A 114,611-nucleotide genomic window follows, 5' to 3' on the forward strand; every position below is an offset into this window, starting at 1 on the left:
TCCACTGGTTCACTCCCCAGTTGGCCACAATGGCCATAATTGGGCCAATCAGAAGCCAGGAGCCAGGAGCTTCTTCCAGGTCTCCCATGCAGGTGCAGGGGACCAAGGACTTGGGCATCTTCTGCTGCTTTCCCAGGTCTCAGCAGAGCTGGATTGGAAGTAGAACAGCCAGGACTCGAAGCAGCGCCCACGTGCAATGCTGGCACTGCAGGCGGCAGCTTTACTGGCTATGCCACAGCACCGGCCCCAGTAGTTGGGTTCCTAGCAACCACCTGGAGTTCCTGGCCTGAATTCCCAGCCTTGGGCCAGTCCTGGATGTCGCGGGCATTTTAGGAAGAAAATAGCAGATGGGAGACAGGTGTGTCTCGCTGTCTGTGTCTCTCAAATAAGTAAATAATCTTAAAAAATTGGTTGGGAGTATATTTGACACACAACTGGAGAGAACATGGATTTCAAAAACACCATGTTATGCACAGTATGTATTTTTTTTTTTTTTGTCATCTAAAATGAGTCATCTGTTTAGAAACAGAGGCATCAGAACAGGGCAGCCCCGGTACGCCCTCTGTGGCGTCGGCGATGATCCACTGCCATCAATGCTGTCCTGGTTGCCTTGTAGCTACCTCCCACCTCCCCGACCACCTTACAGTCAGTTGCAGATTTTTCTCTTGTTTCATCGGTAAATAGTTCTGTATGTCTCTCTAAAGTAAGGATTCTTTAAAAATCTGGGCCCAGAGTTGTTAAGCTGCAGCAATGCCAGCGTCCCACATGGGCGCCGTTTGAGTCCCGGCTGCTCCATTTCCCATCAGATCCTGCTAATGCACCTGGGAAAGCAGTGGAGGATGGCCCGAGTGCTGTAGCCCCTGCACCCACATGGGAGGTCTGGAGGAGGCTCCTGGCTTCAGATTGACGCAGCTCTGGCCGTTGTGGCCATCGTGGGAGTGAACCAGTGGATGGAAGACCTCTCTCTCTCTCTCTCTCTCTGCCTCTGGCTCTTCCTCTCTGTAACTCTGCCTTTCAAGTGAATGGATAAACCTTTAAAAAAAATACAAAATAGGGCCGGTGCCGCGGCTCACTAGGCTAATCCTCCGCCTAGCGGCGCCGGCACACTGGGTTCTAGTCCCGGTTGGGGCGCCGGATTCTGTCCCGGTTGCCCCTCTTCCAGGCCAGCTCTCTGCTGTGGCCCAGGAGTGCAGTGGAGGATGGCCCAGGTGCTTGGGTCCTGCACCCCATGGGAGACCAGGAAAAGCACCTGGCTCCTGGCTCCTGCCATCGGATCAGCGCGGTGCGCCGGCCGCGGCGGCCATTGGAGGGTGAACCAACGGCAAAGGAAGACCTTTCTCTCTGACTCTCTCTCTCACTGTCCACTCTGCCTGTCAAAAAAAAAAAATACAAAATATATATAACCCCAGTATCCTTCTCACGGTGGGTGTGAGGTTGGGCCTCTCCTAAAGGAACGCCGGCGCCTCTGTGTGGGCCTCCCCCTCGGTGTCCACCTCTGTCTGTCTGTCTGTCTCTCCTCTCACTGGCCCCCAGGAAGTCCTCTGCCCTGTCTTGAGCAGCCCACATTGCGGCACACACTCAGGGACGAGTCTCTCCCAGAAGCAGGGCCCGGCCTTGACCTCCAGCACCCTTGTGCTTCCTGCCTTGGCCTCTGCCCCCAATCGGATCCTTCAACCAGGAAGCTTGCTCCCTCCGGGTGTCCTGCTCTGGCCATTCAGATGTGATGTCCCCACTTCCTGGATCAACTGGCCCTGCTGGCTTCCCAAACCCCAGGCAGCTCCCACGTGGGCCTGGCTTGGGCTCAGGTCAGCTCCCGTCCTCAGCAGGGTCGTCCTGGCTTCTCTGTCCCAGCTGGGCCTCTTGCCTTCTGTGGTCCTGTTCCTGTCCTGCCTCCTGCCGAGCCCTCCCCACTCCCACCCCTCACCCAGGGCTCCTTGGCTTGGAATGCAGGTTGAGGCCCTTCACCCTCCCCCTAGCCCACAGAGAAGCCCCGCCCCTCCTTTGGCTCCACCCCCACCTGTGCAGGGAGGCCCCCAGCACCCCAGGTGCTGAGGGGCAGTGCTTGCTGGCAGGGTCTCACCTGACCTTGGTGCCTCTGCCCCTCGGGGGAGGAACCCAGGGAGAACACACGGAGGGCAGCAGGACTGGGGACGACTCTGAGAGGCTGAGAGCCCCCTCCGAAGGGCGAGGCCACCTGGTTGGGCTCAGTGCCCATGCTGCACACTCAGGGGGCTCGGGGCAGGCCCAGTGTCTGGGGAAAGTGCCCAGCCGGGAGCACTGTGGCTGCTGCAGGGCTGGCCTCGCTCCCGCCCCAGCAAGGAGGAAGACACGGGACGCCGTGGGGTCTGAACTCCAAGTGTTGTCCAGGTCACGCATGGTCAAGGATCCAGCTGGCTTTTCCCATCCTGCTCAGCTTGGGAACTACTGGGTCTCTCACAGAGAAAATCCTTCAGGTGCATTGACAGAAAACCAGGCTCTAGCATTTGGCCTCACACTTTCCCAGGTCTGGGATGAGGTTCCTGGTGGGCACTAGCTCCTCACCCAGCTCCTTGCTAATTACGGTTCTGGGAGGCAGGGGGATGGCTCCCGTGGATGGGTTCCTGCCACCCACACGGAGTCCTGGACAGAGACACCAGGTCCTCCCCTCAGCCCTGGCTGCCTTAAGCCGTTGTGGGCGTTTGGGCGTGAACCGGAGGGTGGGCGCTCCCACGGCCGCTGTCTGCCAGGTTCTCTCTGTGCGCCCCAAATTAAAAACGTCCTCTTCTCTGCTCTCCCCCTCCACAGCTCCACTCCTAGGCCCTGGAGCGTCCTGCAGCCTCCCTTGCCGTGAAGGGCAAAGTCCCAGCCTTGGACCGAGGGTGGAGCGTGGACTCCGAGCAGAGGAAGCGACCCCAGGCCGCCGCCGGCGTGGCCGTGGAGCTCATTGCCCGGGAATGGCCCCGACAAGCCAGAGGCCGCCCGGACGCTGGCCCAGGGACGAGGGGAAGATCTCCCGAGAAGAGATTTTGTTGGACAGTGGACGACCAAGTGGCATTCCCATGATACGGCCACACGTTCTTTCTGTGTAAGTCCCAAGTGCAGACAAGACGCCAGGGACTGAGTAGGACCGGCAGGTGCCGGGGGATGCCCTGACCACACACAGGCTCTGCTGCGGTTTCCACGTGGTCTCTGTCCCTTTCAACATCTGTGTGTCGGGAACTCGGTCCCCAGGGAGGTGTGTGTGCCTTGAAGACCTGCGGCCTGGTGGGAGGTGCTGGAGTCATTTGGGGGCTCCTTAGAAAGGAATTGTGGGGCTCAGTTTCTTCTCCCTCTCTGCTGTAATGGCCACCTACCACGCTCCAGAGGCCCTGACCAGAACTTGAGCTGATACAGCACCATGACCTTGAAGCTCCAGCACCGTGAGCTGAATAAACCTCCTTCTCATCACAAATAGCTGATGCCTGAGGCCACTTCCCACTTGACTGTGCAGAGAACTTTCTGGAAGGAAGCCTCAGCTGTCTTGACCAATGGCTGTGTAGTGGGCTTGGCGTATTCATGTTCTCACTCAGTCTTTGCAGCTGCAGCCTGGTGGCAAGACAGGTAGGTGTCAGCCCTGTGTGCAGGTCAAGGTCAAGTCCAAGGCTTTGCCTCATACACGGTGAGAAAGGAAGCCCTAGGGCCCTGTTCTTTCCAGAGTGACCGGGTCTTGCTCAGAGCGGTGGCACAGAGCCTGGGAGCCTGAAACACTGTGTATCACAGAAGGCACCAGAGCTGACAGCACTGTCCAATTGCTCAGCTCTGGGGACCTGCAGTGCCACCTACAGGAACTGGGAGGTCAGGGGGCTGAGTGGACGCCAGCCCAGCATCAGGACCTGCAAACCCACCCACCCGTGACTGACACCTTTGTGATCCAAGCAGAGCTGCCCTGGTGCCGCAGACGGGGCCCCATGGGCGCCCATATCAGGATAACCACCATCTGCCGTAGCTGGGGCCATGACAGGAGGAAGTCCAGGCTGTGACGGCTCACGGGGCACAGTCCTGAGGCCAGGTAGGTGGGAGCAGTCGCTGCCCCTTCTGGGCATCCCTGTTCCCCCACCTCAACCTTTAGCACAGGGAGGGGGAGCCCCAAACCCTCCAGCTCCCAGCCTGAGCCCACCGCACGGCACAGTCAGGGCTCCGGGCAGGTCCCTCAGTCTGGAGGCGGGGAGAGGGTCCTGCTGTGGTGAGAAACAGCTTCTGCAGGGGCTGCTTCCTCCCATTCAGGGGCGGCTCGCCCCCAGGCATGATGCACTCCCAGAACATGGGGACATAGAAGCCGGCCAGCCAGGCCAGCCACGGCTGAAGTACAGGGCAGTCCTGGGAGGTGCTGCAAAATTACAGAAGGCCCTGGTGCCCATGGCCCCGTGGGGGTGGGATCCCAGCACGTAGTTCTGGCTGGGGGGGCAGCTCTGCTGTCTTCACTAGCTGCAGGAGAGGAGGGAGGCAGAGAGGGGAGGCAGCAGCTGCAGGTGCTACCTCTGCCCCTGCTGACTTTAGAGGTCAAGGCCCTGGGATGGGGTCAGGTGCACCTCTCCACCCCTGCCCCTCTGTGAGCCTGGGCAGCAGGTCTCAGGCAGCAGGACAGGGAAGGGACAGCAGGCGCAGGGGAGTGGGGTGGGGAAGGGGGAGGAGGCATCTCTGGGGAGGTGACCCCTCACCTTGATGGGAAAGTAATCCCTTTGGTGTTTCCACATCACTCAGTTCCTTGTCCACCCCCACCGCCTTCCCCTTGTGGGCAGAGATGCGGCTGGCAGAGTCCCTGAGGCACCCTCCCCACCTCTCCCCACCTGGAGCTCTGTCCAGGCAGAGCCACATCAGGTAGGGAAGAGACAGAGACCAGCGCCGTGTGAAGAGGAGAGGAAGAGAAGAAAGAAGGAACAAGAGCCTGGGGGATGGTGAGAAAGACAAGTGAATTCCCCTGGGAGCCTGGTGATTGCGCACAGCTCCCCCCACAAACCCTGCCTGCAGAGACCACCGGGCAGTGGCGTCTCCTGTGGTCCTACCCCTGTCCTTTTGCCTGGGTGTCCAGGCCACCCGCACGGCCACCTGCCCCAGGCCCTGGTGTCTTCCCCGCCAGCTAAGAACAGCACAGCCAGCACTTAGTGGAGGACGCCCAGTGTTTGCAGCCAGTGCATGGGGCGGGAGGGCACAGGGGCTGAGGAGCTGGCTGGCCCCGTAGCCACCCTCTGCCTGCAGTGCTCCAGGTGGGGTCACAAGTGTCTCTTCACCCAGGGTCCAGTGTGTGGCTCGGGAGAAACCTGTGTCTGGAGCACTGGAAGTGTCCAGGCTGTTCTCAGAATAATCTTAGACCACCAGTCAGTGTGGGCAGTCTCCTGGGAAGCGCTGGGAGAGGGTGCCAGTGTGCAGGGGAGGGGCCGCACCTGGGCACCCTGAGCCAACTGATGCGGGGCACAGAGAAGCAGGTGGCCCCGGCTGGGAGCCCAGCTGATACCCGGACCCTGTGTGTTGACCTCTTTGCCATGGTCTGAGAATTTCAAGGCTCCACGGGGAGCCTGCACGCACCACGCACACAGACTCATCCTGTCTCTTTCCACCTTTTAATTTGCACTCTCACCTCCAGGCCCTCTCCACCCCCCACACCTGCCCCCAGCATGGAAGGTTCCCATTGGGGCCAGACTCCCACCAGGCTAGGTGAGGAGGAGATGCCTGTCCACAGGGAGGTGGTAGTGTGCCCCGGGCTCCTCACACAGCTGCCTACAGCCCCTGCAGGCGCGCATCTCTGCACAGAGGTCACCGCAGCCGCTGCAGGGACCACAGCAGCCCCTTCCTGCAGCCAGGAGAGGCGGGGCCAGAGTTCAGCGCTGGGGCAGTAGCCAAAGGACCACTCGGGAGAGCGAGGCTTGAGGACCACCTCGGGGACCTGCCCGGCCAGCGCACAACGGGGACCCCGCCTGTCTCCTGGGACACTGCTTGAGCTGAAGGGCCAGTCTGGGGCTCACAGGTGTTGTGGATGGGCACGGAAGGGCAGCAGGGGGCGCAGGCGGCCTGGGAACTGTGGTGGCCCAGCACTTTGTGGCGCGCAGCACAGCCAGCAGCTTGGCGGGTTCGGGCACTGCTTCAAGAGCTCCTTCTCCCAAACATGGAGAGGCCCCACGGGTGCAGGGGTGCGGCCGAGTTTCAGGCAGGCGCCCACAAGGCTCCTTGCAGCACGGTGTGGGCGCACCCGCCTGGCCACAGCAGCTCCTTACTCCTGTCCCAGCGCCACAGTCCGTCCTGAGCACAGATCCGCAAAGGCTGGGCTCAGGGTTTTGCATCCAAAGGCCAGACAAGGATTTATCAGACAGGCTGGGTGGAGGGGTAGAGAATAAGGCTGGGTGGCTTGTACCTGCCCTGATCACTGGCAGAATGGATTTTTATAGGAGGGGCGGGGCAAGGCAGGAGCTGGGGGTCTCAGTGCACGGGGCTCAGGGGTTCAGCAGGGAGGCTGAGCCAGGCCTACAAGAAAGTGAGGTGGGTGGAGGCAGGGACCCCGCAGCTCTGCTTGTGCTCCTCAAACAGCCGCTCCAGGGCGTCCATGTAGAGCCTGTGGTAGTGGTCAACTTGCTCCTCGCTGGGGCTGCTGCACTGGGGCACGGGGATGGGGCCGCCCACTGCAGGGGAGGGAGACACGGGTGAGCCCGAGCTGCTGCTGGCCGTGCCACCCATGGCAGCCTCCTCCCCTGTAGATGGGCACTCACCCACGGTGGTGATGGGCATGGGCAGGGGCAGCAGACCCCAGGAGTTGGGCGAGAAGAGACCACGGCCCCAGCAGAAGCACAAAGGCAAACCAGTGACCTTCTTGTAGGTGACCTGGCACAGGTACTGCCAGGAGCCTTTGGCGAAAGTCTTACTTTTGAAGGAATCATTCTCCCCAAAGGAGTACACAGGCACCAGGGGGGCCCTGGGAGGGGCAAAAGAGAGAGAGTTGGGGAGAGGGGTCAGGTTCCTGGACTGCCTACTCAGCAAGCACCTTGGGAGCCAATGGGTCCCTCCCCTGACTCCTGAGGCCAATTCCCCAGTGCCTGTGAAAACACAGGACCATGTCTGCACAGAACATTCTGGAAGGAAGCCTCAGCTGTATTGACCAATGGCTGTGTAATGGGCTTTGCATATTCATGTTCTCACTCAGTGTTTACAGCTGCAGCCTCGTGGCAAGGCAGGCGTCAGCCCTGTATACAAATCAAGATCAAGTCCAAGGGCTGGCCTTGGATACAGGACAGAGCGAGAACCAGAACTTGGTTTCTGGAACCAAGAGCCCTGCTGTTTTCAGTCTGAACCTGCTCTGCTCAGAAGGGCTGGGACCCTGGGAAACTGGCACAGTGCAGGGCAGAGACCCAGGCAGGCAGGACCCACAGCCCCACCTTCAGGCACATGGGTGACTGCACCGGGAAACCAGCCCAGATCGGCACCCACACACCCACTCACCCGTGCCTCAGCGCCAGGCGCACAAAGCCTTTTCGATTCAGGAGTTCCAGGCAGTGCCGCCCTGGGGCCGTGTACAGGGACTCCTGGACGCCCCCGATGACAATGACCACCACCTGGCCCCGCTGGGGCTGAGACAGCACAAAGTCCAGGCTGTGACGGCTCGCGGGACGCAGTCCTGTGTCATGTGCAGTGGGGAGCAGTCACCACTCCCTCGGTGGCTCCAGATTCCCTCACCCCACCCTGTAACACGGGAAGGGGCAGCCCCAATTCTGGAACATTCGAACCCTTGTATCCCCCACGTGAGTCCACTGCTGAGCAGCACCTGGCTCGGGGCAGATCTTGTTGTCTTGGATGGGGAAGCAGGGTGTTGGTGGGGGTGTGGACCAGTCCAGACAGGGGCTGCTTCCTCCCTGTCAGGGTGAGGCTCACCACTCAGCATAATGTAGTCCCGGAACACGGGAACGTAGAAGATGCCGGCCAGTGTGGCTACCCAGGGCTGCAGCCCCGGGAAGCGCTGGGAGAAGTCATTGCACTCAGTAAGGAAATTACAGAAGGGCGCAGTGCTCATGATGCCGTGGGGGTGGGCCCCCAGCACGTAGTTCTGGCTGGGGGACAGCTCTGCTGTCTTCACCAGCTGCAGGAGAGGAGGGAGGCAGAGAGGGGAGACAGCAGCTGCAGGTGCTGCCTCTACCCCTGCTGACTTCAGAGGTCAAGGCCCTGGAATGGCTTCAGGTGCACCTCTCCAACCCTGCCCCTCTGTGAGCCTGGGCAGCAGGTCTCAGGCAGCTGGACAGGGAAGGGGGAGCAGGTGCAGGGGAGTGGGGTGGGGAAGGGGGAGGAGGCATCTCTGGGAAGGGTGACCCCTCACCTTGATAGGAAAGTAATCTCGTTGATATTTCCAAATCCTCCAGTGCCGTGTCCACTCACACCGCCTTCCCCCTGCGGGCAGAGATGTGGGTGGCAGACTCCCCGAGGCACCTTCTCTATCTCCCCCACCTGGAGCCCTGCCCAGAGCTCACCTTGGCTGGGTGTGTCCCTGTCCAGGTAGATCCACAGCATATAGAAAACAGACAGAGACCAGAGCCTTGTGAAGAGGAGGAAGAGGAGAAGAACAATGGAGAAAGGACCTGGGGAACGGTGAGAAAGAAAAACAAATTCTGCTGGGAAGCCCAGATTTTCAGCCCAGCTCCTGCCCCGCTCCACCTGCATGGAACAGTGGGCAGGGGCATCTGCCTTGGTCCTGTCCCTGTCCCTTGACCCATGTGTCCCGGCCAGCAGCCCAGCTGTTTCCAGCCAGTCCCTCTCCACCAAGCAACCCCAGCACCTCCGCCTCCCCCTTATTCTCACCTAGGACCACAAAAGCAAGCACATAGTGCATGGCGCCCAGTACTTCCAGCCACTGCTTCTGCAGGGTCTTCACAGGGCGAGGGGGCACGGAGGATGTGGAGTCGGCCATCCTGGTGCCACCCTCTGCCTGCAGGGCTCCAGGTGGGATCACAGGAGTCCCCTCTCCCACGGTCCAGGCTGTGGCCAGCGAGATGCCTGTGTCTGGAGCCCCAGAAGTGTCCAGGTTCCCTCTGGGGCTGATCTTCAATGTCCTGAGTCTGTTGATCTGGGCTGGCCCCTGGGAGGAGCTGAAAGGGAGAGGAGGGTGTGCAGGGGGAGGGGCAGCACCTGGGTGCAAAGCAACTGATGCAGGGAGTGGACAGAGCCTGGCTCAGCCCCATTTACTCCCAGACAGTGCCAGGTACCAGGAGCCCGACTGAGACCGCACAGAGCGGGACCCCACTCTGGCCTCTTTGGGGGTCTCTGGGAATTTCAGGGCTCCCTGGGGAGCCTCTCCAGATCTTTCCACGCATCTTGGACCACCCACTGTGCAGACAGACACCCAGACCCCACAGGTGCCTTCCCACCTGAGTTCCACTCCCCCACTGAAGGCACTGGTTTGGGGCCAATGTCAGTGCCTTGCCCAGGGGAGGACCAGATGCCCATCTGTGTGGACGCCGTGGTGCACCTGCACCCCTTGTGCAGCTCTGTGAGCTGCTCCAGGTAGAGTGTGTGCAGCACATCCATCTGAGGCCGGCTGGGCCATGGGCATTGCTGCACCGGGACTTGGGACCCCTCTGTGGGTGGACAGTGGTCGCCAGGATCCCCCATCCATAACCACAGCCAGATGCCATGAAATGGAGTTCAGGGCTGCGGAGTTTCCCGAGGCACACTTAGGGTGCAGGGCACAAGCAGCTGGAGTAGCTCCTTTTCCCCATAGAAGTAGGAGATGGGCACCAGGGAGGCCCTGGGGGAGCAGGGGCACCACGGAGCTCTGGCCCCTTCGGGCTCGCTTGTACCCGAGGTGCAGCCCTGGTGCCCCCGCCCGGTCACCTGTGGGCCTTATCAGAAGAGCCCAAACCTGGAGGGACAGCACGGGTTGGGGGACCTTACACCTGTGATGGAGAGAAGAGAGCAGACCACACTCGGAAGGTAGTGGCTGGGGCAGCAGTAGCTCCACCCCCACCCCCCCCCCGTCACATGGGAGGTGGACGAGGCCCTCCCCCAGATGTGGTCCCAGAACACAGGGAGGTGGAGCCAGCAGGGCAGCCTGAGCAGGTGCAGCACAGGCCTGGGGGTGGTGGGGGAGACACGAGAAGCCCGAGGCCTCACAGCAGAGGGTCCCCCACTCCACGGGGGAGGAAGCAAGGGCAGGAGGTGGCCCAGGAGGATCCAGCTCAGCCAGTTCCACCAGCTGGGGAGCAGAGGGCGCAGCCCCACCTGTCCCTGGGGCTGCTCTTGTTGGGGGGGGGTCCCAAGCCTCCCCCCACCCCAACACAGCATGCCCAGTACCCTCAATGAGATGGGGACGTTAGGGAAACGTCCCCCTACGTGCACGTGTCAGGAACTCGGTCTCCAGAGAGGCAGTATTGGGAGCTGTGTGGACCTTAAAGAGATGGGGCCTGCTGGGAGGTGCTGGGGCCCTTGGGGGAGCTTCGGAATGGGATTGTGGGGCCCACTCAGTCTCTGTGTCTCTCTAATCCTGGTTCCTGACATAACCGCCATCCACCACGCTCCAGATCTGGAGCTGATACGGGCACCGTGACCTTGAACCTCAACACCGCGCTGAATAAACCTCCTCTTCACAAACGGCTAGCGCCAGGTGTTTGCTTACAGAGACCAAAGCTGATGCAGACTGGGACCTTGGTCTCAGCCCTCATCTCCCCGAGCCCCAGCAGGGATGACGGGGACACCGATGACGAGAAGACGGGTGGGAGCCTCCCCTGGGCCCTCACCCTGAGCCCTCCTCTGTCCTAAGCCTTCACGTCTTCATCCGTTGCATCTTCACCTCGGCCTGTGGGGCTGAGCCTCCTGCTGGTGGCACTGGCTCTGGATGCTGCTGAAACACAGCCTGGCCTCGGCTGCTCTCCCAGCTCCAAGGACACTAAAGGCCGGAGAGGCCAGGAGCAGCTCTGTGCTCAGCTCTCTCTGCTCTTGCCCTGGGTCCTCCCATCCCTGCACCTGCTGGGCCTGACCCAGCTCAGCTCTGCCCCAGCTGCCCCCTCCCCACCCCTCCGGGGTCTCCTCCCAACCCTGTCCTGATCCTGCCAGCTCTGAGCTAAGCAGCAGCCTTGCTTCACAGGGGGAGCAGGGGCCCGGGAGGGGGAGACGTCTCCCAGGTCCTGGGGCACAGTCAGCTCTCCTGGCAGGAGAATGCAGGGTGCTGAGACCCACCCCAGGCGGCCCCTCTGCAGCAGACAGAACGGGGTGGCAGTGCCTGGCCACGCTCCCCTCCAGAACCAGCCTTTATTGGAGGGGAGGTCAAGGCAGGAGCTGGGGTCCCAGTGCACAGGGCTCAGGGGCTCAGGCCTAGAGGAAGGTGAGGCGGGTGGAGGCAGGGACCCCGCAGCTCTCCTTGTGCTCAGGCTGCAGGACAGGGAAGGGTGAGGAGTGCGGGGGAGTGGGGTGGGGAAGGGGGAGGAGGCATCTCTGGGGAGGCTGACCCATCACCTTGATAAGAAGATAATCCCTTTGGTGATTCCAGATCACCCAGTTCCTTTCCACCCCTTCCGCCTTGGCCCTGTTTGCAGAGAGTTCTGGATGGCAGAGTCCCAGAGGCACCCTCCCCATCTCTCCCCACCTGGAGCCCTGCCCAGAGCTCACCTTGGCTGGGTGTGTCCCGGTCTGGGTAGATGGATATCAAGTAGGGAACAGACGAGACCAGAGCGGTGTGAAGAGGAGAAGAGAAGAAGGAAGGAACAACAAACTGGGGGAAGGTGAGAAAGAAACATGGGTTCCCCTGGGAAGCCCAGTTCTTCAGCCCAGCTCCTGCCCCCTCCACCTGCACGGATCTCCTGGCAGGTGCATGCTTCTGGCGTGTTCCTCTGCCTTGGCCCAGGCTTCGGAACGGCAGCACAGCCTCCACCTCCCAGTCCCTTCTTCCCAGGCACCCGCCTCCCCACTCTTCTCACCTTAGAGGACGAATGTCTGCATCCCATAGGAGGCGCCCTGTGCTTCCAGCCGCTGCTTCTGCAGGGTCTTCACAGGGCAGGGGTGGGGGGCACAGGGCCCTGCAGCTCCCCTCTGCCTACAGGGCTCCACGAGGGTTCACAGGTGTCCCCCTGGCCCAGGGTCCGGGGTGTGGCTGGAGAGATGCCTGGATCTGGAGCCCAGAGTGTCCAGGCTCCCTCTGAGACTGACCTCTAAACGCCCTGGGTCATAGGTCTAGGCTGGCCCCTGAGAGCGCTGGGAGGGGGTGAGGGGTGGGGGCAGGGCGGTGCCTGGGAGGCTGAGCAACTCACAGTGGGCGTGGCCAAGCAGCTGCCCACCAGCACACTGGGTCCCAGGGGCCACAGCCCAGCTGAGGCTGGGTGAGCAGGACCTTGAGTGCTGACCTCTTTGTGGGTGTCGGGAAAGGAAGCCTCCCTGGAGACCCCGCCCCCCAGACCCTGTGGGCCCAGCACCACCCGACTGAACACACAGACACGGAAAAGACACGGGTCTCTCCCACCTTTAATTCCACTCCCCCACCCGCAGTCGCCCAGGGGAGGGGAGGGGCCTGATGGCGGGAGGTCCCGCTAGGTGAGGACGAGGTGCCTGTCCGCGGGGACACCGTAGCGCGCCTTGTGCTCCTCAAACAGCTGCGTGAGCCGCTCCACGTAGAGCGCGTGCAGCGCGTCCACCTGCGCTTGGCTTGGCCGCGGGCATCGCTGCACTGGGATCGCCGCCCCCACTGCGGATGGAACGCGCTTGCTGGCCTCCCGCGGGTCGCAAGAGCGGCGGCCACTGGGTGCGGGGCTGGGGCACTTGCCCACGCACGCGCTGGGGAACCAGGCGGCGCTCCAGCCAGCGGGCCCTGAGCCAGGGGATCGGGCGCGGCGCGCGACCGCAGGGGCGAGGCCGGGGCTCACCGACAGTGTGGACGGGCGCGCGGAAGGGCAGCAGGAGCCCCAGGCGGCCGTGGAACAGCGGCAGGGCCACGCTCAGCAGCGGCTGCAGCGCTTCCTGTGCGCGGCGCAACCAGGAGCCCGGCGGGTTCGGGCACTGCCGGAAGAGCTCGTTCTCCCCGAACGAAAAGACAGGGACTAGGGAGGCCCTGGGGAACAGGGGCGCAGGTGAGCCTGGGCCGAGACGTGGGCGCCTTGCTGGGCGCACCGCCCCGCGCCGCTCCTCACCCCTGCTCCAGCGCCAGCTTAATGAATCCCTTCTGGTTGCGGATCCGCAGGCTCAGGCCTCCGGGTTTTGCTTCCAGCGCCTCCAGAGCGCCGCCCACGACCAGGACAGCCACCTGGCCGCCCTCTGGCCTGGACAGCAGATAGGCAGCACTGGCCTTGGTAGAGGAGACCAGACCTGGGCGGATGGCAGACGCTGGGGCACCTCATGCTGGGATACTGAGGAGGGGGGAGGGCGCGGAAGGGGGCGCTGGGGCCTGGAGTTCCAACCCCGCCCCATACACGTGGGAGGGGGGCAGGCCCTCACCACTGGACATGATGTAGTCCCGGAACAGCGGCAGGTGGAACCAGCAGGGCAGCATGAGCAGGTGCGGCCGGAGCCCAGGGAAGAGGCGGGAGAAGCCCGTGGCCTCTGTGCAGAAGTTGCTGAAGGCCCCGACCGCCAGGACTCCGTGGGGGTGGAAGCCAAAGAGGTAGTTTTGGGAGGGGTCCAACGGGGCCGTCCTCACCAGCTGGGGAGCAGAGGGGGCAGCCCCACCCGTCCCTGAGACTGTGCGTGGAGGAGGGGGCTCCCCAGTCTCCTCTGAGCCCCCTACCCCCAGCACAGCGTCCTCGTAGCCCTCACCGAGATGGGGAAGTAGTCCCGGAAGTGTCTCCAGACGGCCCAGTCCCGGACCCAGGCAGAGCGGCGGCCTCCAGTCCTGGGTGTGTCCCTGTCCCAGTACAGCCAGACCAGGTAGAGGACCCCAAGGGTCCAGGCCCGGCTCAGGAGCACAAAGATCAAGGCCACCAGGCACACCTGGGCTGGAGCAGGGGGCGCACTCAGAACCCAGGAGCTGCATTCCAGTGTCCCTCTGCCCCTGCCCTGGTTCCAGGGCCAAAGTCCCCTCCCCACCCCCACCCACCCACCCACAGGCTCCCCAGGTTGCTTCCATGGCCTGGGTCCCTGGGCTGCCTCCCTAAGGGAAAGGGGAGGCAGAGGCACCTGCATCCCCAGGCTTTGGGGACTCACCGAGCGCTAAGAAGGAGAAGACCCACTGGGAGACAGCGAGCACTTGGAGAGCCCCGCGGAGGGGGCTGCAGGAGGCCGCCATCTTGGGGGGGGCCTTGCACAGGGGCACCCACTGCTCTTGAGCACCTTCCCTTGTGGCCCCACCCACTGGCCCTGACCCCTGGACCTAGCCCCAGGTCATCTCCACCCCCTCTGTGAGCCCCAGCAAGGAAGGCCACCTGAGCTCACGGAGCTGTGACCAATAGGACCCCTCGGATATACCAGGGGTGGGGCCAGGAGCTGGGAGAGGGGGAGGGGGGATTTGAACTTTGTGGGGGGGTGGGGCCTCGGGCTCAGTAGGGAGCTGGGTCCCCCCCCCCCCAGGCAGGGCGGTGCTCTGCACAGGAGCAGCCTGAACCCTGAGCTGTCAGGAAGTGGCTCCCAGAACCTGGGACCTGCAGGGGGCGAGGCCAGGGGACAGGCCCTGGAGGGTCCTTCCCTGCCCCAGGGCCTCCCCAGCCCTGATAGTGGCCTCTGGGCATCCTCACCAGGACAGCTTGTGTCACATCAGCAGGGAAGCCTGCTGCCCCTAGCAGGTGCCTGTCACATGCCCCGCTGGCATCAAGGTGATTCTCCAAGGTCATCTCTGAGCAGTAACTAACAGGTGGGCAGCTGTGGTGTGCCTGGCTGTGACCCCCACACTCAGTGCCCAGCACCCCGTGGTACCTGTTCACGAGTGGGGGTCTGCAGGAGCCGGGCTAAGCCTCCCTCCCATGTTCAGGCTGTGCTGGGCAGCACAGGGCACACAGTTTCTGTCCCTGTCCAGAGGCCTTGCCACGAGCAGTGTTCTCCTGTCCCTGCTCAGTCCATGGCCAAACACAGGGCCTGGTCTGAAGGCAGTGGAGCACAGGGCGAGAGGACGGGCCGTCCACAAAGGAGGATAACCCCAGCGGGCCATCAGCACCGCCCTCCTGCCAGGGGGCTCCAGCTGGGGAGGGGGAAGGGTCCGGAACCAACAAAACGCCCTGGGCCAGGTGGCGTCAAGGCCTCTAGCAGGGAACAGAGAGGAGATCCAGGGGCAGCCCCCAGGGAGCCGCAAGGGCTTGGGGGTCTCCCAGAGGCTGGAAGGAGCCCTGCTCTCAGGTCTCTCCTCCTCTCACAGCCCCCTCTGCCAGGAAGCTCTCCAATGATGACCCTGCAGGGAATCCCGTTCCCTGGTCATGCCCAGGTTCAAGTTTAGGTCCAGAGCACGTGCGTGTCCAGGGGGCAGCTCCTGTGCCAGTGCCGTCCTTGGCTCCTGCACCCATCCTTGGGGAGGTCAGGGGCCTGCGTGGGGCTGGGGCCTCCACCTGAACCGGCAGGTACAGCCTTTCCCGCGCTCTGCCCGCAGTGCTGGGCAGGGGACAGGGTGGCGGGCAGGAACAGGACCAGACAAGGGGGGATGACAGACAACCCACGGACTCAGAGTTACAAATCCTCCTTTAGTGGGAGGGAACAGTCTCAATAATTTATCACCCAGGGCACCCCCAGGAGACCCTTTCCCCAGGAGCCCTTGCGGGCTCTAGGGAGGGGGCTGTGTCTGGGCAGGGTGGGGGCGGGGGAGGTGCACGACACGATCAGTCCCAGGCACGCTCAGCACACATTCAGGACGCGGGGAGACCGGCGGCCGCCCCTTTCCGGCGGCTGGGGCTGCGGCTGGGGCTCCCCTGAGAAGGCACCATGGCAGTGAAGGTTTGGCACAGTGGTTGCGTGTCAGGGGTCGACAAAGGACACCATGATATAGCGGGTGCCCCGAGTGGTGGGCAGCCCCTCGTGGTAGTGGGTGAGGCGGCCGGGGTGCAGGAGCCCCCAGCCCTTCCGCGGGGCCGAGATCACGCAGTCGTAGCGCAGGAAGCGGCAGCCGCCACCCTGGTGGGGGGAGTGAGAAAGGAGCAGGCGAGGGGGCTGAGCACACACCTGAGCTGTGGGGGTGGTGCCACACGGGGGGGGGGGGGCATCTGCGGGAAGGGGGCAGGAAGGCACGGGGTGGGGGTGGCAGGAGCTCCAGGTAAGGGTCCCCCCCACCAGGGCATAGGGCATGCACATGGGGAGGAAGGCACGGGGTGGGGGTGGCAGGAGCCCTGGGTAAGGGTCCCCCTGTCCCGGGCGTGCACGTGGGAGGAAGGCACGGGGTGGGGAGGTGGCAGGAGCCCTGGGTAAGGGTCCCCCCGCCCCAGGGCATGCACGTGGGTGTGTGCTGACGGGGGAGGGGCTCACCTCATAGTCCAGGCCCTTGTGGTTAAGGGCCACGTTGAGGGTGAAGGTGGAGGAGTCGTGATGTGGCCGCAGAGAGGGCTGCTCGTCCGGCCGATAGCGAACCACGAAGTTCATCACCGCCCGGGCCTGCAGGTGCAGAGAGCAGAGGATGGGGGGAGGGGCTGCTGGGGAGAGCACAGCACCCCCCCACACACACACACACCTCGAGACCCCCAAGGTCTCACTGCTAACTGGCGCCGCGGCTAAGCCACGATGCACCCCGGGTCTCGGCCTGCCTACTTCTGGCCCGGTCCCTGTCCCCGCTCCCCGTCTCATTCCTGGGACCTGGATTCCACAGAACCTTAGACACGGGAGCTGATGGGGCTCTGGGTGGCCACTGGCAGGCTGGGGCAGAGGTGGCGGTGGCAGGGGCGGTGAGGGCAGCCGCAGCGGCCTACCTTGGTGTGGTAGCCCGGAAACAGGCTCTCGGTCATGGGGCCCACGTAGGTCCTCAGCAGCTGCAGCCACTGGTCCTCGTAGCCCACCTGCTTCATGTGGATGTCCACGGTGGGCACATTCTCGTAGCCTCCGGCCAGCCTTGAATCCTGGGGGCAGTGGACGCTGAGCCGGGGCCCCTCCGCGCCCCGCCCGGGCCAGGCCCCCTCCCCCATGCTCCCAAGTCTTCACACGCTTGCTCTCCGTGCCTGGAGCACTCCTTCCCTACTTCCTGATTTCACAGCTCCCATGAAGCCCTCCTGTCCCCCCAGGCAGGGACAAGGGCTGCCCGTCCCAGCCTCTGGAAGCTGGGCAGCTGCTGCTCGGGACAGGAGGGCAGAGCCTGCCCTGCCTGGCGCCTCGCTGCACCTGCACGTCCTGGCCAACGGCCCAGTGACGTTTCCTCGATGCAGGCGTACTGCCTGGGGCTCACTTCCCCGTGTGTCCCCCCCATCCATTCCATCGCCCCCGGTCTCAGCGTCCCCTCCTCCCGGGAGGCCTGGACCCTCACCTCATGCCGGCCTCCTGACCACTGGCCGTAGTGCTCCATCTCTTCCACCAGCTCGTCACACATCTGCTCTGACAGCAGCGGGAACCAGTAGACATCCGGGCACGGCTGGGGTGGGGCGGGGAAAGGAGGAGCAGCGCTGGGGTGGGTGCTCACAGAGCAAAGGCAGAGGGGGAGAGGGAGGAGAGGCTGGGGCAGAGCAGGGCGGCCTGCGGGTCCGGGAGCCCCAGGTTCCCACCCCTCCACAACAGGCACCTCTTTTTGACATCCTAGTTTCACCCATAAACCGATCGCTACGCCCCGGACACAGAGGAGGTCGCGCGGGCTGGAGCCCCGTCGGCTCGACTGCTGCCACAGGACTCACCTGCTCCACCATCCCGTCCCCTTCCAGGGCCCTGCTATAGTTCTCGTGGATGTACTGCTCCTTCCAGTCCTGGGGGGGCAGGATGGGGTGACACAGAGGATGGGGGGGACCCTGAGATGCGGCCCAGGCAGCCCCCGCCGCCTCCTCGGCTGCCGGCCCCCACTCACCACAGGGTTGTCGAAGATCTGCCACAGGTCGGGGTGCAGGTGGTCCGTGTCGTAGCGGGACGTGGCCAGGAGGCGGCCAAACTCATGCCGGTTGCTGAGGTGCAGGAAGATGCCCTGGGTGGGGGCGGGGCGGCGAGCACGCGTGAGAAGGGCGCTGGCCACGGCAGCGGGCGGCCGGCCCCCGGCACCCGCCCGCCAGCCCTCACCTGGTCACGCAGGCTCTTACAGAAGGCCATGTCCGGGTCGGTGTCGCTGCTCGAGAACACCTCTCTCTGGGGCAGCTCGGTCCGCAGGGTCTCCCCGCGGATCACGTAGGCCTGGGCTATGTAGGGCACATTCCACACGCCCCTGGAGGCCCGGACGCTGGAGTCAGCGCCCGATTCTTGCCCTCAGGACACTCACGCCCCCTGTCGGGGACTGCGGGGGTCACGAGGCATCTCCCCACCCCCAGTGTGGCAGGAGCGCCTGGGAGCAGGCGACACTCACACTCGCTTCCGCTGCACCAGTTCCACGTAGTCCTCGGAGCGGGCGTAGTACTCGTCAGGGCTCAGGGCCCCCCAAAAGTTGGACCAGAGCTTGCCGTGGCGGGACAGCATGGGCGCGATCACCTTCCTGCACGGCCGGGCGGTGGTGAGGCCGCGGGGGACCCCTCGAGCCAGTGAAGGGGAGGGACTCCGGGGGGCCGCGGGGCGGGGCCGCACCTGTTCTCCTCGATGAGGAGGCGAAGGGTCTGCCGGTTGGTGAGGACCACATCGGCGTCCAGGCTGAAGTAGAAGTCGCACTCAGGGTCCTGCCGACAGCTGTCCCTGCGGGTGACAGGCCCACGGCCAGGTGAGCCTGGGCAGGGCGGGCCCTTAGCGCCCTCTGCTGTGTGATGGGCACAGGTGGGGGTGGCCCCGGGCCAGGGAAGCTGAGGGCCACCGGCTCACTCACATGGCCATGTCCCTGGCCTCGCCAGGACTCAGGGCCTCCTCCGGCCCCACCAGCTTCACGGCCGCAAAGCGGTTCTGCAGCTGTGGCCAGGCGTCTGCCACGTGGGGCTCGTGGTACACCTCCTGTGGGCGGGGTCAGGGGCTGCACTGAGAGGGTGGGCAGGGAGGGGCAGAGCCCGGGAAGAGGGCGGCCCCCGGGGGCATGGCCTCACGTTGTTGTGCAAGAAGAGGGTGACCCTGTCCAGTGGGTAGTCCAGAAGCAGCAGCCGCTGGAGGAAACGGGGCAGGAACGGGGTGGGCTGTTCCACAAACACGGCCAGGAGCACCCGGGGGGGAGGCTGCAAGAGACGCCATAGGGCTGAGGGCCTCCCCTGTACCCTCAGCCCCAGCCAGGCACACCCCGCAGGGGGAGGCTGCAAGAGACGCCGTAGGGCTCAGGGCCTCCCCTGTGCCCCCAGCCTGGGCCAGGCGCTCCCAGCAGCTGGCACCCCTGCCTACCTGCCCCCCCGGGAGTGGCCTCCGGTCCTGGTCGCAGAACCCACAGCCTCCCTCGGGCGTCCAGCCCTTGGGGACGTAGTTTCCCAGGTAGTTCAGTGGGAGCTGTTGGGGGAAGGCAGGGAGGGGCTGAGGCAGGGGCCGGGGGGGGAGCTCTCCCCCTGCACCCCTGCATAGAAGGGGCGAGGTCCCCTCCCCCCGAGGGGCTGCTCAGAAGGGGCGAGGTCCCTGTGGGCACCTTGGTGGGCCCATTGCCATGGACCACGACGGGGAGCGTGTCGTAGGCCACGTTCCGGATGCGCACGCGGTTCCGGTCGAACTTCAGCACCACCTCATCTGGGGAGGAGGAGGAGGAGGAGGAAGGGCCGAGTGTCAGACCTCCTTTCCCCGGAGGGGCTGCCCCAGGCTCGGCTGCGGAGGGGACCCCATGCCCGCCCTGCTGGGGGCCCTGTCCAGGCTGTGCCTGCCAACCCCATGGCCAACCCTGCAGGGACCTGCCCTTGGTTGGAGCCTTGCACGGGGTGAGCTCACAGAGGGAAAGCCCTTGGCTGCCCGCTGCTGCCCCGGCCCCTGGCTGGCACGGAGCCACATCTGCCCCCCTCCCCCCCTCCTCACCCAAAGCCCCATTGAGGTTCTGGAAGATGCGGGACTTGTGGTCCAGATTCAGCTTCAGTTTTTCCTGGAGGGGATAAGGTTTCATTGCAGGGGGTGCACGGTGGTGGGCACCTTCCCCACGCCCCCCGCACTCCCTCCCCTCTCGCCCAGCCCGGGACCCCGGGCCTCCCCTACCCTCAGCCCCGGGTCCAGGTAGAGGCGCGTGTAGAACAGCTGGTCATCATCGTCATCCTTGTACTTCCACTGCCTCACGATCTGGTGGATGGTGGGGGCGAAGCCGATGAAGCCTGGGCGAGGAGAGCGGCGGTGTTGACCCCAAGACCCCCAGGTGCCCCCAGCCCGCAGGCCCCAGGCCCCTCTGCCACTCACCACCGGAGTTGAGGAAGCGCTTCCCCGTGCCCACCTCCGGGTACTGCTCCGCCAGCCCCCACTCGGGCCAGCAAAAGCTCTCGGCCGAGAACAGCAGGCGGCTGCCGCTCTGGACAAACTTCTTCAGCAGCTCTGAGGGGCTGCCTGCCAGGATCACGTCGTAGCTGGGCGCGGAAGGGGTGCGTGAGCAGGGGGCCGCCCCGCACCTCGGCAGGCTCCTCCTGCACCCCAGCCGGCTCTACCTGTCCACGAACATGATGACCATGTCCTCCCGGTCTGCATACTGCTCCATCTCCTTCTTCAGCCACCGCACCTTCTGTCCTCCGCCCACTGTGCGGGCCACATCGCCCCCTCGCCACTCCTGTCCCAGGCCCAGGGTCTGCAGGGAAGGGAGGCGCGGGGCTCAGCCGCAGCAGTGCGCGGGCTCCTGGCAGGTTTCCCCCGGGGGGGGGGGGGGTCCTGGGGGTTCTGCCTCTCCTCACCCGCACTGTGTAGTTGAAGACCTCCGCAGAGCGCAGGAACCGCCGGTAGCCCTCGGTCTCGGCTGTGGCCACGGTGATCACCAGCAGCTTCTCTGTCATCGGCCAGGAATGGGCACTTGGGACCCCCGCCCCAAGCCCCACCCACTCCCTGCAGGCCCCCCTCCCCGCCTCCCCGACCCCGCTCCCTGGGGAGCGCCCCCTCCCCTGCCGCCCAGGCACCGGGGCCCCAGCGGGAATGGGGCAGGACGGACACGCGGGGATTCCGGCTGCGTTCGCGGGCGGGGAGGCCGGACCCCCGCGCGCCCCCGGCCGGGTTCCCACCTGGGTTGAGCGGTTTGCCGCCCCGGGGCCGATCGGAGGCTGAAGCAGCGGGCGAGAGCGGCGGCAGCAGCAGCAGCAAGGAGAGCAGGAGTCGGAGGCCCGGGCCGGAGGAGGCCATGACGGGGAGCGGGGCCCACGCGGGGCTGGGCAGCGCGCCTGGCTTCCAAGTCCTGAGGAAGCCGGGCCGCAGCTACGCCGGGCTGGGGCTCCGCCCTGGAACGAAGACGTAACCCGAGGCTACGGAAACGTCGAGACGCCGGCGCCGCGGACAAGGCAAGGATTGTCCCCGGGCGCGGGCGCGCGTGCCGCGCCGAGCGGGGGCCGGCGGTCGGGTCCGAGCCGGCCTGGCGCGCGGCCCGCTGGACGAGCGAGGACGCTGCTAGCCGGACAGGGGAAGTGACCCCTCGCCGAGGGTCCGGCGAGCCGCGGGGGCGGGTCCTGGGCGGAAGACGGGGAGGGGAGGCGCAGGGGGCTGGCCGAGGAGCCCGCGCCGAGCGACAGCTCCGGGGACTGGGGCTGGAACTCTGGGCAGAAGTCCGCCGGGCCCCCCTCTGACCACCCACTTTATTCCGCAGCTCCGCCCACCCCCGGGGACTGCCTTTGTGTTTGTTGATGGCCTCTTCAGAAGGACCAACGGAAAACAACGGTTCTCGAAAACCCATCAGCATCACCTCTTTAAAGCGACCCATTTCGCGGCCCCTACAAAACTTGCACAAGCACCCCGAAGCCGGAAGTGGTTTTGCCCCTAAAAAACATGGCGGAAAGCTTTCTCGTCTCCAAGGGAACAACACGTAAGGAGCGAAAGTGGCGAGGGAATTGCTCTGCGCACGCGCAGAGGCACACGCCACCGGAAGTGATGTGCCCTAACCGAGGCGGTTGGTTTACTACGCGTGCGCAGTCGGTACTTCCGGCAGCTGTGGGGCATAAATGGTGGAGAAGAAAACTTCGGGTACGTGAGGCTCTGGAGGTCGCCCTTTTTCTACTGCACAGCAAGCCCGGGGTTTTCTCAGTCTCAGGTTCCTCTCCCGGCCCTGGGGTCCTGGCCTTGAGCCTCCCTCCTCCCCCGTTCTCTCACGTTCTGTTGATGTCTGCTCGGAGCCGGGCTTTGGGGATGGGCGACGCGACCTGGCTGTCCCAAAGCTGGCTTTCGGGGAATCCTGCCGCTGCGTTTCGGTAGTGCGGAGGTGTGGGGCGCGGGGACTGAGTGGCCGGGAGGAGGGGGCGTTTGACGGGCGCCCCCGGGGAGAGGCCGCGGAGAGCCGCCGAGGGTTCGAAGGCAGGGGAGTGGCCGGTTTAGAAAGCCAGTTCTGGCTTCCGCGCAGGGAATGGCCTGGTGGGGTAGGAACCGCACGGCCCCATAGATGCTTCTGGAATCATGGCCTGAGCCTCATTTGTGCGCCTTCCCTGGGCTAAGGGCGTAGCCACGGGTGCCCGGTGGCTGCCGCGGTGGCCCTGCGGGTCTAGTTGGAAGGGCCGCTTCGGTGGCTGCCGATGGGAAAGGTGAGGGTCCGAAGACTGGTCAGATCGGCCCGTGGGAGTGCCTGGATTCTGGGCCCTGGCTCCGTCCCCAGTCTCCCAATGCTGGGAGAGACCGGAGTGGAGCTCCCAGGCCTGGCTTTGGCCTGGCGCAGCCCCAGCTGTTGCAGGCGTCTGGGGAGTGAACCGGTGAACGGGCGCTCTCCCCATCTCTCTCCTTGTCTGCCCCTCTAATGATGATAATGATAAAAACAACCGAATTCTTTTTTTTTTTTTAGAAACGATTTATTTATTTGAGAGGTAGAGTTGTAGAGAGAGAAGAGAGGTCTTCCATCCGCTGGTTCACTCCCCAAATGGCCACAATGGCCGGAGCTGCGCCGATCCGGAGCCAGGAGCCAGGTGCTTCCTCCTGGTCTCCCATGGGGTGCAGGGGCCCAAGCCCTTGGGCCATCCTCCACTGCCTTCCCAGGCCACAGCAGAGAGCTGGACTGGAAGAGGGGCAGCCGGGACATGAATCAGTGCCCATATGGGATGCCAGTGCCACAGGCAGAGGTTTAACCTTCTACACCACAGCACCAGCCCCCACCAAATTCTTTTTTAAAAAATTATTTATTGAATCTGGCGTGGTGGTTAAGCCTCTGCTTGCATGCCAGCATCTCATCCCAGAGTGCCGGTTGGAGCACTGGCTGCCCTCTGTCCAGTTCAGCCTCCTGCTAGTGCACCTGGGAAGGCGGCAAAGATGGCCCAAGTCTCTGGGCCCCTGCACCCATGTGGGAGACCTGGATGGAGCTCCTGGCTCCTGGCTTCTGCGAGTGCAGCCATTTGGGGAGTGAACCACAGATGGAAGACCTCTCCCCCTCCTCTCCCTCTCCCCCTCCCTCCCTCTCTCCCCCATGCTCTGCCTTACAAATAAATAACTAAATCTAAGGATAAGTAGTACAGGTTTATTTGTTTGAAAGAGACGCTGGGTCACTCCCCTGCTGCAGCCCCTGACTCGCTGAGGCTGGCCCCCAGGGCTGAAGCACCTGTTGTCTCCCCAGCCAGGGCGCTCGTCGCTTAGGCCTCCTGGGAGATCCCTGTCCCGGCGTGGGCCCTGCTGCCTGGCTGTGCGTTGGACTGTGCTCCTCCATGGGCTGCAGGGGCCAGGGGCGGGTTTTGATGCTGGGCGGTTCTGGGGTTGCGTTCTGAGCAGTTCCTAACCTCTGGCCCTCAGCTCAGGGCGGGAAGAGCCCGGACATGGCTGCTGGGAGGGAATGGTGTCATATACGCAGTTAACTCGGGGAGCGCCTGGCTCGTGGTGGGCACCTTGCAGGTCTTAGCTCTGGTGCTCTCAATATTGTTAAGGGACTGGCACTATGGCTACAAGGCCGCCACAAAGCACACCAAACACCGGAGTAAGAGAAAGGGTTTATTAGGGGAAACCCGACAGACCAGAGGGAGGGGGCGAAGAAGGAGAAGAGGGAGATGGAGATTGTAGGAGAGAGACAGAGGTCAGGAGAGGGAGAGAGAGAGCCATGTGTTCAGGAGCAGGTCCTTTGAAAACTTGGGGGGCAGGGAAGTAGGAACAGTGAATCCCACTAGGATAGGGGGTACTGGCACCGGTGGTTGGGCCATGTGGCCACCTGGCTTCCAGCAATGGTGGCAGGGGGCTAGAGCCTAGGATGGTGTCGGGACTGTGCCATTTCACTAATAATGGCGTACCAGGTAAAGCCACCGCCTGCAGCACCAGCATCTGCTATGGGTGCCAGTTCCAGTCCCAGCTGCTCCACTTCTGATCCAGCTCTCTGCTGTGGCCTGGGAAGGCAGTGGAAGATGCCCATGTGCTTGGGCCCCTGCACCCACGTGGGAGACCTGGAAGAAGCTCCTTTGGATCGGCTCAGCTCCAGCCATTGTGGCCATTTGGGGAGTGAACCAGGGAATGGAAGACCTCTCTGCCTCTCTGAACTCGACCTTTTAAATAAATAAATATTTAAAAAATATATGTTTAGCAGGCTGTTGGTAAATATTTAAGGAATAAAAAGGTTGTGTTTGTTTGTTTGCTTGAGATTTATTTATTTGAAAGAGTTATATAGAGAGGGTCTGGTTCATTCCCCTGATGGCTGAAATAGTCAGGCCTGCACTAGGCCAAAGCCAGGAGCCAGGAGCTTCTTCCAGATCTCCCATGTGGGTGCAGGAGCCCAAGCACGTGGGCCATCTTCCACTGCTTTCCCAGGCACATTAGCAGGGAGCTGGATTGGAAGTGGAGCAGCCGGGACTTGAACTGGCGCCCATATAGGATGCTGGCGTCCTAGACAGTGGCTTTGCCTCATACAGCATGTTTCTGGCCATGAGTTATTTTGTGTTACGTTATTGGAACGTGGTAAGAGCTGATATGGTATTAGGTGTTTGTTTGTTTAAAGGCAGGGCAACATAGAGATGGATTTCCCATCTGCTGGTTTACTCCCCAAATGGCCACACTGGCCAGGGCTGGGCCAGGCTGGAGCCAGGGGCTCCATCTGGGTCTCCCGTGTGCTGCCTCCCAGAACATGTTAGCAGACAGCTGGATCAGAAGCAGAGTCGCTGGGACTTGAACCAGCATGCTGATAGGGGATGCCAGCATTGCACGCAGTGGCGTAGCCTGCTCTGCCACAGTGGGCCGTGCATTAGGTTAAGGGGAGTCGTCGGTCTGGGTGCTGTGTAGGCAGCTCTGTTCCAGGACAGGGAAGAAGCAGACTTGGGCTGGGGGGGGGGGGGTTTGCGGTTGAGCTGCAGCATCGGCGTGTTGGGGCCTAGGAGAGGCTTCTGGGCAGAGAGAATCACGTTTGCTAGGTCCCTGTGTCGGAATGGGAGTCTCAGGAAGAGGGAGCCGCTGGGCGAGGGAAGGGGATTGGCCAGAGGTGGCTCAGAGGCTGGGGACAGCCGTGAGGAGGCGTGTGGCTGCAGCGAGGCCAGAGTCGTGTCACCTTCAGCCCAGGGGCAGGTGGTCGGCACCGGGCGTCCCGGGCTGCAGAGTGCAAGTCAGAGGCGGCCTCTAGGAGTGCCCAGCGGGCTCGGGGTCCTGGGCTGCTGCCACTGAATGGTCAGGTGGGGGTCGGATTGCTGGGGGTAGAAGAGGGGCAGCTGTGGGGCCGGCGGACCTGGGAAAGGGGAAAGTCCCAGAGGAGGAGGCGGAGGCGGGCTTGAGGGTGCCAGAGGGAGGGGCTGGGCTCAAACTGGAGGCAGGGTCTCGGGTTTAGCAGGGGCCTGGGGGAGACAGGCGTGTCCCCCTGGGAATGGAGGGAGGATGGGTGCCCAGCAGGTCAGTTGGAGGGGGCTGAGCGTGTGCGTGACTGCCTGTGGGCGCCTGTTCCCTTGAGGCAGGAAATGAGTGCTGAGCAGGAAGGCCAAGTGCGTCAGAGTCCCAGGGAGCCTGGACGCCTCGGCACGGTCGCGGGGTTTGGTTATTGCTGCTTTTGTTTGGATTTTTATGTATTTGAAAGAGACAGGTATCTTCCATCCACTGACTCACTCCCCAAATGCCCACAACAGCCAGGGCTGGGCCAGGCGGAGGCCAGGAGCCCAGAACTCCATCCATGTTTCCAGTGTGGGTGGCAGGACCCTCATACTTGAGCCATCACCTGCTGCCTCTGGGTGCAATAGCAGGGAGCCGGGTCAGAAGCTGGGACTCGAGGCCAGGAGCTGCAGCGTGGGCTGCAGGTGCCCCAGGTGGCTTCGTGGCTGCTGCACCCGGCCCTGCCCTGGTCGTGTGGTCCGTGCCAGCAGCAAGAGGCCTCCAGGAAAGGTGTGGTTGGCCGGGCCCAGGGGGTGGGAGCAGCCACGAGGCGCTGAGACTGGCTGGGAGGAAGCGGGATGGCTGGGAGGAGGTGCAGGGGTCAGGAGCTTAGTGACTGACACAGAAGGGGGGCTCCCCAGTCCCGGGCATCGTCCGCCCCGTGCAGAGTCAGGGCCACCCCAGCTTCTCCCTTCCGCACCCCCGTGACTTCTCACCCCGCCCTGTCTAGTTCGCTCCCAGGACCCCGGGCAGCGGCGGGTGCTGGACCGGGCGGCCCGGCAGCGCCGCATCAGCAGGCAACTCGAGGCCTTGGAGAATGACAACTTCCAGGACGACCCCCACGCCGGGCTCCCGCAGCTGGGCAAGAGGCTGCCTCAGTTTGATGACGATGCCGACACTGGTGAGGGGAGGGGGGGAGCCCGCTGGCCTGGGCGCTCCTCCTGGCTCTGCCGGTGACTGGCCACAGCCACGGCCCCCCTCCCGTGCCTCAGTTTCCTCTCGTGGCTGTGGAATAGAGGGTGTCGAGGAAGAGCCACCATAAAGCTGTAGACTTCGGGGCAGGGAGGCGACAGCGGCCAGGCTGGAGCGGGGTGGGGGGGGCAGGGGGCAGACACAGGCTCTGCGGGAGGGGGGCAGGTGTCCGGCAGCCAATTGCTCTTGACCTCCAGGAAAGAAAAAGAAGAAAACTCGCGGTGATCATTTTAAACTTCGCTTCCGGAAAAACTTCCAGGCCCTGCTGGAGGAGCAGGTGAGGGCAGAGCCCACGGGAAAGGGGGGACCCTGGGGACCGGTGGGTGCATGCTGCATGGGCGGCAGAGGAGACCCGAGCCTGCCCATCTTGTCTCTGCAGAACTTGAGTGTGGCCGAGGGCCCCAACTACCTGACGGCCTGCGCGGGGCCCCCGTCCCGGCCCCAGCGCCCCTTCTGTGCTGTGTGTGGCTTCCCCTCCCCCTACACTTGCGTCAGCTGCGGGGCCCGGTACTGCACCGTGCGCTGTCTGGGCACCCATCAGGAGACCAGGTGAGCCCAGGACCTCGCCCACCGCAGCCCTGCTCCCTTCTGCCCCCCGGGGCATGGTCCCGCCCCCGGGACCCTGCGGCTCCTCCAGGATCCCCTCTCTGTGTACAGGTGTCTGAAGTGGACCGTGTGAGCCAGGAAGGGGCTCCAAACCGCAGCATCAAAGGAGGGGCTCCCCCTGGATGGAGGGACTCTCCGCCCACCTGAGGGGCAGGTCCCGCCCAGCCCTGGGGGTGGGGGCCTGCAGGGCCACTCTAATAAAAGGCCGAGCGCTGTCAGTGTGGTTGTGGCCATCTGTCCTACCCGCCCCTCCGCGTCCGCTTCTGCCAGCCCCACCTCTGCTTCCTGGCGTGGTGGTTACTGAGCGTGTTTCTGCAGTCGGACTGGCTGACAGGATGGCACGCAGGCCTGGGGGACGGGTACAGGATGATGGTGCCTGGCAGTGTGAGGGAGCCCCAGTGCCGGGGACCGCGGTGGGTGTGGAGTAGCAGCAGTGCGGGGAACTCACGGCCCTGGGTGCTGCCACTCCTGTGACGTCACAGCTTCCCGCACCCAGGCCTGGCAGGTGAGCTGTCACGTAGGCCCCACCCATGCAATTGCTGTATTGAGGCACGTGGCAAAGCAGGCGCTTCCTAAGCCTTTGTTGAACAAGCGACCTTGATCAAGTAAGGCGCGGCACAGTCAGCCCGGGCGGGTGTGGGACCCATAACGTGCGACAGCCCGGGCCAGGTGGGCCTGTGCTTTGGTTTGTGGAATTCGTGTGCTGGAACCCGAATCCCTGGAGTTGGGCGTTCGTGGTGTTTGGAGATGGAACCTTTCATAGGCGGCTGGGCTTAGATGGGGTCGGGAGGTGGGGTCTCCAGACTGGCATTAGTGGCTCGTTAAGAAGGGACCCTGAAGGGTTTGCCTGCAGCACCGGCATCCCATATCCTGGCTCCCTGCTCATGCGCCTGGGAGAGTGGCGGAGGACGGCCCCTGCACCCACCTGGGAGACCTAATGCAGTTCCTGGCTTCAGGCTGGCCCGTCTGTGGAGTGAACCAGCCGATCTGTCACTCTGCCCTTCAGATATTGAAACACACGCCTGAGCCACCAGCTTGCTCTGCCTTGCGAGATGCCTGCACCTCCACGAGTCTTCAGGTCTTCCCCAGCGAGAAGGCCCCCCCCCCCGAGATGCGGCCCCTTGACCCTGGGCTGCACAAAGCTTTGTTGGTAAATTGCCGGCCCTGTAGTGTTCAGTTACAGCAAGGGAACGTGGACCAAAGCTGCGGTGATGGCCGTGCGCCTCCGCCCCGCAGTAGGGACACTTGCTGTAGGTTGGGTCCCTGAGCCGCCACGGAGGAAATCCACTCTCCTGAAGCCGCCATGCTTCCCAGACAGGACACTGCAGGTGCCCTCTTGGCAGGCCTGGGCGAGCCAAGCCTTCCCGCCCCCCCTCCCAGGCCCCCGGCGTGGGGATGGGGATGCCTGCCCGGCACTGGTCACCCTCGGCCTCCCACGTGCCTGCCCGCGCTCCCGCCCCCAGCACCCGTGTGCAAGGCAGAATCTCGGGCTCTGGATGCTGTTAGCAGTGATGGTGGTGGACGCCCAGGGCCGCTGCCGGCTGCCGCAGGACAAGCAGCTGTTGCCATCCTGCGCGCTGGGAGTTCTCTGAGGGCAGGGCCTTGTCGTGGGTGCGCTGGGGGAGTGCTGTGCCCACGGCCCCGGTAGCCCGTGGGTGACCATGCGGGATGCCCCAGGAGCCGACGCTCAGCCCCAGGAGCAGGCTAAGGGCGCACACACAGCTGCCCGATCGTGAGACTGGGCTCCGCTTAATTTTCCTGAGAGGGGAAGGGCTCGGAAGAGGCAGGTGGGGGTTGGTGAGGGAGTCCGGTGGGAAGCCGCTGGGCGCTGTCAGTTGTTTGTGACTTGGTAAGGTGCCTGTCCCGTCTCGGAGACGGCATGTGAAAAGTTGGTGGTGGACTGTGCCTGGGTCTGAGCTGCCCTGCGGCTCCTTCCTCCTCGGCTCAGCTTGCACGGCCCCTGAGGGAGCTCAGGCAGTGGCCATGTGCCGCGTGGAGCCTGGCTGCAGGGGCCTGGACGTGAACGTGTGAGAGACCTTGTGCACCGTGGTCTGCGGGAGGCCGGGTCTGTGCAGAGAACAGGAAGATGCAGGGGCCAGAAGGCAGGCAGGAGGCCGTGTCCGGCTGGGCGTTTTGTCCTCAGCACCCTCCGGGGGAGGGGTATGGACTGGGCGGTGAGAAGCCGCCAGTGGGGAAGGGAGGGGGTAGGCGGGTGTGCAAATGTCCCAAGAGGGAGAATCCAGGGGCTCAGTGACTAGTGGAGGGGTGGGGTCGCAGGGCAGAGGGGGCAGTCAGAGGTGGTTGAGGTCATCTGTGTGCACGCAGGGGTCAGCAGGGCTGGGAGAGGAGTAACAGGTGAATCTGATGTGCCTGGCGCAAACGCTGGACAAGGCGGGGTGTGGTCAGACCAGGGCCCCCTAGTGGCTGCTCCCTGTCAACACTGAGGATGCCCGCTGGGACGGGGCCCAGGACCCCTCTCCTCCCACTGGGTGCCAGGCTGCTGTCTGGGGTCCATGCTTTTCTGTCTCAAGTGGGCCCAGCTGTGCCAAGCCTGCCCACAGCCCAGCACCACGTCTGGGCTCCCTGGGCAGTGCATACGCCAGTGTGGACACTTCCGGGGCCTTTGCTAGAAGCTACTGAGCCAGGGTAATTTTTGTTTTGTTTTGTTTTGTTTTGTTTGTTTTTGTTTTTTTTTTGTTTGTTTGTTTGTTTTTTTGCCAGGCAGAGTTAGAGAGAGAGAGAAAGGTCTTCCTTCCATTGGTTCACCTCCCAAATGGCCACTACAGCTGGCGTGCTGCGCTGATCCGAAGCCAGGAGCCAGGTGCTTCTCCTGGTCTCCCATGGGGTGCAGGGCTCAAGGACCTGGGCCGTCCTCCACTGCACTCCCGGGCCACAGCAGAGGGCTGGACTGGAAGAGGAGCAACCGGGACAGAATCCAGCGCCCCAACTGGGACTAGAACCTGGGGTGCCGGCATCGCAGGCAGAGGATTAGCCTAGTGAGCCACAGCGCCGGCCAGCCCGGGTATTTTAACACCGAATCCCAAAGGGCATGGCGGCTTCTGATAGCCAGATGGGCTGGGGTGGACACTGCTCTGGGCCAGGTGTCTCCTGGAGTCACCATGAGATCGGAGTGAGAGGGACGGGAGTGACTTGGGTCCCTCTGCGCTCCCAGCTTCCTGGAGCGGGGGCCTCCCCTCTCTGCTCCTGCGTGAATGAGGATGGGATGCCACTTGCCCAGATTGGCAGAGGACAGTGTGGAGTCCACTCAGCCCCCAGCAGTCACAGTATACATTTATTTATGCATGAATTTACACAATCCACCAGCTTTTGGGGGTACGTCTCTCCCCTTGGGAGACTGCTGCAGCTTCTGCAGGGGTCCTTGGCCTGGGTGGAGCTCCAGGTTGGGAGGTGTGGCTGGGGCGGGGCTCTGGCTGGGGAGGTGGGGACTGGGGCGTGGCTTCTGGACACTGAGTTGGGTTACAGGGAGGATGGACCCCAGCCAGGAGCCCTGGGGGCCAGGGGCCCCTCTCTGCTAGGGCAGGTGGGGAGGGAAACGGCTGTGCAGGCTGGCGCTCCTACACGTAAGCATTCTTGCCATATTTGCCAAAGCTGCTATCGCCTTCATCCGAGGCAGCGGGGGGCATCACGGCGGTGGACGCCTTGTAGGGAAGCTGGGCCCTGTCGGAGGGGGGGCCCGCGGCTCAGTGGGGGCTGAGGCCCTCGCTCCCCCCCAACCCTGCATCCCTCCCCCTGCCCCCTTACCTGGTGGTGGGGTCCTCTCTAGGCTGGCAGCAGCAGTTGGAGCAGAGGCAGATGCCGCCCAGGATGGACAGCAGGGAGGCGCTCCAGCCCAGGTAGAGGGCAGGGCCCAGCTCGTACCTGGGTAGGGACGCGGGCTTGTGCGCCTTCTGAGGGACAAGGCCGCGTCCTCTCCCCCCAGGGCGGGCCCCCGTACTCACTTGGTCCCGGCATACAAGGGGTTGAAGAAATCCTGGGTGATGTTGGCCGCGTACCAGGAAATGGCCACCATGCCGCAGAGCCCTGGGGGCAGGGGTGGGCCGGAGTGAGGGGTGTGGGGGACGGACATCCCCTGGCACTCGCCCCGTGGCGCTCGCCTGCAATCTGCCACATCCCAGCCCGACCTGTCCCTGGAGGCCCAGCTGTCCCGAGAGCAAGGCTTCCCTCGCGGAGGCCACCTGGCCTTCCCCAGCCTAGGTTCAGTTCTGGAAGCTGCTCAACGCCCAACACCCAGCAGGCTTCCTGGGAGGGGACGTGCAGAGATGCACACGTGGCATGGCCCTGGGCGCCCTGTGCGGACCCGTGCCTGCGCAGTCTCTCCCACGCCTGGCTCACGGAGGGAGCTGGAGCAACACCGCTGACGGGTGGCCCAGAGATCTGGGGAGTAAGGATGAGGACAGGGTGTGCAGGGAGAGAGGGGAGGCGAGCATCAGGAACAGCGCCGGGGTCTGCAGCCGAGGTCCGCCACCCCGGCCCCGTTACCAGCCAGCATGTGCAGGGCGCCCGCCGTGGCCGCCAGCTTGGCTTTCCTGGAGGGCTCGGTGCCTCCGACTTTGGTGCAGCGCAGCCCCACCATGCCCAGGAAGAGGCCCAGGAAGCCCAGGAGGATGGCGGTGATCATGAGGGCGCGGCAGGCCTGGACGTATCCTGCAGAGGGGGACACGGCCGTCAGCTCCTGCCCTGCGCCCCTCACAGCAGGCTCAGGGGTCCTGCCTGCCTCCCCGCCACGCCCGGGCGCACCTGGCGTACCCCATCACAGGGCTTCTCCCACTGACACCAAGCGAGAGCAGGCGGCTCAGCAGCACCCTAGACCCCTGCCCGAAGCGCCGTCGCCTGGCACCTGCCGCTGTTCTGAGTCTCAGAGGCAGCCCCGGCCCACCTAGCGAGTGGCACAGCGCCGGCATCTTGACCTGACTTGCTGCCTATAGTGGCCGGTAGGGGGCAGCAGTGGCCGGAGGCGGTTTCTGATGGGGAAGGTGGGATACTTGGGCCTCACCCAGTCCTGCAGTGCCTCAGTTTCCCCTTTCTCAGCGCTGAGGGGAGGTCCTGGCCTCCGCAGGACCTTGCACCCCCTTCCTGGGTGGGGCAGTCACGGTGCTGAAGGGGAACGGCTGGGTCCCTGCCAGGAAGGTGAAGTGGCCGAGTTGGGGGGCAGGGAGGAGGGCCAAAGTTCTCTGGGAGCGCGATCTGACTTGCAGCCACGCCCGCCCGAGCCAGACCCTGAGTGCTCAGGGAGTGCTGGTGGTCATGGGAGAGGCAGGAAGGGGCTCGGCCGGGTACTGAGGACTGCGTGGCGCGGGAGACCTGGGCCACAGTCTGCGTTCCCGCACCTCCCAGTGGCCCTGGGGCTCTGGGCAGGCTGTGAACTTGCGGAGGCTCCCCAGGTCCTGTAAAGTGAGGTCAATACCCCCAGCCCAGCCCAGGCAACAGGCTCCCTGAGGACACGGTGCCGCAGGCAGTACCGAGCCCAGGCCTGGAGGCCACACATTGCCTGGCCCACCCCCGTCACGCCCACTCTGGTCCTCCCACGGGCCAAGGGCAGCAGGGCTGATGAGGGCCCTCTTCCCTCGGGTGGGCAGGCAAGGCGGGGACGGCCCGGGCCCAGCTGGCCGCCTCCCCTGGCCCTTCTAGCCACTCAGCACTGCGGGCAATGAATGAAAGCTTCCTGCAGGGGATTGTGGGAATGGGGGGGTGTCTGAGAGACCCCACACCCCCCACTGCTCAGAGCAGCTGGACAATCATGGGCCCAGCTGCGTGACCCCTCTGGGCCACACCTGCGAGGAGCTGCCTGGGGGAGCGTGGGGACCATCTCCGCAGTGGGCTCCTGGCCCCCCAGGCAGAGGGGAGACCCTGGCCTGCAGAGTGAGCAGGAAGTGGGAGGATGCTGTGGCCGGGGGTAGGGCAGGTGGAGGGGGCAACCACTGCAGGCTGCAGCCGCTGAGAACCCCACAGACTGCACCTGAGGACCCCAAATGTACGGGCAGAGTGCACACCCCAGCTCCCAGTGAGCTCATGCCGGCACTGGGACCAGGCCTCGACACGGACCCCACGTTCCACGCACACAAGCCTCACGACCACCCTGGGGCCAGGCCTGCGGCTGTCCCACCTCAGAGAGGCTAGGACAAAGGCAGGGCCACGCACCCACTCAGACCGGGGAGCAGGGGCTGTGCGTGGCGAGGCTACGTCCCCAGCACTCCTGCCTGCAGCTGCCTTGTTCCCGCCGCTGGAGCCCAGCCTCCTGTATCCTTGTGGTACCCAAGGCCACATCCAAGGCAGTAGCCTTGCCCTCGCCCCCAGCCCCCCCCCCCCCAGCCCGTACCAGACAGGGCCAGCATGGACGGGAACTCCCAGCAGTTGGAGACTCCCAGGGAGTCGGTGGCGCAGCTGTACCAGAGGTTCTCGTAGATGGTGTTGGTGGTGATGACGTTGCCGTGCACCGTGGACACTCGCCAGTAGCTGTTGGGCAGGGTCACCCCGAGCATCAGCAGCCCCAGGGCCGCCATGAAGAAGCCAAATGTCTCCACCGCCACCGACATGGCACACGCAGGGCCCCGGGGGGCTTAGGGCCCCAGAGAGGCGGGCTGTCGTTCAGAGCTGGGGGGTGAGGCAGGCTGGAAAGGGAGGGGAGGGCCAGAGTCCAGCTGCCGCCTCTGCCGCCGCCGCCGCCTCCTCCTGGGTTGCAGGTCCGACCCAGGTTTCGGTGGCCCTGCCCCGCTCCGGCCTCTGCTTCCTGGCAGCTCCGAGGAATGAGGCGAGCCCGCAGCAGCTGTGGCCACAGAGATGGAGGGAATAAACGAAACAGGCCAAAAGTCCACCCCCTCCCCCAGCCGCCGGCTGCCCTGGGCTCCCCGCCCCGTGGTGGGGGGAGCAGACTTACCCAGGAGTGACGAACAAACGGATACGGGATACGACCAAGGAGGGGCCCCCACGGGAGGCTCTGGGAGCCGAGGGGAAGCGGCCGCGTCTGACTCAGCTCTCCGCGGGGGCCGGAGCAAGGAGAGAAAAGGTGGACGTGGGAGACCAGCAGGCCCACTGTGAGCTCCCGGGGGCAGAGCCACTGCCCAGGCACGGTGCGGACAACCTGGACGCTCAGGGTCCTCAGGGTGGGGACGCTGGAGCGGCCAGGGAGGGCGGAGGTCGACCAGGGGCCAGGCAGCTGGGCAGAGAGCAGCGGCTCTGCTGGCCCATCCACCCGGGCCCCAGTGGGCTCTGGCGCTGAGCAGTGACTCGGGCCTGACCGTGAGCCCGGGGCTGTTTCCGCTTCTGCAGACAGCCGGACACAAACGGGGACCCTAGGGCAAACCTGTTGGGCTGGGCCCCTCCGAGCCTAGGGACCACCCCAGTGCCGTGCCACAGGGCTGGGGCGAGGCTACCAGGGAGTCACTCTCCTCCCAACTTCTTGAACCTGAATTTCCCCCTCACTTCTCTGACCTTTGACACTCGGCATTGCACTTGATCCCACTGCCAAGTGGCCCCAAGCCGGGAGATCACAGGCCTGGAGCATGACCCTGTGACTAATCTAACCAATCGTTATTAGGAACTGTCACCGGCTCTGCCGGATAATTATGATGGATCAGGAACCGCTGGTCCCCAGCTCGAACCAGGCTGCGCACCTGTCCCAGCGCGGGCTCTCAGTGCCTGCACCAAGGCCAAAGCCGGGACAGCTCTGGCCTCATTCTGGTGAGTGGCGCTGGGGCTCCATCCACCCAGTGGACGTGACTGGGCCGCCCCCCCCCGCCCCCCCCCCGTGCCCCACTGGCTGGGGCTGTGGAACGAGCGGTATGCAGCCAGGCGGAGCAGGCCCACGGGGAGCCTGGCACGAGAGGGCGTGGGGTGAGGCCAGGCCCTGCATTCCCGTCCGCCCCCCACCCCCACCCCCAGACCGTGCCTCCTCCAGGCCCAAGGCCAGCGCTTCCTCCCCTGCCAGTGGCCTCTGGCCCTAGGGAGACTGAGGCCGGAGGAAGGGGAGGGTGCGGGAAGACAAAGGGAGGGAAGGATGGGGGTTGGGGAGGAAGCCGAGTGGGGGCCCCCCCGGAGCGGAAAACTACGCGGGCCGAGAGGCAGCACAGTGGGTCAGAGGAGACGCGCACCCCAGCCTGCACCTGCGCACCTGCCCTCTGCTGCCCCCTACAGGTCTGTGCGCGCGCTGCGTCCCCGGGAGAGCAGGGGCTGCCTGGGGCGGGGGGAGGGGGATGGTCACAGGAAGCCCACACTGGCCTGGGGGCACCGGGCAGACCACAGGCCCCCTCACCCTCTGCACCAGGTGGCTCCCGCCCGCCCCCCCAACTCACGACACGAAGGCTCCCGGCCGCGGCCCAATTTTATTCACACTCGTCCCAGAGCACAAGATCTGGGGCTAAGGACAGGTCCCCGGGCAGCGGAGGGTGAAGGCCATGGGGAGGAGTGACAGGTGTGGGGGAGAAGAGGCAGGGGACGGCGGGGCTAGGGCCCTCTCTGCGGGTCCTCGCGGCTCCGGGACGCCTGGGCAGAGCGGGCAGTGCAGTCTCGGTCAGGATTTGGACTTGGACACAGCCAGTCCGATGAGTCCGGCCAGCCCCGCCACGCCCAAGGCCATTCCTCCGACGATGGCCATGCCCACCAGGCCGTCTGGGGGAGGAAAGGGCGCCGTCAGGGCCTCCGCCCGCCGCCCCCCTCGCCGGGAGCGGGCACGGGCGGGCGAGCCGGCTTTCACCTTTCTTCATGGCCTTGTCGATGAGCCGCTCCAGCTCCTTGGCCTGGTTGTTCTGGGGCTCCGTGTGCAGCAGCCCCCGCACGTACTTCAGGGCCCTGTCGTACTCCTGCACGCGGGAAGGTCGGGGGGCGTGCCCGCCTCAGCCCCGCGCCCTCCCCCTGCGGCCCCACCCGCAGCCGCAGCCGGCGGACTAGAGTCCACAAACAGCCTCGCCTGCTGGGGGCGATAAGCGGAGATAACCAGGCCGCCCAGGCCTGACCCCGCGTAACCCCGCCCCGCCTACCTTGAGCCGGTAGTTGCCCACCGCCAGGTAGAACACGTAGTCCCGCTGCTCGTCCTGGGTGCCTTTGAGCAGCAGCTCTGCGGAGGGGAGGGGGCGCTGCTGCTCTGGGCTGGCCCCGGCCCCCGCCCCCGCCCCCGCCGCAGCCACAGCGGGAGCCCGCGACAGCCGCCCCGTGTCAATGCACGTGACCCGACAGGACACGGGAGGGGCCAAACGGTTATGGCCCCATCGCTGTTGCAAAACACGCTGTTCCCCCCCCATTCAGAACACCTGCTCCAAACTCACTACTTCCGGGGCGGGGTGGGGGTGGGGGTTGCGCTAGGTTGGTTGCTCAGCAGGTGTCCTGGGTCTGCACTGTGCCCTCAGCCAGTTCTAGGGCTGCGCCCCGCTGAGGCTAACCCCGTGCAGGAGAAGAAGCGTCCGCACCAAGAGGGGCGCTTGGCGAGGGGCACCGGCAGCCTTGGCCAGGACGCCCACCGCTGCCTCGTACACGGTCAGGGACCCAGAGAAAGGGGGCGCGGGGCGACGGGCCGCCCAGCTCTGCGGCCTCTGCCGCGGGCCCACCTACACCAAGGGGCAGGGGGCTGAGGAAGCAGCTCGGAGAGGGGCCTGGGCACCAGCTGGGGCGCAGCGGTGATGCGGGAGAGGACCTGGCCCGAGCACGCGCCCTGGTGGGGGGAGGCACACTCCAGGACCCTCACGGACACCAGTCTCTGTGGATGCTCAGGCCCCTTAGATTCTCGCGTGTAACCAACACGCACGGCCCCGCGCTCGGAGTCCCCCCGCTGTGTAGACAGGCCACAGCCACGTGTAGGGAGCCGTGCCACGGGGGGGGTCTACACGCTCAGTAGGCCTGCGCAAGCATAACCGCAGCGCCCCGGGCACTGCTGGGTCCACGCGGAGGGACCCCAGGGCCAGTGACGGCGGGGGCGGGGGCGGGGCGCGCTCACCCTCCAGCAGGGTGATGCCTTTGCGGATGTCATCGTTGTACTTGCTCCGCACCAGGCACCACGCGTACTCAAACTGTGTGCTCTTGGACACCGAGCCTGCCGCCTTCTCGGACTGAAACTTCTTCTCAAATTTCTGCCACGGGACACGCGAGGGGACCATTGGGGAGGTGAGGAGTGTCAGTCACGTCGCATCCGGAGCTGAGGTCCCATCCCCGGCTCTGCTTCTCTAGGCCTCCACCCCTCCCCGCCGCCCTCGGGCCTTGGTACCCGGCACGCCCGGCGCCCCCCTCGCCCCTACCCGGCCTCTCGGACCCGGGATGCAGGCGAGCTCCCCGGACCCACCCCGGGGCTCCTCCGCCCGGCCTCTCGGACCCGGGATGCAGGCGAGCTCTCGGACCCACCCCGGGGCTCACACCCCCCTGCGGCGCCAAGCGGAGATGCCACCTGCCGGCGGCTCCAGGCACCGCTCCCGGAGCAGCTGACCGCGGCGGCAGTGCAGTAAACAAGCCGTCAGCAGCCCCCGCGTCTTCGGCGTCGGCGGCTGGCCCGCCTGCTCCGCCCTGCCGGCTCTGCACCTTATCTCGTCTAACTTCCGGGGCCACAAAGGCCAAGGCCTGGCGTGCAGCGCATCGTGCTGGACCCAGTGACGTGTGACGCGCTATGGCTGTCGCCGTGCTCCCCCACAACCGACGGGACGCCCTGACCTCCCAAATTACGCGGCAACCCGCACCTGACAGCCTTTTTGGGGTTAGACGCCAAGTCTTCGTTCGGAGGTGTGGTGGCCGAAGAGACTACAATTCCCACTAGCCTCTGCGGCAAAGAGCTCCCTTGAGGTAGGAGCCGGACGGCGCAAGGCCTGCCGGGAGCTGTAGTTCGGCTTCCCCTAGCAAAGTTGAAGCTGGGAGGAGGGTTTGGCCCCTACACGACTCTCCTCAGGACCCGTCCCCGACTCGCCCCGCGCCCTCCCTCGGGGCCAGGCCTCACCTTCAGATCCTCCACAGACACCAGCTCGTTCAGCACGGCCTCCATGGCCGCCGCCCCCGCTCTCCTCACAGTGGACTCTACTGTGCTACAGTCTCCATGGCCCAGCGGCAGGGGCGGAGCAGCACTTCCGGCGCTCGGCGGATGCGGCCCCCGGGCCGGACCCGCGACGCCCCGCCCCTCCTTCGCCAGGCAGCCTGCCGGAAGGGGGCGCTCGCGCGGACCCCGCACCCCGCACCCCGCACCCCGCAGAGCCCGGGCCGGGCTTTCGCCTGTGCCCTCTCCCGCGGACGTCGCCCCCGGGCCAAAACTAGAAAGGGAAGGGTGGGAGACCAGGCAGGGGTCTGTCGGCCACCAGGGACGGCCGAGGCTGCGTGGCTTCCCTGCCTGCCACAGCCGCAGCCAGGACCAGGGTCCCAGGGCCGGACAGCTGCACCTGTGAGCTGTGCCCCCGAGGGACGCTGTTAGCGGGGGGCCTCCTTCCCGGCAAGAGGGTGCGACTTCCAAGTGGTACTTGGACCAACCGTTTCCTGGGCGTCCCCGAGTGGCCACCTGGGGCCGTGGGAGGCTGAGCTCCCGTGCGCGCTGGAGTGGAAGTTCCAGGAGGGCGGACGCTGCCTCGTTCGTCCAGCGCCCAGCGCCCAGCGCCCAGCAAGGTAAATATTTGTGCACACGCACGGCATCAGGCAGATGCAGCTGATACCAGGGGGACGCCCTTCCGGTCTGCAAGCCCGCTGCTCTGTAGCTCTAACGGTCTTGTGAGTCACCCCTCCCTGTTTGGCCTTGATAGTTCAGTAGGGAACCGTGAAACTCAGGGAGAGAAATGCGTGCCGTTCAGACGTAGCGGCTGGGCCCTGCGCACAGAGCTCCCTCCAAGGGAACCCCGGTGGGCAGGGATGGCTTCAGGATGGGGTCTGTTTGACCTGAGACTGGGGTCGTGGCAGCCCCCGACTGACAGCCCGGCAGTCAGCATACAGGGGGCACATACTGGGCCCCGGGACAGGCACGCGGGCTGGGGGCAGGCTTGCAGGCCCAGCGCTGTCCGTGGTGGGAGCCGATGCCAACTCCAACGGACAGGGTCGGAGCTGCCCTTGGTGTCGGCAGAGAACCGCGTGGTGTGGCCGTGACCCACACCCCTGGCGTCAGCCGTGTTGTGCATGTGGGGAAATCAGACGGGACGGGGCTGTCGTTGGGGTGACGCCGGGGCCCAGTTCTGACCCTGCGGCAACGAGCCATGCAGGCCAGGGGCGCCAGCACGTGCAGGAGCCTCGAGGAGGGGGCACCAGGCGGACGCGGGGCTCAGCCTGAGTGACGGAGAGCGAGGCGGCAGGATGGCCGCGGGCCGATCGCGCAGGGCCTCCCAGGCTAGCCAGGGCTGGATCTGACTTTCTGTGCGATGGGAGAGCAGCGATTCCTTGTAAAAGGATCGCACTGGCCGCTTTTGGAGAGAAGACCACGGGGGCAGCACGAAAGCTGGGCGCCAGCAAAAGGCTGCTACTGTGGCCCAGGCACGGACTGGCAGCGGGGCTGGGGGTGCGAGAGCCGAGACCTCAGCCCCAGCCCTCAGCCCCAAGGCTCCCCCGGGAAGGCCTGCTGGGCACTCCTGACCAGCTCAGCACCCCGTTCTCTGGCTTGGGTGTGGCAAGAACCCCCCCCTCCACCCGCCATTCCGCTCTTGTTCCACAAACATGTGGCCAAAACCCTCACCTGGGAAGCTGCTATCCTTAGCTCCCTCTGCCCCATGAGAAAAGACAGAGGCTGGACCAGGCTGAGCAGCCCGGCCCACCTCGCAGGGGCAGGCCTTCACGCCCAAGTGCCGCCCCCCACCGGCCTCGGCCGCCTCCTAGAGAGGGGCAGCCGGGCCACGACCCGTGGAGGACCAGGAGGAAAGTCCGACCCATTAGGTCCCAGCGAAATCCATCTTACCTTCCTTCAGCAGCAGGTGGCCTAGGGACAATTCAAGTTAACTAAAAACCCAAACAGGCCGGCGCCGCGGCTCACTAGGCTAATCCTCCGCCTTGCAGCGCCGGCACACCGGGTTCTAGTCCCAGTCAGAGCGCTGGATTCTGTCCCGGTTGCCCCTCTTCCAGGCCAGCTCTCTGCTGTGGCCCGGGAGGGCAGTGGAGGATGGCCCAAGTGCTTGGGCCCGGCACCCCATGGGAGACCAGGAGAAGCACCTGGCTCCTGGCTTCGGATCAGCGCGGGGCGCCGGCCGCAGTGCGCCGGCCGCGGCGGCCATCGGAGGGTGAACCAACGGCAAAAGGAAGACCTTTCTCTCTGTCTCTCTCTCTCACTGTCCACTCTGCCTGTCAAAAACAAAAACAAAAAAAACCCAAACAGGCACTGGTTTAGTTGTCTGAAAGTCAGGGCTGTGGAGAGATCTCCCACCTGCCGATTCACCGCAGACAGCCAGGGCTGGGCTGGGTTGAAGCCAGGAACCAGGAGCCTCATCTGGGTACTGGGCTATCCTCCACTGCTTTTCCCAGGCCACCAGCAGGGAGCCAGGGCAGCCAGACACAAACCAGTGCTGGTGTTGCAGGCGGCTGCTTTACCCAGGAACCCCTTTTCCAAAAGTACAACACTGAGGCCGGTGCTGTGGCGTAGCTGGGCTAAACCTCGCCTGTGACACCAGCATCCTTATGAGCACAGTTCAACTTCCAGCTCCCTGCCAAGGTGCCTGGGAGTGCAGTGGAGGATGGCCCAGATGCTTGGGCCCCTGCACCCGCATGGGAGACCAGGAGGAAGCTCCTGGCTCCTGGCTTCAGACTGGCACAGCTCCGGCTGTTGCAGCCATGTGGGGAGTGAACCAACGGATGGACGACCTCTCTCTCTTTCAAATAAATAAATAAAATCTTTAAAAAGTAAAAAGTTTATTTTAATGCAAAAAAAATTTTTGAAACCCAAACCCATGCAGTTTTGTTTGGTGACACTCATTTTCCATGAGGTCTGAAGACCCCGTGGGTCTTAGGGGAGTTTACTAGGTTGACGTGGTCCTGCGGCGAATTCCACAGGGCTCCCAGCCCTGGACTGGAAGCCACAGGAGGGCAGGGCCCGCATCCCTTTGGTGCCTCGGACGCCCCCCAGTGGCCGGCTCGTGCTTAGCGCCAGCGGACACTGGATTTGCAACTGTGTACACGCACTGCTGGTGTCACTGTGGCAAGGAGGCAACACACAGCAACCATGCAATATTGTGTGGGCAAGTCCTCGCCTCCGAAACGACGACGGAAGGGGGAGAAAGAAGAGGGAGACAGCGACACACTCGTTCCTGGTTTCCTGTGCAGGTGAACGCACGACTCAAACGCCACGGCGTGGTTTTATTAAGTGATGACGCGCAGCTGTGAGGTCGCAGGCACACGGACTCCGGGTAACTCTCAGAACCACAGAAGACCAGGTATCGCTCAGATCCTGTCCTGCGTGGGCACCACGGGCCCGCGCCGGCATCTGCCGCAGGAGTCCGGTCCCCTCCCCCCGAGAACGCCAGCAGGTGGACCAGCCCCCGGGCCCCCACCCCTGCTCCCCGCACTCGTGCCCTGCAGCCTTGGGCCGGGGGTCAGCCCAGGAGAAGGGACCCCGCCACGCACCTGCGGACCGGGATTCCGGTTTTCAGTAACCTGTGTGTCCACTCGGCCGCTGTCCGTCCAGGCGCGCCCACCCACCCAGCACCTACCGAGGACCTGCCTGACGCCACGCCCCCGCCCCCCGCGTCCCAGCACGAGCGCGCGGCTCAGCACGTGCCTCTCTCCCCGCGCAGCTCTCCGGCCCACCCAGCGGACACCGCACGCACACGTCCCTGCGACGGCCACCTGCCTGGGTGGGCCCGCCGCTGCCGCCCGGCACGCCACCGCCGCTCACGCCTGCTCCCGGGCCGGAGTACCGCAGCGGCCCCCCAGTCCCACGCTCCTCCCCGTGCCTCGCTCACCTTCCCGCCAGACGGCAGGTGCCCCGGAGGCGTCCGACAGGTGAACGCCGGAGTAACCACAGCCCGGACGCCCGCACTTCCGGCACGGAGGCGGGGAAGATGGCGGCGGCCTCCCGGGGGCTGCTCTAGCAGGAGGGCTCGGTGGTCTGGAGGACCCGGAGCGCCGCGAGGAGCCCGCGTCTGCGCAGTAACCGCCCTCAGCGGGCGGGGCGGGGCGGGGCGGGGCGGGGCGGGACGGGACTCGGGCCCCGCCCCCGACTTGGGGCGTGGCTTCTGCGCTGTCTGCAGCGAGCCGAAGCGTGCGACGGCTTCGTTGGATTTCCTGACTCCGAGAAACGGGGACCCCCACCCCCAGTGCGTAGCGATCGGTTTGTTCACAGGCTTGTTGCCCGAGACAAAGACCCTGCGCGAGCATGCCTCTCCGGCCGCCGCCGCCTCACCCTGGGTCTCCGCTGCAGCTGGTCACCCCGAGGGCCTCCAGTTCCCACGCGTGAGCCGGGCACCGGGGCCGCCCGTCGGGGAGGTCAAACGGCCCCCGAGCGCCTTGCTTCCCGCTCCTCAGAGGGCAGCCCCGCTTCTGCACCCGCCCCGGGCGCCGTCAAGCGGTTCCGGGAAGAGGCAGTGCCGAAGATGCGCGTGGCCAGCACACTCACTCCCGGCTTCCAAGACCCTCTGCATCGACTTGTCTATGATAAAAATCAAAGCACTGGGGCCGGTGCTGTGGCGTAGCGGGTAAAGCCGCCGCCTGCAGTGCCAGCATCGAATATGGGCGCCGGTTCGAGACCCGGCTGCTCCACTTCTGATCCAGCTCTCTGCTGTGGCCTGGGAAAGCAGTGGAGGATGGCCCAAGTCCTTGGGCCCCTGCACTTGCATGGGAGACCTGGAAGAAGCTCCTGGCTCCTGGCTTCAGATTGGCACAGCTCCGGCCACTGCAGCCATCTGGGGAGTGAACCTGCGGATGGAAGACCTCTCTCTCTCTCTCTCTCTCTCTCTCTCTCTCTGCCTCTCCTCTCTCTCTGTAACTCTGATTTTTCAAATAAAATAAATTAAAAAAATTTTTTTTTGACAGGCAGAGTGGACAGTGAGAGAGAGAGACAGAGAGAAAGGTCTTCCTTTGCCGTTGGTTCACCCTCCAATGGCCGCCACGGCTGGCGCACTGCGCTGATCCGAAAGCAGGAGCCAGATGATTTTCCTGGTCTCCCATGGGGTGCAGGGCCCAAGCACCTGGGCCATCCTCCACTGCACTCCCGGGCCACAGCAGAGAGCTGGCCTGGAAGAGGGGCAACCGGGACAGAATCCGGCGCCCCGACCGGGACTAGAACCCGGTGTGCCAGTGCTGCAAGGCGGAGGATTAGCCTAGTGAGCCGAGGCGCCAGCCAAATAAATATTTTTTTAAAAAATCAGGAGCAGGCACGGAAGAGTGTACATTTCTATTTTTTAAAAAAGATTATTTATTTGAAAGAGTTACAGAGAGAGACAGAGAGGCTCTCATCCGCTGGTCCATTCCCCAGATGGCTACACTGGGACAGCCGGAAGCCAGGAGCCAGGAGCTTCATCCAGGTGGCCCACGTGGGTGCAGGGGCCCAGATGCTTCTGCCGTCTTCTGCTGTTTTCCCCTGGCCATTAGCAGGGAGCTGAATCCAGAAGTGGAGCAGCCGGGACACCAACCAGCACAGGATGCCGGCATTGCCACAACGCAATTTTCCGCAAATTTCCGACTGTCACAATAAGTGCTTTTCGCATGGGGAAAGTACTGCAGAGACCCATCCGGGTAACAGCCGGGGCGGGGGGGGGGGGAGGTTATGATAAGTCGGTAGACCCTGGTGTCCACTTTTTTTTTTTTTTTTGACAGAGTGGACAGTGAGAGACAGAGAGAAAGGTCTTCCTTTTGCCGTTGGTTCACCCTCCAATGGACGCCACGGCCGGCGCACCGCGCTGATCCAATGGCAGGAGCCAGGTGCTTCTCCTGGTCTCCCATGGGGTGCAGGGCCCAAGCACTTGGGCCATCCTCCACTGCACTCCCTGGCCACAGCAGAGAGCTGGCCTGGAAGAGGGGCAACCGGGACAGAATCCGGCGCCCCGACCGGGACCAGAACCTGCTGTGCCGGCGCCGCAAGGCAGAGGATTAGCCTAGTGAGCTGCGGCGCCGGCCCCACTTCTACAATACCTAGGTCTTTGCTTTCCTGCTGTGCTGCTGCCTGGAGCCACGACTTAGTTTTGCGTCGTCTCTGGCCTAGAATGAGTTTATCTGTGGGGGAAGCATAACGTGCTGTGCAGGAGGAGTCTCAGGAGCACGGCACGGCGAGCTGTGGGGGTGGGGCTGACCTCGCCTGCGCCTTCCGCCTGTGCAGGGCTCAGCAGCTCGGCTCTCCAGCACTGTCGCTCACACGCGTTTATTTCCTTTCAGTTGAACCAGCTTTTCTTTTTCCTTTAGTTTTTTTTTTAAAGATTTATTTATTTATTTGAAAGAGTTAATACAGAGAGGCAGAGAGAGAGAGAGAGAAGAGAGGCAGAGAGAGAGAGAGGTCTTCCAACCACTGGTTCAATCCCCAGGTGGCTGCAACAGCTGGAGCTGCACCGATCCGAAGCCAGGTGTCAGGAGCTTCCTCTGGGTCTCCCATGCAGGTGCAGGGGCCCAAGCACTTGGGCCATCCTCCACTGCTTTCCCAGGGCACAGCAGAGAGCTGGATCAGAAGTGGAGCAGCCGGGACTGGAACCGGTGCCCAGACGGGATGCTGGCGCTGCAGGTGGCAGTTTAGCCCGCTAGGTCACAGCGCCAGCCCTTTCCTTTAGTTTTCAGTATACAAATCCTGGGTACAAACACACTGTTGCCTGGTTCCTGGCCAGGGGCTAGGGCACTGGTGACACCAGCATCTCCCTGAGACATCCTTCTGTGTGACCTGCGCTTTTCCCTGAGCCCCCTGTTTCTCGCAGTGTTTCCGCTTGGTCAGCCTTCCTCCCGGAAGCTCCCCCCTTAACCAAACACCACTGAAAGATGGGGAGGGCCCTTTAAGAGGGAGACTGGAGGGGCCAACACTGTGGTGCAGAAAGTTAATCCTCCACCTGCGGTACTGGCATCCCATATGCGCGCCAGTTCCAGTCCCAGCTGCTCCACTTCCGATCCAGCTCTCTGCTGTGGCCTGGGAAAGCAGTAGGAGATGACCCAAGTGCTTGGGCCCCTGCACCGCATGGGAGACCCAGAAGAAGCTCCTGGCTCCTGGTTTCAGATCAGCGCAGCTCTGGCCATTGTGGCCACCTGGGGAGTGAACCAGGGGATGGAAGACCTTTCTCTCCGTCTCTCTTTCTCTGTCTGTAACTACCTCTCAAATAAATAAATAAAATATTAAAAAACAGAACAGAAGAGGGAGGGCCGAGTCGCAGGTGTCTGGGTGATCATTGCTGGTGGCACAGGGTGGGTCAGATCTTGCAGGAATGGATTCGTTCCTGAGAGAGCCCTTTGTTGTAAGGGGGTGAGCCTGGTAGCTTCCTTGCTCACCCTGTGGCCCCTGTCACCAGACGGCAGCCAGAGAGGGCTGCGTGATGGTGGATGTCCAGCCTCCAAAATGGGCACTCCTTGAGTCTCTTTACGAAGCTCCCAGCCCCGGGGGGCTCGGGGCTGTGTCCTGTGGATCTGCCCACTCCCACGGGGTTAAGGATGACTTCCAGATGGGTAACAGTTGGGCATTTACGCCTCAAGTTCAGAGCCCCGTGGAATGATCTTCATTTTTTGGGAGGATCAGTTAGGAGGATGCCAAGGTGATAAAAGCTGCCTGTTTTATATTAAAATCTTGGGGCTTTATGGTACGAAGGGATTGACGGGCTTTAGTTCAGCTTTCAAAGTGTTAACGTGGTCGGTAACTCTCATAGTTTACTAACTGCTAATGGACGCCTACCTAGGTCTCCGTATTTTTAAAAAATTTGAAAAGCAGAGTGACAGAGAGAGAGCGAGAGAGAGCAAGAATATCTTTCATCCGCTGGTTCACTCCCCAAATGCCCGCAACAGCCGAGATTGGACCAGACCATAGTCAGGAACCAGGAATTCCATCCGGGTCTCCCAAGCCCCTGGGCCATCACCCACCACCTCCCGGGTGCATTGGCTGGAAGCTGGATTGGAAGCAGAGGTGGGACTCCATCCCAGGCACTCTAATGTGGGATGGGGCGGGCTACGGTAAAAAGTGGCTAAACCGGCTGCCCCCTCCCCAGCCGTCAGCTGACTTTCTGTGCAGGCTCAGAAAGTTACTTTGTAAAAGTAACTCTGGTGCAAAGTTGTATCCAAGTCTGGGGAAGAAGCCGGGTGGGTGTGTCCTGGATGGGGAGGAGCTGCCTTGTGTTGGCCGCAGTACCCAAAACCTCCCCCCACAAAAGACACCCCCACCACTGCTCAGAGGCCTTCCTGTGGCCCGGGGCTGAGCAGCGGCTGCTTTCTCGGAGAAATAAGATTGTGTCAAGCCAGGCACGTGCGTGAGCGCCAGCACGGCCTTGAACACAATGGCGAAGGTATTTTTAAAACACCGAGGCTTCTATTGACTGAGGAGCCGAGAGAGGATGAAAGCCGTGGGGACGGGTGAAGAAATCTGTAGCCCGGGGAAGGTTTTATATATCTGGAAGGTTTTTGTCCTACACAAAAGCCTGAACTTTCTGGGTGTTACAGGCTGAACTGGGTCACCCCCCCCACCCCAAAATTCTTAGCTTGGAGCCTTAACCCCCAGCACCTCCCAGCGCGACCGTTGTTGGAGGTGGGGGTCTCTAAAGAGGAATTAGGTTAAAACGAAGTCATCGGGGCCACCTTTCAAGACGGGAGGCCTTAGGAGAGGGGGGCTGGGACGCAGACACACACGGGGAGGGCGGCGTCCCCACACCGGGGCAGGCAGCTGCGGAAGGAACTCACCTCCTGGCCCGAGCACCTTGGACCTGCAGTCCTAGAACCCCGAGGGAATGCACTTCTGCTGGTTACGTTGCCTGGGCTGTGGGCCTCGGCACGCTAAGACAACACACAGACGCATCTAGTGCAGGACTTTATATAATTACAGTCTTTAGGCCGGCGCCGCGGCTCACTAGGCTAATCCTCCACCTAGCGGCGCCGGCACACCGGGTTCTAGTCCCGGTCGGGGCGCCGGATTCTGTCCCAGTTGCCCTTCTTCCAGGCCAGCCCTCTGCTGTGGCCAGGGAGTGCAGTAGAGGATGGCCCAGGTGCTTGGGCCCTGCACCCCATGGGAGACCAGGAGAAGCACCTGGCTCCTGGCTCCTGCCATCGGATCAGCGCGGTGCGCCGGCCGCAGCGCGCCGGCCGCGGCGGCCATTGGAGGGTGAACCAACGGCAAAGGAAGACCTTTCTGTCTCTCTCTCTCTCACTGTCCACTCTACCTGTCAAAAAAAAAAATAATTACAGTCTTTAAAATAAAAAGGGGGGTGCAAAAAAATAAAAAAAAATAAAAAGGGGGGGTATTGGGGGCCAGCATTGTGGTGCACCAGGTTAAGCTGCCACCTGTGACACCAGCATCCCGTCTGAGTGCCAGTTCGAGTCCCGGCTGCTCCACTTCTGATCCAGCTCCCTGCTAATGCACCTGGGAAAGAAGCAGAAGACGGTCCAAGTGCTTGGTCTCCTGCCACTCACTTGGAAGACCTGGATGGAGCTCAGGCTCCTGGCTTTGGCTCGGTACAGACTTAACCATTGTGGCCACAGACACAGGGAGAGGGAGAGTGAGTGTGAGCGAGTGAGCGAGTGAGAGAGAGAACAATCTTCCATCTGCTAGTTCACTCCCCAAATGGCCACAACAGCCAGGGCTGGGCCAGGCTGAAGCCAGGATCCCAGAATCCAATCTGAGTCTTCCACATGGATGGCAGGGGCCCAGGTATTGACTATCGCCTGCTGCCTTCCAGGCTGCCTTTAGCAGGGAGCTGGATGGGCAGTGGAGGATCCCGGACTCAAACAGGGCAACGTGACGTGGGCTGTGGGCATCCCAAGTGGTATCTTAGCTGCTCCTCGCTTTGAATTTTGAATAAGGTATGAGGTCAAGGTCAAGGTCCTTTTTGCCTGCATCTACCCAACTGCTCCAGTACTGTTAGCTGAAGACGATCTTCCCTTAATGGAATCGGCTTTGCACTCTGCTAGATAGCAGCCGGGTGCACCTGCGGGGTGTGTATTTCGGGGTTCCTTGCTCCATTCCACTCTCTCTATCACGCGTCTGTCCATCTGCCTCTACCACATCGTCCTGGCTTTTTGAATCCTGAGCCAGCCGTGTGTTTTTGGCGTTAACTCTACCTCGGTATGGTATGGAAGTATTTTTATAGAACACTGCATCCCCCCCCCCTTGGTAATATTTCCTTGAGGAATTTTTTATCTGTGATGATGAGCGATATTGGTCTCTGCTCTCCGGCTGGTTTCACTGTCATGGGAACAGGGCCTCACAAGTTGGGAAGTGCTCTGTGAAATCAGCTAAACACGATTCAAATTCTCCAGGGGAACAATCTGGCTTGAGAGGTAGAGTTAGACAGAGGAGAGAGAGAAAGAGAGAGAGATCTTCCATCTGCTGGTTCACTCCCCAAATGGCCACAACAGCCGGGGCTGAACCAGGAGCCAGGAGCTTCTCCCAGGTCTCCCATGTGGGTGCAGGGGCCCAAGGACTTGGGCCATCCTCTATTGCTTTCCCAGGCCATAGCAGAGAGCTGGATTGTTAGTGGAGCAGCTGGGACTCGAACCAGTGCCCATATGGGATGCCAGCACTGCAGGCGGAAGATTAACCTGCCACGCCACAGTGCAGAGATTGCTTGTTTGAGAGTGTGAGATAAGAGGTTTCACTCCTGTCGCTTACCTCTGAAGTCATGGTGGTGACCCTTGTCCTGACTCGGAGAACTAAGCTTCTGGAACATTCACACAGCTACTGGGTAAGATGTTAACCTCTGTTCCCCAAACAGTGGGCTCAAGACGCACCGGTGGTCAGCATGTTTATCGTAAACCTAAAGATTCCCGACGTGAACCCTGTGCCAGGTTTGGGGCTGTGTTTGGTCACATGGCAGTGACCAGCTCCCATTGAGAATTTTGGCTCCAGGTCTGAAAGAGAGAGAGAGAGAGAGAAAGAGAGAAAGAGAGAAAGAGAGAAAGAGAGAAAGAGAGAGAGAGAGAGAGAGAGAGAGAGAGTGAGAGAGAATGAGAACAATCTTCCATCTGCTAGTTCACTCCCCAAATGAGAGAAAATACCTTCCACCCACGGTTTACTCGCCAAATGGCTGCAATGGCGAGGAGCCAGCGGCTCCATCCCGGTCTCCCCACATGGGTAGCAGGGGCTCGGGCACCGGCAGGTGGATTAGCAAGCAGGAAGCTGGATCAGAAGCAAATCCACCAGGACTTGGACCAAGGCTCCAGTTTGAGAGGCCTCAGATGCGTCCACAGTGCCAGGGTGACAACGGCCCCTACCACAAGGACATCACCAGGTCCCTGCTGCGCTCCTAGAAAAGCCGCGGCCACCTCCCCCGCGGAGAGGACAAGAAAGGGCACGCGCGCCCCTCCAGCCCCGGCCTATCTATAGCTGCCTCCTGCCGCGCTGCCATTGTGTGTGCCTTGCTCTAAGAAATCCCCACCTAGAATACTCCTTTCTGTGGGGTCCTGCGGGTCCTTTGAGTCAGCCCGCACACTCGCTGTGTGGGGTCAAGGAGACGGAAGCCTAATTAAAAAAAAAAAAAAAGAACTATGGATTCCATTTTTAAAACTGTCACTTTTCAAATTGTCTGTTCCACGCTCAGGGAGTTCGGGTTAGTTCCGTGGTTCTCAGGGTCCATTTCGTCCCAGTGGTTTCAATTCTATGGGTAGAGTTGGCCTGTAGTGTCCCCTTATTGTCCTTTCAATTTTGACATGCTGTATTTTAATGTTTTTAAAGATTTATTTATTTGAGAGGCAGAGTTACAGGGAGAGGTAGAGACAGAGAGAAAGGTCTTCCATCTGCTGGTTCACTCTCCAGATGGCCACAACAGCTGGAGCTGGGCTGATCCAAAGCCAGGAGCCAGGAGCTTCTTCCAGGTCTCCCACGCGGGTGCAGGGGCCCAAGAACTTGGGCCATCTTCTACTGCTTTCCCAGGGCACAGCAGAGAGCTGGATCGGAAGTGGAGCAGCCGGGACTTGAACCGGCGCCCATATGGGATGCCGGCATTGAAGGCGGAGGCTTTACCTGCTACGCCACAGCGCCAGCCTCTGTATTTTAATTTTCGTTCAGTTCACTCTGACCTTAAAAGGTATTTGAGGCAAAGAAACCAGACACACACACACACACACACACACACGCGCGCGCGCGCGCGCGCTCAGAGCGAGCGACTGAGCTCTTATCTGCTAGGTCGCTCCCTGAGCACTGCCTGGGTTTGCCCTGGGCTGATGCCAGGTGTCTCACATGGGTGGCAGGAACTCAATTCTTGGAACCACCACTGTGGCCTCGCAGGACTGCCTTAGCAGGAAGCTGGCTCAGATGCTGGGGCTGGGACTTGACACAGGATGTGGGACTGGGCTCAGGTGCCGGAGCTGGGGCTTGACAGGGATGTGGGACTCCACCTGGGTGTCCCCCGTGGGTGGCAGGTGCTCAGCCACTGAGCCACCTGACCCAGAGTGGAGTAGCTGGGACTGAAGCCAGGCAGTCCGATTCGGGGTGCAGGAGACTCAGGCGGCGGCTCAGCCCACGGGCCACAGGGTCCACACTGCATTCCTTGCTGTTAGCTCATGTCTTGACTTACCCACGCCTCATGTACGGTTGCACGTCTTCTGGTTTGTTGAGGGGGGAAGTCAGATAGCGTGTGTTAGCGTGGCGGCTGTGAGCCCTGGAGCGCTTCGCTTATCTGTGGGGCGCTCGCCACCCGGGCAACTGATGGTGCCATTCTCAGCCGCCTTGCGATGCCTCATGGCAGCCACCAGGCCCTTCTTGGGAGTGGCTAAGATTTCTCCCTCCCCTCGGCCCCACCGCGAAGGCTCAACTGTACGGGAAGAGTGGACGCCTGAACACGGTGGTCACTGCCAGTCCGCCCATCTTCCAGGCACTGCCCTGATGGGGGCAGGGGGCATTCGCTCCTTAGCCTGGGTCCTGGCCTCCACATTTTCTGTCGTGTCTGAGGGTTCAGCACAGAGTGGTGTGAAGATCTACGTGTTGGTGGTGCGTGGAAAAGGAGACGTCCAAGGTTCTAGACGTCAATCTCTTCTAATGCCTTCATTAATTTTTAGTTATTTTTAAATTATTTTTAACGATTTATTTATTTATTGGAAAGTCAGGGTTATACAGAGAGAGAAGAGGCAGAGAGAGAGAGAGAGAGAGAGAGAAAGAGAGAATGAGAGAGGTCTCCCATCTGATGGTTCACTCCCCAATTGGCTGCAACGGCTGGAGCTGTGCCGATCCGAAGCCAGGAGCCAGGAGCTTCTTCCGGGTCTCCCACGTGGGTGCAGGGGCCCAAGGACTTGGGCCATCTTCTACTGCTTTCCCAGGCCACAGCAGAGAGCTGGACCAGAAGTGGAGCAGCCGGGATTAGAACTGGCACCCATATGGGATGCCAGTGCTTTGGGCCAGGGCGTTAACCCACTGCACCACAATGCCAGCCCCTAGCTTATTTAAAAAAAAAAATCATTGGTTTTTGAAAGGCAGGATGAGGGGCCAGTGCTGTGTCCTAGTGGGTAAAGCCTCCACCTATAGTGCAGGCATTAGGTTTGAGTCCTGGCTGCTCTACTTCTGATCCAGCTCTCTGCTGTGGCCTGGGAAAGTAGTAGAAGATGGTCCTAGTGCTTGGGCCACTGCACCCATGTAGGAGACCCGGAAAAAGTTCCTGGCTCCTGGCTTCAGATCGGCCCAGCTCCAGCTGTTGCAGCTGTTTGGAGAGTGAACCAGCGGATTGAAGACCTCTCTCTCTCTCTCTCTCTCTCTCTGCCTCTCAAATAAATAAATAAATCAAGAAAGAAAGAAAGGGTGAGAGAGAGAGAGAGCAGAGGAAAAAGGAGAGAGAGAGAGAAATCTTCCATCTGCTGGGTCTCTCCCCAAATGGCCACAATACATAGGGCTGGGCCAGGCCAAAACCAGGAGCCAGGAACTCCATCTGGGTGGCAGGAGCCCCAGCACCCAGGCCATCCTCTGCTGCTTTCCCAGGCGCATTAGCAGGGAGCTGGGTGGGAAGTGGAGCAGCTTAGCTCAAGGCACCATAATGCCGGCCCCTTTGGCTTACTTTTGAATAAAAGCTTCCGAATACTTTTATATTTACAGAAACCTTCCAACGGTAGTACAGGGAATTCCCATGCAACCCATACCAGTTTCCCCGGCTCTGAAACGCTTGTGACCCATTTGTCATAATGAACCAATATTCATGCGTTGCTAAATCAAGTGCCCACTTTATCTGTTACCTAACCGGGTCCAGGATGCTACACAGGACACAAGATGGCCTTTTATCTGCCGTGTCTTTGCAGGCTGCTCTTGGCCGTGACAGCCCCCCTTCCCCATGCACCGTGGGGGTTTTGGGGGACCGGCAAGCTCTCGGGAGCTCCGGTCAGGAGTTTTGCAGCGTGTCCTTCCTTGGGCTCGGTCTGCTGGGTTTGGGAGAGGAGGGCCAGAGAGGCGCGGCTCCACCCCCATCTCCAGCTGCCCCGCTGTGGCTCCTCCACGCCCCCTCCTCCTGCGGAGACCCCGCTTACATCCCACCTTCATCTCCCCTGGAAAATTCCGACTTGATTTTTTTCCTTATTTCCCCAAACATCTCGTGGTCGTGTGCGTGATACGCAGATGGAGCCTCTGTGTGGCAAAGCCGCGGGAGGGGAGAGGCAAAGACATGGGGGGCCCCCCCCCGGGGCAGCCATTTTTAGAAGCGAATTTCAAATGTTGTGCAGCTCTGAGGCCCGCGGAGGAGCCGTGGGGAGCACTCTGGGTTGCGGGACTTTGCCGGAAGGACCTGGGGGGAGGGGCGGCGTCGGTCTTTTCCGGAAAGCTGACTTTCAGAGGAGATGCAGTCCGGTCTCTGGGTGATTTCCTCAGGCTTTGTCACGGGCTATTTTTAGACCAGCTGGCTGGCGCTTTGTGTAGACTCCCGGCTGTGAATGAACCCGTCGTGAGTTCTCTCTCTCCCTCCCTCCCTCTCTGTCCATCTCTCTCTCCCTGTCTCCCTGTCTGTCCGTCTCTCTCTCTCTCCCTCTCTCCCTGACTGTCCATCTGTCTCTCTCTCTCTCTCCCAATCTCTCTCTCTCTCCCTGTCTGTCCATCTATCTCTCTCTCTCCCAATCTGTCTCTCTCTCTCTTTCCCTGTCTGTCCATCTGTCTCTCTCTCCCTCCCTCCCTGTCTGTCCGTCTCTCTCTCCCTCTCTCCCTCTCTCCCTGTCTGTCTGTCTGTCTCTCTCCCTGTCTGTCCGTCTCCCTCTCTCCCTGTCTGTCCGTCTGTCCGTTTCTCTCCCTCCCTCCCTCTCTCCCTGTCTCTCTCTCTCCCTCTCTCCCTGTCCATCTGTCTCTCTCCCTCTCTCCCTGTCTGTCTGTCCATCTGTCTCTCCCTCTCTCTCCACCTGTCTGTCTGTCTCTCTCCCTCCCTGTCTGTCCGTCTCTCTCTCCCCCTCTCTCCCTGTCTGTCTGTCTGTCTGTCTCCCTCCCTACCTCCTTCCCCCCACGTAGTAGGGCCCGAGCCTTTGTCTGCCCAGGACCAGGCTGCCTTTTTCAGCGCTCTGCTTCCACGACCGGTGTGTCGCACCTGGACCTGGCCGGATGCTGAGTCCTCTGGGTCTGTGTAGTTATGGAGAGAGGACGTGGCTCCCGCACAGAACGTTCCGGGACGACGTCCTGGACAAAATCAAAGGCCGCTTAACCGGCAGGCGCCGTGAACACACCGTGTGCACGCGGGAGCTCTCTGTGCAATCTGACGTGCCTGCGTGCCCGCGTGTGCGCCTCTGTGTGTGTGTGTGTGTGTGTGACTGTGTGTGGCTCTGTGTGTGTGTGTGGGGGGGAGACTGTGTATGTGTGTGCCTGTGTGTGTGCCCTGTGTGTGTTCCCTGTGTGGCTGTGTGTGCCTTTGTGTATCCGTGTGTGCATGTGTGTGTGGCTGTGTGTGTGCCTGTGTGTGTGTGGCTGTGTGTACCTGTGTGTATGTGGCTGTGTGGCACTGTGTGTAGCTGTATGTGTGGCTGTGTGGGTGGCTGTGTGTGTGTATGTGGCTGTGTGTGTGGCTTTGTGTGTGGCTGTGTGGCTGTGTGGCTCTGTGTGTGTATGGGGAGAGACTGTGTATGTGTGTGTCTGTGTGTGGCTCTGTGGCTCTGTGTGTGTGCACCTGTGTGTGTATGTGGCTCTGTGTGTGTGCCTGTGTGTATACCTGTGTGTGTGGCTCTGTGTGTGGCTGTGTGGCTCTGTGTGTGGCCGTATGTGTGGCTCTGTGGCTCTGTGTGTGGCTGTGTGTGTGTGGCTCTATGTGTGTATGGGGAGACTGTGTCTGTGTGTGTCTGTGTGTGTGGCTCTGTGCTCTGTGTATGTGTGTGTCTGTGTGTGTGCACCTGTGTGTGTATATGGCTGTGTGTGTGCCTGTGTACCTGTGTGTGTGTGGCTCTGTGTGTGGCTGTATGTGTGGCTGTGTGGCTCTGTGTGTGGCTGTATGTGTGGCTGTGTGGCTCTGTGTGTGGCTGTGTGTGTGGCTGTGTGGCTCTGTGTGTGGCTGTGTGTGTGTGGCTCTATGTGTGTATGGGGAGAGACTGTGTCTGTGTGTGTCTGTGAGTGTGGCTCTGTGCTCTGTGTATGTGTGTGTCTGTGTGTGTGCACCTGTGTATGTATATGGCTGTGTGTGTGCCTGTGTGTGTACCTGTGTGTGTGGCTGTATGTGTGGCTGTGTGGCCCTGCTTCCCTCGTGTCTGTCCTCAGCACACCCAGTTTCTTGGCCAGGTGGGTCTGAGTCTGCCTGGCCAGCGCCGCCTCCAACTTGTCTTTGTTTCACCGTGAGCATTTGGAAAACAAGAGTTCACGAGGGCACTAAGCACATCAGATATTAAAACGAATCAGAAACAGTTCCAATAATTAGGGCCAGAGCTGGCGCAGACAGATACACGGACATGGGACAGCAGTTCAGGAAAAGAACCAAGTTCCCAGGGGAGTTCAGCCTGGGTGGGGGGGACTCCCAGTGGGTGTGTCCCAGGGTGGGCAGGGCGGGGGGGGGGGCTCCTGCCTCCTGTTTTTTAAAGATTTATTTATTTACTTGTGAGGCAGAGCTGCAGACAGAGAGAGGGAGAGACAGAGAGGTCTTCCCACTGCACCACGGCGCTGGCCCCCCCACCTCACTTTGCACACCGTGGGAAATTCCACAGGGATGGAAGACTTCAACACACACACACACAAAAGAAACCACAAAAGCACTGTTTAAAAGGGCTACCATATTGACGATCCTGCACTGGGCAGAGCAGGAACACTATGCAAAATTCAGAACCTGTAGACCAGACAAGTGTCGATCTTTGATTAGTACACACATGCACACACACATGCATGCACACACACACGTGCACTCTAAAGGCCAAGGTCACCTTGGGAAGGATACTTGTGGTGGAAGTGGTCAAAACACCTCCAATGAACGCACAACTTTTGCAATCAAGAAAGAGAAACGGAAAATCAACACAGGAGGCAACACACCAGGGGAAGCTGATGGCTAACCCGGTAACTACAGATCCTCTCCCGCCCACGGCCCGAGAAGGGGCAGATGGAGAGGTGAGTGGAGGCGGCCCCCAGGCCCTGCGCCTCTGTGCCACTGTCAGCCTCACCTCAGGCAGCACCCCCAGGTCAGGCGGGGAGCAGGGAGCAGGTGGGGAGGAGGCCCAGGGGAAGAGGTTGCCCCTTGGAAGCCCCGGTGCTGCCCCTGGTCGCAGAGCACTATGGGAGTGCGGTGGTTTCCACTTCTCCGTGCGTGGCGTGCACAGCTGGAACGTGTGTAACCGCTGGGCTTCCAGTGCCCCATGGAAGCCCCCAGTGCCGTGTGGCTCCCTCTGTGTTACTAAAGCGAAATGCCTGGGCGGGATGCTCTCTATAACAGGCGGTCGTGTTGGTGCAGGGCGTGTGCATTGGTGTGCCCTGGGGTCTCTGTCTCTCTCCTAAGGCTGCTGTCATGGGGTGGGGGGTGGGGGGTGTTCAAGTTCCTACTTCTTAGCTCCTCACAGTGGGAATGAAGTCCCAATGCTGGAGCCCCTTGGCGACCACACCCAGGAGGTCCCCTCTGGGTGGCCACCAGGACCCTGGTTTGGAGAAGTCCCTGAGTGTGATGAATACGGGGAAAATATGCAAACCCCACTTACATTCTTTTAGCTCCTAATCCACATTAGGAGCTGGGTGGTCGGGTGCTGGGAGCGGAGTTCCTGTTGGAAGGGACGCCCTTGAACCTGCCCTGGGCGCTCTAACGCCCCACCCCCCACCCCCCGCTGTGGCGAGGACCCCTGGGCGTGGGGCAGGCAGCAACCCTGAGCAGCTGACTCCCACGCCAGGGACGCACTGGGCCACGTTCGAGGGCTTTGGGGGCAGGAAAGCTCATTCATGCTGGAGAAGAGCCTTGAGCGTCCCGGGTGTCAGGGTGCTGGAGACGGGGTGGGTGGGTGGGGGCGCAGAGCCGATTGGACAGCTGGGGTTTCCCGAGGATGGAGGTTGAGGCAGGACCGCCCCTCACAGTCCTGCCGCCCAGGACCTGTGAGCCCAGGTCCATTCTCCTGCCGCCCAGGACCTGTGAGCCCAGGTCCATTCTCCTGCGCTCCCCCTGGGCGCTTTTGCCCAGCGAGGGGATAGGAGGCGGACACCCGGGCTGGGCCGGCTCTGGCCTGTGGGGGGCAGGACTCGTCTAAGATGGAAGCTGCAGGGGGGAGCGGCTGGGAGGGGCCGGCTCGGCGGCACAGCCAGGTTCTAGAACCACCAGGACACATCTGTGGTCGGCCCTTGGCGATCTGTCCGGTTTCCGAGGGCCACCTCTCTCCCAGGCCAAAGACGATTCTGGGATTGGGAGACGGGAGATGACTTTTCTTAGTGGGTGGACATCCTTTGACCTTGTATTTTTTTTTTTTTTTTGACAGGCAGAATGGACAGTGAGAGAGAGAGACAGAGAGAAAGGTCTTCCTTTGCCGTTGGTTCACCCTCCAGTGGCCACCGCGGCCGGCGCACTGCGGCCAGCACACCACAATGATCCAATGGCAGGAGCCAGGTGCCTCTCCTGGTCTCCCATGGGGTGCAGGGCCCAAGCACTTGGGCCATCCTCCACTGCACTCCTGGGCCACAGCAGAGAGCTGGCCTGGAAGAGGGGCAACCGGGACAGAATCCGGCGCCCCGACCGGGACTAGAACCCGGTGTGCCGGCGCCGCAAGGCAGAGGATTAGCCTACTGAGCTGCGGCGCCAGCCTTGACCTTGTTTTTATAAAACAGAGCTCCAGGGCACGGGGACACGAGGCTTGCTCTGGTCTGGACCACGGGCAGCTGGCTGCCATCCTCCCGACCTAACCCTTTGGCCTTGCTTAGCCGTCTCCCCAAATTCTAGCCTAACTCTCTAACCAAGACAAAAGGGACTTTCTGGCCCTGGCTTCTCCTGTAGACAGAAAGCGATGCCCACCCGCAGGGGGTGGCGGCACAGGGTCACAACCCAGGGTGCCTCTTCCCAAGGGGATCGCAAGTGTCACTCGGGTCGGCGGCACCTCCCACGGGTTAGCTCCAGTTGCCTTGAGCTTCTTCCAGCCAGCACAAGCAGCTCAGAAGAATGTAGGTGGGGATGCTGGCCCCTGCCCCCCACCCCCGGGGCAGCCCACCTGCCACCCGCCCTTTCCCACCAGGGCCCCCACCCCCTGCCCCCGGGCAGCCCACCTGCTGCACCTGTTCCTCGACAGTCCTTAAGTCCCCGGGCTCTGTTGGCTCGCTCTGCTGTCCCCAGCATGTTGGTTTTGTCCCTGGTCCCATGCATTTTGTTGGCAGAACAAAGTCAAAGGCCGGTCATCCCAGGAACCGGAACTAAAAATCCCACTGTGGGAAATCGAGGACGTTTCAAAGTATGGGTGCATCTTGGCACAGAGGTCAAAGCTGCCGCCTGCAGCACCGGCATCCCACACGGGCACCTCCCAGGGGGCTTAGGGGCCGAGGAGAGGCACTGGGCTTGCAGCCAGGGAAGGCTGGAAGACGGGAAAGGGCCTGGCTTTGCAGACTCGGCCCCGGGGCACGGGAGAGGCAGGTGCCCTCGTCCTCCACTTGTCGGTGCCTGCACTTAGGACAGTCACCGCGCCTGTGGGTGCCGGGCGCCGTGCTGAGGTCCTGCGGTAGGAGTCTAGGACTGGAAGGGAGCCCAGTCTCCAGGGGGCGAGGGGCTTTGAAAGGGAGGCCAGAGGGGAACCCCACAGCCCCAGACTTCCGGGAGGGGTCTTGGCTCCTCGGACACTGGGAAAACCCTTCCAGGAATCAGGAGGTGGGCTGCAAGAAGCCCAGGGCTGTCGGAGTAAAACAGAGTGGGGGGAGGGGCAGGAGGAGGGACAGGGCCTCCTCCTTTCCCTCTTTAGAAGCCCACCCTCTTGGGGAGGTCGTGTGTAAAGTTCCAGTGGGTGTGCCCCAAGAGTGAACGGGGAGCTTTCAAACTCACGACCCACGGAGGAGCAGCTGGAGCAACGGTGCTGGAAAGGAGACCGGCGGCCAGGATGGCCTCACTCACTCCTGGACCCGCGCAGACCCACCTGGCTTGGCAGGGCCTCAGGCACAGGCCACTGTTTGCAGCTGGCAGTGCCAGGAGGTTCGTGAGCAAACACTGCCCCCTCGTGGCCAAGAGAGGTATTGCTACCCAAGCGCCCAGGGTCCGGCGCTCCCAGGCTGGACCGCAGGACTTCTCCAGGTCCTCCTGCAAGCCAGCTCAACTGGTCCAGGGCCCCACAGCGCCCGCGAGCCCCCAGAGATTCCCCACTCTACTTATTTTTTTTAAAGATTTACTTACTTATTTGAAAGGCAGAATTACAGAGAGGAAGAGGCAGAGAGAGAGGTCTTCCGTCCACTGGTTCACTCCCCAAATAGTCGCAATGGCCGGAGCTGTGCCGATCTGAAGCCAGGAGCCAGGAGCTTCTTCCGGGTCTGCCACGCGGGTGCAGGGGCCCAAGGACTTGTGCCATCTTCTGCTGCTTTCCCAGGCCACAGCAGAGAGCTGGATCAGAAGTGGAGCAGCTGGGACTAGAACCGGCGCCCATATAGGATGCCAGCACTGCAGGCAGAGGCTTAGCCCATTATGGCACAGCGCTGGCTCCTCTTTTTTTTTGAAATACATTTTATTTCTCCACCCGTTGCTTTAACATGAATACAATTTGGCTCCCAAGCTCATGTAGGACTTCATTTCTTACCCCTTTTGTTTCTGAGAGATGAAGAAGAGAGAGAGGGAGAGAGGTCTTCCACCCACTGGTTCACTCCCCAAAATGGCCACAATGGCTGGGGCTGGGCCAGGCCAAAGCCAGGAGCTTGGAACTCCATCCAGGTCTCCCACATGGGTGCAAGGGCCCAAGCGTCTAGACCATCTTCTACTGCTATCCCAGGCCATAGCAGGGAGCTGGATTGGAAGAGGAGCAGCCGGGACTTGAACCAGCGCCCATATGGGATGCCAGCACTGCAGGCCAGGGCTTTAACCCACTGCGCCACAGGGCTGGCCCCTGAGGGCCTTTTTAAACTCTGGCTTTCTGGCCCCACCCCCAGCGTGACCTCTGCTCCTTGCAGTGCCCAGGCCTGGCGCTCCCGGGGCGGGGCGGTCCCACGTGGGCTCCTTGCTGGCACACAGCAACCTCGCAGGAGCAGTGCGAGCTGACCGCCAGCTTCTGCTGCGTGGGTGATTCCAGCTGATGGCCCTCCTCCATCCCGTCCACGTGTGTGAGGACGCGGCCCCTGCGCTGCTGGAGAGGCCCCTGGCGGGGGGGGCTCGCTCCTGCCACGGCAGGGCCTGGTCCCGGAGACCCCCCCCCCCCATGAGCTCTGGACTTTTTCATAAGATTCCCGAAACGCACATATATGTTTTAAACATTTATTTGGAAGGTAGAGAGACACAGAGTTAGCGAGACACACGCACACACCCAGAGATGGGTCTCCATCCACTGGTTCACTCCTCAGATGCCCACGACGGCCAGCGCTGGGCCAGGCCACAGCCGAGAGCCTGCAGCTCTACCAGGGCTTCCCTCGTGGGGGCGGGACCTCCACGCCTTGAGTGTCACGTGCTGCCTTTCCCCTCCCCCTCCCCTACCCCGGGGCCTTCTGCAGCCAGTCGCTGGCTTCCTCCTGCCGCGTGTGACTCTAAGGTTCTTTTTTATGAGTTCTTTTAGATATTTACTTATTTGGGAGACGGGGGAGGGAGATCGATCTTCCATGGTCCTCCACGTGGGCGGCAGGGGCCAGGGCCTCCCGGGATGTGTGTTTGCAGGAAGCAGGAGTAGAAACCAAAGCCGGGAGGCGCACCCAGGCGCTGATACCCAGCCAGCATCTCAACCACCGGGCCAAATGCCCGCTCCTCTTTATCTTTATAGAGCAAAACTGCAGAATTCCAGGTGCCCCCTGACTCACCGCGGGGGTTAAGTTGGACACACGCATTTCAGCCTGAGCCGGGCAGAGCCATCTAACCCAGCGCCTGACTGGCCCCCCAAGCGCCGCCCAGCTGCTGTAACTTATGGAACATCGCGCTGCGGGTGGGACGCACCCGCGGTTCTGGGGGCCCGGCCTCCGCCGCAGGGGACCGCGGAGACACGATTCCCGGACTGTCGGTCACGACTGGAACGTTCTCCAGCGGCTCCCCCGCCCCCGACTGCGGCAGGTGCACCGCTGTGCGCTGTGTGCCGCGGCCTCGCCTCCTATAGACCCACTCTCCTCTCGACTACACCCGCGATTTCCTAACTGGGACGAAAGGACGGCCGGCAAAGGCCCGGCGCCGGGCGCTGGACACGAAGGAGACCAGGGCCGCACGCAGGGCCCCGCGCCCACCCGCTCCGCGGACCCTCTGGTCGGTACCAGCCCCGTCCCCAGGATCCCGGCGAGCCCAGGCGGACAGGCCCAGTCCCGGCGGGCGCGAAGGAGGACCGACGCCCACACCCCGCCCTGCCCCGGCGGCCGCCGTAGTGGCGGCTTCTGCCCGTCGTGACCGAGGATGGACGCTAACGGCCGTGGCTCGGGCCTCGGAGCTTGGGCCCGGTTCCCGCCCAAACTACAACTCCCAGAGGCCTCGGCGGCGGGGACGAGCCGGGCTCTCCGAGGCCTGGGCCTCCACGTGGCCGCCCCCACATGCACGGCTGCCTAGGCGCCCCACTACCCCCGCTACTCGGATCTTGGTTTGGGGGCGCGAGAAGGACAAGCGCTTGGACAGGCCGCGAGCCCCGACTGCCCTTCCCACAATGCTCCGGACACACGTCACTTCCGGAGGCGCCCGCCCACGAGTGCTGTTGCCATGGAGACCGGTGCTAGGCCATTTGGGCCCACGAAGCCCGCGAACGGCAGAGTGGACGCCGGAGAAGCGAGCCAGAGACTGGAGGAACGGGCACTCGGGCCGGAGGGCCGCCTTGAAGGAGTACGCCCCCTTCTGCTTACCTCTCTCGTATCCCACGACCTCCCCGGGTAGAGCGGGCATCGCATGGCCCTCTGGGAAGCGCCCGCGGCGGCGCTCGGAGCATTCTGGGAAATGTAGTCACCTGCGGCGCTGACCAGGCACGCCGAGGACGCAGCCTTCGCGTCCACTCGCGCGCACATTTTGCCCCCTGTCCCTGGTACTGTGACTCCCCTGGTGCCGTTGGCGACGGCGGAGCGGTACCCGGCGCGCCGGCTTCCCGGGGAGCGGCGCTCGCTCTGCCTTGCGGGTGTCCGGTGTCCGGTGCTGATCAGCGGCTGGTGGGCCCGGGTCTGGGTCGCCCCACCCCGGGCTGAGGTGTGCGTGTGGCCTCACCTGCCATCTCCATCACCCGCTGATCGTGCACAGGTCGTTCCTCATTCATTCCTCATCCGTCAAGACCGCTGACACCAATTTTTTAAGATTTATTTATTGATTTGAGAGGCAGAGTTACAGAGAGAGTGAGAGGTCTTCCATCCGCCTGTTCACTCCCCCAATGGCCATAATGACCGGAGCTGGGCTGATCTGGAGCCAGGAGCTTCTTCCAGGTCTCCCATGCGGGTGCAGGGCCCAAGCACTTGGGCCATCTTCTACTGCTTTCCCAGGCCACAGCAGAGAGCTGGATCAGAAGTGGAGCGGCCGGGACTTGAACCGGCGCCCATATGGGATGCTGGCCACAGCGCTGGCCCCACACTTTTTTTTATGCCAAGCTCAACTCACTGCTTCCTACCAGTTACACCCCCACCCCCGCCCCCTAAAAAGGGCAATGCATTCCAAGCAGTCGGAGTCCCGCGGTAGCTGCAGCCCCACGAGGGCCCGCGATGGTTTCTGGGTCAGAAACCGGGTTCTGTGTGTCTACAGGACAGCTCAGAGAGGGCTAAGGCGGCCTCTCGCGAGAGCTCCCCGGGACCTTTTAGAATCAGGGGCGAAGTCACGCGTGGCTGTGTGCATGTTCAGAACGTGTCCCAGGACTCCGCCGAGACTGTCGCTCGTGGGAGAACGGTGGAGCCTGGTCCGGCTGAGGAAGCCACGGTGAAACCATGCCGTCCTTCTGTCTGCAAAAGCAGGGTTTCTGCCCTGCGCGTTTCTTTAACGTCCTTGGTGACGGCGTTTGAGACGCGGAAGCCCGTGTTTTGTGCCTGGGGAAGGAGTGTGGTTCTTTAAGCATCGGCTGGGGCGGAGAAACCCGTGCGATTCTCAGCGGTGAGGCGGGGCAGGCAGCAGGCAGGATCCGCGCTCCGTTCCTTACGGTGCCTAAGAGCCTCAGAATTCAGTCATTTGCTGGGCTCCACGAAACACGACGCCGGTTCTATCAGCAGCAAACCTGCAGACCCTCTCCCGGGAGCCTCTGCCTCCACCGGGGTGCAGATGGCCTTCCTGTGCCCTGCCATCGGCGCCGTGGCCATCGTGGCCATGGCTTTGGCATCAGAGGGTGGCCGCTCAGCCGTGGCCCACGGTGGAGTCCTCTGCTGATGGCGCAAGGGCAGAGGTGTGGGCTCCGGCCCTCACCCTGGCCACAGCCTGCTGGGCCGGCTCAGGCCGCCCGGTCATTCTCCTCCTCCTCCGGGAAGACCTCAGGGGACGGGGGCTGCAGCGGCTGAGTGGCTGTCACCAGACACCTCGTCCTGATCCCAGGAAGCAGAGCTGCTAACGCGATGCTGTGCCTCGGGGACACAGAGACCCTGGACGGCCGAGCCAGCCGTGTGCCCTCGCCGCCAGCCTCCCAAAGCTCGGACTTGGGGCAAGGTGGCTGGTAGGGTGGCCGGGGACAAGAGGCCAGGGAGGAGCTGGACGAGCTGCCGTGGGCACAGCGGCGCCTACAGCACACGTCTTCCCGACACCCCAACGCCATCTTGGGGAGAAAGAAGAGGAAGGGGGTTGTAGTCTCGGCTAAATTTTTATCCGAGACTGAACTAACCTGAAAACCTTACGCTCGCTTCTTGCCATCCCCACTATCTTATTTTTTTAAAAAAAGACTTATTTATTTATTTGAAAGGCACAGTTACAGAGGCAGAGAGAGAGAGAGAGAGAGAGAGAGAGAGAGAGAGAGAGATCTTCCATCTGCTGGTTTACTCCCCAACACAATAGTCAGAGCTGCGCTGATACGAAGCCAGGAGCTTCTTCCAGGTCTCTCACGTGGGTGCAGGGGCTCAAGCACTTGGGTCATCTGTCCCCGGGGGGCTAGGCTACGTCTGTCCCGGGTTGGGTGGGCTACGTCTGTCCCGGGTGGACTAGGCTACGTCTGTCCCGGGTTGGGTGGGCTACATCTGTCCCGGGTGGGCTAAGTAGGCTACGTCCGTCCTGGGTGGGCTAGGCTACAGCCTGTCGCAGGTGGTCTAGGCTACGTCTGTCCCGGGGGGGCTAGGCTACGTCCGTCCTGGGTTGGGTAGGCTACGTCTGTCCCGGGTTGAGTAGGCTACGTCCATCCCGGGTGGGCTGGGCTACGTCTGTCCCGGGTTGGCTAGGCTACGTCTGTCCCGGGTGAGCTAGGCTATGGCCTGTCCCAGGATGGGTAGGCTACGTCCGTCCCAGATGGGCTGGGCTACGTCTGTCCCGGGTGGGCTGGGCTACGTCTGTCCCGGGTGGGCTAGGCTATGGCCTGTCCCGGGATGGGTAGGCTACGTCCGTCCCGGGTGGGCTGGGCTACGTCTGTCCCGGGTGAGCTAGGCTATGGCCTGTCCCAGGATGGGTAGGCTACGTCCGTCCCAGATGGGCTGGGCTACGTCTGTCCCGGGTGGGCTGGGCTACGTCTGTCCCTGGTGGTCTAGGCTACGTCTGTCCCGGGTGGGCTAGGCTATGGCCTGTCCCGGGATGGGTAGGCTACGTCCGTCCCAGGTGGGCTGGGCTACGTCTGTCCCGGGTTGGCTAGGCTACGTCTGTCCCGGGTGGGCTACGTCCGTCCCAGGCGCTCTCTGCCGCGGATGCTCGCCCACCACTGGGCTTTCACTGAGTGAACCCGGATCAAGAACCGCACGCAAACCCGTGTCCGCGGCCCAGGCTCCGCCTCCGGAACGCAGGCCCACAACTTGTATTTGGCAAAAGTTACATGGGGTGGGGGTGGGGTGGGGTGGGGGCGGCCTCTCCGTTTCCCCTGGGCCGGGGGATCGGAATTCAGTGGCTGACGGGACGTCCTCAGACGGAGGCGCCGCGGCCGCGGCGGTCAGGTGATGATGGACAGCTCCTCGCGGTCCCTGTTCTCGGACACCGAGCTGATGATGGTCTTCAGGTACTTGATGAACTCCGCCCGGATCCCTTCCGGGTCCTCCTCGAGATTCGAGTGCACCAGCTTCAGCTTGCTCAAGGACGGCGCTTACCAAGGGAAAGAGTCCTCGTGAGTAACGGCCCGTGGCCGGCTGGCCAGCGCGGGGGTGACCCGGGAGCGGGGGGTGGGGGTGGGGGGGTGGGGGGGTGTGCCCAGGGGAACGCGTCCACGCGGAGCCGGGCGTCTCCACACTGCCCCTGGTGGCGGGACGCAGACTGACACCCCGGAAAGCTAGACTGCCCTCATCTGGGCGTCTCCGCACTGCCCCCTGGTGGCGGGACGCAGACTGACACCCCGGAAAGCTAGACTGCCCTCATCCGGGCGTCTCCACACTGCCGCCTGGCGGCGGGACGCAGACTGACACCCTGGAAAGCTAGACTGCCCTCATCCGGGCGTCTCCACACTGCCCCCTGGCGGCGGGGCGCAGACTGACACACCGCAAAGCTAGACTGCCCTCATCCGGGCGTCTCCACACTGCCCCCTGGTGGCGGGACGCAGACTGACACCCCGGGCGTCTCCACACTGCCCCCTGGTGGCGGGACGCAGACTGACACCCCGGGCGTCTCCACACTGCCCCCTGGCGGCGGGACGCAGACTGACACCGCAAAGCTAGACTGCCCTCATCCGGGCGTCTCCACACTACCCCCTGGCGGCGGGACGCAGACTGACACCCCGGAAAGCTAGACTGCCCTCATCCGGGCGTCTCCACACTGCCCCCTGGTGGCAGGACGCAGACTGACACACCGGAAAAGCTAGACTGCCCTCCTTTTTTTTTTTTTTAAGATTTACTTATTTAAGAGGCAGAGTTGGGGTGGGGGAGAGAAAGAGAGAAAGATCTTCCACCCACTGGTTCACTCCCCCGAATGGCTGCAACGGCCAGGGCTGAGCCAGGCCAAAGCCAGGAGCCAGGAGCTTCATCTGGGTCTCCTACACGGGGTGGCAGGGGCCCAAGAGCTTGGGCCATTTCCCACTGCCTCCCTAGGTGCATCAGCAGGGAGCTGGATCCAAAGTGGAAGAGCCAGGACTCGAACTGGCACCCGTACGGGATGCCGGCTTCATCCTGCACACCACCGTCTGCTTTCAAGGTATCAGGCCTTGGTCCTATCTCTTCCAAACGGGCAATTCTGGTTTGCATGGTGAGCAAAACCAGTGCTGGGGACACAGTAGGTGCTTAATAACTGCTGGTTTCGGTGACACTGGCAGTGTCTAGGTGGCCCCCGCGCACGCGCCCCGGCCGGTCTCCTCACCCAGGGGCAGGCTTCCCTTCTGGGCCGCAGAGCCCGGCTTGTGGTGTGCGATCAGCAGGCACTGCGAGTCCTGCAGGGGCTGCTGCTGCACGAAGCACGAATGCCACATCTCGATCTCCTGCAGGTGGCTAGGGACGTCGGCGTTGAAGACGATCACCACGCCCTGGGCGTCCTTCATCAGGGCCGGCCAGCAGGCCTCGAACCTGCTCGGGAAGCGTCGGGGTAAAGGCCAGGACAGAGCGCGAGAGCGTGCGCCCACCCATCTGCTGGCTCCCGCCACGGGTGCCCGCAGCGGGGCTGGGCCGGGCTGCAGCTGGGAGCCGGGAAGTCAACCAGGTCTCCCACATGGGTGGCAGGGACCCGCGTGCTTCAGCCGTCCCCGTCACCGGCTGCCTTCCTCCGCAGGAGCATGTTAGCAGGAAGCTGGGGTCAGGAGTGCAGCTGGGACACAAACCCAGGGCTTTGAAAAGAACGCCCTAGGGGTGAGGCGGGGAATTAGCCGAGCTGTTAAGATGCCTGTTAACAGTCGGCCCGGGGCTGTGGCACAGCAGGTGGAGCTGCGGCTCGCGAGGTCGGCATCCCATCGCAGTGCCTGTTCGAGTCCCAGCTGCTCCACCTGCGATCCAGTTAACGCACCTGGGAAAGCAGCAACGATGGCCCACGTATGCGGGGAACCTGCATGGGGTTCCTGGCTCCTGGCTCTGGCCTGGCCCAGTCCCAGCTCTTGCAGCCATCTGGGGAGTGAACCAGCAGGTGGAAGACCTCTCTCTCTCTCTCTCTCTCTCACTACTTCTCTGTGATCCAGCCTTTTAAATACATAAAATAATTTTTTTTTTTGACAGGCAGAGTGGACAGTGAGAGAGAGAGACAGAGAGAAAGGTCTTCCTTTGCCGTTGGTTCACCCTCCAATGGCCACCGCGGCCAGCGCACCGCGCTGATCCAATGGCAGGAGCCAGGTACTTATCCTGGTCTCCCATGGGGTGCAGGGCCCAAGCACTTGGGCCATCCTCCACTGCACTCCCGGGCCACAGCAGAGAGCTGGCCTGGAAGAGGGGCAACCGGGACAGAATCCGGCACCCCGACCGGGACTAGAACCCAGTGTGCTGGCACCGCTAGGTGGAGGATTAGCCTAGTGAGCCACGGCGCTGGCCATAAAATAAATCTTAAAAGACGGCCGAGCTGCCTCTTGGGGGTCCTGGGTTTGATACCCGACACCTGCTCCTGACGCCAGCTTCCTGCTATCCCAGGCCCTGAGAGGCAGGGGCTGTGGCCCAAGTGATTGGGTTCCTGCCCCCCACACGGGAGACCTGGGTTGAGTTCCAGGCTCCTGGCCTCAGCCCCTGCCCAGCCTTGGCCAGCCCTGGCCACTGCGGGTTTTTGGAAAGCAAACTCGGTAGGGACCTCTCACTGTGTCTCTACCTCTCTCAAATAAATAACAAAAGGAGACCCCGGTAGTAATTGACCGATGGATTGACGCCATCTAACTGTCTCATAACCCAGTCCCTGAAGTTTACACAGCAGGGCCTGGGGGCAGCTGGTTTTTAAAACAATTTTAATCACTTACTTTTTGGTTATTTGAAACGCAGAGAGACAGAGAGAGGCAGAGAAATGTCTTTCATCCACTGGTCACTCCCCAAATGTCTGCAACAGGCAGGGTGGAGCCAAGCTAAAGCCAGGATCCCGGAACTCAGGCCAGCTCTCCCGCTTCGGTGGTGGGGATGCAGGTGTTTGGGCCAGCGGCTGCTGCCTCCCAGGGCGCTCACTGGCAGGCAGCCGGAGTCAGAATCAGGGCTGGAGCGGGAGCCCAGGCGCTCTGGTGTGGAACGCAGTCACCCCGGGCCGCCTCCTGACCCCTGCACCGGAAGTCCACCCCTGACTTCCAATGCGTTCGCTCGTGCATTTTGATTTGTGTGAGGGCCGAGATACAGACACAGAGACAGCCAGGCAGAGAGCGCTCCCATCTGGTTTGTTCCCTAATTGCAGCTTAATCCCCTTCACCACAGTGCCAGCCCCTGAGAAATCCTTAAAAATAAATAAATCGGGGCCGGCACTATGGCACAGTGGGCTGCAACAACGGCATCCCATATGGGCACTGGTTCGAGTCCTGGCTGCTCCTCTTCCGATCCAGCTCTCTGCTGTGGCCTGGGAAAGCAGTAGAAGATGGCCCAAGTGCTTGGGCCCCTGCACCTGCATGGGAGACCCAGAGGAAGCTCCTGGATTCGGATCAGCGCAGCTCTGGCCGTTGTGGCCATTTGGGGAGTGAACCAGGGGACAGAAGACCTCTCTCTTTCTCTCTCTGTATCTACCTGCTTCTGTAACTTTGTCAAATAAATAAAATAAATCTTTAAAAAAAAATAGATACATAGAAGGCACATACTTTGTATCACCGCCACAATCCCAGAGCTCGAATTCACAGCCGGCGCCTTTGCTGTTGCTGGCGAGCTGTGGGTCCTCAAACTCCACGATCCTGGAAATGCAAACCACAGTGCACAGCGCCTGTCTTACGGCTGCGGTGCTTTGGCGAGGAGGAGGAGGAGGAGGAGGAGGAGCAGGGTGGCAGTCGGGACCGCTCGGGAGGCGGGTGCTCCGGGGCTCACCTCACTCCCTGGGTTGGATTGTACTCTGCGATGTCGGAGGACTCCGTCAGGAAGTTGGCCAAGACTGTTTTCCCGCTCTGCGAGAAGGCGAGGGGACACACGTGTGAAGAGCAGGAAAGCAAAGCATCACGGGGCCCCTCCCCCTTCTGGAGGGGGCACAGCCGGCCTGGAGCCAGGTGGGGTGGGAGACAGGCATGGGTAGAGAGGGCCAGGGCGGAGGGCTGTCCCTGTGGGTGGACCACACCGCATCAGCCTGGGTAGAGAGGGCCAGGGCGGAGGGCTGTCCCTGTGGGTGGACCACATCGCATCAGCCTGGGTAGAGAGGGCCAGGCCGGAGGGCTGTCCCTGTGGGTGGACCACACCGCACCGGCCTGGGCAGAGATGGCTAGGGTGGAGGGCTGTCCCTGTGGGTGGACCACACCGCATCAGCCTGGGTAGAGAGGGCCAGGGCGGAGGGCTGTCCCTGTGGGTGGACCACATCGCATCAGCCTGGGTAGAGAGGGCCAGGCCGGAGGGCTGTCCCTGTGGGTGGACCACACCGCATCAGCCTGGGTAGAGATGGCCAGGGTGGAGGGCTGTCCCTGTGGGTGGACCACACCGCACCGGCCCGGGTAGAGATGGCCAGGGCGGAGGGCTGTCCCTGTGGGTGGACCACACCGCACCGGCCCGGGTAGAGATGGCCAGGGCGGAGGGCTGTCCCTGTGGGTGGACCACACCGCACCGGCCTGGGCAGAGATGGCCAGGGTGGAGGTCTGTCTCTGGGTAGACCACACTGGCCACAGCTGAGATGGCCAGGACGGAGGGCTGTCTCTGTGGGTGGACCACCACCTCATCAGCCCAGGTAGAGATGGCCAGGGTGGAGGGCTGTCTCTGTGAGTAGACCACACTGGCCACGGCTGAGATGGCCAGGATTGAGGTCTGTCTCTGTGAGCAGCCCACACTGCCCCAGCCGAGATGGCCAGGGTAGAGGGCTGTCCCTGTGAGTAGACCACACTGGCCCCAGCTGAGATGGCCAGGGCAGAGGGCTGTCCCTGTGGGCGGACCACACTGTCTTGCTTTAATATGGCGCACACAGTCTGGTGTGGGACCCAGACAACATGAGAACCCAGTGCGGGCTTGGCCACCTGGGTGACTTCATTTATTTTTAAATTATTTACTTATTTTAAAGGTAGAGAGACAGACACACAGACAAACACAGAGAAATCTTCCATTTATTTACTGGTTCACTCCCCAGATGCCAGCAACAGCCGGAGATGAGCCAGACCAGAGCCAGGAGCCCAGAACTCAATCCGGCTGTCCCACCTGGGGGACTGGGACTCACGCGTGTGAGCCACCAGCGGCTGCCTCCCAGGGTGCACGTTAGCAGGGAGCCGGGTTGGAAGCGGAGCGGCCTGAGCGCAGGTGCAGCGGGGAAGGCCTGCTCTGCCCCCTGTGTCTGTACACAGCCTGCAGCCGGCATCAGGAGCCCCGTGGGGTTTCCAGGTGAGAGCGCGCCTTGTATACCCGCACACCCTCCGATGGCTGAGTTAGCGCGTTTCAGACACAAACGCCCTGGGAACAAGACCCAGCTGCCGCAGGGCCTGAGAACGTCACCTCTGAAAAACAATTCTCCACCTGGGTCCCCCCAACGGATTCCCAGAGAGGCTGGCCTGTGGAGCAGATTAAGCCACCACCTGCGACAGCGGCTGGTTCAAGTCCTGGCCGCTCTGCTTCCAACCCAGATCCCCACGGGTGCACCAGGAAGGCAGCGGAAGATGGCCCAAGTCCTTGGACTCTTGCCACCCACATGGGGGATCTGGAAGAAGCTCCTGGCTCCTGGCTTCGGATCGGCACAGCCCTGGCCGTTGCAGCCATCTGGGGAGTGAACCAGTGGATGGAAGACCTCTCTCTCTGTCTCTACCTCTCTCCGTAACTCTGTCTTTCAAATAAATAAAATAAATCTTAAAAAACAAAAAACTCTGGGGCAGAACCCACCAGCCCGGCAGGAGAATATTCAAGTACTCTTCTTCTGTAATTTTTTTTTTTTTTTGCATTTTCGCATTAATGCATCTGAATTTTCCTGTGCGTGGTGCGTGGTGGCACACACGCAGATCTAACGCCCCAGACCACACTGACACATCCTAGAGACGAAGTCGGGGCCAGGCAAAGAGGCAGGAGCCCAGGGCCCCGGGCCCCCCGCGGGGTCACCAGCGGCAAGCGCAGGGCTCAAGGTTAGGCCAGCGGCGCCCGCCACCGGAACCGGGTCTCCGCCTCTTGGGGGGGCCCCCGGAGCAAGGGGCGGCCCCGCGCTAACCCAGGCCCCCGGCTCGCCGTTGCCGGTCTCACCTCGCAGGGCCCCACGAAGAGGATCTTGGCCTTCAGCATCCCGGCCGGCCGCCTCGGAGCCCACCGGAGCCCACCGGAGCCACGGCGCACCGCGGTCGGCAGGGCGAGCACAACCCGCCGCTCTGATTGGCTGGTTCGTTTCCAGGGCGACAGGCCGCGCCCCCTCGCAGGGGCCGACGGTATCGGTCACTTCCGGGCGAACGGGGCGGAAGGTGGGCGGGCAAGGGCCAAGGAGAGGGCGGTGGCTGCGGATCCAGCGCGCGGGCCGGAGGGGCACGGCTGGGCGGTCCGCCTCCGCAGGGACGCCGGACCGCGGTTACTGGCCCCTGACTGAGCCCCGCAGGGCCTGAGCGCTCCCGCAGGCCGGGGGGCCGGTGGTCTGGGCCCCGGGCCTGCTCTGCAGCCCGGACATGGCGCCGGCCGTCCCGGGGGCGGGTTGATCCCAGCCGAGAAGGCGGCAGCAACAGAACGAGGCTCGGGTGTTGGCGGAGCGGGCGTCTGCAGCCATCGCGGCGAAATTCGGCCGTTAGGGTCAGCCTTAAGTTAGGGAGCCCGGCCGGGCCGGGCCCTGTGCGGTTCAGCCCGCCTTGGCTCCCTGGCCTTCTCGCTCACCTCCAGCGCCCCCTCTGAGTCACTTTATTTGATAATCCACAATAAATGACTGATAACCTAGGCTGTGTCTTCCGGTCTTCCGTATTTCTCTCCCTACTTTTTTTTTTTTTTTTTTTTTGCATATCACACACATGGCTTTTGTATGCATGAAAAAATGAAAAAGCTTGAAAATCCAAGGAGCCTCGAATTAATTGTTCCTTTTCACACCTTATAAAGCCCGCACCACCACTTGTGTCGAAATGTGCGGTTAGGTCTCAAGCTAGGGCTTGGGGGGACTGATGCCAGGGACCTGGGCAAGTGCTGGGGTCCCAGATCTGCACTGCCCCCCAAGCTTCCAGTCCAGCTGGGGCACCTCTCCGGCCTGGAGGGGGCACTTACCTTGTCAGATGCGTCCCTGTATCCAGGGTCGTTTTAATTTGTGATGGAAACGGACTCTGTGCCCTAATTGGTGTCAGGAACGCAGGCTTCCTGGTCGCTCCAGTTCTGCATGTGGGGGAATAGACACCAAGTCTATTCGGACAAGTTTTGCCTCTTCACCTGCCTGCGTGGGTTGGATGTGGTGTCCCCAAAGCTTGGTGTCTTGGAGACTTGGTAGCCAAGGTGTCTGTCTTAAGAGGTGATGGGACCTTTAAGAGGTGGGGCCTAGTGGAGGTGCCCTTGGGAGGGACTGATGCTGGTCTCTGGAGTGAGTTGAGTTCCTTGAGGGAGTAGGTTTTATAAAAAGAGCAAGCCTGAACCCCCTTGCTCTCTGGTTCCCTGTCCTGCCTTGGGGTCACTGCCTGCACATCTCTCTCTCCCACCCCCTCTCAAATATTTCCTTATTTGAAAAGCAGAATTACAGAGAGATCATCTATCCGCTGGCTCACTCCCCAAATGGCCACACCAGCCAGGGCTGGGCCAGGCTGAAGCCAGGAGCCCGGTACTCCATCCAGGTCTCCCACGTGGGTGCAGGGGCCCAAGCACTTGGCTGCTTTCCCAGGCGCATTAGCCGGGAGCTGGCTCAGAAGTGGAGCAGCCGGGACTTGAGCCGCAGGTGGTGGCTTAACCCGCTGCACCCCAGTGCCAGTCTTGAGCGTGGGTTTTATAAAAAGAGCAAGGCTGGCCGCTCCCTGCCCTGTGTGTCCCTGTCCTGCCGTGGCGACTCCGCCTCCTGCATGTGCTCCTGCGATGATGCCATCGGCCACTCTGTGATGCGGCCAAGGGGGCCCTCGGCAGACCCGAGATGCAAACACTCAGTCCTGGGCTTCAGCCTCCAAACTTGAACTGCATTGACCTCTTTGTTGAGGAAGAATCCAGCTTCGGGTGTTTTGTTAGAGCAACAGAAAATGGACTGGTGTGGGGCCCATGCGGTGGCATAGCGCGCAAATCCGCCACCCGCTGTGCCAGCATCCCACATGGGCGCCGGTTCTAGTCCCGGCTGCTCCACTTCTGACCCAGCTCTCTGCTAATGCGCCTGGGAAAGCAGTAGAAAATGGCCCAAGTGTTTGGGCCCTAACACCCGCGCGGGAGACCCAGAAGAAGCTCCTGGCTCCTGGCTTCAGCTTGGCCCAGCTCCGGCCGTCGTGGCCATTTGGGGAGTGAACCAGCAGATGGAAGACCTCTCTCTCTCTGCCTCTCTGTAACTCCCACTTTCAAATAGAAATAAAAACAAAGCGGACTGGTAGAGTGTTGCTGTTGTGTTGGGTGGAGGCCCTGGTGCTATTCTGTCACACTGACACCGAGGGGCTTGTGCGCTCTACCCCGAACAGCCCACGCCTACTCCGAGAGCTCTTGACACGATGAGGACCCGGCTCTAAGCCCGGGACTCAGTAAACACTCAATAAACGCCAGTTCTTTCTCCCCCCACCCCCGCACACAGACACACACATGAACATCTACTCTATAAATATTTGACTTAATGAGTGTTCCCTGAGACTTGCCACAGGGTTTTAGATTCTGTTTCCAGGTGCAAGAAATACTAATACTAATACTAATAATAATAGTGAAATGACTTTACGTGTCTTGGCTAGATGCACTATATCAATTTGGGATTATTATGATTGTAAATTATTGACATTCTTTGCTTTATGACTTGCATTTTCATTGGAGGAGGTCGCCGGCCGACGGCTTAATGCCCGGTCTTCGGCTCTGAAGGGAGCGATACAGCGTTGGCAGGACGAGGACTGGATGGACCCAGAGTCATTTTTCTTCTGGTACTGCAAACTCCATGCAATAAAACCTCCACTTGAAAAATGTGAAGAAATAAGTTTGACATATTTCAAATCCTTTCTATAAATTGCTGAAAAGATTTAATAGAACCGCCAGCCATAAAAATCTTTCATTTGCGTTGGCCCTCCGTGGTCCTGGTGATTACACATGCCGTTTTTATTACCAAAGAATAAATTGTGGATTTCCTGCGACTCAAGGGAATAAAAAGGCCCTTCCATCACCTCCTGCTCACAGAGCACGGATCTGAACACATGTGGCTCAGTGCTCCGGGATGGGCATCGTCGCAAGAATGGGTTGCAACCTGGAAGTCTTTTGTCCTCTGCGGGTACTGGCATTCTTTGAAACAGAAAGGCCGAGGGCACAGCCAACGGGCCGGGCCAGGCCGGACTGGGCCGGGGAGCTCACCCCAAAAGTGTTCGTTTCTGCATGGGAAGGGAGGCTCGCCCGACGTGGAGCAGGGCTGGGTGATTGCCTGCAGGAGGAATGCTTTGGGAAATGATTGCTTTCGTACCCAAAGCGCCCCAGCCACGTGAGCAGCCCCATTCATCATCCTTAATCTCATCCGAAGTCCCCTGGGACTCAGTCCAAAGCAGGGCGTTCCCTGCATCCCTCGTCTTCAAAGCCCTTGGCCACCGTGATCTGGAAGGGAAGATGGTTTCCCTCTCGCAGTGGGCAGGTCGGGACAGCGCGAGGCAGCACGACACAGGGCGGGAAGCAGGTCTCCCGTGCCTCCCCCGCATCTGGCTGCCCCTGGAGAGGGCCAGGCTCTGTGTGAACTCTGTCTTCTGCCTTTGGGTGTTGTGGTGGACGTTTTGGGGAAGGTAGGCTGGGTTCCCTAGCGCATCAGCCGAAGGTCCTTGTCCGTGCCTGTTGTTCTGTCTAAATGTTAGCAGAGTGACTTCGGGTAAGTGTAAGTCGGAACCTCTGTAGGACAGGAGTTATTTGCCTGTATTGTGTAGGTTTGTTGAGATGATAAAATGGATAATGTACATGAAGTTGCTTGACACCATAGCTAGATATTCATTCAGGCCAAATAACCAACCAGCTATCAACCACACACTAATCCAACCATCACCCACCAACCTATGCAACAATCAACCACCCACTCAACCACCCACCAACCCCACCATCAACCTAGCACTCAATCACTTAACTATCAACCAGTCACCCACTCAACCACCCACCAACCCAACCATCAGCCTACCACTCAACCACTTAACTATCAACCAGTCACCCACTCAACCACCCACCAACCCAACCGTCAACCTACCACTCAACCACTCAACTAAACCAGTCACCCACTCAACCACCCACCAACCCAACCATCAACCTACCACTCAACCACTTAACTATCAACCAACCAACCAATAACCACCCACCCAACCAAACATAAACCATCAGCCACCCAACCATCCACTCAACCAACAACTACTCAACCATCAACCACCCACCCGAGCATCAACCAACCAACCAAACCAGACTAAACCAAATGGTAGCAGCAACAAAAACAATGACCATGAAATGCCTTGGCCCAGTTTGGTGGTCACTAGAGGCACTTTACAATAATCTGGTGGCTACTCAGCTATCACGGGGGCAACAGTGAGAGGCAGTGCTGGGGGCACAAGGAGTTTGGCTCGGCAGCCACAGCCCAGTTCAAAGCTCGGCTCCATCCATCCATTGCCAGATGGATGTCCTTGGACCAGTTAACTTCACCACTTCGTGCCTCATTTTTTAGGTCTGTAAAATGGCCACAATTGTAACACCTGGGTTGTGAAGTCATTGGTGAGAATGAACATGCTAAGCCAATCAATGTATTGAGCTCAATTCCTAGCACCTAGAAAGGGGACCCCTTAATGTTAGATTTTTATAGCTGAAAACCTGGTCCAATTGCAGCCTCGCCTGCTGTTTCTTGGGCCAGTCTCTCTGCACAGCCGTGCAAAATTGCAGAGAAAGGCATTTAAGATCATCGCAAATTAGAACCACGGAGGAGGCAGGGAGCAGCCGGATCGTGTTGTGTAGTTCAGTCAGGGGTAACCCAACTAGCTAAATGCGGCTGTGCATGTCTGAGGAGTCGTGTGTCAAGAAAGGATTCCTTTAAATGTCTCACACAGACTCTCTCCCCTCGGTACAGCTGTTGTGCAAGGGCTGTGGGTGCCAGCACAGCTCATAATTCAGAGGCATGCCCTGTCTCACACGGCCAGCGTCATGGGATGGACAGACAGGCCCGTGTCCCCAGGGACACGGGGCAGTGGGGGGCAGTGGCACGTCGCGTCGTCATCAGCCAGTTCTTGGGAAAGACCAATGGAGGTCCTGATTTGAAAGAGATCTTATGGACCCAACCGAAGGCTTTCCAAGTGGTGAGAGGGATTAATCAAATTGTTTTTGACAAAGACCATGAAAACAAGAGAATTTAATTTGAAAATTAGGAGCATGTGAAAAAGAAAAAAAAAGCACCGTTCGGGCCAAATGACTGGAGGGGTTCTTCTGTGCATATGGGATGCGTTAGAAAGCGCGAACGCTGACCGTGGCGTTGGGTGGCGGGAACACGAGGCGTCCTGTAGCTGTCTGTCTGCGTGGATGGCACTTCCCAGGTCCTCCTCCTGGGTCAGCTCCAATTCCAAGCGCTTGGTGTCAGCTCATTCCAAAGCCTCACCAACCTACGAGGCAGGTGGCAATTATTATACAATGACCATCATCACCTCCGTCTGATAGACATCTATCTGAGGCCCTCCTGGATATGAATGGAAGCCGTGTGATGCCAGGACCCGGACTCCCCACCACTGCCACTTGGGGTACCACCCGCCTTGGGGGTGCTATCATTCGGGTGAAAAGAATGTCACTTGGTGGTATGACAAATAAGACTTTATTTATCTATTTGAGAAGGCAGAGTTAGGGAGAAGCCAGGAGCCAAAGCCAGGAAGCAGGAGCTTCATCTGGGTCTCCCATGTGGGTGGCAGAGACTCAAGGACTCAGGCCATCTTCCGCCGCTTTCCCAGGCGCATTAGCAGGGAGCTGGATTGGAAGTAGAGACCAACAGGTGCTCATATGGGACGCCAGTGTTGTGGGCAGCTTAACCTGCTGTCCCTCAACACCGGTCCCTGAATCTTAACCAAGCTGGTGACCAGACTGCTCCAGACCAGGGAGAAGCTTGCAAACCACTGACAGGACCGCAGAGTTAGTCCACTTTCGTCACTATAGCAAAATACCCAAAGCAGGCTATTTACAAACAAAAGAGGGGAGTGAACATCTGGCCTAGTGGTTAGGACACCCACAGCTCACATCAGAGTGCCCGGGTTCCATCCCCAGCTCTGGCTCCCGACTCCAGTTTCCTGCTAATGCAGACCCTGGGAGGCAGTGGCGATGGCTCAAGTAATCAAGTCCCTGCCACCCTCGTGGGAACCCTGGATGGCTCGTGGCTCCAGCTTGGGCCCAGCCCTGGTTGTTGTGGGCATTTGGAGAGTGAAAGGGACCTCTGTCTGTCTCTTTGAACCTAAAATGAATATGAAAGGGGCCGGCACTGTGGTGTAGTGGGTGAAGCTGCCGCCTGCAGTGCCGACATCCCACATGGGCGCCGGTTCAAGACCCGGCTGCTCCACTTCTGATCCAGCTCTCTGCTATGGCCTGGGAAAGCAGTAGAGGATGGCCCAAGTCCTTGGGCCCCTGCACCTGTGTGGGAGACCCCAAGGAGGTGCCTGGCTCCTGTCTTCATATCGGCGCAGCTCGGTCATCTGGGGAGTAGACCAGCGGATGGAAGACCTCTCTCTCTCTCTCTCTCTCTTTCTCTCTCTCTCTGCCTCTCCTTCTCTGTTTAACTCTGACTTTCAAATAAATAACTAAATATTTAAAAAATAAAAAATAAAATGAATAGGAAAGAGCTTAACAATTTAAAAGATAAATAAATGAAAAAGAGGCTTATTTAGCTCCCCGTTTTGGAAGCTGCAAGTCCCAGACCAGTGGGCTCTGGGGAGGGCCCTTTGGCTGGGTCCCATCGCATCGTAGTGGAAACCAAAGAGCCATGCTGGGGTTGCTCTCGCAACTCTCTCTCTTACCCCTCACCCCTCCTGAAGCCGGTGCTAACCGCCTCCCCCTAGGCCCCGCCTTTAGAGGGACCACCGCCACCATGGGGACCGAGCTCCCAACGCAAGCACCTCTGGGTGGGGAGTCATCACACCCACACCAGAACAGCGGGGGGCTTGCTCCTTTTCCCCTGTGCCCACCCCCACCTTCTTCTTAACTTGCTCACGTGGATAATTTATATCCCCAACGTCTGCCTGTCTCCTTTTATCTACCAGCACCGCTATTCTTTTTCTGGCATATTTTAAACACATCCCAGACACCGTGTCACTTCACCACTAAACGCATGTGTTGAGCAGATAGGGACATTTGAAAGCTTGCAAGTACTGTGCTGTTATCACACCCCATCAAGCGAGCAACCAGGCCAATATTCAGTCCATTTTCAAAGCCCCCCCCCCCCCGCCTCTCCGCCTAGCTGTGGGCTCATCCCCAGAATTTAGCTCACCTTTTTTTTTTTTTTTTTTTTTTTTTTGACAGGCAGAGTGGACAGTGAGAGAGAGAGACAGAGACAAAGGTCTTCCTTTTTGCCGTTGGTTCACCCTCCAATGGCAGCCACTGCTGGCGCGCTGTGGCCAGCGCACCGCGCTGATCCGATGGCAGGAGCCAGGTACTTCTCCTGGTCTCCCATGGGGTGCAGGGCCCAAGCACTTGGGCCATCCTCCACTGCACTCCCTGGCCACAGCAGAGAGCTGGCCTGGAAGAGGGGCAACCGGGATAGAATCCGGTGCCCTGACCGGGACTAGAACCCGGTGTGCTGGCGCCGCAAGGCGGAGGATTAACCTAGTGAGCCGCAGCGCCGGCCCTCACCCATGCTTTTACAGGCTCCCTCCAGCCCCCAGAGGCCGACCTAGCAGCTGTCTCTTCCTAGACCCCTCGGCCACGTTGCACGGCTCCTACTGCAGGCTCACTCACCTGTCTCCCCAACTCCGCCGCGAGCTCCCTAGCCCGGAAACTGCAGCCTGGACCTCTGGACCCTGAGTGCTGGGCCGTGCGTCCTAGCTCATGCAGTTCCCGGCCCTGTGTCTAGAGCTCGCCCTCTGAGATTTGTGGACCTCTAGGGAGAGATGATTCTGGAAGTGGGGGGCCCCATCACGAGGCACTGTGAATGGCGGGCCAAGGAGAGTTCAGCCTTTATTTTGGAAGCAATGGGGAGCCATCGCAGGTGTTGGGGGAGAGCAGCCAGGGCCAGGGAGGAGGCCTACGGGGGCTTTGGGCCCAGCTTTGAGGCCCAAGAAGGCACTTCCTATAAAGGCCCAAAGAGGAATCACATGATCTCCTTTCTAGAGCTGTCCTTTTTAAAAAATGTTTATTTATTGTCATCTACTCGAAAGGCAGAGAGAAAGAGAGCAGAGAGATCTTCTATCCACTGGTTCCCCTGGTTCACTTCCCAAGTGCTCACAACAGCCAGGGCTGGGCCAGGCTGAAGCCAGGAGCCAGAAACTCCCTCTGGGTCTCCCACATGGACGGCAGGGCCCAAGCAGTCGCACTGTCATCTGCTGCCCACCCCCCCCCCCCGGCATGCATTAGCAGGAAGCTGGATCGGAAGCGGAGCAGCCAGGACTGAAATGGACACGTGGACACGGGCTGCTGGCGTGCCACACTATGGCTTACCCTGCTGCACTCAGCCCAGGCTCACAACCGTCTGCTCTGAAGATGTAGGGAGGTTGGAGAAGGAAGTGAGGGAGGCAGTGACCTTGACCTTCTCCAGGCCGTGCTGTGGATCCAGCGTCTCACTGATCCCAGGGCAAACTTTTTTTTTCACTTTGCAGAGAAGGAAGCTGTTGTTTGGGGAGGTTGGGGAAGGTGCCCAGAGCACCCTGGGGGTAGTGTCTGAGCTGGAGACTCGGGAGACAGCAGCGGCCAGTGGGCAGGCAGCCACCTGGGCAGGATGCGGCTGGCACTGCCCCCTGTGCTTGGCCCCTGGGTGACTCTGGGAGGGGCGTGACAGCAGCCAAGGGGGCCCCTCCCTGCTCCTCCCCCCACCCCCTAAGGTTCTGATGGAATTGACAGGGTCTCTGTTGCAACCACAGCCCCGGGCCTTATTAATGCGTTCCGTTAAGAATCCTTGCGATCCTTTCTGGCTGTCTTTAGCTTGGAAGGATCCCACGCCTTCTGGGAAGCCCAAGGAGGGGGCGTCAGGTTCCGTCTGTGGGACAATGGGAGGGTGCTCTTCCTGCAGACTTTCGCTGGGCTGATGGACGGTTCTAGACTGGTGCTGGTCCCCCTGGGAATGGGTGGTGCGCTCCGGCGGTCTCCATTTGGTCATGCACCGGACCCACCTGACAGTTCACTGATGATGCTCTTTGTTGTTTTAAGATTTATTTTATTTATTTGAAAGGCAGAGTTACAGAGAAAGAGAGAGAGAGAGAGAGAGAGAGAGAGAGAGATCTTCCATCTGCTGGTTCATTTCCCAAATGGCCACAGCAGCCAGGACTAGGACAGGCTGTACCCAGGGGCCTGGAACTCCATCTGGGTCTCCCACGTGGGTGGCAGGGACTTGAGTTCTTGAGCCACCCGCTGTGGCTGGATCAGAAACAGAGCAGCCCAGAGTCGAACCGGCACCTTGATATGAAACGCGGGTAATCCCAAGCGGCTTACCCCACTGTGCCGCATACCTGGCCCTACAGTGAGGACTTGAAACTTCAGGTTGTCCAGAGGTCTTAGCAGCCCCACAGAAGGAGGCTGTGAGAGCCCCGCCCAGGCGAGCAGGGTCCAGGTGCCCCAGTGTGACAAGGTCCCTGCCACAAACTCCTCTCTGGCTTACCCTGCCCTTGTGTATAAGGGCACTTGCCTATGGGGTCTCTCTCCCCACCCCGCCTTTCCTCCACCTGCTTGGTTGAGCCCAGTCCCTGGAAACTGCCGCTGCCCGGCTCCTGGCTTCTCTAGGACCTGTGACCTGTGACCTCTGGCCTGAAATCAATCTTTCAATCTTGTTGGAGTGAGCCTTCAAGACCCCGCCCCCACCGGCCAGGACTTACTCCGCTGCTTACAACACAGCGGGAATTGGCTGTGGTCGCAGGGATGGGAGGAGGGCTAAGCCCTAAGGACACTGCCCGGGAAGAGGGTGGAAGAGTACTGCAGACCAGGGAGTAGCCTGTGCCAAGTCGGCAGCAGGTCCCCAGCGGGGAGGCAGGGCAGGCACTGCACCTCGGCACCTGGGGTGGCTGGGAGGGGTCGGGGGAGAGAGGAGACGCCTGGCAGAGATACTGAGCAGGTCCTGTGTAAGGAAGGGGGTGTCTGTTTCAGAGGCAGGGTGAAGGGATCGCTCTTGTGTGTAGAAAGGAGCTTCCTGGCAGCCACGAGGAAGAAAGAGCAGAGAGCAGAGAGACAGGAGCTGGCAGGGATGGGAGTGTGTAGGGAACAGATTAAAGAACGACCTGGAATAGACTGCACTTGGGATAGGGAGCAGCAGGCCTTGACTTGAGCCTGGGCAGTGGCTGTGCGGTGACCTCCAGGCAGGAGAGAGCCCAGCGGGGCAGAGATGGTCCACAGAGCCGCTTGGTCCTTGCAGAAGGCCACCTGGCCAGAAGGCATGCGGAGGCCTGAAACCCAGCCTGAGCCCCGCTGGCTGTGGCCGACAAGAGCTGTGTGTTCCCACCTTCTCCTACTTCATACTAAGGCTGGTGGTCACCCTGGATGGAGCCAGGGGTCCGGCTTGTACCCTGCTGAGTCCCAGGGCCCATGGGAGACAGGGCCGGGTGGAGCAGCCCCTCTGACTGAGCCAAGACAGCACCGTCTCCTCCGGGACTGTGTACTCCCTGTGGCGTCAGCTGTCACAGACGCCTTTGGATTTGCTCCCTGGCCCTGCGATGCCCATGGCCACCCAGCCCCCTGACTGTGGACCTGGCCTTGGAAAGACCTGGGCTCCCCGTCCCCACTGCTCCCTGCCCCTGGTCCCCAGACAGCACAACCCACTTCCTCCTTGCAGGGTTTCTCCTGGGCTCTGGGGCCAGAGGCCCAGATGGGCTCGGGCTCGGTCCATTCTTTGTTGCTAAGCAACGCGCCCTCGGAGGTAGGGTGTAGGGGGGCTCCTGGTTCCTGTCCACGGTCCCATCTGGTGATGGCCTTTTGTTGCACAGGGCACCACGCAGCGAGAGACAGGGCAAATCCTCACTGTAGGGCCAGGTGTGCGGCACAGTAGGTTAAGCCGCTTGGGATTACCCGTGTTTCATATCAAGGTGCCAGTTCGACTCCGGGCTGCTCTGTTTCTGATCCAGCCACGGCGAGAGACAGGGCACTAAAGGGAGGCCCCTCCGAGATAGCTCCCTGACCTTTGATCCCTGCACCTGTTCATCGCACAAGCTCCTCTCTCGCCATGGGGTTTGTATCTCACTGTGAGTTTGAAACAGGACAACCCAGGCTCAGGTGACAGCGGGCTCTTCGGGGGTCCCCTGGCAGGGGGTGGGGGTGGGGTGGGAAGAGTACCTCCCATTGCAGAGGCCCTGGTGCACCTGGACAGCTGCCTCTCTGGGAAGCCTGGAGGGGGTCTGGGCCTGCACACAGGTGCTTCTGCCTGGTGGGGCACAGGCGTGTTTGGCTGGGCACGCAGCTTCTGTTCCAAGCCAGCCCTGCTATTTCTCAGCCCTCAGTCACTGGCTCCTGTACCCTGCTCTTCCTAACAGCAAACTCCCTCCCTACCAGCACTTTTTTCTTCTTAAAAATATATCTATTTATTTGAAAGTTACAGAGAGAGGAGGGAGGGAGGAAGTACACCATCTTCGCCGGTTCACTCCCAAAATGGCCACAAAGGCCAGAGCCAGGATGATCTGAAGCCAGGAGCTTCTTCCGGGTCTCGCACGCGGTGCAGGGGCCCAAGGACTTGGGCCATCCTCCACTGCCTTCCCAGGCCATAGCAGAGAGCTGGATTGGAAGTGGAGCAGCCGGGACTCGAACAGGTGCCCATATGGGATGCTGGCACTGCAGGAAGCGCTTTATCCATTACACCACAGCACTGGCCCCTGATTCACTCTCTAAATGCCCACAATGGCTGGGGCTGGGCCAGGCTAAAGCTAGGAGGCTGGCAATCCATTTAGGTCTCCCATGTGGGTGCAGCGGCCCAAGGACTTGGGCCATCCTCCACTGCTTTCCCAGGTGCGTTAGCCGGAAGCTGGTTGAGAAATGGAGCAGCCAGGACTCAAATGGGCTGTCCTGAGGGATGTGGGCTTTGAAAGCTGGCCCTGCCATATTCAAGGAGATGGCCCTTTTGGGAGGTCAAAGTTCAGATGAGGTCATGGGGGTGGGCCCCATGGTGGGCTTCAAGAAGAGGAAGCGAGACCAGAGCCCTCATCGCCTACTTTCCCTGTGGCTCTTCTCTTTTTAAAAATGATTTTTAAGAAAAATTGTTCGCTTATTTTATTTGAAAGGCAGAGAGAGAGTGAGAGAACAAAAGATCTTCCAGCTGCTGGTTCACGCCCCAGATACCCCCAGAGCTAAGCCAGGCTGAAGCCAGGAGCCAGGAGCTCCATCCAGGCCTCCCCCATGGGCGACAAGGACTCCACCACTTGAACCAGCACCTGCTGCCTGCCAGGTGCATGGTACAGGCAGCTGGGATTGCAAGCAGAGCCAGGACCATGGGCCCGCAGCTCTGTCGGGTTTGACCTTCCTCTCTCACAGAGGCAGCCTCAGGCAGTGGAGGGGATGTGGGAGAGCAGGGGTGGCATTTGTGGGGGGGGCACCACAGTATGACGTCATCGTGTCCAAACCCCCCACCAGCTGCCTGCTCGTGTAGGGTGCAGCTTACAAGGCAATGCAAGTGTTGCCACTTGTTTGCCATGCCCAGTCCCCTTTCTCCACCACACCTGGCGCACACCTGTGCAGCTGTGTGCGGCTCCCTCAGCAAGTCACCACTCTCATCGCCACATCTGAGCTGGGTTGTTGGTGTCGGCATCGGGCAGGCTCTGTTTCACGACTGGTGCTGCACCGATCCGAAGCCAGGAACCAGGTGCTTCCTCCTGGTCTCCCATGTGGGTGCAGGGCCCGAGCACTTGGGCCATCCTCCACTGCCTTCCCAGGCCATAGCAGAGAGCTGGACTGGAAGAGGGGCAACCAGGACTAGAACCCAGCGCCCATATGGGATGCCGGTGCCACAGGAGGAGGATTAACCAAGTGAGCCATGGCACCGGCCTCCCTTCAAGCACTTTTCAAAGTGTTGCTTTCAACGCTCCTTGCCCCTTGCAAACGTCCTGTTTGAGATCTCGGGCCATGATCGTAGCCATGCAAAATGTCTCTAGCCCACGGCCAGCGTCTGGGGGAGCGTCTGTGTGTCTAGCCCACGGCCAGTGTTTGGGGGGGGGCTGCCCGGCTTACCCCTGCAGGTGGGCAAGAACGTTGAGCCGTTCGCTTTGACGGGGCCTGGATGGGATTTTGTAGAGAGGACAATTCAGAGTCGCCTTCTGCTCGCGTGGTCCCCTGGTCAAGTTCAGAAACTTTGACGCGAGACCAAGAGGCTCCCCGGTTGTGACGCTTCTGCTACCTGGAGTGGAGCCTGGCCCATTCCTGAGTTACCCTGGGATCCGGAGCGGCTGGGAGCGTGGCTGTCCCCGCTTCCGGAACCTCTGCGGGGGACTGCAGAATCCGTGTCCTTAAGGGCCATCCGGGGGTGGCGGTGGGGGGAGGGGATTTCTGTTTTAGATTAACGGGAGGATTTATCATGCCCTGGGGTCAGTATTGACCTTGGCTTGGGCTTGATGAGCATTTACTTCTCCGTGGGTTCGGTGGCTCCGGTTGCTGACTTCAGCAGAAGGGAGGAACTGCTCTGTGCCGGCCCAAGAGGATGCTGCGTGTGATTTTCTTATCAGAGGGGCCTGGAAATGGAGCTCCGTGAGCTCTCCTCTCCTGTGTCCGGAAATCTGATCCCTCTTTGTTCAGGACAGCGCGGCGGGAGGAGCCGGCCCTGGGCAGGCGGCCCCTCTCTCGTCTTCTGTGGCATGGGGACCGTGGAAGCCACCACTGTCGTGAGCAGTGGGGGACAGGAAGGCTGGGAGGCAGCGAGCCTCATCGGTTCAGCTTCTGTTTGAGCCAGGTGTGGGGCGGCTGTGACTGCTGCCGGTCACCAAGGAGCCGGGAGGAAGCAGCCAGCACACAACTCCGGGTCCAGGCTCCGAGGCTCGGATGCTGGCTTCCTCGGCCTCCTGGGAAAAGGCAGGGGACTCTGCCCCCCAGAAATTTCAGCGTCTGTTGGGGGGAACGTCAAGGACACTGCTGGTTTTTCTTTTTTTTTTTTTTTTCAGATTTATTTGGGGCCGACGTTGCAGCACAGCAGGTTAGATGTGGCCATATGAGCGCCATTTAGAGTTCCAGCTGCTCCACTTCCTATCCAGCTCCCTGCTAATGGCCTGGGAGAACAGAGGAAGATGGCCCAAGCGCTTGGGCCCCTGCACCCACGTGGGAGACCCGGAAGAAGCTTCTGGCTCCAGGCTTCAGCCTGGCCCAGCTCTGGCCATTGCAGCCATTTGGGGAGAGAACCAGTGGATGGAGGATCGCTCTGTCTCTCCTCCCCTTTCTGTAACTCTTTCAAATAAATAAATAAATGTTTTAAAAAAGAAAAAAAGGCAAATGACATCTCTTACTTAATAATATGCCTGTGTTTATTTTATTATTGTATTTTAAAGATGTATTTATTTATTTGAAAGGCTGAGTTACAGAGAGAGAGAGAGAGAGAGAGATCTTTTTTTTTTTTTTTAAATTTTTTGACAGGCAGAGTGGACAGTGAGAGAGAGAGACAGAGAGAAAGGTCTTCCTTTGCCGTTGGTTCACCCTCCAATGGCCGCCGCGGCCAGCGCGCTGCAGCCGGCGCACCGCGCTGATCCGATGGCAGGAGCCAGGAGCCAGGTGCTTTTCCTGGTCTCCCATGGGGTGCAGGGCCCAAGCACCTGGGCCATCCTCCACTGCACTCCCTGGCCACAGCAGAGAGCTGGCCTGGAAGAGGGGCAACCGGGACAGAATCCGGCGCCCCGACCAGGACTAGAACCCGGTGTGCCGGCGCCGCTAGGCGGAGGATTAGCCTATTGAGCCGCGGCGCCGGCCAAGAGAGAGATCTTTCATCTGTTGGTTCACTCCCCAAATGGCTGCAACAGCCAAGGCCGGGCCAGGTGGAAGCCAGGAGCCAGGCACTCCATCCTGATCGCCCATATGGGTGCTGGAGGCCCAAGTACTTTGGGCCTTGCCATGTGCATCAGCAGGAAGCACACACCCCAAAGCTCCAGCGTTGTGGTGCACTGCATCGGGTTAAGCTACTGCCTGTGCTGCCCATTTCAGTCCCTTCCCAAAGAAACACCTGGAAGGTGAGGGTGGTGTGATTGCATCTGCAGCAGTTTTCACTGCACTCTGCAAGTGCTGGGCACACAGAGGTCCCCCGGTGCACATCCAGAGGCCGGGATGACCGTCCTGCCCCAGACATGAGGACAGGGACCCAGGTCGCACAACTGTCCCTGTTGCGGCTTCTGAGAGGTCTCCCTGACAACGTTTATCCCCCAGAGACTCCTGAGCTACAGGGCGTCGCCTCCTCGTGTCCCCTGGGCCCCTCTAGCTTGGGTCCAGCAGAAATGAACTTAAGATCACAAAGAAATTCCTGTTCGTGTGACGCCTGCAGGATGAAGCCGGTTTGCAGGCGCCCGAATGCCTCTGGTCTTTAAGATCTCATTACTCGAGTTCAGTGGGGAAGGTGGGAGACGGAGCTGACACATTCCTGGGGAGGGGATGACCTCATCACTTACTAGGTGCTGGCCAACTGCCCAAGGAGCAGGGTTCAAATTCCTTTCGGGGGAGGCACTGTAAACCACCCCCCTGTAACCCGAATTCTCCAAATCTTTCAGGCCCCCAGGGAAGAATGGAAGGCGAGAGGAAGGAAGCCAGGTTCTCCTTGCTGGGAAGTGTGGAAATTTCAGGTTCAAAGCAGTCGGGAGTCGAGGGACTGGAGGGAATGGGAGCTGTGGCTCAGGGGGAGAGGGGACAGCGTGCTGCCTGTGATCTCTTGGGATATGTACAAGGGGAGTCCAGGAAGCTTCTAGAAAGCTGAACGAAATGCTGCTGATTTTGGTGCAAAATCGTTTGAAGTCCATGCATACAAAGAGTCTTCAATAAGTCCAGGAAAACTGTGCGTCGTGCAAACCTGGGCATGAACTGCAACATCTTTCGCACCTAATTAAACCTAGAGTCTCGTTTCTTTTTTTTTTTTTAAAGATTTATTTTATGTATTTGAAAGGCGAAGTGGCAGAGAGAGGAGAGACAAGGAGAAAGAGTTCTTTCAGCCGCAGGTTCACTTCCTCGGATAGCCGAAATAGCCAGGGCTGGGCCAGGCTGAAGCCAGGAGCCTGGAGCTCCCCCTGGGTCTCCCACGCGGGTGCAGGGGCCCAAGCACTCGGGCCATCTTCTGCTGCTTTCCCATGTGTATTAGCAGGGAGCTGAACTGGAGCGGAACAGCCGGGATTTGAACTGTGGCTCCCTCCAATATGGAATGCAGTGGCGTAACCTGCTGCACCACAACGCTGCCCCCTCACTCCAAGTTCCTGTGAACTCTGCTTGTTTATCCACTGGTGAGCGGGACCTAGGAATCGAACCCACACTCTCCTATGGGATCTGGGCATCCCAAACAGCAGCTTGACCCACTGCCCCACAATACCCACCCCTCCTAGACTCGTCCATACGGGTACCTGCTGGGCCAGGGACACAGGTGGGCCCCAGTCAGGAGGGGGTCTGTGCCCACCACACTCCCCACCCCAGGCTGTGCTCCATGGCCACGTACTGCCCCAGTCCTTTGGCAGGCAATTTACAGACCACATCTCTCCACCCTCGGCTGGCCCAGTGCCGGCCTCAGGGCCCCCTCAGCCCTCGGGATGCCTTTGGGACCAGGAGGACAGGCTGCGCTTAAAGGCTGGGGAGCCGAGCGGGGGATGGAGCCCAGGTCCCACCTGTGCCTCCTGAGCTCGGGGCCTCTCCCCAGGAGACAGCTGATAGGGTGGGCATGGAAGGGGAAGAAGATCCTAGGGAAGCTGCAGCCGGCTCCCTATGGCATGAAGGGGAGTGGGCACCATGCGGTTTTTCTAGCGTAATGTTGTAAAACTTCATTTATTTTTGTATTTTTGCATTTGACAGGGAGGGAGAGAGAAAGAGAACACTCCTATCCATTGGCTCATTCCCAAATGGTCCCAGCGGGCCAGCCCAAAGCCAGGACCTGCAACCCCATCCAGGTGGCCCACGTACCCCCCCTGGGGACCCAGGGTGGCAGGGGCTCCAGCCCTCGGGCCATCACCTGCTGCTGCTGCCGCCCGCCAGAACGGGTATTAGCAAGGAGCTGGAATCCGGGGCTGGGACTCGAACCCGCGCATTCAGGCCCATCAGGCGTCCTCATCAGGAGCACAGATCCCAGCTCCCGGCTTTCACTTTGTTGGAGCCTCAGTTTCAGCCTCTGGGAAATGGGGACGGCACGGTGGGGATTCAGCCCCAGGGACCCCCGGGCGGGAAGGCTTGGCTCGGGCCACCGCCGTCCCGCCGGCCCCGGGCCGCCGAGGGTTAAGGAGGAAGCCCCACGCCCCCTTTGACGGCGCAGAGCCCACCTCGCCGCCGAGGCTGAAAAGGCGGTGTCGGAGAGGCGTGGGCGCCCCGCAGACCCTCCCCGCTGCTCCGGGCCGCGGCCGCGGGTTCGGTCCGGCCGCCGGCGCGCTCGTCGTCCCCGGGTCAGGATGAAGCTGGCTCTGCTCCTGCCCTGGGCGTGCTGTTGCCTCTGCGGGTCGGCGCTGGCCACCGGCTTCCTCTACCCCTTCCCGGCCGCAGCCCTGAAGCAGCCGCACGGCTACCCCGAGCCTGGCGCCGGCTCCCCCGGCAGCGGCTACGCGAGCCGCCGGTGAGTGGGGGGCTCGGGGCGGCGGGGCCCGGAGGCCCGGGATGGGGACCCGGGGCGGCTGGAACCGGGGCCGGCGGGAGCTGGGGGCGCGGGGCGCGGGACCCGGGGCGGCTGGAACCGGGGCCGACGGGAGCTGGGGGCGCGGGGCGCGGGACCCGGGGCGGCTGGAACCGGGGCCGGCGGGAGCTGGGGGCGCAGAAACCCCGGGGCGCGGGACCCGGGGCGGCTGGAACCGGGGCCGGCGGGAGCTGGGGGCGCAGGGTAGGGGACCCGGGGCGGCTGGAACCGGCACCGGAGGCGGAGACCTTTGGGGACCTCGGATGCCTGGAACGCGGGACAGCGGAGTTTGGGGGTGCAGGGCGGGGGTCTGAGGGTGGGGCCCGGGCTGCAGGAGTCTCGGCCGCGCCCACTCTATCTTCCTTTCTTTCTCTGCTTTCCCGAGTTTCGCGCTCCGGACTGCGGGCGCCCAGTGCAAGGGCTCGGGCGTGCGGCGGGGGCGCCCGCCGCTCGGTCCCCGGCTCACGTGGCTGCGCCGAGCTCACCTGCGCCGCGGCGGCTTTGTGCTGCGCCGCAGGTTCCCCGGGGGTGCGAGGCCGTGGGGGGCCGGCTCGGGCGCCTCTCCCTGGGGCCACCCGGAGACAGCGGAGGGGCGATTCTGTGCATCCCTTGGGCGCTGGGGCCGCAGGAGGGCCTCGGCTGCCGGTCCCCAGCCAGCCCGGGCCGCGAGGCCGCCGCAGGTCGGCGGAGGAGCCGGGGGCGCGTGGGCGGCCGCTCCCTCCATCGCCGCCAGGGGGCGCCCTGGCTGCTGCCGGGAAGGTCTGCGCTGGGTCTCCTAAGCCCACCCTGGAACCCCCCGCCCCCAGCCAGAAGCCAATCAGCGCTGCGGCGACTCGCTTGAACTGGAGCTCCCGCATTTAATGGCAACCGGGACGCAGGCAGCTCGACTCGCGGGCCGACGCATCCCTTGTGCTCCCCCCACCGTCTCCACTCCATGGCTCCTTAATCCCATCCCAGGGTTATGGAACTGCCACTGATGGCGGAAACCTAGGCCCAGAGAGGGTGCGGTCCCGTCAGTGGCAGCTCCGCACCGCAGCTTCGCGCCCGGGGCCGCCCTCCTCCGAACCGGGCGTCTCTTGCAGGCTGAGGGGCCCGTCCCAGGCGCTGCCTTGAGGGAAGGAGACAGGGATAAAATAATAATAATAATAACCTGTCTGGAAAAATCTGGTGTGCGATTCTCTCTCCCTGGCTTTGTTTGGAAATAGTTATCGGCCCTAACCAACACCGTGGCCACGGGCACCACGGGAGAAGAGCCACAGGGCAGCAGGTGCAGCGCCATCTTATTGAGGAACATCGAGCAGGGAGAGCGCCCCTGGGTGTGTGAATGCCTGGAACGGAGTTTTTAGGGAGTCTTTTTCAGCAGGTGGCTGCACAGAGAGGCTTGCGGCTGGGCTAGGAGGTTGCAGGGAATGCTCACTAACGCCGCCCCCCACCCCGCACTCCCCCCCCCCCCCCCCCGAGGGCTCCAGATCTGCCGGTGCAATCAACTCTGGAGAAAAAAAAATTTTGCACCTGTACTGAGCAGGCACGGACTGGGTTTTCGCCTCATTGTTCCCTGAACAGTGCAGTGCAGAGCTGTTTGTGTTGTCTTTGGTACTTCAAGCTGTCTCAAGATGATTGAGTCTACACACGGTGTGCGTACCTCCAGGGTAAACCCGGCACCATTTAATATGAGGCCTTTGAGAATCTTGGGTTTTATAAGCATTATTTTTTTTGAAAGGCAGAGTGGTAGAGAAATAGAGAGAAAGAGAGAGGTCACCCATCCACTGGTTTGCTCCCCAAATGGCCACAATGGCTGGGGCTGGGCCAGGCGGAAGCCAAGAGCCCAGAGCTCCATCCGGCTCTCCCACGTGGGTGCAGGGGCCCGAGCACCTTCCGATGCTTTCCCAGGCGCATTAGCAGGGAGCTGGATCGGAAGCGGAGCAGCCAGGACTTGGACTGGGACTCTGATGTGGGATGACGGCGTCGCATGCCACGGCTTAACCCTCTGTGCCACAAGGCCGGCTTCCATCCTCCGATTCTGAACTCCATGGGGGTTTGTGGGCTGGGGGGGTGCGTCCTGGAACCCACCCTCCATGGATACCAAGGAACAAATGTACCCTGTTGTCCACTGCCTGCTTGCGTCTTGTCTGCCTGGGTAACTTTTGTGATTAAAAAGTGCAGGAAGAGAGAATAAAGACTCCACACGGAGGTCAAGTCCACGAGTGTCGGGGTGGCTGGCGGGGTGTTGCGGGTTCCCTGGGGTTTGGGATGGCAAGGACCTCCCAGGGTTCAGACATAAAAAAGAGGCTCAGACAGATGTGGGAATCTTCTGGAACACCTCCTACCGGGCTGGGAGCTGGGAGGATGTGAGGACCGTGTGGAAAACGGATTCCTTCTGGAGGTGTCCAGGGGGCGTGGCCTGCTCCCCAGAGTTCCAAAACCCGCACAACCGTTAGTTACAACTTTCTGTGTCTCCTGAGCTGTCAGTCACAGGTAGCCCTCATCCTGGGAGCCTAGAGCCTGGGGCTGGTGGCAGCGTCAGCTCCAAGGGGACCCCATGGCTGTGCGTCGTGTCTCCTTGGGGTCTGAGTGTGCACACGCCGCCTGCCTGTACCCACTCTCCGGGGGGTGGGTAGCTTGCCTTACCCAGGGGTGCTCTGTTGGGGTCTCCCCTGTTAGAAGCCCAGGACCCCTCTGTGGAAGCCACTTTGGCTCCAGGAACAGGCCCCCGATTGCCAGCGGGATTTCGCAGCTTTGCATCTGGGCTGCTAATGATTTCTGCCAGCCGCAGAGTTGTAGGGAATGCAGGGCTGCCCGCCTGGGCGGGTGGCACAGGCCGGCCCCACGCTATTCTCCCTGTCTACTGCCCCAAGCCAGAGAAGGCATTTGAGAAACTAAAGTCGGCAACTGCCCCTGGCCCCGGCAGATGCTCACCAGGGGTTCCAGCTGCTGTCTCCCCCGCCCCTCCGTATCCATCCTCGGAGGGGACCAGATGGCACTGAGTGGTCCAGGCGTGGGAACTGGAGCAGGAACCCCAAGCCCTGTCCCTGCCACGCATCTTCCAGCTGGAGGGGACAAAGCTGTCCACAGAAGTGGGGACGTTCCCCTCTCCAAGGGAGAGTGGAAGAGCTGCAGGCATGTCTTTTTTGTTTGCTTGTTTAAGATTTATTTAAGAGGCAAAGTTACAGAGAGAGGGAGAGACACACAGAGAGACCTTCCATTGGCTGGTTCACTCCTCAATTGGCTGCAATGGCCAGGGCTGGGCCAGGCCGAAGCCAGGAGCCAGGAGCTTCTCCTGGGGCCTCCCACGTGGGTGCAGGGGCTCAGGCACTTGGGCCATCTTCAGCTGCTTTCCCAGGCATGTTAGCAGGGGGCTGGATCAGAGGTGGAGCAGCTGGCACTCAAACTGGCACTCATATGGGAGTCTCTCTCTCTCTTTCTCTCTCTCTCCCTTTCAAATTAAAAAATATATATATAGGTCTTTAAAAACATACATCTATGTATGTAGTCTGCTCTCGCCTTAACAAGGACACTTGCCTACTGCCCAGGGCTTGTCAGCTTTTGTGCTGGGCCCCGCCCCTTTCACTTCTGGTCTGATCCCACCTCACCCCTCGTCCCAGCCCAGGCCACCCACCCTCACCTAACAGTGGCCACCTGGCCCCAGCATCTCTGTGTTTGGTCTACAAAGGGGATGGTGGGCTGGGGGGGGGTGTCCCTCACCTTCTTGCCCTGTTGGGGGGATGTGGCCTGAGTGGCACAGGCCCAGGGCGAGGGGCTCCTGTAGTCCAAGGTTAAGGGGAGTTCTGTGTAAAGTCACCTGTGAAAAGAGGCTAGGACACGTGCACCCCAAGTCCTTGGGAGCTGAATGGCCTCCCCCCCCAAAGTGATGGAGTAAACCGCACCCACGTGTCACACAGCACGGCCCCAGGGGGTGACTTCTTTGGCTCTCCATTTGGGGTAACAGATTCGCTGGGGGCCATCGGCCACCTGCTCCCAACCAGCCCAGGGCTTAGGTGCCGTCAGCGCTGCCCGTCATGCTGGAAGAACCGAGTGGCCTCCGCCATCCCCGCCAAGGCCACGTCTCTCTGTGGCTGTGGTCCCCGGCGAGGACAACTCTGTGGTCTCAGCAGGTCCGGCTCGTTGGTCGGAGGGGACAGGAGCCATGGGCGAGGGGAGACCCCAGGGCTGCTTCGGCTCCCAGAGGCCAGGGGCGTTTTGTCCCCAGCTCTGGCGTCCTCCCTGGGAAGAGACAGAGGTCAGAACCTATGGCAGGTTCCATCCAGAGTCCCTATGGTGAGTCCCTCCACTGGGGCAGGGTCTGATCCCCGCTGTGAGGACACGCTTCCCTCTCCCCCTCCTCGCCTTCTCCCCGCCACCCTCCCTCCTTGTCTGTCTCCCCCCTTTCCAACACGGCTCCCGGGTTCCTGTGCCTGGAAATGACATCGTCAGGAAATCCTCACAATTCTTAGCCTCACTTTTGTGTTTTGGGGGTGGCATTTGGTGGTGCCGGTGGCGGTGGGGGGAGGGGAGGACGTTGAGGCATCCTTGGGGGGGCTTGGTGCCAGCCTGGGTGATGCCCACCTCCTGTGTGGGGCCTCCTGCCCAGGGGTGGGGGGAATTCTCAGCCTCTCTCCCTCCACCCTCCTGCTCCTCCACCTCTCCGGCCCTGCCCTACCTCTGGCTGTGGCCGTGTGTGGGTGCAGGGAGGGCTGGGATTGGTATGCACCTGCTGCAGTCCCGGGGTGTGTTTAGAACTTGATGGGGTGGGTGTGGTGATGGGAAACCTGCCTCCCAGTGCCTTGGTTTCAGATCTCACTCTGCCTCCCATCCAGTTCCTGCTACTGTGCACCCTGGGAGGCAGCGGGGGTGGGGGTGACCCAGGGACTTCTAGTGACCCTCCCCCCACCCCTGCCCCTTGTGGGGGTATCCTGGGGAAGGGGAGACACCTGGCTTGAATTCCCTGCTCCTGGCTGGGAACCACACTGAGAGGGAGAAACCACAGGAGAAGGGGGAAAAGACTTATGTCTCAGTACTTTTAATGGCAGCCTTCTGTTTTTTGTTTTGTTTTTAAGATTTGGGGGAAGAAAGGGAGGGAGAGAGCGAGAGCGAGAGCTTCCATCCACTGGTTCATTCCTCCCACGGCTGCAACAGCCAATACTGAGCTAGGCCAAAGCCAGGAGCCGGGAGCTTCATCTGGGTCTCCTGCGTGGGTGCCCGGTCCTCCGCTGCTTTCCCAGGCACATTAGCAGGGAGCTGGATCGGAAGTGGAACAGCTGGGACTTGAACTGGCGCCCCTGTGGGATGCGCCACGGAGCCGGCCCACTCTCCAGGTTTTGAACGAGGGCCTCCCATGTTGTTCAGCAGGGCTTGCTGTCACGCTGCAGGTGCGGCTCTAGGTACGGATCCCCTAAATGGCAGGGCTCATCGGGGGAAACTGGGGCGCTGCGGGAACCGGACCTTTGACGGAGCAGTTACGTCACCTGCGCGCTCCACCCGGCTCCGCCTCCTGACTTCCGCTTCCTGCACCTGTAGATCCTGGCCCGCTGTGGTGATGCCCAAGTTGCCATTCAGGTGGGAGACCGGCATGGAGTTTCGGGCTCCTGGTTCCCGTCCAGGCCCAGCCTTGGCCAGGGTGGGCATCTGAGGATTGGGCCAGCAGATCTAGAGCTCTCTCTCTCTCGAACACTAAAAAGCAGACTTGGATGTGCAGACCCACGCGTGGCTGGGGCCTGGGGCTGTGTGCTTTCGTGGCCTCTGCGGGTGTCCTCTCTACGTGGGTGGCCTTGGGAGGGCAGCCCCGAGCGTGGGGACTCTGGGGACTTCTCTCAGTGCCTGGAACATGAGGCCGGCACGTGTGCAGGCACACACGTCGGAAACCAGTTCCCCAGAACAATGCTGGCTGTGGCCACGTGGAAGCCTTGTTTGTTGTATTCCATCTAGGTCATAGATACAGGATATATATATATATATATAGAGAGAGAGAGAGAGAGAGAGAGGGAGAGAGAGAGTCTTCCATCCACTGGTTCACACCCTAAGCGGTTGCAACAGCTGGGGCTGGAGCCTGGAACTCCATCATCTGGGTCTCCCACGTGGGTGCAGGGGCCCAGGCACTTGGGCCGTCCTCCACTGCTTTCCCAGGTGCATCAGCAGGGAGCAGGATGGGTAGTGGAGCAGCCGGGATTCATACAGGGATGCCAGCGAACACCGGTCCCTGGATTTTAATTTTTTTTTTTTTTTTTTTGACAGGCAGAGTTAGACAGTGAGAGAGAGAGAGAGAGAGAGAGAGGGAGAAAGGTCTTCCTTTTTCCATTGGTTCACCCCCCAAATGGCCGCTACGGCTGGCACACTGTGGCCAGTGCGCTGCACCAATCTGAAGCCAGGAGCCAGGTGCTTCTCCTGGTCTCCCATGCGGGTGCAGGGCCCAAGCACTTGGGCCATCCTCCACTGCCCTCCTGGGCCACAGCAGAGAGCTGGACTGGAAGAGGAGCAACCGGGACAGAATCCGGTGCCCCGACCGGGACTAGAACCCGGTGTGCCAGCACCGCAGGCGGAGGATTAGCCTGGTGAGCCGTGGCGCCGGCCAGGACACAAGTTCTTGAACCATCATCCGCTGCCTCCCAGGATGCATTAGGAGGGAACTGGAATTGGGAGCAGAGCCAGGACCTGAACCCAGGCTTTGTTTTTTTTTTTTTTGTTTTTTTTTTTTTTATTTTTGACAGGCAGAGTGGACAGTGAGAGAGAGAGACAGAGAGAAAGGTCTTCCTTTGCCGCTGGTTCACCCTCCAATGGCCGCCGCGGCCGGCGCGCTGCGGCCGGCGCACCGCGCTGATCCGATGGCAGGAGCCAGGAGCCAGGTGCTTTTCCTGGTCTCCCATGGGGTGCAGGGCCCAAGCACCTGGGCCATCCTCCACTGCACTCCCTGGCCACAGCAGAGGGCTGGCCTGGAAGAAGGGCAACCGGGACAGAATCCGGCGCCCCAACCGGGACTAGAACCCGGTGTGCCGGCGCCGCTAGGCGGAGGATTAGCCTAGTGAGCCGCGGCGCCGGCCCTGAACCCAGGCTTTGTGATAATGGGATGCGGGTGTCTCAGGTGGTGTCTTCTCACGCGTGGGGTAAGTGCATTGAACATTTCTTTATGATGAAAACATCGCAGCTCCAACCTCCCAGGGGAAGACAGAGCCATGGGCATGCGTGGCATTGGCCATGAGACAAGCGTGGTATGCGTGAGCAAGGGCTTGTCTGGGAGTCTCTGTGCCTCACCCTTCTCATCTGTGAGATGGGGCTGCGTTTGCTTTGTAGTTATGGAATGAATGAGGTTCTTAGAAAAGGGCGCAGGAAACACTTTATTTGGGCTCCACAAAAGTAGGAGGCCCCTGAGGCCTCGTCTGGGGGAGCAGTTTGTTAGAATGGGAGGTGCCAGCCTGGTGGATGAGGCTAAACCCTGAGGACTTCCTGGAGGAGTTGCTGTTGGGGGTGAGTCCTGTAGGGTGAGCAGGATTGTTGGAGGCACGCGGTCCGCTGTGGGGGGGGGGGGGAGGGCCTGGCGTATGTGGGTAGTGGGGTTGGCTTTGGAATGGCTGGGCCGGGGGCGTGGCCTGGCGGGGACAGCCTGGGCCTCTGGAGCTGAACGTGGGCCCTTTTCCTGATGCCTTAGGGAGCTTGACCCTTAGGGTCTTGGCGTGGTCACGGCCAGGCCCGTGCCAGCTCTGCCGGTCAGGGGAGGCTGGCAGAGGAAGGAGCCAGTTTCGGAGTCCTGGAGGTGGGCAGCAGGGACAGAAGCAGGGTAAGGGCCGCGGACGGAGCAGGGGGAGAAGAGGACGCGGAGCTGGCCGGGGCTGCTGGGCCAGGGCTAGGCGGGGACCTGGGTTGCAGACCCAGGCTGGCCCCGAGCCTGCTGCTTTGCTCCCTTGGAACACTGCAACATCTCTGCAGCATTTTCTCCTCTTGCAAAACGCAGCAAAGCTCACACCCCCCGTAAGACAGCACCCCTTCCTCTGTATGGGCGGGGGACTGGCTGCCAACGCCCGCGGATGAGCAAGCCCCTTGTGTCGGCACAGAACGTGCCCACGCGTCCAGCCTCAGACACGGGCAGCGCCGCGTCGGCAGACAGACGGTCGGTGGTGTGGCTGGGAGGGGCGTGTCCGTGTTCGGTGTAGATGAAATTCTTTTTGGCCACCGATCGGGGTTCAGTCCGCAGATGCTGTGGGCGTCAGCCCTGTGGACAGAGGGCCCCGCTGTGAAGTCTTCACACCCATATTCTGCCACCTCGCCCTGGATTCACACATAGGAGGCACTCAACGGATGTTTGTTGAGTGCATCAATGAACAAAGGGACGGGCGGATGGATAAGCGCACGCATCGGCCTCTTCGTTGCGGGGAACCGAGGCTGTGGCCCCCAGCTCTGAGCCCGCGGTTCCAACGGATCCTGGCGCACGGTCCTCATCCAGTCTCCGGGAGCCGCTTCTCGAAGGACCCATGGAGGCGGTGACTTCTCGCCTCCAAGGGGCAGTGGGCCACAGGAACACGGCTCCTGGCTTCTCCAGGCTCGAGCTGGGCCGCCGCTTCATTGCCGCCCGCCCGGAGAGCGCACGGAGCTGGACCCTGCCCAAGTGCGCCTGGGGTGGGGGAGGGGAGGGCGAGAGGATTTTCGGGAATGTGTGCACACGGCGCCCCGGGGACCCTGCAGTCCATCACGTGGAGGTGTGCACACGCCCCCCTCCTCCACCCCCAGTCATCCAGGGGTCCCAGCCTTGCTGTCGTCCAGAAATGAGGCCCGGGGTGCTTTTCTTTGGAGACCTGGAAGAGATCAACTTGGGGCGGCTGTGGCACAGGGAGTTAAGCCGCTACCTGCACCGGTCAGGTTCGAATCCCCGCTGCTCCAGCTCCCTGCTAATGCGCCTGGGAAAGCAGCAGAAGATGGCCCAAGTGTTTGGACCCCTGCACGCACGTGGGAGACTTGGATGGAGTTCCAGGCTCCTGGCTTTGGCCTGGCCTGGCCCTGGCTGTTGTGGCATTTGGGGATTGAACCAGCACATGGAAGATCTCTCTGTCCCTGTCTCTCTCCCTCTCTCTGTCACTCTGCCTTTCAAATCTTTATTTGTAAATGACAGAGCCCACCGGGCTATGAGCTGGAGTCAGGCCAGGTTAGTTCCGTAATCCTTGTAGACGGGAGGCTTGGGCTCCGTAGTCTCAGGATGGTCTGGGTGTAGGGTGGAGCTGGCCGTGCTGTCGGCTGCCCGGAGCAGCCTTTCCCACGTGCCAGTGGGCCCGAGGAGGAGGAGAAGTGTGGGAGTTGGTCCTTAACAGAGCCTGGAGCTGTCCCCCTAGAGAGGGAGAGAGAGGAGCCCTGCGTGCTCAGCCCTGTTCCTCACCGCGCCTCAGGTTCCCCATCTGTAAGATGGGGCGATCGTAGCGTTTGTAAGATTGCCCTGGGACGTACATGAGTTAATGTTTGTATGAGAGTGCTTCAGAGTGTTTGTGGAAAAACGGAACTAAAAGGCAAACTTCTTTTGGTGCAGAAAACTTTGAAATCTGTGCATATGACGGGTCCTCCAAAAATTCATGGAAAATATATTTTATGGATTATGATATTTTTGCACCAAATAAATCTGTTTTAATTCCATTTAAGAAACTCCCAATTTACACTTTTAAAATTTATTTTAAAAAGAGAGAGAGAGAGATACGGAGACAGAGAAAGCTCTCCCACCTGTTGACTCACTCCTCAAATGCCCACGACAGCCAGGGTTGGACCAGACTGAAGCCAGGCGCTCCATCCAGGTCTCCCATGGGGGTGGCGGGGACCCAAGCACTTAAGCCGCCAGCACTGCCTCCCAGGGTGCAGGAAGCTGGGATTTAGCACAGAGCCAGCGCAGAGCCCGGCTGGTGCAGTCGGTAGAGCCCGAGATGCTTAAAACAGAGCCAGAGTTGAACCTGGGCACTGTGATATGGGATGCGGGTGTCCCACGCAGCGTCTTATCTGCAGCCCCGAACTCCCACCCCTCTAAGAACGTCTGAAGAGCCTCTGTAGGGTGCTTAGGACAGCGTCTGGCTGCAGCATTGCAGCCCGGTGGCAGGATGTGCTAACACACAGCCTTGCAAAGCCTGGGGCCACGGGGTCACGGGGAGGGGCTTCCCAGGCAAACGTGGCTGCAGCGGAGTCCTTCCTGGGCAGCGTTTTGTCTGGAGGAGGATCTGGACTGTGTTCTCCCGCCCAGCGGATGAGGCCAAATGCGGAGGACTTCCTGGAGGCGTCTCCCTTTGAAGCCGGTCGTGTGGGATCAGCTCAGGGTGCAAGCACTGGCCAGGGTCATTTGCAGGGAGCCAGAGAAAGATAAAGGGGAGGGGGCTGTGGGTTCAGTCTCAGCACGCAGGACTCTGCCCAGGCCTGGGATGACGGGTGAGGACCCATCCCCGCCCCCAAGATGGACCTCAGCTTCTAGGGTCAGCCCCAAGAGTCAGTCCCTCCAGGATGTGACCCGGGAACAGGCTTGAGGCTGGGGTGTTCCCAAGGAGGGTGAGCCCCAGGCAGGCAACAGCCAGGAAACCCCAGGAGCCCCGGAGGGCACAGGAGTGTCTCCCCCAGCTTCCCCCACCCCGTGTCTCCTGCCGAGGGCCTGGGCGCCTGCAGCCCGCCCCCTCTTTGTGAACATGGTGCCTCATTAGAGAAATGAAGCAAACAGGTAACAGGAGGCTGATTCCTGGGCTCCGGGAACGTCTCGGGCTGCCTGGACTCTGATGCTGGGAGTCACGTGACTCTGGGCTGCTGCGGGATTTGCCAGCCTTCGCCGGTCTCTCGTTCTGTGGCCGTTAGCTCAGACCCCCACACCCTTCATGCAAGAGCTCTGGGCCTGCCTGGGGAGGCGGCCGGGGTGGCAGGAGCGGCCTGGAGGGAGCTCTGTCCACACCCTGCCTGACTGCTCCTGGCCTGTCTTGGTTTCCTGCTCACCGCCTGCTACCTTTTAACTTCATGTTTATTCCTGCTGCAGGGCCTGCATGTGGGCAACCCACTTAGCGGAGCCCCTCCCGAGCCTCAGGGTGGGAGGCCATCAGGAGGCTGGTGCTAGTGGGATTTCAGTCCCGGTGGTGGTGTCCATTGTCTCTCCAGGGCTGGGGCTGGCCCTGACTCCCCTGCACCTGTTGGTGCAGTTGGGAGGGAGTCACAGGTAGGGCTAGGGCTGAGTGCCTGGGGTACAGTCATGACTGTCTGGGACCTTCGGGCCTCTGAGCAAGGGAGCCTTGGGGACTCTTGATTGTCACTGTGTCCCCAGCATCTGCCGATAGAGAGCCACAAATAAATAGATGACAACACTAAGGGGGGGTTCATGCTGGGTGGGTGTCTGTTTGCCGGCTGTGGGTGGGTGGACGGCCCAGACATCTGCAAACACAGACTAATCTCTCGGCACTTTTTTTTTTTTTAAAGATTCTTAAATAATTTATTTGAGAGGTAGATTTATAGACAGAGAGTTGGAGAGACAGAGAAAGGTCTTCATCCACTGGCTCACTCCCTAAATGGCTGCAATGGCTGGAGCTGAGTCAATCTGAAGCCAGGAGCCAGGAGCTTCTTCCAGGTCTCCCATGCGGGTGCAGGGGCCCAAGCACTTGGGCCATCTTCTACTGCTTTCCCAGGCCATAGCAGAGAGCTGGATGGGAAGTAGAGCAGCCAGGACTCGAATTGGCGCCCATATGGGATGCTGGCGTAAGCTTAGTGCGCTACGCCACAACGCCAGTCCCCTCTTGGCACTATCAAGTCGGACAAACTTGGCTCCCTTTCTGGCCATAGGCAAGTTATATTTACTTTGCCTCAGCTTGCTCATCTGTGAAATGGGACTCCTTGCAGCCAGTTCCTGGGGCTGTGGGAGCATCGAATGCACTGTCTTGATCAGGGCTGTGTGTCACCCTGGACTTGGCCTTGCTCTTCGGGGTTGTGTGTCTCCTGGTCTGGTCTGCTTTGTTCCTGTTGTGTGTATTTGCTCTGTCACTGGGCTGCACACCCGTAGGGTCAGGACCCCATCCTAGATGGCTTCGTCTGCTCCGACTGGTACCCCAGGGCTGAGTACCGGGCACCCTCAGGATTTAGCTCCAACCAGACCCCCGGGGCACCCCTGTGTTGACTTCCCAGGCTGCAAACGAGGTTCACGTTACACAGGAGGCTGCAGTTGAGCTCAAACCCGGAGCGCCCCAGCCTGGGGGCTCCTGCCTGACGCTGCGTGAGGACCCAGCCTGTTGCATGAGCAGGGGCCTTGTCAGGGAGCGGCTGGTGCTGCGAGTTGTCTGTCTGCTGGGCTGGCGCTGGGGACAGCTGCACATGGGGACGGCACCTCCACTTCGGAAACAGGATCTGCCCGGGATTAGAAACGGGGCGAGCCATGCCCGTGGGGAGCCGCGAGGAGTGTCGGGAAGTATGTCTGCCCTGCTGCAGGGGGTGGGCAGCCCTGCAGGGTGGATGGGCTCCCGGGCGCCAAGGGTGGCTGAGCAGACCCCCTTCCCGCCCGCCCACCTGTAGGCCAAATGCACCCCTGCGGGGACGCAAGCCGACCCTCCTGAGAGCCGCTCTGTTTCCGCTGGACCTGAGACCAATCTGGCCTCTAAGAAGGATGTGAGAAGCTGGGAATGGAAACCAAATGTCGGTGTCAGGTAGACAGAGCTGCGGGAAGCAGGGGCGGCCCGGCTCAGGCTCCTGGGGCCAGCACAGGTGTCCAGGTGAAAGGGGATCCACCTATTTCCTTTTTTAAAAACAGTTAATCCCCCTGTTCTTATTATATTTATTACAGGGAGTCTGGAAAAGTAGAAAGAAATCAATCATTGATTGTGGCATTTTGTAAACATTTTTAAATGCGGTCAGAGATACATAACATCTAGCTTTTTTTTTTAAAAAAAAAGATTTATTTATTTATTTGAAAGTCAGAGTTACACAGAGAGAGAAGGAGAGGCAGAGAGAGAGAGAGAGAGAGAGAGAGAGAGGTCTTCTATCCGCGGGTTCACTCCCTGATTGGCCTCAATGGCCGGAGCTATGTTGATCCAAAGCCTGGAGCCAGGAGCTTCTTCCGGGTCTCCCACGCAGGTGCAGGACTTGGGCCATCTTCCACTGCTTTCCCAGGCCACAGCAGAGAGCTGGATTGGAAGTGGAAAAGCCGGGACTCAAACCGGCACCCACACAGGATGCCGGCACCGCAGGCGGCAGCTTCACCCGATACACCAGAGGACCCCCCCCCCCCATTTTAAGGATCTATTTTTTTTTGTTCCAAAGACAGAGATGGGGGTGGGGAGAGATCTTCTGTTTATTGGTTCACTCTCCAAATGGCTGCAATGCCTAGGGCTGGGCTAGGCCAAAGCCAGGAGCCCAGAACCCCATCCAGGTCTCCCACGTGGGTGCAGGGGCCCAGGCACTTGGACCATCTTCTGCTGCCTTCCTGGGCGCATTAGCAGGGAGCTGGATCGGAAGTGGAGCAGCCAAGAGTCAAACCAGCGGCCGTATGGGATGCTGGCACTGCAGGTGGCTACTCCACGATGCCCAGCTCGGGGAATTCTATCTTTAGTCTTTGGGAAGTCAGCGTTTTACCTTCCCACCAGCAGCGCGTCGGCCACCAGTTTCTCCACGCCTTTACCAGTGCTTGTCATCTCCGGTGCTATTTTTTATTTTATTATTTTTCTGTTGGGAGCAGCCAGCCTGCCGGGCGTGAGGTGCTGCCGCATCGTGGTGTTGGGTGCACCTCCCTGTTGATCAGCGGTGCTGGGCGTTTGTCCTTGGATCTCTTGGGTGCCTGTTAAGTGCTTTCCCCCTTTAAAATTGTGTGTGTGTGTCTGTGTTTACTGCTGTACAAGCTCCTGCCTTGTTCTGGACGCTGGCCTCTTTATCAGACGTAGCGTTTTTCTCCCATGTTTGTGAGCTGCCCAGAAGTTTTAGATACGGATGTCATCCGATTTAGCTGTGGTTTTCTTCCCTGGTCGGCGCAGTCATCACCAAATCCAATCATAACGTTTCTCTCCATGTTTTCTTCCGTAGAATTGAAGGCTTTTGAGGTTTTACATAGAGGTCTTTTTCTTTTTGGACAGGCAGAGTTAGACAGTGAGAGAGAGAAACAGAGAGTAAGGTTTTCCTTCTGTTGGTTCACCCCCAAAATGGCCGCTACAGCCGGCGCTGTGCCGATCTGAAGCCAGGAGCCAGGTGCTTCCTCCTGGTCTCCCATGCAGGTGCAGGGCCCAAGCACTTGGGCCATCCTCCGCTGCCCTCCTGGGCCACAGCAGAGAGCTGGACTGGAAAGGAGCAACTGGGACTAGAACCCGGCACCCCATCCGGGACTAGAACCCGGGGTACCGGCACTGCAGGCGGAGGATTAGCTTAGTGAGCCGCGGCGCCGGCTGGGGCTGTTTCCTTTTGCTCTTTGCTGTGTGCTTATGCGTTGATCACTTGTGCGGAGTTGAGAGCATGCGTATTAAGGAGGAAGGTCAGGCCGGCGCCGCGGCTCACTAGGCTAATCCTCCGCCTAGCGGCGCCGGCACACCGGGTTCTAGTCCCGGTTGGGGCACCGGATTCTGTCCCGGTTGCCCCTCTTCCAGGCCAGCCCTCTGCTGTGGCCAGGGAGTGCAGTGGAGGATGGCCCAGGTGCTTGGGCCCTGCACCCCATGGGAGACCAGGAAAAGCACCTGGCTCCTGGCTCCTGCCATCGGATCAGCGCGGTGTGCCGGCCGCAGCGCGCCGGCCGCGGCGGCCATTGGAGGGTGAACCAACGGCAAAGGAAGACCTTCCTCTCTGTCTCTCTCTCTCACTGTCCACTCTGCCTGTCAAAAAAAAAAAAAAAAAAGGAGGAAGGTCAGTGTATTTAGCCTTGGGGCCTGCCTTTTGCATTGAACACATTTGTCCAGAGGTCTCCAGGGAGGGGCTCTCCATGCCTTCTGGGGATATTTAGTCCTGTGATTTACCAGGGACCATGTTGGCCGCCAGGGCTACACAATGATTTAGAAAGGACCACTACGGAGCGGGCGTCCGGCACAGTGGCTGGGATGCTGCCTGGGGTGCCTGCACGCCACACTGGAACGTGCGGATTCGAGCTGTGACTCTGCCTCTGATGCCAGTGTCCTGCTAGCGCACACCCTGGGAGGCCGCAGGTGATGGTCCGTGCCGCGGGGGCCCCTGGATTGAACTTCAGGTTCCTGGCTTTGCTGGCTGCAGCCCTGGCTGTTGTGAGCATTTAGGGAGTGAATAAGTGCATGGGGACCCTGCCTCTCAAATAAAAATAAATATATAAATAATGTTTAAACAAGAGTCCCGGTTGTCAGTCTCGCAGAGGAGAATGCATGAACCCACAGGGGCTCTGGCATCACAAAGCCTTGAGCAAAGCCGCACGAGGGGCAGAGGCCGCAGTAGGTGTCAGTGGTGAACGCTACGCAGGAGCAGTCTGTGGGCTGGTGTTGGGGTGCAGCAGCTAAAGCTACCGCCTACGACACCAGCATCTCATATGGGCACCTGTTCAAGTCCCAGCTGCCCCTGTTCTGTTCTTTTCTTTTCAAGGTTATTTATTTATTTGAAAGGCAGAGTTATAGAGAGGCAGAGGGAGAGGGAGAGGGAGAGAGAGAGAGAGAGAGAGAGAGAGATCATCCATCTGCTGGTTCACTCCCCAGATGGCAGCAACAGCCAGAGCTGCGCTGATCCAAAGCCAGGAACCAGGAGCTTCTTCCGGGTCTCCCACATGAGTGCAGGGGCCCAAGGACTTGGGCCATCTTCCACTGCTTTCCCAGGCCATAGCAGAGAGCTGGATTGGAAGTGGAAAAGCTGGGTCTCAAACTGGCGCCCATATGGGATGCCGGCACTGCAGGTTGTGGCTTTACCCACTGCGCCACAGTGCCAGCCCCAAGGGGGATGATCCTTAGCCCTCTCCTTTGTCCTCCAGTTTCGCAGCGTTGTTCCCTGAGCTTCTGTCTGCTGCGGTCTGGACTGGCCGAGGGTGAGACCAACAATTTTGGATTCTCCCTCACGGAGGTTCTGAAGATTTACTGCGCCTCAAGCCTCCCCGTGGTGTCGGACTCTCATTCCACTGTTTCTTGTTTACGCTCTCATGGTGATGGAGCAGACCCTCCAGTAGCTTTCTAAGAAAGGGGGGAGTGTGCAGGAGGCCGGGACTTGAATTCATACCATCTGTTAGCTTCTGGTTCTTAAGAATCCCCCAACTTCGCAATACACTAAATAATATGTACTTTTCACTTGATATTTCTTTTTTCTTAGATTTATTTTATTTATTTGAAAGAGTTACAGAGAGAGGTAGAGACAGAGAGAGAGAGAGGTCTTCCATCTGCTGGTTCACTCCCCAGATAGCCGCAATGGCTGGAGCTGCACTGACCTGAAGCCAGGAACCAGGAGCCAGGAGCTTCTTCAAGGTCTCCCACATGGGTGCAGGGGCCCAAGGACTTGGGCCATCTTCCACTGCTTTCCCAGGCCATAGCAGAGAGCTGAATGGGAAGTGGAGCAGCCGGGACTAGAACCGGCACCCATATGGGATGCCGGCGCTTCAGGCCAGGGCTTTAACCCGCTGCACCACAGTGCTGGTCCCATCACTTGATATTTCAACCAGCATTGTTAGTTGTGCTAACTCAGGAAGGGTTGCATGAACAAGACCTCTGGAGGGGAAGAGAAGGGAGACCACCTGGGAAGATGGAGAGAGGGGGCTTTCTCCCCACCCCTGAGTGTAGGGAGTTCAGGTTCACATGCACTGTGGACCTACTGGGTGCTGTGAACTGCAGGGTGGCCAGAGGCAGCTGCCCCGTGCTGTCGGAGCTCCCCCGGGTCAGACGTGCACCAGGAGCAATGCCTCACAGCATCTGGGCTGCAAACCTCAGCGCAGCCATGGGTGCACATAAAAGTGCACACGGGAGTGCGAGCTTGGTCCAAAGTCTCCTGGGAAACTGAGACTGCGGCCTCTCCTCTGGAGCAGGTCCGGCCGCAGTGGGGAGGTCCTGGCTGCACCGTCTTCCGCCAGGGCAGCTCTCCAGAGCCGCTTTGACAAAGCCACAGAGGCCACCAGCTTTAGCGGGGTGGGGGCGGGAATCCCTTTGAAGTGGGAGTGGGTGGAAAGGGGAGGCTGCTCCGGAAATGTCTCAGGAGGGCGGTCTCGGGGATCAGGAACCGCTCCTCTGCTGGCCGAGTCCCTCCCTCCTCCCCCAGTGGCTTCCCGGCTGCACCAGGAGCCAGGTTCCCAGCCTCGGGTCTCCTCTCCGCCCCTGCCCTTTGCCCCTGCCCGACCTGCTAACGGAAGCCTCTGTCCTGAGGCCGGCAGGAGGCCTGGCTCTGCAGACAGCAGCCTGCTGGGGGGACAGAGCCGGGGCGGATGTGAGCACACACACGCACACGCAGGCGTGCCCTGGTTGGCAACAGTTTGTGTGTGCCCGTGAGTCGAGGGGGTCGGTTACCCCCTTTGAGCTGGGGTTGATGAGGGATTCTGGTTCTCGTTAATGCTCCCTAAGGGTTTTGTCGGAGCCGTGAATTCGTCCTGGCTGCACGGAGTGGCCAGGTAGCCACAGCAAGGGATTGGAACGGCCACTGGATCCAAGATGACTGCCGTGGCTCCCAGGGTGGGCAGGGCCACACCGAGACAGGGAGAAGCAGGCGAGGCAGGGCAAGCAGGCATCGGACTGGCCGCCTTGAGCCTTGCACCAGGTTCTGGGGTGCAGAAGGTGTCCCTAGTCCGTCGAGCATCAGGCCTGCAGGGAGTAGGGCAGGTGGATGTTGGCTTGAAAGTGCCTGGCAAAGGAGGGGGTTGGGCTGTGGGCTCTGGGTTGATGAGTTTGGGAGTCAGGGGTGATGAGGGAGGCGGGAGACCCCAGGCAGATGTCCCTAGAACAAGACAAGTCTGGCCTGCTTTGCTAGGGCTGACATAAGCCGGGAGCAAGGGGGACACACAGGGTCCCGTGTGGACCTGGCTTTGAGTGTTGCTGACCTGGAAGCAAGCTTAGATGCAGATCTGGGCCAGTGGAGCGGCCACTACGTAGCCAGGGTGAACCCACATGGACCTCAGACAGGTGGGGGGTGGGTGTGCTTCTGCTACACACAATTTAAGGATTGCCTCTTTTAAATCTATGACAGATTATATGTTTCCTTTTTCTTTCTTTTTTCTCTTAAAGATTTACTTATTTATTTGTAAAGCAGAGCTAGAGGGAGAGATCTTCCATCTGCTGGTTCACTCCCCCAAATGCCTGTGACAGCCAGGGCTGGGCCAGGCAGAAGCCAGGAGCCTGGAACTCCATCCTGGTCTCCCACGTGGGTGCAGGGGCCCAAGCACTTGGGCCTTGTTCTGCCACTTTCCCAGGCGGGATCTGGATTGGAAGTGGGACGGCGGCAGGTGGCTGTTTAACCCACTGTGCCACAACACTTTCTAATCTCTAAGTTGGTGGTATTGTTAAAGTAGCAGAGGGAAACTGGCAGAGCGGGGCCTCTCTCTGGGGCACTCCCTTCATCTGTAGAATGGGTGCAGTGTCCTGGTCCTGACTTGCAGGATCAAGCAGCCAGGGACCTTGGGGGCTGCTTGGCTGTTGCTGGAAGGTTTTTTTTTTTTTTTTTGACAGGCAGAGTGGACAGTGAGAGAGAGAGAGAAAGGTCTTCCTTTGCCATTGGTTCACCCTCCAATGGCCGCCGCAGCCAGTGCACCATGCTGATCCGAAGCCAGGAACCAGGTGCTTCTCCTGGTCTCCATGGGGTGCAGGGCCCAAGGACTTGGGCCATCCTCCACTGCACTCCCGGGCCACAGCAGAGAGCTGGCCTGGAAGAGGGGCAACTGGGACAGAATCCGGCGCCCCGACCGGGACTAGAGCCCGGTGTGCCGGCGCCGCAGGCGGAGGATTAGCCCGTTGAGCCGCAGCGCCGGCCTGGAAGGTTCTGTCCCTGCAGAGCAGTTTGGCGGTCTCGCTGTCACAGGGCTCCCAGCGTCCTGCTGTGAGGTCCTGGGGTGGTGGGGACACCGTGGGGGGTAGAGAACATTACCTCCAGGAATTCTAACCCCACGTCTGATTAAAAGAAATCCTTCTAAAAGGAGAACGGCCAGGCACCGCGTTTCAGCCTTTTCATGTGTGATGTTTGGGGCGGCCTGGTTCAGAGCACTCCGCAGCTCACGACGGATCTAATTTTTTCTGTTTTTGATCCCCTGGCGAAACCCACAGACAAGTGGCACCACATCAGGCAGCTGCGCTCTGTCCTGGGATGGCCCTGGCTGCGGAAGACGCTCCGGGGGAACCCACGGCGGCGGTGGCGGCGGCGGGGTCCCTGGGGTGGAAAGCCCTTTAATCAGCGCTGGGAGCAGGGCTCGCCCCAGGCTGGGGGTGGGAGCTGCCATCCCCCCCACCACACCCCCCGCGGCGTTCCGGGCCTTTCTTGTGGTCGACCCCCGTGATGTCTGCAGGGAAAGGTGAGGGGATGGTGGGTGCTGCCACCTTGCGCTGCCGGCACATCTGCCTTTAATCAACGGGGAGAACAAAGAGACCCCGGCAGGCAGCTCCGATTTCTCCAGTGGGCTGCGGCCAGGCCGCTGGGCGGGAAGCCGGGGGTGTCAGTGGGCTCGTGGGGGCAGCTGGAGAAAACCTTCTGGAACCTGGCTCAGGTGGGGCCGGCCCAGCTCAGCCTGGGGGGTGGGCAGGGCCCATGTTTCTGAAGGAACACAGAGAGCGGGCAGGGTTGGGTCCCAGGGCACCGCCGGCTGGGGGCAGCCCTGAGTGGGCTCAGTCCCTCCTGGGCCCCCGCCCATGCTTCATTCTTTTTTTCAATAACCTTGCTTTAATTTATTTTAGCAGTGTTTCCTTAAACGATTTATTTCAGAATATTTTTAAATTTACAAAACAAAGGTTGGGAACCAGTACAAAGAGTTGCATATACCTCATGTCCAGTTTCCTGGTTTTTTTAAAAGATTTATTTATGGCTGGTGCCGCGGCTCACTAGGCTAATCCTCCGCCTGCAGCACCGGCACACCGGGTTCTAGTCCCGGTTGGGGTGCTGGATTCTGTCCTGGTTGCTCCTCTTCCAGGCCAGCTCTCTGCTGTGGCCAGGAGTGCAGTGGAGGATGGCCCAAGTACTTGGGCCCTGCACCTGCAGGGGAGACCAGGAGAAGCACCTGGCTCCTGGCTTTGGATCAGCGCAGTGCACCGGCCGTGGCTGCCATTGGAGGGTGAACCAACGGCAAAGGAAGACCTTTCTCTCTGTCTCTCTCTCTCTCACTGTCCACTCTGCCTGTCAAAAAAAAAAAAAAAAGATTTATTTATTTATTTGAAGGGCAGAGTTACAGAGAGGTAGATGCAGAGAGAGAGGTCTCCAAATCTCTGGTTCATTCCCAAAAGCCAGGAGCTTCTTCCAGGTCCCCCGTGTGGGTTCAGGGGCCCAAGCACTGGGGCCATCTTCGACTGCTGCAGCGCAGACCCCCTCCATATACAGTTTTAAGAGCTAAGATGGGGCTGGCGGCGTGGCGCAGTAGGTTAATCCTCCACCTGCAGCGCTGGCATCCCATAGGGGCGCTGGCTGTAGTCCCGGCTGCTCCTCTTCCAATCTAGCTCTCTGCTATGGCCTGGGAAATCAGTAGAAGATGGTCCAAGTCCTTGGGCCCCTGCACCTGCGTGGGAGACCAGTAAGAAGCTCCTGGTTCCTGGCTTCAGATCTGCGCAGCTCCGGCCATTGCAGCCAGACCCTTCTCTCTGTCTCTCCCTCTCACTGTCTGTAGCTCTACCTCTCAAATGAATAAATAAATAAAAATTCCACCCAAAAATAAAGAGCTTAAAGATCCTTCCCACCCTTTCTTCTCCTTCCTGTTTTCCTTCTAATTTCGACAATGGCACGCTTTCAATTCACTTTGTAAGCACAAGCTTAACCGTCCACTAGATACAGAATTTGAGAAGTAGTAAGTGGAAAAGGCACTGTTGCTCGGGGGAACAGACCAGAGCTATAAACAAATGGTCACATCTCAGAATGTCCGTTTTGCTCCTACAAATTGCATTTCTTTGGTACTCGGTGTATTAGTTACCCAGACCAGGGAAAACATGTGATGTGGCTTATTTCGCCAAGCGTGATGATCTCTGATTGCAGGCATTTTGATGTGAAAAACAGGATCTCATTGTTTTTAGGGCTGAGTAGTATTCCACTGGGCACGTACACCACATTTTCTTTATCCAGTCGTCGGTTGATGGACATCCGGGTTGGTTCCAGATCTCAGCTACTGAGCTGAGCAGCTCATGTGTGCTGTCAGTGACGTGTACCCCTTGCCAGCCCTGGGCCGGGGGCAGGAGGGATGGGAAGCCAGGGTGTCGCCCCTATGGTGGTGGCAGGACACTGCTTGTGTGTTCCATCTGCGTCCCTCTGGCTGGACGCCGTACCCACCCAAGTCCCAGCCTTGGGGACAACTTTGCGGACCTGGGAGGCCACCTGTCGTCCAGCGAGGGTGGAGGGGCAAGGCTTTCCCTGGTTCCTGGAGACCCGGGGGCAGGGAAGCCTGGCCCTGGAGGGATGGATGGGACGAAGATGCCGTGGGCTCAGCTGTCTGCTCTGTGTGACAGCACGTGATGGTTTCCCCTAGCTCCAGGTCTGCTGCCGGGGAGGGGGGCGGGTGAGGAGGAGGAAGGGGAGAAGGAGGAGGAGGAGGCAGCGTTGTGGTGCAGTGGGCTTAGCCCATACTGGAGCACTTGTTGCTTTGCTTCTGATCCGGGTCCCGCTGATGCGCCTGGAAGATGGTGGGCGGAAGTGCTTGGTGCCCTTCCGCCTACATGGGAGACCCGGATGGAATTCCTGGCTCCTGGCTTTGGCCTGGCCCAGCTCCGGCCATTGAGGCCATTCGGGGGACCAGCGGATTTCTCTGTCTTTCTCTGTTTCTCCCTCTCTTTGTCACTGTGCCTTTCAAATAAATAAATAAATAAAAAATCCTAGGGAAAAAAAAAAGCAAAACAAAAGGAAGAGGAGGCTGGGGGAAGAGGAAGAGGAGGAGGAGGAGCCCGAGAGTGGGATGGGTCCAGCGCGGGGTCACACAGTGATGCCCGGGCTCCAAGCCCACTCTTTGTCTCTGGACGCAGTGTGATTACTTCCTGTTTCTGCCCCTACCTGCTGGGGCTTTGATGAGCTGCCAACCCTCACTGCCTCTGGGAGGCAGGAAGAGCAGGCCTTGGGGACGCGCTGTGTCCGCCCATCTGGATTCCCTGGTGCCCGGGGAATCAAGGTACTGGGGTTGAGACTCCGGGGCCAGCTGCTGGCCGTGTGCCACAGGCCACCGCACATTTACACCCGGGGAGCAATGGACCAGTGGGGCTGTGCTGCCTGGAGGCCCCAGGACTGGGGTCCATGCCATCCCCATCCCCGCAGTGGCAGGGGCTGGATATCCAATGTCAAAGTCCACAGCCAGCCCCGGAGCAGCCGCATTCCACAGATTCTTATCAGCCCCCCCAACCCCCCACCCCCTTTCTGGATTGAGCATTGGGAACCAGTCTCCCTGTTGATTGCCGGAGGAAGAGAGGAAATTGGAAACAGGAGCCCTGGCTTTGCTCCCGGCTCTGTCACCAGCTCGCTGTGCCACCTCGGGCCCTTCCTCCCCTTCTCTGGCCCTCGGTGCTCTCCTCTGCGACACGGGGCTGGGGCATGATTCCCAGGACCAAGATTCCCAGGACCCTGTGGGGTACAAAGTCTTTGGAATTCTCCCTGCAAGTCCACAGGAAACCTGAACACAGCGCAGCTCCCTGCCTCCCAGGACGGGAGATGCTCTCGGCTCAGCTCCAGCCCCAGGAGCTTTGAAGGGCTGCCCCTTCTTTCTAAACAATTTGTTATGAAAACATTTATATATTTTCATTTATTAGGGGGGGGGCAGATCGTCCATCAGATGATTCACTCCCCAGATGCCCACAAGAGCCATGGTTGGACCAGACTGAAGCCAGGAGCCCCATGGGTGCAGGGACCCAAGCACTTGGGCCATCATCTTCTACCTTCCCCGGCGTATTAGCAGGGAGAGGGATTGGAAGTGGGGCAGCCGGGACTTGAACTGGTGATCACATGGGTGTTGCAGGCGGCGGCTTTGCCTGCTGTGCCATGACGCTGACCCTACAGGGATACTTTGTCAGGGAGGTGGTGAGCTGGTCCATGGAGTGGCTCAGTTTGTACCCAGTGCTCCAGCATGGCAGATAGACTGAGGAGAAGTCCTCTTGGGCTGTCCTTGGACGCGCCTGGGGTTCAGCTTCCAGCCCTGCTCCCCTGTCCTGGCACCAGCAGGTGCTCTGGGAACCCCGTTCTGTCCAGGTTCCCTTCTCACTGAAACACTTTTACTTCTTTCACTTCTTTGCCAATAAGGTGAGTCCCCAAGATCCTCCTGCATCTCTCTCTCTCTTTTTTATATTAAAGTTGCTTTACTCGTGGTTATTTCTTCGAAACACAGAACAATGACGAGAAGGAGGAGAGAGAGAGAAAGAGAGCAAGTGAGCTTCCATATGCTGGTTCACTCCTCACATGGCTGTATCAGCCAGGGCTGGGCCAGGCAAAGCCAGAAGCCTGGAACTCCATCCAAGTCTCCCACATGGGTACAGGGGCCCAAGCACTTGGGCCGTCTTCTGCTGTTTTCCCAGGTGCATTAGCAGGAAGCTGGATTGGAAAGTGGAGCAGTCAGGACTTAAATGGCAGTCTAACAGGCTGCTAGCATTGCCAGCGGTGGCTTAATTAACCTGCTGAGCCACAATGCTCAATGGCTCTCTTTAATCTTCTGCCCCTACCCAGTGTGAACCCTGCCCCTGCCCACTCCTTCCAGGACGGGACACCCATGACAGCTGCCGTGGGCAGCTCAGTGCACCCACGGCCAGCTCTGCCCGGGAGCAGGTGCCTCTTCGGCTGAGCAGCAGTCTGCCTCCCGGCAGCCTCATGGGCTGACCCCACTGCTGGCTCACATGGGGGCCATGTGAGAGGTCTGACCCCAGGGTAGGGAACTGGGACTCCATCCATGACCTCACTTGCTTCTGCTCAGTAAATTGGCAGACCCATGTCCTGCTGGGGAGGGCTGATCTGACCCAAGGGGCGGTCTTTGTTTCCTGTTGCTATAACTGCCTGCCCGCTTCCTAAAGGATAAAGAGGTATTCAGCTCAGGGTCCTCGCGGCTGGGAGGTTCACGGCCGAGGGGCCGCGTGATGGGGGGCGCTTCTTGCTGGCGGGACTCTGCAGGGCCTGGGGTGATGCAGGGTGTCAGCGGGTGTCACCCGCTGACAGGTGACAGGACCAAAGTGGCTGCAGCCATAGCTCGTTAACGGGATAATCTATAAGTGGATGGATGCGCTCACCAGAGCAGAGCCGTCCTGATCCAAAGGTCCCTCCTGGAGACACCACCGAGAATGGGGATGAAGTTTCTAACACACAAACTTGGAGTTCACGTTCAAACCAGAGCCGGGCTCGCTCACAGCACCCCCCACCCCCCGCCCCCCGCCATGGTCAGGTTCACTGCTCTGAGGCTGGCCTCGGTCCCCTCCCAGCTCGGTCGTCTCCTGCTGGGGGCCACAGCTCTCACCCCCAGGACACTGGCTGTCGGTTTGCCGTTTTTCCTCCTGGGGCTGGTGGCAGATGCCAGACGAGTCCCGTGGAAGCAGAGCCTGAGACGGAATCTAGCACGGGGGTGCCAGGGACAGGGACGGCTTTCAAGACGCTGCCTGTGGCTGGAAGTGGGTGGAAGCAGGAGAGGGCAGGGGGAGGAGGTGAGCTTGGGCTGAGCCATGCCTGGGCCAGACCGAAGCCCTGCGCCTCTGCTGACCTGGCTGTTGCTGTCCCCACAGGCACTGGTGCCATCACACGGTGACGCGGACCGTGTCCTGCCAGGTGCAGAATGGCTCGGAGACGGTGGTGCAGCGCGTGTACCAGGGCTGCCGCTGGCCGGGGCCCTGCGCCAGCCTCGTGAGGTAACGGCCGCGCGTGGGCTGCCTGCTCTGTCCCACCCGCTGTGTCCCTGCACAGCGCCGGGGGAGGCCGGGCTGGAGCCCGGAGATGAGGGTTGTGTACAGGCTTATGGCACACCTGCTGTGTACAGGATGTAGGGGCTATGTGTGTGCCCAAGGACGAGAGGGACCTGCCCCCACCGAGGGGGATTCCCACAGGCCGGGGCCGGGGGTTGGACCACCCCAGACAAGGTGGGCTAGTGGACTGGGTGGGTGCGGAAGGGCCCAGTGGGGCTCAAGAGGGAACCAGCAGCCTGGGGGGCTGCAGAACCAAATGTGCGGCTGGGATGCTCTGGGAAACCGAGCCACCCTCCTACCGGCCCCACCCTTCTTGTTAGCCCCACCTGCCACGAGCCCCATCCTGACTTTTCACCAGCCGCCCCCCACCGCTAGCTCTGCCCTGAGCCACAAGCCCTGCCCCTATCCTATCGCTAGCCCCACCCCCACAAGCCCCTCCCCATCTTTCCTAGCAACTCCGTCCTCACCCACTCTCGCTAGCCCCGCCCTGCCCCCACCCCTCTCATCAGCTTCACCTCTGCCGCAAGCCCCCCCCCAGCCCCGCCCCTCTCGCTGTGCTGGACCCCGCCATATGCCAAGAGCGCGCTGGTGTCGCCAAACTGACACACAGCATCAACCGTGGCTGGGCCATCTCAGGCTTGGCTGCACTTTCATTGCCAGAGACCAGCGTGCACCCAGCAGCCCCGGCCCGTGCTCCTGTCCCCTGCAGGGCTGGGCCAGCCCGTCCTAGGCAGGA

At 60.9% G+C, this 114,611-nt stretch overlaps 8 protein-coding genes and 4 long non-coding RNA genes across 25 annotated transcripts in view; 4 read left to right on the forward strand and 8 right to left on the reverse strand.

Annotated features, from left to right (window-relative positions):
• Nucleotides 1-5,562: 5,562 nt before the first annotated feature.
• On the reverse strand, nt 5,563-12,268 carry LOC100340546 (2-acylglycerol O-acyltransferase 3). Of its 8 annotated transcripts, none has more exons than XM_051837974.2 (10): nt 11,901-12,268; nt 11,593-11,613; nt 11,440-11,509; nt 8,791-9,077; nt 8,463-8,570; nt 8,312-8,382; nt 7,873-8,077; nt 7,444-7,618; nt 6,717-6,919; nt 5,563-6,629 (listed from the first exon to the last, which is right to left on the reverse strand). In XM_051837974.2, the coding sequence occupies exons 4-10, from the start codon at nt 8,897-8,899 to the stop codon at nt 6,475-6,477; spliced, it is 1,026 nt and encodes a 341-aa protein (XP_051693934.2). In that variant the 5' UTR covers nt 8,900-9,077; nt 11,440-11,509; nt 11,593-11,613; nt 11,901-12,268; the 3' UTR covers nt 5,563-6,474. The 8 variants fall into 8 exon arrangements, with proteins under 8 accessions (XP_051693934.2, XP_051693932.2, XP_051693931.2 ...); XM_051837972.2 differs by having other exon boundaries at nt 11,593-11,695; XM_051837971.2 differs by lacking the exon at nt 11,440-11,509.
• Nucleotides 12,269-12,421: 153 nt separating this feature from the next.
• LOC103345697 (2-acylglycerol O-acyltransferase 2-B) lies at nt 12,422-15,417 on the reverse strand. The gene is made up of 6 exons (XM_008250711.4): nt 14,113-15,417; nt 13,726-13,904; nt 13,408-13,612; nt 13,104-13,278; nt 12,840-13,024; nt 12,422-12,661 (listed from the first exon to the last, which is right to left on the reverse strand). Exons 1-6 carry the CDS (start codon nt 14,192-14,194, stop codon nt 12,507-12,509), a joined length of 981 nt encoding a protein of 326 aa, XP_008248933.1. The 5' UTR covers nt 14,195-15,417; the 3' UTR covers nt 12,422-12,506.
• Nucleotides 15,418-15,552: 135 nt separating this feature from the next.
• PLOD3 (procollagen-lysine,2-oxoglutarate 5-dioxygenase 3) lies at nt 15,553-21,210 on the reverse strand. Its single transcript, XM_051837968.2, has 19 exons — nt 21,075-21,210; nt 20,754-20,845; nt 20,514-20,650; nt 20,272-20,435; nt 20,077-20,189; nt 19,903-19,966; nt 19,526-19,623; nt 19,291-19,392; nt 19,005-19,130; nt 18,794-18,915; nt 18,562-18,666; nt 18,347-18,472; nt 18,067-18,208; nt 17,861-17,974; nt 17,694-17,762; nt 17,333-17,437; nt 16,785-16,931; nt 16,348-16,473; nt 15,553-15,999 (listed from the first exon to the last, which is right to left on the reverse strand). The coding sequence occupies exons 1-19, from the start codon at nt 21,190-21,192 to the stop codon at nt 15,844-15,846; spliced, it is 2,226 nt and encodes a 741-aa protein (XP_051693928.1). The 5' UTR covers nt 21,193-21,210; the 3' UTR covers nt 15,553-15,843.
• Nucleotides 21,211-21,651: 441 nt separating this feature from the next.
• ZNHIT1 (zinc finger HIT-type containing 1) lies at nt 21,652-27,596 on the forward strand. Of its 2 annotated transcripts, none has more exons than XM_008250714.4 (5): nt 21,652-21,865; nt 26,531-26,701; nt 26,970-27,049; nt 27,152-27,321; nt 27,430-27,596. In XM_008250714.4, exons 1-5 carry the CDS (start codon nt 21,829-21,831, stop codon nt 27,449-27,451), a joined length of 480 nt encoding a protein of 159 aa, XP_008248936.1. In that variant the 5' UTR covers nt 21,652-21,828; the 3' UTR covers nt 27,452-27,596. The 2 variants fall into 2 exon arrangements, with proteins under 2 accessions (XP_008248936.1, XP_002722864.1); XM_002722818.5 differs by having other exon boundaries at nt 21,653-22,023.
• A 3,061-nt stretch (nt 27,597-30,657) lies between these two features.
• CLDN15 (claudin 15) lies at nt 30,658-35,545 on the reverse strand. 2 transcript variants are annotated; one of them, XM_002722819.5, is made up of 6 exons: nt 34,274-35,545; nt 33,716-34,162; nt 31,879-32,043; nt 31,338-31,419; nt 31,141-31,257; nt 30,658-31,056 (listed from the first exon to the last, which is right to left on the reverse strand). In XM_002722819.5, exons 2-6 carry the CDS (start codon nt 33,930-33,932, stop codon nt 30,954-30,956), a joined length of 684 nt encoding a protein of 227 aa, XP_002722865.1. In that variant the 5' UTR covers nt 33,933-34,162; nt 34,274-35,545; the 3' UTR covers nt 30,658-30,953. The 2 variants fall into 2 exon arrangements, with proteins under 2 accessions (XP_002722865.1, XP_051693945.1); XM_051837985.2 differs by having other exon boundaries at nt 33,716-35,545.
• A 153-nt stretch (nt 35,546-35,698) lies between these two features.
• Nucleotides 35,699-38,489, reverse strand: FIS1 (fission, mitochondrial 1). The gene is made up of 5 exons (XM_051837986.2): nt 38,306-38,489; nt 37,322-37,454; nt 36,372-36,448; nt 36,089-36,194; nt 35,699-36,003 (listed from the first exon to the last, which is right to left on the reverse strand). The coding sequence occupies exons 1-5, from the start codon at nt 38,348-38,350 to the stop codon at nt 35,906-35,908; spliced, it is 459 nt and encodes a 152-aa protein (XP_051693946.1). The 5' UTR covers nt 38,351-38,489; the 3' UTR covers nt 35,699-35,905.
• A 2,666-nt stretch (nt 38,490-41,155) lies between these two features.
• On the reverse strand, nt 41,156-42,305 carry LOC138847001 (uncharacterized). Its single transcript, XR_011384566.1, has 2 exons — nt 42,222-42,305; nt 41,156-41,670 (listed from the first exon to the last, which is right to left on the reverse strand). It is a non-coding gene; the product is annotated as an uncharacterized lncRNA (long non-coding RNA).
• Nucleotides 41,584-42,313, forward strand: LOC127488487 (uncharacterized). The gene is made up of 2 exons (XR_011384565.1): nt 41,584-41,693; nt 42,054-42,313. It is a non-coding gene; the product is annotated as an uncharacterized lncRNA (long non-coding RNA).
• A 21,395-nt stretch (nt 42,314-63,708) lies between these two features.
• IFT22 (intraflagellar transport 22) lies at nt 63,709-71,336 on the reverse strand. Of its 4 annotated transcripts, XM_070064307.1 has the most exons (6): nt 71,180-71,303; nt 68,855-68,931; nt 68,635-68,724; nt 66,894-66,991; nt 66,258-66,460; nt 64,732-65,057 (listed from the first exon to the last, which is right to left on the reverse strand). In XM_070064307.1, the coding sequence occupies exons 4-6, from the start codon at nt 66,989-66,991 to the stop codon at nt 64,909-64,911; spliced, it is 450 nt and encodes a 149-aa protein (XP_069920408.1). In that variant the 5' UTR covers nt 68,635-68,724; nt 68,855-68,931; nt 71,180-71,303; the 3' UTR covers nt 64,732-64,908. The 4 variants fall into 4 exon arrangements, 3 of the variants coding, with proteins under 3 accessions (XP_069920407.1, XP_069920408.1, XP_002722866.1); XR_011384503.1 differs by lacking the exons at nt 66,258-66,460; nt 66,894-66,991 and adding an exon at nt 63,709-64,423 and having other exon boundaries at nt 64,522-65,057; nt 71,180-71,336; XM_002722820.5 differs by lacking the exon at nt 66,894-66,991 and having other exon boundaries at nt 71,180-71,336.
• Nucleotides 64,957-66,105, forward strand: LOC138846966 (uncharacterized). The gene is made up of 2 exons (XR_011384504.1): nt 64,957-65,079; nt 65,993-66,105. It is a non-coding gene; the product is annotated as an uncharacterized lncRNA (long non-coding RNA).
• Nucleotides 71,337-87,272: 15,936 nt separating the features above from the next.
• Nucleotides 87,273-89,712, reverse strand: LOC127488488 (uncharacterized). The gene is made up of 3 exons (XR_007916209.2): nt 89,456-89,712; nt 88,323-88,478; nt 87,273-87,617 (listed from the first exon to the last, which is right to left on the reverse strand). It is a non-coding gene; the product is annotated as an uncharacterized lncRNA (long non-coding RNA).
• COL26A1 (collagen type XXVI alpha 1 chain) overlaps nt 88,625-114,611 on the forward strand; it is a 96,100-nt gene continuing 70,113 nt past the window's right edge. For both annotated transcript variants that reach the window (XM_051837976.2, XM_051837977.2), the window contains exons 1-2: nt 88,625-88,913; nt 113,699-113,821. In XM_051837976.2, the coding sequence (XP_051693936.2) occupies nt 88,753-88,913; nt 113,699-113,821 (284 nt within the window). In that variant the 5' untranslated portion in view covers nt 88,625-88,752. The remainder of the gene's footprint in view (nt 88,914-113,698; nt 113,822-114,611) is intronic.

This window comes from Oryctolagus cuniculus, chromosome 19 (assembly GCF_964237555.1).
Source record: "Oryctolagus cuniculus chromosome 19, mOryCun1.1, whole genome shotgun sequence".
Classification (NCBI taxonomy): domain Eukaryota; kingdom Metazoa; phylum Chordata; class Mammalia; order Lagomorpha; family Leporidae; genus Oryctolagus; species Oryctolagus cuniculus.

Bases quoted from the DNA above. Each gene is read 5' to 3' on its own strand.
- LOC100340546 (XM_051837969.2), bottom strand. From the start codon at position 11,720: ATGTTTCTTTCTCACCTTCCCCCAGTTTGTTGTTCCTTCCTTCTTCTC. The intron at 6,920-7,443 runs GTGAGTGGGTGT...TGCCCCTCCCAG, and splicing joins CGCCTGGCGCTGAGGCACGG to GGCCCCCCTGGTGCCTGTGT. The intron at 6,630-6,716 runs GTGAGTGCCCAT...CCTCCCCTGCAG, and splicing joins CATGCCCATCACCACCGTGG to TGGGCGGCCCCATCCCCGTG.
- LOC103345697 (XM_008250711.4), bottom strand. From the start codon at position 14,194: ATGGCGGCCTCCTGCAGCCCCCTCCGCGGGGCTCTCCAAGTGCTCGCT. The intron at 13,279-13,407 runs GTGAGGGCCTGC...CCATCCGCCCAG, and splicing joins GGACTACATCATGTCCAGTG to GTCTGGTCTCCTCTACCAAG. The intron at 12,662-12,839 runs GTGAGCCCCGGC...TTCCATCCGCAG, and splicing joins CGCGCCCGTCCACACTGTCG to TGGGGGCGGCGATCCCAGTG.
- PLOD3 (XM_051837968.2), bottom strand. From the start codon at position 21,192: ATGGCCTCCTCCGGCCCGGGCCTCCGACTCCTGCTCTCCTTGCTGCTG. The intron at 20,651-20,753 runs GTGAGGAGAGGC...CCTTCCCTGCAG, and splicing joins TCTTCAACTACACAGTGCGG to ACCCTGGGCCTGGGACAGGA. The intron at 16,932-17,332 runs GTGAGGGTCCAG...CACTGCCCCCAG, and splicing joins GGTCAGGAGGCCGGCATGAG to GATTCAAGGCTGGCCGGAGG.
- ZNHIT1 (XM_008250714.4), top strand. From the start codon at position 21,829: ATGGCGGAAAGCTTTCTCGTCTCCAAGGGAACAACAC. The intron at 26,702-26,969 runs GTGAGGGGAGGG...CTTGACCTCCAG, and splicing joins TGATGACGATGCCGACACTG to GAAAGAAAAAGAAGAAAACT. The intron at 27,050-27,151 runs GTGAGGGCAGAG...TTGTCTCTGCAG, and splicing joins AGGCCCTGCTGGAGGAGCAG to AACTTGAGTGTGGCCGAGGG.
- CLDN15 (XM_002722819.5), bottom strand. From the start codon at position 33,932: ATGTCGGTGGCGGTGGAGACATTTGGCTTCTTCATGGCGGCCCTGGGG. The intron at 31,420-31,878 runs GTAACGGGGCCG...CCCTGCCCCCAG, and splicing joins CGCCCTGCACATGCTGGCTG to GGCTCTGCGGCATGGTGGCC. The intron at 31,057-31,140 runs GTAAGGGGGCAG...CCCCTCCGACAG, and splicing joins AGAGAGGACCCCACCACCAG to GGCCCAGCTTCCCTACAAGG.
- FIS1 (XM_051837986.2), bottom strand. From the start codon at position 38,350: ATGGAGGCCGTGCTGAACGAGCTGGTGTCTGTGGAGGATCTGAAG. The intron at 37,455-38,305 runs GTGAGGCCTGGC...GTCCCGTGGCAG, and splicing joins TGTCTGTGGAGGATCTGAAG to AAATTTGAGAAGAAGTTTCA. The intron at 36,195-36,371 runs GTAGGCGGGGCG...TCCCGCGTGCAG, and splicing joins TGGGCAACTACCGGCTCAAG to GAGTACGACAGGGCCCTGAA.
- IFT22 (XM_070064306.1), bottom strand. From the start codon at position 71,218: ATGCTGAAGGCCAAGATCCTCTTCGTGGGGCCCTGCGAG. The intron at 68,932-71,179 runs GTGAGACCGGCA...GCCTTCTCGCAG, and splicing joins TCTTCGTGGGGCCCTGCGAG to AGCGGGAAAACAGTCTTGGC. The intron at 68,725-68,854 runs GTGAGCCCCGGA...TTGCATTTCCAG, and splicing joins AATCCAACCCAGGGAGTGAG to GATCGTGGAGTTTGAGGACC.